Source organism: Colius striatus, chromosome Z (assembly GCF_028858725.1).
Source record: "Colius striatus isolate bColStr4 chromosome Z, bColStr4.1.hap1, whole genome shotgun sequence".
In the NCBI taxonomy this organism is placed as follows: domain Eukaryota; kingdom Metazoa; phylum Chordata; class Aves; order Coliiformes; family Coliidae; genus Colius; species Colius striatus.
In genome coordinates, this window is record NC_084790.1 from 68338459 (window position 1) to 68448533 (window position 110075).

Here is a 110075-nt window from a genome sequence, read left to right on the forward strand (position 1 = left end):
AAGAAAACCAGAAAATGTAATTATCCTGCATATCTGTTCTATTTACAAAAGCATGATTTTTAAGCTATACTTCTCTGTTTGCTTTCTTTGGAAACCTCCTATTAAATAGTTATTTTGCTGATTATTTCTTTTAACTATAGTTACATAGTCCTGAAAAGAACAATATTATTAATATAGCTTACTCTCTTCTTCATCTCAACATTACTGGAAAGCATACTGTGAAATTAGTGAATGTATAAATAACACAATTAAAAGACTAAGTAGCATATCAAAACTTGATATTTAGTTTATTAGCAAGAGAAATATAAAACTATTACATGTAATTTAAACATTCAGAACCCAGTGAGATAGAGAATACATTAAAATATCTACAGAAAAAGTGGATAACTAAGACTCAATTAATAATCTGACTTGTCATACTTTTAACCATATTCCTAAATTCTCTTTCAGGTTCATTTCCATGCTCTTCAGTTAGTTGGGACTCCTTTCATTTCAGCTACCAAAAATCAAAAACTGCCTCTTATTTACAACTATTTACTCCACAATATGAGAATTTCAGAAACTGGATTTACTGTGAATCACCTTAAAATGTCCTTTACTTCCAGAAAGGAGAAATAGTCTTAAGTCCTCCTCTGAGAATACCCAGTCAAACCCTCCTGGTTTTGTATTTTTAAGCAGAGGGAACCCTGTGGAGCTCAGGCATGAGGGTACTTGTTATATCTTTCAGAAGCTGAAGGCAGGACTTCTAACAAGCAATGGATTAGCTTTATTCTGTCGAGTGAGCTATCTGGATTAGTGTCTGAAATGTAACACTCCAGTCAGTAACTTTTGTTACCAGATCTTGAGGCAAAGCCCTACAGTATACCACAGCACTATTCCCAACAACAGATACTGCTACATCCTCCTGAACACACACCTACAAATAACGCACTGTCACAGTCTTCCATGTTAAGACACATATAAATTCTGTTCTTCTATAACAGTGAACTACTTGCGTGGGTAGAAGAGACACCAAAAGTCTCCAGAAAACTACTCACTAGTGTCTCCTTTTGTATAGACTGTATATGAAATGTTGGTGCATTCAACACAAAAGGTAAAAAAAGAAAGATTTTTTTTTTCCCCTAGAACTGTAGAAATAAAATCTTTTTAAGTAAAACCACAGAAGGGGAAAAAATAAGGCAAAGTAACTTCACTGTTACAAATTCTGAAACTCGGAACTCAGATATAATAAAAAGAAAATATGTAGCTGCTAAAACATTACAGCTCCTCAGAAAAAAATTTCTGTCAATCACAGAAAATTCAGTAACAAACCTTCATATGGTTGCTTCAATGCCCTCAAATCTGGCTTCAACAGATTGCCAAAATTACTGTGAAACTTTTACGACTTAGACTGTCTTTAATCTTGTAAATTCAAATGTTATTTTTAAATAATAACAGCATTTCAAGTGGAAGGATCTTTGAGACACCATTCCAAACAAATTTGACAAAAAGTGGCATTCAAGGTATGAAGTTCTCATTTCTGATCTTTCCCTTGAATCAGTGATGAGTAGCCCCATCCTCTAAATGAACTCTACATGACTCCATCTCCTTTTGTAGCTGTTTTGCCTGGGCCAGGATTTTGGTAGTGGGGGTGCTATCGGGGTGGCTTCTTTAAATAAAGATCTACCAGAAGTTTCCCCTGTAGCTAATACGTCTAATGACAGTCAGTTCAAAGACACACCTCACAGATGACCCAGGCCTGGTCAATTAGTGACTGAGGTAATGCTTTTGTGATTTGAGAAGGGGAGGAAGTTGCTGGGCAGTTGCTAAACTGCAGCAGCAACAGGGAGTGAAAACATGAAAACACCTCTGCAGACACCAAGGTCAGAGAAAAAGGAGAGGGAGGAGGTGCTCAGGCCCTGAAAGAAAGGCTCCCCTGTGACCTGTGGTGCAGCTCATGGTGACATATCTGTGCCCCTGCAGTCCATGGAGGCCACTGGGGAGCAGAGATCCACTCACAGCCCACGGAGGACTCCACACTGGAGCGGGTGGATGCCTGAAGAGGGCTGTGACTCTGTAAGAAGCTCACCTTGGAACAATTTCCTGGCAGGACCTAGGAGCCCAAAGGGAGAGTGGAGCCCACGCCAGAGCAGGTTTGCTGTCAGGACTCATGATCCAGTGAGGGACTCAGGCTGGAGCAGCCTGTTCCTGAAGGACTGTTCTCCTGGTGAGTGACCCACCCTGGGGCAGGGTGTGAGGAGCTGCCCCCGTGGGAGGCCCAATGCTGGAGCAGTTCCTGAAGAACTGAAGCCCATGGGAGGGACCCACGCTGGAAAAGTTTGTGGAGGACTGTCTCCCACAGGAGTTAACCCACACTGTAGCAGTGAGAAGTGTGAGAAGACCTCCCCCTGAGAAGAAGCAGTAGCTTTGTAAAAACAAACCAAGAAAATAGTTAAAATACTTCTATCACATGAGGGTCAAAAAGCCCCATGAAGCTAACGCCGCTGAGCTAACAGAAGACAAAAACATGCATTTCAATTATGTTAACACTTAGAAAAACGGTAAAACAGTCTTTTTGTGCATGTTTATTACTCTGACATATTAGGAGACTAATATTAGGCATTAGGCAATTAGGTAAGCACATCATTGTATTATGTAACTAAAAGGCACCATGACTTTGATTCTTTAGTTAATCACTCTTAGCTTGATTATGATACAGCATGGTTGATACACTAACAGCACAGAAGACTATTAATGTACTGTTTCCATGTTTCACAGATTATGAGACTCATGTCACATATTCACTGTCTAATGGATGATCTTTTGAGGTTATGACAAAAGGGAATAAAAAGTAGCAGTACTCCACCACATACATACAATTTTCTCATTATTTCTCTACACAAAATGTCTATTGGGTTCTTTAGACTTGTTCCCACACACATATTTTTCATCTTTACCTTGACAAATCTCCTTTTACTTGTCAAGAGCAAAATGAAACGGATCAAACAAGATTTATTTCCTACTTTAAAGAAAATCTATTACTAGTCCCTCCCAATAAATTCAGGAAAAGTTTATTAGGAAAAAAATTGGACAATTTTTTAGAAACTTCATAAAGGCCCAAAAGTAGCAACAGCTATGTGAAAATTAAAATACATATTATTTATTCGTGTCACATTATTTTTCACAGTGTCACCTGCTGAGAAATTATGTTCACAAGCTTGTTTATTGGTTGCTATAAAGTCTAATCTACACTCATTTGCAATCCAGAATAATCTAGAGAACAATTTCCATTTTGGTTCTGGACACAGTGCTTACAACCAGTGTTGACTAGTGTTGATTTTTTTATTTAATAACTTTCCAGATAAAAGAAAACTTTGCCTAATCCTCTTTGTGGCTACTTCCAGACATATCTTATAGTAAGAAACCACTGTTAGGGAAAACTGCTTGTCTATACTCAGACTTTCCAAATTAAAACAAATTGTATGCAAACATATCTTGCTCTGGAAATAAAACCAAAGAACAGAGTTCTGCCAAAAGAAAGGCATCAACACTGGCTAAACAGCATGCAAAATCTAGTAAACTAAATAGCTGTTGAACAGATGGCTGGCATGATCAATCAATATTTAGACTAATTCTCCTAGAGAAAGTAATTAACTCCTCTGTTTTGCTTCTCTGCATTTGTTTCTTCTATTTATTTGATAATTAGTATTTTAACAGTTGTCAGATCTGCCTTCTGAATTACATTATCAGGTCTCACAGGAGAAAGGGCCTAATTTCCATCTTCAAGGGACTGTGGCCACTATCAGTGATACTTTAGCAGACAGCATATGTATTAAACCTCTTGCATAGGTTTAAGTAACATTGAGAGAGAGAAGACCAAGAGGTGACCTTATCAACACTTATAAATATTTAAAGGGCAGCTGTCACAAGGATGGGGTGTTTTTTCTGTAGTGCCCAGTGACATGACAAGAGGTAATGAGCAAAAGCTGAAACACAGGAATTTCCATTTGAACGTCAGGAGAAACTTCTTTCCTGTGAGGGTGATGAAATCCTGGGACAGGCTGCCCAGGGAGGGTGTGCCACCTAGAGCAGGTCACACAGGAACTCATCCACATGGGTTTTGAATGTTTCCAGAGAAGGAGACTCAACAACCCATCAGGGCAGCCTGTTCCAGTGCTCTGTCACCCTCACAGTAAAGAAATTCTTCCTTGTATTTCTTTGGAACCTCTTGTGTTCCAGCTTACAGTCATTGCCCCCTGTCCTGTCATTGGATATCATTGAGAACAGCCTAGATCCATCCACCTGACACCCACCCTTTATGTATTTGTAAACATTAATTAAGTCACCTCTCAGTCTCCTCCAAGCTAAAGAGGCCGAGCACCCTCAGCCTTTCATCGTAAGGGAGATGCTCCGCTCCATCATCTTTGTGGCCCTGCACTGAACTCTTTCTAGCAGCTCCCTGTCCTTCTTGAACTGAGGGGCCCAGAACTGTTCTAATTTAAAGAATTTCAATGTGAGGATGAGACAGATCAAAATCCAGCAAGGCCCACACAAAGCTGTCAGATCATGTACAAAATTGAAGCTTTTGTCAAGGTAGTAAAGCAAATCCCAGATTTGACCAGTGCACACTGATGTTAAGCAGATCAATATGGGCTTCCAAAAGGGCAACAGAAAGTAACGAGAGCTCTAACTCACTCTTTCAACTCCTTGTCCTTGCATATCTGAATTGCTTCCCTGTCATCAGCACACAGTCATCTACCACAGAAAGATGACAATAACATGAAAAAATACAGCAGGAGTTAGAAATTACATATCAGGCATGGTGAACAGAAGCACAAACAAGCACACACTTTCATAATCTTCCAGAAATTAGAGAGTAAATCACATTTCCTTTCAACATATTTCCTCCCTAAGGCAAAACCCAACATACTTTGTCCTGCACAATATACACAGCAAACCTTCCGAGACTATCATATGGCAAACTCTCCTGCTTGAGAAATAATGATTTTTTGGGGATATCTCTAGTGAAGAAGAATATTAAAATATTCTTGGATTTAGTTTGCTAGACAGAATCTTTTCACTGAGCTCAGTTCATTTTCAGCTGACTTGTGTGACAACAGCTGAAATAAAGGCCTCATCAAGAGAAATGCAGCTAAGACAATGCAAACAAAGAATAAATACTCCTTTGAAAAGACATATTAGGCCTGATTTGGTGTCTGAACCACAGGAAGCAGAACTGTATCTGTAGGGTACTCACTAACACAAAAATAAGACTAACACTTTTTCAAAATACTGCAAAAGGTCTAATCATTGCTAACTCCATCTTAGCTTCACTATGGCTAGTTAACATCACACATCAATTGTGCACATATCTGCAACATCAGTAGTCTAAAAACTACTGAAATTAGACCTTCTTGTGCAGGTTACAGGAAAAGGAATGAAATTCTAATTCTGTTTACATCAGATTGTGATAACGGCAAATTCTTGTTAGATTCTATGTATTTTACTGTTTGTACCCCTTCTCCTATACCCAGTCTAACAGTTAATGCATGACTTGGTATGTTGTGGGGTATCTAACATGTACTTAGTAAAGTTTAGATCACTCTCATCTGGCAAATACTATACTCTCACACAGGTTTGAGTATGCCAAAGCAAAAGCATGAATGAATTATAATTACCCAGACACAGAATCATTTTTGTACTAAACACTGTACTGGTTTAGGCCCATCAGGGAAGAAAAGACCATGATTAGCCTCAGGTACCAAAGACCTGAGGATTGCTAAAGGGCAGGGAGAGCTTAATTGCCGCTTAAGGTTCAGGACAAAACAGACCAGGCTACTCAGCTTGGGAAAGAAAACAGAAAATAATTTAATGCAACACCAACTAAACCATAACCATAAAACCCTAAACATAACCAAAATAAAACAACACAGAGTGGTATGATGATGAAGAGTCCAACCAGCTCTTTAAGACCACCTTCTCCCCACACCTCCCCTCTTCCCAGGCTCACAGTCCTGATCCCGGTGTTTTTACCTCCTCTTCCGTGAATGGCCCAGGGGGGCAGGGAGTGGGGCTTTCAGTCAGTCTATTCCCGATGGCTTCTGCTCTTTGTTTCTCAGGGCAGATAGGCTCCACACCAGTCCTCCCTGCACCTCTGTGAGGTACCTCACACACATGGCAGCCCTGCACGGGCTGCTCCAACTTGCATTTATCCGAAAGGCTGCAGCTCCTCTCTGCCTCTCGTGTGGGGCTGCTCTGCGACACACAGGCTCTCCAACATGGCCTGGGCCATGGCCGTCTCCCCACACAGTCCCTCGCCTGTCCGGGCTCACTCACACAGAGCTGCTGGTAACTCTCAGTCCTGCCACGGATCTCCGTAGGTTGCAGGGGCACAGCTGCATTCTCACCACAGCTTGCTGAGGGGTCTCTGGTCTGGTGCTTCTCCTTCCTTCCTCCCTCTCTGACTGTGGGGCCCACGTGGTCACCTCCATCTTGTACCACTCTTACACCTCCTCCCAACACTTCAAATTCCCGTTCCTAAATAGAGATCACAGAGGCGCCAGATTGGCCCAGCCAGGCCGGAGGTGGGTGTGAACCCAGGGGCTGGGGTACAGTCCAAAAACTCTTTGCCGAGTCTTCACTGCAACCCCCTCCCCCTGTTACCAAGCAAAAGCTGCTCCTTGCTAAACCATGACAAACACAAACTGTACTCTCTCAGTCAAACTTTTACATCTGGTGATCACTGTCTCATCCAGTCTAAATCCCCTACTTTGCATGCCTAAAAGGCTTTTTTCAGCCTCTTCTCCATACAGAAAAATGCCTCCTCAGAGTAAAAAAAAAAAAAAAAAAAGTCTGAGCATGACAGCAGGCAGAGTGTGAGCCAGCAGTGTGCCCTGGTAGCCAGGAGGGCAACCCGCACCCTGGAGTGCATCAAACACAGCAGAAACATCCAGGCCAAAGGGTTGAATATCCTGCTGTATTTAGCCTTGGTCCATCTTCACCTGGAGTACTGTGTGCTGTTCTGTGCCCTAGGATTTAAAAAATGCTGGAAGGTCCTTGAATGCATCCAGAGGAGGACAACAAATCTGGTGAAGGGTTGTAAAGTATGCCCTGTGGAGTGTGGCTGAGGACTCTGGGCTTGTCTAGTTTGGAGAGTAGGAGGATAAAGGGCAACCTCCTTGGTCCCTACAGCACCCTGACAAAAGGAAGTGGAGAGGGAGGTGCTGATCCCTCCTCCTGGGGATCCAGCAACAAGATCTGTGGAAATTGTTCAAACCTGTGCCATAGAGGTTCAGATTCAACATTGGGAAGCATTTCTTTACCAAGAGCGTAGTTAAACACTGGAACAGGCTTCCTAGAGACATGGTTGATACCCTAACCCAGAGGGCAATGCTTTAATCTTGGTCAACCCTGCACTGGTCAGAGAGTTGAACACAATTATCATTGTAGCTTCTTCCCAATCAAAACAGTCTACTGTACTCTACTCGGATTATTAGTTTTGTTTATGATCAAAGTTTCTCCCATCACTGAGCCTCCTCTCCAATTAACTTGTATTTCTATACGGCTAAAGTGGAATATAGAGAAACTTATTTCCTCAAAATTCCATTCCTCTGAAAAAATACTTTAACTAGAGATTAATTCAAAGTAATTAAGTAATTAAGTCAAAGAAACACACAGTATTCCTTTCTTTCCAGTTAGAATCATAGAATAGTAGCGGTTGGAAGGGACCTTTAGAGATCATGTAGTCCAACCCCCCTGCAGAAGCAGGTCCACCTAGATCAGGTCACACAGGAACATGTCCAGGTGGGTCTTGAAGACCCCCAGGGAAGGAGACTCCACAACCCCTCTGAGCAGCCTGTGCCAGGGCTCCCTCACCCTCACAGTAAAATAGTTTTTTCTATGTTTAAATGGAACTTTTTGTGTTCCAGCTTCATCTCATTACCCCTTGTCCTGTTGCTGGACACCACAGAAAAATGTGCTGCCCCAACCTCCTGACACCCATCATTTAGATATTTGTAAATATTAATAAGATCCCCCCTCAGTCTCCTCTTCTCTAAACAGCTGCAGTTCCTGCAGCCTTTCCTCATGTGAAAGATCTTGGTAGCCTTGCACTGGACTCTCTCCAGAACTTCCCAGTCCCTCTTGGGCTGGGGAGCCCAGAACTGGACATGGGGTTTCAGATGAGGCCTCATCAGGGCAGAGCAGAGGAGGAGCAGAACCTCCCTCAAGCTGCTGGCCATGCTCTTGTTGGTGTATCCCAGGATGCCATTGGCTTTCTTGGCCACAAGGGCACATTGATGGCTCACGTTCAGTTTATTATCAACCAGTTAGAATACTTTGAGCTACCAATGTTGTAGGGGTTGCATATACACCAATCCTTGGCACATTTTTTTTGGTTTTTAGACATTTCACTTTAAGTTCTGCAATTAAAAAATGTGCAGTAATTGAGTAGTTTCCAAGAATAAGTTTAGAAGAACATACATTAATTTGTACAAACAAGTTAGAACATTAGTCTTCCCTTCCGAGAAGTCATATATGACTGCAATGTAAAAGAAAAAAAAGTGTGTTCTTCTGTATTACTGTGCCAAGGAAAAGCATTAACTTCTACCTATACATACTCTAATTACAAGGAGATGGGGGGAATGTTTTAAAAAATTGCTACCAGAAAATCATATTTGGTCCAAAAATATTCACCTTTGTTACCCCTAACTTACACAAGTAGAAGAAAAGAAGACACGTGGTCCAAAATCTTTAGTATCAGTATTTGAACATCAGTTGAAATAGTGCCTATGGCTATTCACACAGTATCTAATATTCACTATCATGATGAAGCACATACCTTTCATCAAGTTCTTCACTTTGACAAAGTTAAAGCATTTCTATATCAGCACAAGGAAACAGAGGCATAAACAGAAAATTATTTGTCCAAAGACAGTGAGGAAGCAAATGATAGAAAGAGATAAAACACAAGTCTCATATGTTCTAGCCCATTAGACAACACTGATTCTCAAGTATTTCCTCAAGCATAATCTATTAACCAACCTCAGCTCCTGAAGCATGACACAGTAGTCCATGCAACGGTGAAGGACAGTACTTTACCAAAACCAAAATGACCACATAATAATCATGGGAAAGCATTTTCTTTCTAGCTTTTATTACACATACTTCCTTTTGTATGAACTCTTGTGACAGTACAGTAAGTGCAAGTAAAAATGATATATATTTATTCTAACATCAGTTGAGGCTACTCAAATCCTGTCAAAAGTATTCATAGTCCACATACAATGAAATAATGTTTGTAAATAAGAGAATGCATTTCTCTTTGGTATAAAAAAAATTCCTTACCAAAGAGTCTCATACTTTCTCCCCTCTCTCTCTGACTACTCACATCCAGAAATAGCCATAGAATAAAATCTATGTATAAAGTGTGTATCGGTGTATATTTGTAAATATAAAATGTAAACAAACCTGTAAATATATAAATGTATATCTGTGTATAAAATGTAAATCTGTGTATCTATGTATAAAATGCATTTATGGCATCAAGTACACCTGATAGAAAAATAAGAATGTATTCTTCAGAAAAATAAAAGTAACTTCATGACATCTACATCATTTTTTCCACATTTTGTTGGACATTATTTTAACATGCTCTCCCAGACACTTGTCCCTGGAGCCCACTGACAAGATTCCATGCTATTCACCAGCTCTAAATCAGGCTATTCATTCCTTTCACACAAGAAGAGATAAGTTTCCTCAGAAACATCTAGAGCAAAGACTTTCAGTGATTCACTCATTCAAAATCATATTGCAGCAATAATTAGCTACTTGGGCATTTAGACTGGAGACAGGGTACTGTCATTCGAATCGATAAGACATTGAACTGGGGAATTCTCAGTCAATTATCCCTGCATATCCTACGTGCCAAGAGTGGATCCTGTGACTTGCTAGTAAGATTTTTGTTGCATCTGTTCATGAAAAACTCACAATTTAGCAAAGCCACCCTTGGCATGGAATTAAATCTACATAGCTCTGATATTCTATGGGAAGAGAGTTCCTTATGAATTTGGGTCAGTTGATGATAGATGAGAACTTTTAATGTACAACATAGGAAAAAGGTATTAGCTGGTGGTATGTCTCTTGGCCTCTTCTCCTTGGACACTCATATATATCAATTTAGATGTATATTATGGTACTTTATTACAGTCACTGTTTGGAATATTTCAATACTGTCACATAATTAATCTAGATTTATAAAATAAACATGTCTAGTGAATCTGCTAGTAGGGAGGAAGGACAGTCTTGCAGTTTGGCTCCAGAAGTCAGAAGCCTAAGAGTCTGGTTCTCATTTTTGACACATCTCACACATGACATTAAAGAAGTCATTTAAGTTTCCAGGGCCTATTCTGCTTCACCTCTACAGGAGTTTGATTAGTACTGCTCTAATGTTATAGCTTAATAGTACAGTGTACTTTTTTTTTTTTAAATCAAACTTAAAAGATGTGTTTTATAACATCAAATTTACTCCATTCTCAAGTAAAAGAATTTATTCCTCTCAAAGATTTACAAAGTTCCTTGTGCTGCAGTAGCCTAGTGGACTTCATTTTGCCAGATTGTCATAACTGATGCTAAGCAGGTTACATCTGAGCAAGTCACCTGTCTTCAGGTGTCCAATTGTGTCCAATAATATCTGTAATAATCTGTAACTAGCAATTCTATGAAAATATAACTCATGACATTGCTTATCAACAGAATCTCTACTAAAAGTTAAAAATGAAGGCAGAAGTTCTGTGCCAAAGCCCTGCAACCATATGCAAAATTGACAAGTAACAGAAACATCTTGCAAATAGCCTGATACTCCATCCTTTACCATTACATAGCTAAAGTAAAAATATTTTTTAGAAGATATTAAAGAAGCTGTAACTAAAAAATCCCAAACCCAGAAGATTTATATTATAAATGTTAATTTCATACAGATTTCTCTTTAGGATTTATTTATTATTCATTCATTTATGTTTATGTTTAATTAGTTAATGATTAATATATTAGTAAAGAGTATTTTTGTATGAGTGATAGTGTTCAACTGCAAATCCCACACCATTTGTCACAGAGATCTGAAATCAATATTATTTCTGTAGAAAACACATAACTATCTCTTGCTAATTGTTAAACACTTTTGCAATACCCACACAGTTATTGGCCGTCACCAAGAAGAAAATATTCATCATAGTCTACGTTCCTATAACTTACAAAATAGACTAGTTATGTGGTCTAAAGTGGTCTCAGAAGTTGGGGTGTATGCTACCAAGTTTCAAGACACAAAAGACTTTTTAATTACAAAGTTATGTGAAAGAAAAATACAGATTTTTTTTAACGAGCATTACCGTTGCCTTCATTTAAGCAACATTAACAATAACAACAGTCATTTATGATAACTTTAACCAGAAAATTCAGTCTAGGAATATACTTTTTGGTGAAAGTTAAATTGTTTCATTCAAGATTTGATTTGATATTTGAGAGCCAGAATAGCTCTCAAAATACTGTTTATAACATCCATATAATATCTCAAAATATTGTGTATAAATGTAAAAAGACTTTCACAATCTCGCATATTTTTGCCCATTTTTTAGATCAAGTTGCCATAAAATATGTTGTGTTCATAAAAAAGCCAATCAAACAACAACAAAAAAGACTCACTGAATACTTCAGATTTTTATTTGGCATTAATCTCATGTAATATATGCTTCTTCTTGTAAATGTGAAAAGTGATTCCATGTATATCAAAGGACTCTTAACATTTCCCAAATTACTGTTCCAGGAAAAAATTGCTTCACCCATCCGTCACAATTCACACGATCCTTCACCCATCTTCTGAAAGACATCTTTGTCAAAACCAGTACTGTCACAACTGTTAGGTCCTTGTACTGAAATATAAGGCTCAGAGAAGAAGAAAGAAATTACGGTCTGTAAGTAGAAAGAGTGCATAAGGCTGCTGGATTAACAGGCGAGTAACTGCTTTCAAACTTGGTCAAAAATGTCTAACATACCCAAGCCTTAGTAGGCAAAGACATGAAGATGCAGAATCACACAAATCTCATTTCCAGAGGAAACTCAGGAAAAAAGCACAGAAGTTATTACCAAGATTTGATCCATGCCTATAAGTTAAAAGATGTGTTCGTGGTTCATACTGGTTCCACTGCCATGTTCTCTAAAGATAAGCCTCCAATGAATTGCATGGATAGTAGCATTTATATTACCCTTACAAAACAACCACTAGAGGACAACCATCACAAACTTTCAGCAGGCCTGTTTCCTGCCAAGAGATGTCCATAACAAACATTCATTCACAGAGAGATGTAACAGGGAGGTAAAACAATAAACATGCAAAATAAATTTCCAGCAATGTCAAAATTCAACAGAGATTTTCATAGACTTGTCAGGAGCTCACAACCTACTTAGATAAGTATACACAATGTACCAATACAGGCTGGGGAATGAACTCTTAGAGAGTAGAGTAGGTGAAAGCGACCTCGGGGTGCTGGTGGACAGTAGGATGAGCATGAGCCAGCAATGTGCCCTCGTGGCCAAGAAGGCCAATGGCATCCTGGGCTGTGGACAGTAGGTTGAGACTGATTATCCTCCCCCTCTACTCTGCCCTCATGAGACCACATGTGGAATATTGTGTCCAGTTCTGGGCCCCTCAGTTCCAGAAGGACAGGGAGCTGCTAGAAAGAGTTCAGTGCAGGGCCACAAAGATAATGAGGGAGTGGAGCATCTCCCTTATGATGAAAGGCTGAGGGAGTTGGGTCTCTTTAGCTTGGAGGAGACTGAGAGGTGACCTCATTAATATTTACAAATACGTAAAGGGCAGGTGTCAGGAGGATGGAGTCAGGCTGTTCTCAGTGATGCCCAACGACAGGACAAGGGGCAATGGGTATAAGCTGGAACATAATAAATATAAGGAAGAATTTCTTTACTGTGAGGGTGACAGAGCACTGGAACAGGCTGCCCTGATGGGTTGTGGAGTCTCCTTCTCTGGGGACATTCAAAATCCACCTGGATGAGTTCCTGTGTGACCTACTCTAGGTGGCCCTGCTCTGGCAGGTGGGTTGGATTAGTTGATTTTTCAAGGTCCCTTTCAACCCTTAAGATTCTGTGATACTTATTTCCATTTCTGCTTCAAATATCACATGATGGTGAATCCTCAGGACACAATTTTTGAACCTTGAGCAAAGAAGGGAAGATGAACCTAAAATTCGGGAAATAATAACATGGCAAATAATCTATGTAACTCAGAAAATAAACTGAATGTTGCCTTTGTTTAATGGCCACAGGTGGGAAATGTTTCCCTTTACAAAAGACTCGCTTTCCACTGAGTGGAAGCTTCAGATACCTACGTCTTGGGAAAAAAAAAATCCCAAGTTTTTGAGATTCTCTTGGTTTCAAAGCTCTGTTTCTAGAATGTTGTGTCTCACAAATTTTACTAAAAGGAGTCTTCACTGTGATAGAAAGCCATGACCGTTACTCCATTTCGGTTATTCTGCCACAGCAAAAATGGTGGTTTGGAAATTTTTTTGAGAGGAGTGGAAGGTTTATTTACCTACATTTGTGAACCAAAACAAAAATTAAAAATGTCAGCTTCTCCTAGCACGTATGAAGCATTGGTCTTCCCCAATCTTTTGCTCAAATAAAAGGCCAGCTACACTATTTGACAGTATGCTGTACAAGTGTAGTGTATGGGAGTTCTTCCACTACAGTGCATGGCTCCAAGTGTCATCTTGCACAGTACAGAAGTGGGAGCATTTGCTAAATCAGAAAGCTAGAGACCTTTCACTTCCACCCTCTGTAAACCAGAGTATCTGTGTATTACAGTTGCACTGATATTGCACACCTATCACAAGGTGATCTTTTACCACTCAGTTTCCAAAGAACCAAAGGGAACAGACAGACGCAGACAGCGCAGCTGTGGAAGCCGCGCGACACCGACCAAGCACCAGCTGTTAACTAGGACACGCATACGGCCCCAGGTAGCTCCATTACCACTGCCACCTCTGTCAGCCCACAAGCCAACCGGCAGTCTCACTAAAAAGCTCAACTCCTGCCTGGGGATTTGTGACAAAGCTCCTTTCCGCCTGCATTATGGCAAGAACGAAGCACAGCGGCAGCGAGGCACGATATACCAAACAACGACCTCACAGGTGAGCCAGTCCTGGGACGCGGCGCTCGGTATGCAGCTCACAGGATACACGACTGAGGGCGATACCGACCCCAGGGCCGCTGCCGCCTGTCTCCGGTAAGCAGAAAGCCGTGGCGTGGGCCGCGACGACTCGGCACGGTCCCTCGGTGCGGCCTCCGGCCCACTCCCACCCGTGGCCGTATCCGGCCGCCGCCGCGCTGCTGCTGCCGCCCCCCGGCCCCGGCCCCTCCCAGCGGCTTACCACCACCGCCTGGCCCGCGCCGCCGGTTTGGAACTTTCGCGCGCACTGCCCCTGCGGCCCCTGCGCCTGCGCGCCCGGCGCCTTCCGCCGCGGCGGGGCGGAGCTGGCGGGCGGCAGGGGAGGACGGCAGCCGCGGGCGCGGGGCTGAGGCGCGCACGGGCGCGGTACCCGGCTCCACAGCCGCCGAAGCCACTCCTGCTCGCAGTCCGGTCCCCTACGCTTTCAGCTCCCCCGCTTCATCTTTTCAGGTGGATTGCGAATGAAATCACACCGACATCATTAATCTGAATTAACGGGCTAGTTTGTATTCAAGATTTGTACTCTGCATGAACATAGGACTAACACTGCTGCTGAAGCTGAAGTTGCTGATTCTCAGCTCACCCGGTCCACCTGATGTCCAAACCCCATACTGTCACTGAGCTTTCAAATTCTTTTGTTCAGATTTTGTGCAATGTCATCTTTTCTGATCACCACTGTGTTTAATTTCCTGTAAAATGAGACAAAATCCCCTTTGATACAAAGGCAGATTCAACCTACCTGAGCAGTGAAATTCCCACGAGTGAATACTAAGGTTATTTTGTCATTTCATGGTATCTAGTCAGCAAGACTTGATGACTTAAAGGCTTGTCTCTGGAAGTTTCAAAGTACTTTCTTGAGAACAAGCAATTGTTCATCAGGCAACCCACCAAGACAAACTGGCAGAGCTGTTTCCCACACATCCAGCACATCTGCAGAGCACAGCTCTGAGCTTTGAGTGTTATGCCTGAATTTGCACTGAGTCCAGTTCATAACTCATGCAAGTCTTCAATCATTCTGCTCCTTCTCTTTCTTGTCAAATGAAAACACAAGAGAATTCATATTTGTTTTCTACCATCAGTTGTGTTAACGCTTCTTTAGATGTCAGCATTATGAATCATTTCACTGCTGAAATGCCTAAGTGTTCTGGTACAGTGGAAGAAGCTTGAGTGGGGGAAGTTTGATAACATAATTTTTCATGTTTCTAATTAAACATGTTCCATTGTTGTTCAATGTCTATTTCTATCCCATAGTCACAATCAGAAAAAAACTGCCTTTTTTAAATCAACTTGGTTTATACCATCAGCAGAGAAAATTTTCTTCTTGCTGTGCAAGAAGCCATTTCTCAGTTCTCATGCATGTCTACACATATGGCCAAAGATCCTTGTGATATACCGGAAGCTGTGAAAAACAATCCCGGGAATTAAAAAACAACCAAACAAACAATAAAAAACATTTCAGAAAGTCATAGGAAAGGGTATAGTAGACAGATGTGTAAAAAGAGGGATAAATATAATAGCAAAGATGAAAGCCAGTGACTAGTGTCATCAGTAGCCAGTGACAGGACTAGGGTTAATGGACAAAAGCTGGAACACAAAGAGTTCCACTTAAGGAAAAGCTTCTTTACTGTGAGGGTGAGGGAGCCCTGGCGAGGCTGCCCAGGGAGGGTGTGGAGTCTCCTCTGCAGGTTTTCAAAACCGGTCTGGATGTGTTTGTACTCATACCTGCTTTAGCAGGGGGTTGGACTACATGATCTCTAGAGGTCTTCTCCAAACCCCTACCATTCTATGATTCTGTAAAGATATGTTGCAAAAGCCCCTTTGTTGATCTTTGCACTTTGATGAGATACAGCAGATACTATGCTATGATATTTGATATTCCAGGTGGAATATCACCATTTCGTGTTTTGTCCAGTATTCATTTGGTAGGGAAAAAAAAATCCCCTTTTGGGGGAAAAGAGGGAAGAATGTCTTTGACAAGTTTCAGGAAAAAAAAAAAAGTCGCAGCTGTTTGAAGCTGCTCAGAGGTTTGGAATGTTAGAACAAATACTGGGGGAGATAGATTGATGGGATGAACTGCAGGTGAGGCATACAAAGGCGTATGGTAAATAAAATTAATCACTGCACTTGACCACCATATAGGTCTTATATTTTCTGCATATTATAGTGATTAGCTTAAGAGCACAGACTGCAAACAAGCAAATGCACAATACCAAGCAAAATGCCTCAGACCCCTTAGCTGAAGTGAACGTGATACATACCTTCATAATGGTCTGTGTCTAGTTCAAAATAGTTGCTGCAAGACATCAAGGAGCTGATGTGGCTGCTCTGTAGGAAATGTCCTTTGTGGATGTAATTGGACTGCCCAAGTGTTAGAATGGCAAGCAAAGCACCATTAATATTCAAGAGGTTCCCTGTCCTCCCACAGAAACACAATGTGTAGCAAGTAACCAATACATTTGAGCTTATCGCTGTTTGCAGGCCACATGAGGGGATTTCTGAATAGTCAGATCCACCATTTCTAGCTGGTGGTGATTGTATCTTTGAAAATTTTCCTGCTAAAATACCATAACTTTGGAGCAGCCGTTAGCATAACAGCTAGGCATACTAATATCCTCGAGTTCCAGATGTTCCTTCTCTCTCATATCTCCCATTCACTTTCCAGTATAATTTTGTGGTTGTCCTTGTTTAGGCCCATCAGGGAACAAAAGACCATGATTAGCCTCAAGTACCAAAGACCTGAGGATTGCCAAAGGGCAGGGAGAGCTTAATTACTGCATAAGGTCCAGGACAAAACAGACCAGGCTACTGGGCTTGGGGGAGAAAACAGAAAATAATTTAATGCAACATCAACTAAAACATAACCATAAAACCCCAAAACATAACCAAAATAAAACAACACAGAGTGGTACAACGATGAAAAGTCCAACCAGCCCTGTAAGAACACCTTCTCCCCACTCCTCTTCCCAGGCTCAGTGTCCTGATCCCAGTGTTTTTACCTCCTCCCCCCCATGAACTGCCCAGGACAGCAGGGAGTGGGGCTTTCAGTCAGTCTATTCCTGATAGCTTCTGCTGTTTGTCTCTCCTCAGGGCAGGTGGGCTTCCCACCAGTCCTCCCTGCAAGTCCGTGGGGTACCTCACACACACGGCAGCCCTGCACAGGCTGCTCCGACGTGCGCTTATCCCAAAGGCTGCAGCTCCTCTCTGCCTCTCGTGTGGGGCTGCTCTGCGGCACACAGGCTCTCCAGAGGTGGCCATGGCCACCTCTCCACACAGTCTCACACCGGTCCAGGCTCACTCACATGGAGCTGCTGGTGGCTCTCAGTCCTGCCATGGCCCTGCATGGGTTGCAGGGGCACAGCTGCATTCTTACCATGGCTTGCTGAGGGGTCTCTGGTCTATTGCTTCTCCTTCCTTCCTCCTTCTCTGACTGTGGGGTCCGCGTGGTCACCTCCATCTTGTACCACTCTTACACCTCCTACCAGCACTTCAAATTCCTGTCCCTAAATAGTGATGGCAAAGGCACCAGATTGGCCCAGCCAGGCTGGAGGTGGGTCTGAACCCAGGAGCTGGGGAAGAGTCCAAAAGGTCTTTACCCAGTCTTCATTGCAACCCCCTCCCCCTGTTAACAAGCAAAAGCTGCTCCTCGCTAAGCCATGACAGTGGTTCAACGTTGCTTACGCTTTATGGAAGAAACAGAACCATCTTCTTCAGTAAGCAGAAGCGTTGCTGCTTCTTGGAGGCACCAGGCTCTGCAAGTCTGGTTGGTGGTCTTGCTGAGCAGTGCGTGTCACACAGCCTTTATGTTGACACTGGAATAATTTTTCCTCTCCTTCTAATTGCTGCTTTGCTTGTTGTTTCCTTTGATTAGACATGCTGAGGAGGTTTACTTGCTACTAAGAAGGGCAGGAACATTTACACAGTTCTGCATCCCAAGTGGATAGATGGATGTGTTTGCTTTCTTCTTAACACAAATACGATTGAGTCTTTAGCTGGGGAGCTTCTGCAGGGTTCTAAAAAAATGGCCAATAGTATTTAGCTCTCTTTAAACCAGACCTTAGGAGTTCTCCTGGTATCTGTATTTCTCAATCTCATATAAGGCATGTGTTCAGAAGGATAAAATTCAGAAATTACACCATATATCCATCGATTAGCTAATCCAGACACAGTCAAGAATTTCATAATTCATCTTACTGAGTGTCTTTCAAATATATGTATTAAAAATTATGTATATATTCTATCTATCATTTATAAACTTCCTTGTGGAAAAAATACAATTCTGAAAACAATTCCTTTCCCTCTACCTATGTGCACAATCACCAAGTGCTACAGAAAAAAACCAAGTGTGAAGTCAGTCATTCACAAGACATTGAGACAGCGAAGGTATAAAAATCTGTGATGCCTCACTGCTGTTTTGTGTTGAGTGAACAGTTAATGAATGCTGGAGAGCAATTCCATAGCTTAGTCTGCAGGACCTAAGCACAGTGCGTAAGAGCAGAGAGCTTACTTATTTCTGTGGTATTCTCCATTGACGCTCTGAAAAGTTTCCATGACATCTACACGAGGAACATAAAATACTTGCTGCAGAATGGAAAGTTAATGATTTTGCCTTTAGCTGTTTTCTTACTGAGAGCTGTTAACAATATGAAATAATTTAGGCATGAATTTGAGAATCGTGCCTGTGATTATATTCCTTTTTGCTTTGCGTAAAATGTTCCCTGTAACTAGAAGAGGTATTCACACATTCTAAAACCTGAAAAATTTTAGGAAAATTTAAGATATTAAAAAAAGCAAATGCTGATTTTACTGGCAGCAAGTGGGAGCCAAAATAACAAATCAACAGAATGTGATAAAGGTCACACTTGTACCAGTTTATAGCACTTTGGAGGTGTGGGAAACTGCCTGTTGAGAATCAGAATGCAGCTACAAATCTTTATATATTCTCTCATGACTTACATCATTATTCAAACTCTTGTCAAGTTGTGAGGCATTAAATCTTAGAAAGTGGAGTTACTATCATAATTTAAAGTACATCAGTGAACTCAGAGTCACACACTTGAAGTCTTTAGTTTTTTCCTTTGCAGACTTGATTGTTACAAGTGAGATGATCAAATTAAGAAATTAAGTCTCAATAAATTCCTTTTACTTTACAGTTTAAAAATATGAGAAAGTTTATCACTACTTGAAAATTAAATTTCAAACAAGCCTACAACACTGCAAGTAAAACAGTTTACAAGTTCTTATTCTGTTAAATACAGGAATTTTGAAATAAAGTGAAATTCACACACACGAAAACATGCCTCAGCTTTTCATGGCAACAGAATGTTGCCTTATAACATCCTACTATACTAAAAATGCCATAAAACACAGAAGCTCCCCATGGAGAGGAAAACAAGTGGGAAAACACAAGGAGAAAATGTAAGCATGTAAGTTAATAAATTTCTCTTACAACTGCCTTTTATCATCTGGATGAAATGCCTTTATTAAATAAAAATGGAAGCACGGTTGCCAAACGGACATAGTTTTGTTTGGAACAAGAAACTGCTTTTTCATCTATAAGCCTTACTAAGCATATGTCTCCATCAAAATCAAACAAATCCAAAGGGTAAACATAAATACTATACATCAGTAAAATAAAGACATGACCAATATTTACTTAACGCACAAATTTCAAAGTCCATAGAACACAGGAAAGGACAACTGGATGGAGAGAGTAAGAAGGTACCTCTCTTGGATTTTAAACCTGTCTCATGCAGGCATCTTTAAGGAACAAGTTTCAGAAATTGTGTCCATGCTCTGCATTTTTCAACACCTGCTGAACATTGTGTATGACCTTTTGTTTTAAAAAAAAAAAAAGGTTTCTCAATAAAGATTCCCTTCAAAATTAAGATCTCCACTTACTCTTACAGTAGCTACCAAAATAGTGTACAGCAAGCCTGTAGAGTCAGACTCATTCCAATGTTAGCCAAAGCAAGGCTTAAACAATACAGCTCTGTGTCAGAAAACGAGAACTGCAATTCGTGGATTGCCAGCTTTGCCCTCACATTCTCTACACACTAACCTAAAACCTCATATCTCTGATTCCTTCATTTAGTTTATGGGACACCACAATGTGGTGCTTCTTTGACCTCCCAAAGGAAATATAACTCTGATATTACAGTGCCTTCACTGCTTCTTTAAACAGTTTGTCATCCACACTCCTTTGCCTGCAGTACTCATAGTTGAGAGTCCGTGGAATGCACTCTTTCATAAATCTCCTCTCAGTTGTTTTAGCAATCCTTCTTCCTTTATTGGTATTAACCTTTCTTTAACCTTGTCTGTCTTCAGATTTAGTCCCTTCCTGGTGACATCCCAGACAAAATATCGATTTGTTTTCCACCATTCTCTCATTAAAACAGTGTTCTTTTGTTTCCTTAATTTCCTTGCTGCATTAACTGAATATTTACATTGGATCACCTTTAAGTGGTCTATAATTTAATATGGTGAATCTGATTCACAACTGATAATCATTTATGTGCATACAATGCATACAGTTTAAAAGTGTTTTAGACAGCTTTGTAAAAAACATGCAAGGCCTGGTTTAAAGTCATTGTTTCAAGTATCTCTCTGTATGAAAGACGTATGTGCAAATACATGATACATAATAAAATAGCAATGACAGATGCTGTATTATGGTGGAGGTAGAGGTGAGAGTATGTACCAATAAATTATGACTAAATAATTCAACACGGTGCCAAGTTGTTGATTAAGTTCACATGTAAAATAAGTATAAATGTATTAAGAAACAAAGTAAGAGCCAAAAAATCATGTAAAGCTGTGTTGTGTGATAATCAGAAGTTTAAGGCATAGTGCTTGTTGCTCCATATGAGATTTTGTCAGTTTTAGAAATAGCTGCCTGCCTTCTGTTTCTCTTATATTGACAATGTCACACCTCTTGTTTTCTCTCAGCAGTATCCCTGGAAGCTTGCTGGAGTCCTATGTCCAGTTTTGGGGTCCCAAGCTCAAGAGGGACAGGGAACTTCTTGAGAGAGTCCAGTGCAGTGCCACCTAGATGATCAGGGAACTGAAGCATTTTACTTATGAGGAAAGGCTGTGGGAACTTGGACTGTTCAGTCTGGAGGAGACTGAGGGGGGATCTTATTAATATGTACAAGTATGTAAATGTGGATGTCAGGAGGTTGGGGCATCCCTTTTTTCTGTTGTATCTAGTGACAGGACAAGGGGTCATGGAAAAAAGCTGGAACACCAGAAGTTTCATTTAAACATAGAAAAAACTATTTCACTGTGAGGGTGCTGGAGCAGTGGCACAGGCTGCCCAGGGAGGGTGTGGAGTCTCCTTCCTTGGAGGTCTTCAAAACCTACCTGGACACATTCCTGTGTGTCCTGCTCTAGGTAGACCTGCTTCTGCAGGGAGGTTGGACTAGATGATCTCTAAAAGTCCTTTCCAACCCCTACCGTTCTATGATTTTATGATTCTAAGATCTTTATTTCAAACCTAGAATTTGACTGTGCTTTTCGTTACATTTATTTCATTTCAAAGGACATTAAATAACTCTGGGGATAGCTAAAATGTCATTAGAGGTTGTTTCGTATCTGACCTTATGAAAGAGTTTTTGTCATGAAATAATATGATACTGAATAAGAAAATGGAGCTGAATCCCCTCCCTTCTAAGTGCACCATCCATGAATAACACCTCAAACTTAGGTATCCATGGATTACTGTTGTATACATATAACGCAGCTTGCTATACCAGCAGACTGATCCACTGTGGTGATTTCTTTGCTCCTAAACTACAGCTCATACAAATGAGAATGGAGGAATAATTAGTGTTTCTGATCTTTAAATTTAAACATTTAGAAACACTAGCTATTCTTGATTCCTTATAGATCTAGAGCTCTAAAAATTTTGCAGTCTCTAGGCTCATACTTCAGCTGATTGGACTGTACAAATTGACCAAGTGGCCAATGACATTTGGAAAAACTCTAGAAAGAGGTGGTGGTTGTCTGTAAGAGAACAGAGGTTGTACCCTGTTCTGCTATGAGCTCCACCTATGCCTGAATGTAAAATGTGTTCATCGAAAAGCTTATGACTTGAGCATCTATTGCTATCATAGAATCATAGAACTGTTTCGATTAGAAAAGACTTTTAAGATCATTGAGTCTGACCACTAACCTCACATTGCTAAGCGCATCACTAATCCATGTCCCTCAGTGCCTCATCTACACATCTCTTAAAAACCTCCATAATGACTGTACCATCTCCCTGGGCAGCCTGGTCCAATGTTTGCCAACCCTTTCAGTGAAGGAAATTTTTCCTAATATCCAATCTAAACCTCACCTGACGCAACTTCAGACCATTTTCCCTTGTCATATCACTTGTTACCGTATCTAGAAATGTTTCTCTCTCTTCTTGAAGTCACAGTGCCTTGTGTACAAGCATACCATTGACAGTAAAATGATATTTGAAATGCATCCAGTGAGAAAAAAATTTAGTGGAGAGTGCAGTGGGTAAACCATGAGTTTTCTGGGTGGATGAAAGCATTTTATTTCCTTTCTCTTAAGTGGCAACTTTTTTCCCATCTGTTAAATGAGGAGAATGATGCTGGCATTGTAAAGTGCTCTAGGAATAAGGAATATGATGCAAAAATTAAGCCTAATAATTATTGCAGAGGAATTAAGACACTCAAATGATAAGAATGAAGAAGCTTGCTTCATTAAATTGACTTTGTGATTTCTAGGAAGTCATTAACCTTTGCCTTTCAATTCACTAATTAAATACTGTATGGCCATAACTAGAACCCTAAAGCATCAGTAGCTTTAGTAAGTGAGTGTGAAAATTAAAGTATCACTGGTAAGGTGTTTAGAATGCAGGAAGGCTTCTGAGTGGTTTCACAGTAAGTGTATTTCCTGGAAATCTGTAAGGTGCAGCAGTGAAGTCTTCTAAACATGTTATTACATAGCTGTACATTACAGTGTATTGAAATGCTGCAAACAAGTATTTAAATTAGTTAGGGAGACATTATCTGTCTTCAGTGGTTCAAATTTCCTTAATGTTCAAAATCTTTACAGGGGCTGCAGCCTTACTTGTCACCTCCCAAAAACCTTTCCTCCCGTCACAAGGCAAGAGCCAAGCTGTTGATGGGAACAGGTGGCCAACAGGACAAGAAGACTGGGAGCTTCACTCCTGTCTGGAGTTTTTCTCAGGCTGAAGCTAAGGATGGAGCTAAAACTTCACCAGAAAGACCTTGTGCCTCTTGTCAGAGCTGCCCTTGTGCTGCTGCTGACACCTTGGTGATTCACACTTTGCTGAGCACTCTGTTCAGTGATGGCTGCTTTCTAGCTCCAAATGGAATAAAAAGTGGAACATGATTAAATGCTGCTCTGCATTGTGCCAGAGCATTAACAAGAACGGGAAAGGCATGTGAAGACGGATCTGTAACAGGATAACATCTGTAACATGGACTTTACTCCTTGACTCATTTGTCATGGATTAAAGAAAGCCTAATTAAGAAACAGCAAGGAGAAAAAAAACCCACAAGAGCCTGCTCTTTTATGAAAGTCTGCAGCCACTAGGAAAAAAAAAAAAAGGTTTTCAAATGTCATTTTGCTAGCTTCAGCAGCACTCTTTGAAATTATAGCAAAATCTGTTAGTATTTGTTCAAAGAACTTGTAACCATGTTAGATCTAGAAAAGTCATAGTGGGCCAGTTACAAATAATAACATCACGAAAAAGATCACTGCTGTGAAATATTCCTTATCAGAAAAAGAACTTGTTTTTTTCTGCTGGCTGTGGATTTGAGGTTGCAAAATCTCTAGTAGCATTATGTTCATCAGCAGTTTTCATTCATATCCGCACAATAACATTCCATAACCAACAGGTGTCAAAAGTCATTTGTTGTGCTACATATAGCACTGTTACAGATCTTTAGTACTGGTCACCTCTTATTCACAATATTAAAATGGGCAGTTTTAACAGTAGCTTATGATGAATTCATTTCAGGTGCCAGGCACTCTGTGTTTCTGTGTAGTGCTGCTGCATGCCTATCAAAGCCTTCCGTATAGCCTTTGCTGATAGCCTAGCAAAGCTCTTTGTCCTGTGCTTAAGGTTAGGCAGAGTATTGTGGCAAATGGTAGGGCACCTGATACACCTGCTGTTAAACACAGGCTTACATGGTTTCTCAACATCAGGGCTAATTTCCTCAGCAGCTCACTAATGCTTGTGGCTGAATGGAAAGCATTGGCCCGAATGTGCCCCCTTTGAGCATCTTGGTGGCACAGAGGAGGCTAGGAAATCTGGCTTTCTGCTGCATGCTTTGTTTGGGTGATCAGCCACTGGGTCTGCCTCCTTCTCCTTCTGGTTTCTAATGCTTCTGTAGATGTTCCTGAAGACCTGGCAGAAATCAAGACTTCTTTTGTCTGTGTCGTCTCTTTCAGTAATCAGATTTTCTCCTCCTAAGTCCCCTGCAGCATGCAGCCATCACAGGTGAGGCTGTACTGCCTGAGATGTTGTACCCATACAATAAGACTTAAGTACAAACTACTTGTTTGAGCATATCTTTTCTTTTTAGTGTCTGAGCTCTGATGGCAGACATTTACAGACTTCACATATATCCCCAGAGGACTGGTACACATCCACAAACATCCACAGGTCTCCTTTGCCAACAGCCAGGACTAGAAGAGGGTAATGCTAGTGCTTTTCTAGCTTATAGTCAGAAACACCAGCAGTGGGCAATGAGACAATCCTAACGATGTCTAATTTCTCAGGGACATAGTGAGAATATGCAGCTTAGCCCTACCTGTTATAAAACCAAGCTATTTTCCCAGCCACAAAAATAATCTTTGCTTACTGGTTTGTTTTTTTTCAGAACCCTCAGCTTGTAAATATTTTGGAGTCTTTTCTGAAGGAAGGTACTATGTGCATTTAACAACAATAATATTTTCTCTGCTAACAGTTATTTACAGTCTAGGTTGTCATGCTGTTAAGCAAGGAACAGAGCATTTCCTAGGAATTAATGGCTGGCTGGGCAGAGTTTAAAGCCTGAGGTACAGCCAGAGGCTATTAACTCCAGCTGGTCATTAAAAATCCTTCGGAAATACCTTGCTCTAAGGTCAGTATTACTGTTAAAACAAATGTAGGCAGATGGATTTATTTCATGGTTTGCATTTTTAGTTGGTATGTGCAGGGATTTTCTGGGGAATTTACACCTTCTTAACATTAACTGGCCAATTACTTGAGTCACTCCTCAGCATTCCAGTCATACAGTTTTAATTACACTTATTATGAAAAATGGAAGCAGAGCACTCTGACAACTTTCAGATCAGGCTGTCTGATTAACATTTCCTATCTGCTGACAGGCATGGGATGTTTCTTACCTAGCAGACAAAGAAACAAACTGCTAAAATGTGCAGATATTCACCAAGAAGCAAGTACTCCAAATACGTTTGCACAAAGATGTGGTCATTCAGAAATACCATCTGGCCAATAGGTAAAAAGGAATATTTTACACAGGCAGGATTGTATAGTCTCTAACCAGGACTTATGAATAATAAATAATTCCTTTTAAAACATCTTCTGGAGAGACAGTGTCGTAGCAAAAGAAGAATTCAAGAAAATACACTTGGAATGATTTGTTGGAGCAGAAAAGGAGTATTCAGTGAACTCAGAGGGGAGATGGGCACAGTTTGGAATAAACCAGGAATTGATTTAAGCTGTGCAAACTACTGAATAAATCTTGAAACTTATATGTCTAATGGGTCACTTATCTTTCAGAACAGCCATCCACACATGGCTTTATATTTTTGTAATATTCTAATTTAAAAAAAAAAACTAAACCCAAAACACAGTAAAATATTGTCATTGAAATATTACTATTGCTGCTCTCTGAAAAAGGGAAATTCTGAAAGTTTAGTGGAAAACACTATTTTTTACCAGTTTATGTGTTTGTACTGTGATAACACAAATAAAATCAGGTATGGATAAAGCAGAGCCTTCTCATGCTGCCAATTCTGTACTATTTGAGTCTTTTATCTAACTACTGATCTTCAGATTAAGAGAAGCTTCTGAGCTTGTTTGATGGCCAAAACCACTTGTGCTCTTGTCAAATGCCAAATTTTTATTTCATGAGAATTTAACTCCATGGGTGGTTGCTTTTTGAGGGAGGTGACAGGGCTCTGGGGTCTGACTATGCCACTTTTAACAAGATGAAGGTAAATATCAACACATCACTCAGCTACTGTTAGAATTGTTGTCAATAAATGGGGAGGTTCCTAATGACAGTCATCCTGCTGGTCCAACTATGTTCCAGCAGTGAAAGTAACTATTCTCTTAAGATACTCTGAGCTGTAGAGCAAAAAATTATTCCTGTCAATGTCTTGTTGCACTACAAAGTCTTGTCCTTGCTTCTGCTGAAATACTTTTGTAGCTATTTGCTTACTTTCCATACACGTAGACCTCCCCTTACAGCTGTTACATCCTATTTTAAGACTATTTCCACTAGCACATGGGTTTCTTCTATTTTCCTTTCAAAAATATCTAAACATCTCAACAATGTGCATATGTGTTACCTTAAGGGTCCCAAAGCCAACCTCTATTGAGCTTGGTAGGATACAGAACAGGACCTAAGGCACAAGTCCTGCTAACAGTTACACATCTGCTTAATTTTACAGACTAAGGAGTCCTCTGAGAGTTAAGCACTTTGTAAACATTTGCAGGATTGAAGCTTAAGTATTTTTTATTGTAATATATTACTATGCATGTAGGAGTATGCTTACATGCTGTGACTGCACTATCTGTTCAAATGTAAATTTTCCCTCTCAGTCACCAACTTCCAATAGCAATAATCAAATGCAACGCATAAAGTCAGACTCCTAGCGTGAATTCAAGGCAGTCTAAGAAATGCAGGTTTCTCCAACAGAAAAAAAAAAAAGAAAAAGAAAAAGAAAATAGATGCATTCCCAGTTTAGGCTGAAATAATTGCAAATGCTGACTGTGGCCGGGCATGAATTATGGACTTACATACACTGTTTGAAAATCTGTGCTTTTAGTGTAAGAGACAGTGTGTATAAAACCAAATTTTGCCTTCCTAAATGTGCTTTCGAGATGAAACATCCACCCCTCTGACATTAACTGGATAAGTTGCAGCGGTTAAAGTGAAGGGATGCCAAGACTAAACTATTTACTTAAAGGATTCCAATTTGTCCAAGCACCAAATGGTTTAAGTCTCTCAACCAGACAATTAATAATAAAACCACCATTCCAAAACACCGTTTAGCACCCCAGATGTATGCCCGAATTCAGCAGTATCTGATTGGCCAACATGTTGCACATTGCTCAGAACAATTTCTTACCAAATGCATAGCTTCAGTCCTGAAATCCATATCAGACATTCAGGAGATAAACTGACAAGAGATCTAAATGTCTCTAGATTTTAAACTGCAGCTTATCTTCCTGTGGACAAATACTTCCCCAAAAATCCCCGTTGAATTTACCATAGGCTCAATAGAATGGTTTGGGTCAGAAGCGTCCATAAAGATCACCTAGTTCCAACCCCACTGCCACAGGCAGGGACATCTTCCACTAGACCAGGTTGCTCAAAGCCCCATCCAGCCTGGCCTTGAACAGTGACAGGGATGGGGCAGCCACAGCTTCTGTGGGCAACCTGTGCCAGTGCCTCACCACCCTCATAGGGAAGAGCTTCTTCCTAATTTCTAATCTAAATCTACCCTCAGTTTAAAGTCATTACTCCTTGTCCCATTGCTACATGCCCTTGTAAAAAGTCCCTCTCCAGCTTCCCTTTAGGTACTGGAAGGCTACTCTAAGGTCTCCCCAGAGCCTTCTCTTCTCCAGGCTGCACAACCCCAATTCTTTTAGTCTGTCTTCATAGCAGAGGTGCTCCAGCCTTCTGGTCATCTTCATGGCCCTCCCCTGGACTTGCTACAACAGCTCCATATCTCTCCTGTGCTTGAGGACACCAGAGCTGGATGCAGCCCTGCAGGTGGGGTCTCACCAGAGCAAAGCAGAGGGAGAAAATCATCTCTTGGCCCGCTGTCCGCGCTTATTTTGATGCAACGCAGGATATGGTTGGCTTTCTGGGCTGTGAGTATGTATTGGTGGGTCACGTGGAGCTTCCTCACCAACACCCTCAAGTCCTGCTCAGAGCTGCTCTCAATTATTTTTGTTTTCAGTGGGGTATTCCAAGAATTAGCACTTCTTCATATTCATCAGGTTTTAGGCAGACTTCTTTCCTTGTAAAGATACCATTTACAAGTATCTAAAGGGTGGGTGTCAGGAGCTTGGGACATCCCTTTTCTCCATGGTATCTAGCAACAGGACAAGGGGTAATGGGATGAAGCTGGAACACAAAAAGTTCCACTTAAACATAAGAAAAAACTATTTCACCGTGAGGGTGAGGGCATCCTGGCACAGTCTCCTTCCTTGGAGATCTTCAAGACCCACCTGGACATGTTCCTGTGCGATTTGGTCTAGGTAGACCTGCTTCTGCAGGTGGGTTGGACTAGATGATCTCTAAAGGTCTCTTCCAACCTCTTCCATTCTGAGATTCTATGATAGCTAGTTGACACTCAGCTGGGTAGAAAGTTCATTTTTCATGAACTGAATAGATTGCATAAAAATAAAAGGAAACCTTCTCATGGCACTACACCATACCATTTATTATTTCTGCATTATCTGACACCCATTTAAAGGGCCAAACTCAAGAGTCTCATTTTTCTAATGTGAACATAAGGGGGAAGTCAGGGCAAACACCAGTAAAAATCCAAGTGAAAAACATTAAGTGAATGTATATAAGTGGTATGGAGGCCCAAACAAGAATGCTGGAAACCAGAAACAAACACAAATTCCTATATTTTGACAAAAGAGAAACTGTCAGTGCTGCAACTTTCAGAAGACCTTACTAAGCCATATCTACCAAGTTCAGTTCACAGTTCTGAAGTCAGACAATCAAAACACTAGGTATTCACATGGTAATGTGCTTAGGTGTGATGGATGGTTAAACTAATCTATGCCCAGAGTTCCTAGGTTTTACTGCAATGCCAGAACCACTAATGATGGTGTACAAAATAACAATTTGGATGCACACTTACTAGAAAAGTGAGTTATTGAAGGTAGTATAGTCATTTTGGAGTCAACACATTTCATGGGGAAAGCAGACATCCTCTATAATATGATTCCAGGTATGCTTCTATTAATTCACAGGGTCTTACTCAGATCCATCCTTATTTGACGCCAGATGCTGTAAAGATATTAGAGAGAACCTAACAGAGCTGCTTTTGAATAGGCTTCTTAAGTGTATCTAAATTGCTATATATAGCAACATACAAAATTGTAGACATTTTTCACAGAGATGACGTGTCCTTTCAGCAGCTTGCTGACAATGTGCAGCTTCACATTTTACATGCTCATTTGCAGAGCACTGTAAATCATTGTCTCCTGGCTGTGACAGTGACATCTACCTAGACGTACCATTTTTATCAGAGGATGTGGGAAGGAGGACCAGCATTGTGGCTGTGTTTCTGATGACCCGGTGAACACCCTTTTTCAGCAACATGTTCTGCAACACATATTTGTGACCAGACTACATGACCTAAAGATGTTGCGTTGGCATAAATCCTCCTATCAGCTTTACATATTCACTTTGGCTCATCTCATCCCAACTAGTTACAGAAAAATCCTTTCTCATTCTATGCCTCCTTCTGGACTTTCCTTCCACAGAAAATTACACAAGAATTAAAATCCTGATTAAGATATGGGTGAGAGTTTCAAATCAAGTTTAGTTTTATGAAGCCAGGGGTTACACATTTTTGTATGAGTCTGAACGATTACACTGTTGGTCCATTAATCAATTTTCTACTTACAGGACCACTCGAAATCCATTGATATTAAACAAGCAATAGGCCATTCAGGAAAATGTAATGATAACGAGTCGATCTCTGAAAGTACTGAGGTAACTAAATCAATAATGATAGTACAGTTTTGTGTTTAATGTCCTATATAGGGACAGATTACAAATCTATGTTTTCCGTTAGAGTGGCAGAACAGATCTCAATAAGAGGGCATGATTATGAAATATGCTTCAGCTCAAAACTGTCTAGAGAAAATACTCTGGCCCTGTAGTGCTATTTGAGAAGATTATATTGTATCAAAGGCCCAGTGGGGTATGGAGCATCAGTGGTAGATGAAAGGCTTAGATTTTTATCAGTTATTATAAGATATAATCATAAAAGTATGGGAAAGGCTTCATGGCACACAATAAATATGATGTGTGGGCACTTTTAATTTTAAAAGAGCGATTCAATATCTCTTCAATAATGGTATTTTATGTAAATTACTACTATAAATTATAATATTCATATATTTTCAAGTGACAATACCGCTACCTCTGTTCTCCCGACAATGCAGCTCTGGGTGAGAGAAAACGCAGAGCAGCAGTTAAACAGATGAACAAGTATCAAATTTAAGCCATGATTTACAATGGTGAATGTTTCCAGAACCCACTTCCTCTGGAACAAAGTATAGCAAGCGGAAAAAAAAAAAAGAGAGAGAAAAAAGCTTTGATAATTCTTTCCTACCTCTGTAGAGTGGAATAAAGGGGCCGGCATCCAACAGGGAAACCATGGCTGAGCTCTCAGCACTCCTGAAGATTTGGTGACCTGTTTTGGTGCCTAAAGAAAATTTTATGATCCCAAAGGGCACCAGGGGATAAACCAAAGCCAGAAGGGACTTGCAGGAAGGCAAATTCCCAGTTGTCACAGCTACACAGCATCAAGTCACTTCTTTCTGTCTTACAAACTTTCTTGTTTGTAAGCAGTGCTCTGCTGTGCTCTCAGAGCTTTAGAGAAGCGGATGTACAAGATGGTAATGGTGAGAAGTGTTCTGTGACTGTAGATGTGCCTCTATGCCCTTGCTGGACTGGGCTTCCCGAGGGCCGGCCTTGGCTGTAAAGACTGAAGCAAAGAAGGCATTCAGTACTTCAGCCTTCTCTGCATCCTCAGACACCAGGGCAGCGGGCCCACATTCCCCCTCACCATCCTTCTACTGCTGATGTACTTGAAAAACACCTTATTACTATCCTTAACTTCCCTGGCTAAATGTAATTCTAGAAGGGCTGTAGCATTCCTAGTTGCACCCCTGCATGCCCTGGCAATGTTCCTATACTCTTCCCAAGAAGCCAGCTCCTGTTTCCACCTCTCATAGATGGCTGCTTTCTGCCTGAGTTGTCCCAGCAGATCCTTGCTCATCCATGGAGGCCTCCTACCTCCTTTTCCTCCTTTCTTGCGTGTTGGGATACACTGATCCTGGGCTTGGAGGAAGTGGTGCTTGAAGGTTGACCATTTTGATGACATTGCATTATATTTTAATTACGGTTGCATTGTTTTCTGTCTGTTTTGCACAGCATTTAACGGACCTGTGACGAAATTCCAGGTATATTTGAAGTTTTGAATATTTTAAAGCACAGAAGCTGGATTTATCCCTCACCTCTGTGGGATTCATTCCCTTTTCTGCATGTTTTCATTGAAAAAGTCCCTATTTCCCAAACCAATCCCTGTTTCTGAGCCATCCAGGCACTCTCCCATTTCAGGAGCCCCCTGCTTCTCCTAACCCATCCTCTCCTGGCTCAAGCCCATTTTACCCTTCCCTGGCCAAATCCCCATCTTCCCCGTGCTGCCTAAATCTTCCTTGTCACTGCCTGAACACAAAGATAGTCTTTCTTCCCCAGCTCCTGTAGCTGTTCAAGACAATACTGCTGCTACTGTCCACAATTCAGACCCAGACAATGCCCTTTCCTGGCACTTCTCTCCCCATCTGCCACCCTCTCCCTCTCTTTCATGGCTCGCCAAGCCCATTTGTTTCTTTTCCGACCAGAGGCAGGGCCTGAAAAGCATGCATGGAGGCGCACATATCGCCCATCCCCACAGAGAACCTAGGAGAGGCCGGTGTGACAGCCAGGCTCCCAGCTGTCCAACCAGTGACAGCTTCCTGCATGCTCCTGCCCCAGCATCTCTTCACCAGGGCTTCCAGACCCTTTGATTTTTCACACACTTAGCCCGTTAGGCAGCATGTGAGGAATAATATGGTGGTTATTAGGGGGATGTGTATTTTCTGGAACAAGAAAAAAGTTTCTGCTGGGCTACAGCCCACTTCTGGGTCTGATACACAATTTCAATGGGAAAAAATCAAGCATCTGTCCAAGTATCCCTGCAAGGAGGACCATAAAGGGAGAGGTACTCTGAGGCCAGAGAAAATACTTTTAAATGACACAGCTGAGTGTCTTCAATTCAAAGTCTTGTTCTTGTATTATGTGCACATTAAGGAAGCTAACAAGACCATTTCCAGTAAGTCAGTCTCCTTCCATTTTGCTTAATCCTGCTTGTACTCTGAAGAAATTAATCAAAACAACAGGAGTGTGGAAAGGAGGTCTAGAGACTATCATAGACTGCACAGTAGAAAATGTTTCAGGAACAGTCAGTAAAGCCAGCCCCGAGACCAAGACAAAACACTTGTATGTGAAGCTGCTTCTTAGCTTCCCTTCAGGAGTCTGCCAAACAACAAAAATTAGAGCAGAAACAGAAAATGAAGCAATGTGTACCAGGAATGTCAGCCTCGAGAAAATTGTGAAACCCCAGGTGCGACTTCCTGCATTTGGGAAGACTTTTAAAACTTTTCAGGACAAAAAAGCATATGCAAAAATATAAGCCTACCTGGTATTTTTCTTGGACTTGGTGCTAGAATAACTTGCCAGTAGCAAATTCCACACACTGAAACCACAGTTCTTACTACACATCTGCGTGTTTCCCATCATACACACTCACACACACAGAGACATACACACGTCGTATAGAAAAACATTCCAAAAGCCAGCATCAACATTATAAAAAATATCCCCCAAAGCAAGTTATCACCTCCCCTGTGAGTAGGAACACTGGGCTCTTATGCTCAGCATCTAGGCACAGCCAAGCCTCCCTTGTCCAGCAGAATGACACCCCTAGTCATTTAACACAAACTTCAAATGTACCTTTTAAAGAAACATTTGTGAGCCCTCTCTCATGGGCCCAAATATAGTCCTCTCTTGTTTCTTTTTCTGCTGTTCCTTTCACTTTCGACTGTACAGCTTGCTGGCTTGTTTGCTTCTCTGTCTCTCAGCATTGCTTCATCCTGTGTCTATGAAGGCAAGTGAACAAGCCCCACAGCACATGTGTATGTCTCTCTGTGTGTGTGTGTGTGTGTGTGTAGAATATTCATGTTGCCAAGATGAACCATCTCATCAACATTAGCAACAAAGCTCAAATTTACTTACCTATATTTTAATCGGTTGCAGCACTCACATCCCGTTTCTGTAATTACTTTAGTACTTAGTTAATTTTTCTGTTTTGAGTAGTACCACATACTGTGACTCTGAAACAAAAGACTTCAACAATCAAAGAGTCAAGGCCTCCGTCACTTTCTTGTTAGGGAAATCTTGAGTTTTCTGTAATAGTTTTTTTTTCCTGTCAAATGCATCTGATAGAAATTACTTGGCTTTCAAAAATGTCAGACTCTCTATTACACTCATGCAAAACCTGAATCATAAAATGATTTGTGCAACATGTGGAAAGCTGAAGAAGAAAATAATGTCAAAGAAACAGAGCTAATTGCTTCCCAGGGTCTCATTTCCCTCCAGAGACTTCTTAGAGAGATTTATTTTTTGGGATTCCTCAGCCCGGCCCAGACCCATCTTACTGGTGCACAAGAGATCTTGTACTTCTGCATCAGCTCTTTTCATTGACTTTTTGGAACAACTCTCTTCAAGCTGCATACCATAGAATTCTCTGGGCATAGCATTCAGCATCTAACCATTAGCTGTGCTGATGCCATGCTGACATCCTGACATCCCAGACATCTTTGCAAGGGGCAAAGCAAAGAACAGGCGGAGCTAAGAGAGGAAGAGTTGTTGTAGTTGTGAGTAAAATAAAATTTAAAGGGGAACAGGAGGGTGGGAGTGAGAAGGAAAAACAGAGCTATTTTCCCGTAGAGATTCAGTTCCACAGAGGTAAAGGGTGCAATCTAAATCATTGCAGTTAGGTCACAGCTATTTTCTTGACTTCAAAGGTTTTGTAAGATTTAAATAAAAGGAAAATTAAAAGGTGCTAATTTAATACAAAATGGATAAATTAGATCACAATTATCACAATAATAAGAGAAAGATTGGATGTAATGACACTGACCTGGAGGCTGAGGATTAAGGTTCATGAGCATATTCAAGCATAGCTCGCTCTGCACGTCTCAGGTGCAACACAGGTCATTACCACAAACAAAACCCTTTGCTTGTTGGTTTTCTGTATGCTACTCTGGTTCAGACACAGCTCTAAAAGCTCCCAAGGTATGCAAATCCATTCAATTCCTGGACTATCACTGATGAAATTAGGATTTACAGTCTGAGGAGAGGGGGAAAAAAAGCCCCTGATTCTCACCCTTAGCTACAGGCCTTTAGTTCAAGTGTGAGCTGGAGCCTCTGCAGTCAGAAATTCATGCACCTTTTGATAGTGACAGCAGAGGGACACTGCCTTAGTGATGACTTGCTGTGCCCAAGTTGCACATTGTGCACTAAAGGAGGGGTTTGAATAGCATAACCAGGACCATGGTTCACTGCACATCCTATGGACCAAACTGTGCAAAGATTAATACAAATGCAGATTCACCTACGAGTAATCCCATCATAGACAATTTAAATGCAGTTATTTGCCCAAGGCTCTTAAACATTCTAGCTGAATTTCCATGTTCCACATATGTGTATTTCAGTAACAAAATGTTTAGATGTTTAGAATAGAAAAAATAGGATAGGATAGGATAGGATAGGATAGGATAGGATAGGATAGGATATAGGATGAATAGAATAGAATAATTTCAGTTGGAATGAAACATCAACAATCATCTAGCCAAACTGCCTGAACAACTTCAGGACTGACCAAAAGTTAAAGCATGTTTTTAAGAGCCTTGTCCTAATACCTCTTAAACATTGACAGGCACAGTGCATCTACCAACTCTCCAGGAAGCCTGTTCCAGTGTTTAATCACTCTCCCAGTAAAGAGCATTAGCTTCCTAATATCAACCTTCCCTGGCACAGTTTTGGACCATTCCCACATGCCTTAAGAGCTCAGCACTTCCCTCTCCAACTCCTCTCCTTAGGAAGCCATAGAGAGCATAGAGATCACCCCTCAGCTTCCTTCTCTCCAAACTAGACAAGTCCGAGTCCTTAGCAGCTCCCCACAGGACATGCCCTTCAGCCCCTCATCAGCTTTGTTGCCCTCCTCTGGATGCATTCAAGGACCTTCACATCTCCCTCAGACCGTGGGCTTCCTAAGGTGTCATAACCAAGTAATACGTAAATCCTCACTATTTCATGAGCAATTGACGCAATGGACTGCAATAGTTTCTTTGCAGCATTATAGTCTATTGCATTAGAGAACATCTATTGAAATTGGTTTAAATCTATATACTATCTAATTAATTAGGAAAGCTATTTATGAATGAGAGCAAATCTTTCACAGACAATGTGCTTAAAAGCACTTTTCGCTCCCTTACATTTTTCCTTAAAATTATGCTGAAATGCTTGACAAAAGCATGGAGATGCAGAGGGAAAAGTTAAATTAACTAGAGTAATATACACTGATCATTTTAGGGGCTAAAAATAACTAATCTTAACTTATAGTTCTGTTTCCTCACTTGATTCAGTATGGGCCAGTCTGAATGAAACTGCAAATGCATGGTGTTCACAGAGGTCATGGCACAGATGCTTTTGTTTCGTTCATTTAGTTCCACAGGAACTTTGGTGTCCGTTTTTAGCAGATTTTCAGAAGAAAGTGAACAAAAAGAGCCTCACTCTGCCTTTCTGCCAGGTAGAGAGCTCTGTATACTAACTCCAAAATAAAAAGGTTTAGCTGTCTTTCAGATGTCATCTGACAATTTGGCTAAAGGCAACACTAAGGTGTGTGATGCTGCATAGTAACACCCTCCCTTAATCTTTATAACTATTTAAAGCTGAAGCTGTTAGTCTTCTAAAATGTTAAAAATAGTACAGAAGAATACTATATTGGCTACTGAAGTTAAACAGCCTACTTCAAATGATTACATAATAGGGAAGCAAGAAAGGGAGAGTTTTAATTCTTTTACAGCAAATGCTAGCTATTTGGGGTGAGAATTACGAGCTTCCTCTTCACCCCAGTTATTCTACTGAAATAAGGTACTAAAATCTTACTTTTATTAGCCTTAACAATTGACAAAATACCTGGTCCCACGTTTAATAAGAAGAAATAACACATTTGGCTCAGTGAGGTAAACTGTAGTTACAGATGGGTTGGTTATACTTTTGGTAACTAGGACAGGGTAAATTGTCATTTTAACATCAAGATTATTAGCTCAAATCCAGCCATCTCAAAGATCATTTGTCACCCATGTTTGGTGACTTACAGCATCAGAGATTCTTTCTGAAAAGCCACCTTAGTGCAGGAGCAGCACTTTGTGGTGACAGGCTCTCCTAGAGGAAGCTGGAAAGCTCTGCTGAGATCTGGCACACCAGAGAGGCGTGACCTCTTGACTTCTGGGCAAGATACAACATCTGTCACAAGGGAGAGAAAGAGGAATGATTTCCCTTCATCAGACTAACAAAAGCTGGGAAAAAAAGCAGCAAAATACTCCTCTTCCTTTGACTCCTTTCTAGTTATGAAGTAGTGTTTAATTCCTTTCCCATCCCCTCTCTTTCAAAAGGCCAGCCGGACATTCCTCCCAACAAGTCTATTCCCCAACGTAAGCTTCAGAACAAAAAATCCAGGGTTTTAAAACTGGGCACAATCTGTAACAGAAAAATCAGTCTTAGCTAGGCTTTGAAATAGATCTGCAATACCATTTTGGGTCTCCTAAATCAGATGGTGGAGCTCTCCCTCTTCCAGAGCACCCAAGGTCTCACTTCTGCCATAAATCACTTTTCAAACACTTCAGTGGTCTTTCCCCCTCAACAGATGGGGAAACCCACTTAATCCACTCACCCGTGAATGAAGCCTGGCCCCAGCTTCCCAGCCCTTCCTCTTCAACTGAGGCAGAGCCCTCCCTTGCCTGGGAAGCAATTTCCAGCCTCCCACTTCCAACCCTCCCCCATCCTGGCTGTGGTGCAGACAGCCTTGCTCCCCAGCGGGTTTCACAAGGCTGCAGGATCTGTTGGCAGCTGCAAAACCAGACCCACTGCGAAGGCTTGAGCTCAAGGGATGGCAAGATGAGACAGAAAAGCCATAGGCTTTTGTGCTCTGTTGTGCAAAAGTGTATCTCCACCATGTAAATGTGAGGTCCTAAGTTAGCTGATTTAGAGATCCAGCAGCTCCTAACTGGCAGCCCGAGTTAAGCCTGGAGAAGAGTCTGGGAGGATGATCCAATTAGCAAAACAAATTAAAAAGCATGCTGCCTTGTGTTTAGTGCAAGCTTTGTTACAGCATGTTCACTAGCCCAGGGGAGATAAGAGTTTTCTCCATTGTGGCTGGGTGGAAATGTTCCCAAGAGGTGCCATTGCAGGGTGGTAAATGGCCTGGATGCTACCACAGACAACCGCAGTTTTTCCTTAGGTAGTATCCACTGAGACAGAATGGTTTCTGCAGCACCATATACGTACCAAATGGAGGGGGTTTTTTTGTTTTTTTCTTTGTCAGAGTAGCATTACTGCTTCATTTTTGTGTTTAATTAGCTGCAATTAACCATGCAAAGTTACAACTGTGCATGTATTTTTTTAAGTCACTTAGGCTGGGTAGGGCAGTTTCCTGGCATGCATTCTGTTCCAACACACAGGTTCAACATGCTCGCAACAAAAAGGACAAGAATGATTAAACCGAGTAGGGAAGTAGTAATTGTTCTCATTACTTGCAGCAGCCATTAAAAGTAATTACAATTTGGCAACAGTGGCTTTCAGATATAAACAGCCGGTGTCTCAGATGCTCATTGGGAGTGAAAGTCAACAAAAATGAAACACCTGTTCATACATTGGTGCCGCTGCAGTTTAGCAGCATGCAGCATTCCTGAAGCTGTTAAATACATGCATTAGGCCAACAAAAATTTTGCCACAAGTTTGCTTAAGGCCAGAATAAATAGGACCAATCTCTAACAAAAATCTGATTAAGGTCTTACCTGGGGTTAGTAAGTCTGACAGCAAGAAGGGCCATTCATAAGAAATCTAAACTTGACCAGGAGCATGAGGCAAATAGCTATTGTTGATGCAATAGGGAATATTTACAGAAAGATCCTGTCTTTCAGCCAGCGAAATGTATTGATTTCTTCATATGGCTTCCTGTCCCATCATTGGAGCCACTCCCATGAATGACTGGGACATAAAAGGCAAAGTCAGTGAGCTGAGCTAATGAGAGGTTTCAGTTGCCACCATTCTTGCAGGCTGCAGCCCCCAAAAGCCAGACTTGCAGCCGGACCCAGCCTGGGTGACCTGAAGGACAAATTGTGGTTGGCAAAAAAACCACATCTGTAGGAGTCTCACAGTCCAAGTCCTTTGACCATGGTTTTATCTTTTCTGGCTAAACTTCCAGAAAACCTAAAATCAAAAGTTATCTTTGTATCTCCTCTGACCATTTAAAGTAGAGGCTGCATTATGAATTGTCTCAAGATGCATTTGGGTGTTTGTTTATGGGGGAAGACTCATGAAAACCCACCTAAGGGTTATGGGACGAAGCAAAGACGTGCTGGCTCCTCATTGTAGCACCTTGTTGGATGCTGATAAGAGGGGTATATTCAAAGAGGAGAAGTCACAGAGAGGCTAAGGGTGACTCCAGAGAGGTGCTGATGCCCGTGGCCTGCACCTTGCTGCCCACTGTGGCCCCCCTCCTCCTCCCCACACAGAAGTGGTCCCACGCCCTTGCCTCCAGCCACCAACAACACACTTCCCAGGAGCTGCTTTGAGAGTCTCCCTTACAGAAGCACTGCAGCAAAACTCCACGATTATTTTGTTGTTGTTGTTGTTGTTGCAAAAGGGGGAAAAACAGGCTATTTGTCTAACCCAATTTAGGGAACCACCACAGAGACAGAAAAAGCCAAAGAATCTCCTTCCCACTTCTAAGCAGAAGTAACCTGTATGTAAACTGCTTCACCCAAGGTCACAAAATCTACACAAAATGCTAAAATGTGAGAGTGAAAGGTGTCTTCCCATCCTAAAACTTACTGCTGACCCCCAACAAAACAAGAGTAACAGACTCCACAGACGAGCACCACTGTGTTATAGTTGAGACTGGATTTTAGAACTAGGTCCTGCTTCAAAAAGGACAGATCTTAATTTCCTCAACATCCCCAATACTGAAACATGATGAGTATATGGTTGTGCCTGCACAGCTGATGAGGAGCACACAAAGAAGCATTCAATAAACAACCAAATCCACAACCAGTTAAGTTATATTTTTTTATTCATGTTAGAATTTCTATCAGTGTTTGAACATTAATATTTAGAGAGTTTGTACAATTTCCATTCAAAGTTTAAAATGAGAACCACGCTAGATCACAAATGGTAACTAAGACACAGTTCAGATTTGCATGAGTATTCACACTCTCTTTCTCTCTTAACACTGTTAAACGCTTTCTTTTTTGCCAGGGGGTTTACAAGGAAAAGTGTGCACCGTAATTGTATCTCAGCAGTGTTCCAAAACATAATGGTATCATCATTACATATAAACTCTTTAAAAATATACTTCTGTCAAAAGACTTGATGACTACTATGTACACTACAAAAATAAATTTTCATATAAATAAATTATATGGCATAATTTTATCTTTGTAACTGAAATGACACAAACCCACTCCTACCAAAACAGGCAGGTAATGAGACCCAGTTTGAATATTATTTTTTTTCCTTTTAACTCCTTATGCTAAAAGCTATGATGAGTCCTTAATGTAACTGTTATATACTCTTTCCTATTTAACATTAGTAAGCACTCTATACAAATAAAAATTCATTAAACAGTAAAAACATAGCTGTAATAGTGTTTCCAATAGAAATAAAATCCCTGCATCTTGTTTGTTATAAACTGGCATGACAAATACTGTAAGAAAACATTCTTAAGATACAAAAATATAAATATCACCCATGATTAAAAAAGTTAAAAAACAAAACCAAAACAAAACACATGTTGCCAGCCACCGAGTTCTCCCCTTCCAATGTGACTATCGAAGAAGAAGGTCTACACTGTGCACGAAGCAGCAGACGGCTCACCCACACAACACAAGCAGGCAGGAGGACTCAGGCAGGGGCAGGTGGCAGTCACCGTGGCTCGCCCCAGGCCCCCACCTCCCAAGGAGGAGGAGGGGGTGTCAGCGGGAGCCCTGCCAACCTCTGGCGCGGGAGCGCATACACTCAGCAGCTGAAGGCAGCTTACAATGAGTGTCATACAGTTTTGTTGCAGAGTTTGTATGATCTGAGGTCACTATGCTGCTAGTGCCGAATTGGGGCCCCCTCATCTTTTTTACGAGTCCTTACGAGTGAGTTCTCGGGTTAGACAGTGAACTGGACCAGTAGGCAGTCGTGACATTAACCCTTAGTGTGCACTGAAACAGTAGCTTATGTATCACGGGAATGACACTGGGCTTTCGCCACCTGCTCCTCAAGCGTTCACATTGGAGACCTGTAAACAAGTGCCTCATATCAAAGTGTTTTCAAGTGAGCAAAAAAGGCATGGAAATTTGTGCATTCTAATTATCCCCATTTGTTTTGCTGGCAAGGTCTGTGGACAAAGATGGACTCCCTGAAGCCACTAGAGAAAAACACTTTCCCATCAAAGAATTGGCTACTGCTGTTCAGGCATCGTACTCAAAGAAAAGTCCCACCACTGCTGTGTTTAGAAACTGGATCTTGGTTATGTTTGTTTGGCTCCAAATACACCGTTGAACATCTCCCTGCTCTAAAAACAGCTTAGAGAAGGGCAGAACAACGATGAAGCAAGAGGAAGATAGAAAAACATTTCGTTCTATTTTCTCCATTGTTAGGGTTTGTTTCTAATGGGAACACAGAGTGTAGTGTTTTTTTCAAGACCCTTCACCTGCAGTAATCCCCTTTTAGTTTAAAAATAATAATAAAAAAAGCTAAATTAGTTTCGCAAAGAAATCCCAGTTTAGCTGTTGTAGTCAAAAGTGCCAATGCAGCATGGGAAAACACAAACAATAGAGAAAAGGACACCCCAGGCCTTATGTGTAATTACAGTCCTGGATCCATCAGAAAGCCATCTATATTTAAACAGTGAAAACATATATATTTTTTTAATCCTTCCATTTGATTTGTATCACTTACTATTAACTTCCTTCCTGCCGGGAAAATAAGGTGACCCAAAATACTGCTTTCAACGGTGTACAGACACAGCTGAGCTGTGGCTCACCATCAGACAACTCAACTATCCGGCTTCTAATGCCACTCGTAGTTAACAGTATCAAAGTAAGGCATATGCTTGCTGAATCTCTATAACTACCAGCACCTCTCAATATCCAGCACCTTTGGAAGTGAAAAAGTAATGACTTTAGCGTTTGCACCTACCTGGCACTTTTTGCAATAAAAACCCAACAAAACAAATCAAAGCACTACATGAACAGTAACGAAGCCTCACAACACTCCTGGGAGGTAGGTAAGTGTAATTATACCTATGTTGCAGAACAAGAAACTGAGGCATGGGGCAGTTTTGATCAAAGTCACTCAAAGTCACATGAACCGCGTCGCCGAGAATGTGGGCAACTGAAACGCAACCCCAAACCTCACCTCCCTGTTCTTCAGCTCTCTTTCAGTTTGCCCTTTGATGATGGCAGTCTATGGTATATGTTGGTAAACACCAACAGAGTTTTCACTAGTGCCTACTAACAGGGAAAGCCAGACTCACACCAGCATCGGTGGGTTTATAAGCCCACCAAGTGTTACCATACAGTAAAAGAGAGACTACAGTACACCAGGAACGTCCAGACAAAAGCATGCACACTCCCTGATGCACACGTGGATACACACAGCAAAACAAAACCTGCACATAGCTAAATCTATTTAAGCCTCCCAGATTAACTTGCTTTTCTTCATATCTGCTTATTTTAATGATTATCACGCATAGCGTGTTTGAGAGTTAACAGTAACATTTCATACTACCACAGGGTTGTGATACGCAAACTTAAAATATTTTAAACAGACGGGTACCTTTAAAAAAAACCCCAACCTATTACATAAGCAATATTTGCATAGAATTATACAAGTAAATTATACAATATTTAAGCAGCAGCAACTTACGCTGAAATTTAGAACTAGATTAAGCTTACTTGTGGCACAGAGATCAATGTACTAGAAGTACAAAGCGCACACAATTTTGTCCCCATTCTATTGCCCAGAGGCAAATGACTCCAGATTATACTACTTTACATTGTTCTTTTGTATATTACATATGTGTACATCTTTTAAATATTTAAAGAAATATTTAACAAAATAATACAATAGGTTACAGTAACAGTGAACTGTTGTCCTGATGCAGCATGTCCCCTTCTACAACTTCAAGCACTTCCTTCTCTTCAAGCAGTTCTGGAAATACACTTTTCCATCTTTGGCCTCTTCTTTGCTTCAGTTATTACTCTTTATGAATAAAGAGAGAAGAAAAACAGCCACTCATTAACACTCAAACTAAACAAGCTAATCGAAAACTCATTTCATGATGCTTGTGATGACAGCTGACAGGAAACACGGGCTCTGCTTTCATCTCAGTCGTGAATTGCCCAGCATAGAAATACTGATGCCAATCACAAAAAAATGCAGATGCTCTGAGTATCCAGCTTCAGATACCTGCGACAAATTCAGTCAAATACTGACGGAGGACACTCCAAGGAGAAATATGCCACAAGGAATACTGCGCGTGGTGAAGAATCTCATGTTACCACACAGTTCAGCTTGAAAAAGCTGAGCCCAGGTTATTTCCTTATTCTGAGGATACTGTTACTTGCCTTATTTCTAAATTGTAAGGCTGAAGGCATTTGTGTCTATTTGCACTTTCACATGTTTGGAGAGATGTCTTATAAATCAAAAGGCTATTTTATTACAAGTCGTCAAAAAACTTTCACCAAAACTTCCCCTGCCCCAGTGTTGGGGTGTGTGTGCGTGACTATGCATAAAGCAGCTCTACAATCACAATAAAATGGTTTCCTCTGCTCAAACTAGTGTCTGTCACTGAAAAGCTCTGAAAAGCAAAGAGAGACGACAGAGATCAGTAACTATTTCAACATTTCCTCTTCCTCCAAAAAAGAAAATAAACAGAGCTAAAATAGTGAGAAGTGGTTTTTCAGGCACAAGCCCCTGAAAGTTTTCAGAGTAAAAACTCCATTGGCTTTTCCCCTTCTAAGGATTCCCTTTAAAATTAATGGAAATTTTTCAAGATGAACAGCTTTCTTCTCCAAATGCCTGCTAAAATACCCTGTCTGTTCTAAGCAGCACTGTCTCCCATGAACTTTTCTTACTAGCCTGAAGACAATAATTTAGGTATCAAGTCTCCCATGTTCTTGGCTGTATCTGTTGTCTGACAAGAACACACCAAATGCCCTGCTGGGCCAGCTCTACCCTCTGCAAACCTGCAATGGCCACCAACAGTTGCCCCTGGCCAGGGAGAGGCTGGCTCAAGGGCTCCTCCAGTGTGCCAGTTCTCTTGGGTGGCTCTGTCCCAAAGCGCAGGGGAAATCCTGCTGTGCAGCAGTGCCCTAAGCAGGCTGCGGCTTTCCCGCCTCTCACCTGGCCCAGCTTCCAGGGACATGTGGTCCTCACCATGGACTTCAAATTCTTTCACAGAGTTTTATTCAAGTGAAGAAAACTCTTGAAGTAGCTGTCAATTTTACATCCCCCTAGGCACTGCCATTCCATAAGGCCTTTTAGAGCGTGTCTGATTCATGGGTCAGAAGACAGGACCTATCAATACCACACACAGTCACACAGCTTTGAAGGCATTACACAATGTCTCTGCTTCATTTTCCTCATCTTGAAAACTGACATTGTACGACATAGCACAATCAGTTCACTGAAGCACGTAGTTCATGTCTGAACCCACTGTAACTTCTAGTGTTGGAATGTGATGTCTTATCCAACTCGATTTCTAGTGCAAAATGTACTATATTCATAAACAGCAGATTTAAGATCATAGAATCATAACAGCTGGAAAAGACCCCTAAGATCATTGAGTCCAATCACTAAGCTCACACTGCCAAGCCCATCACTAAACTAAACCAATGACGATCAAGGACCAATAAGTAAACACTCCTGAAGGAAAGGTACCTCATAGAAATTTTATCTTTCCCGTTTCTGTTGATCACACCATTGCCTGACACGGGGAAAGCCTGCAGGTACAGGAGATTGACCTACCTTACTGTGAGCTGTTGCCAGGTGTCCTTTCCTCACATTCAACATCTTGCAGTTCTATAACTTCTACTTTAGAATTTCTTCTTTCACACCGCACATTAAAAGGCACATGGGGGTCCTCAAACGCCCCGTGGTCAGCTTCATGGTAGCCCTCGTAGGAGGGAAAGCTCCCTGCCCAAGAGCTGTGGCTGTGCACCGCAGGGTGGACAGCAACAGTCACCGAAGCTGAGGCAGTCACAGTAGTGATGGGCTGGCAGTACGCTGGCCCCGCGGCGCCCATGCCGCCCAGTGACGGGCTTCTCACATTGTGAGCACGGGCCCTGTGGCCCAAGCGATCCCTATGGCTGGGTCCTGAATGCCCCTCAGTAGAAATTTCGAAGGCGTCCCTGCGAGGGCGGTATGGAGGCGGCCGTGGCTCTTCCCTTGCTTCCCGCTTGGGCTGCCTGCCCTGTCGCCACACCGGCTGCGTGCCGCGCTCTGTGCTTGGCTCTGACCTGGGGCTTGGCTGGTGCCTTGTCTCTGGCTGAACCACCTGAAAGAGAGACAAACACGCGGTTATGCCTTGGGTGAAGTGAGGCAAACTGACTATCCTTGCTTAAAGTCTATGCTGAGAACAATTACAACGCATCTGTCCTGGCTCTCACCCTATGAAGGTAATGTTCTAGAGTTTGATAAACTGTTGATTCTTCCAGATGGCTTTTGTCCGAAGTTATTAAAACCTGGAAAACACATCCTCAGAAAAAGACACAGTTTGACAGCTGAAAACATTATTGTGTGCTTCCCACATACCAGCTCATGTTTTCAAAGGGATGGGTGACAAGCAGTTGATCTTAGCTCGTTCAACAAGCAGAATTGCCGGCATTTGGAAAGGCCCTGTTCCACGCAGGGTACACACACAGGATGTTAGTAGGGTAGTTTGTATAGACTGCAGGAATCCATTTTCTGATTTCCGTAAAAAGCGTGAAGCGCAGCGGCCACATCAGTCAATAAACCGTGACCAACTTCAAATGTGGCTGTGCTTGTACATATTTCTAGGCCTCTGCTGAACAAAAACAGATCCGCATTGCAGCTCAGCATGCAGCATCAGCAGGGGTAGGAGACAGAGCTTTTTCACGTTCCTTTGAAACTGCAGTTTTGCCAGCCCAATAGCAAGAGGCAACACACTCATGATTTGGGGTAAACCCAAGACTAGCTTTTTTCTGGCCCTATCAATCTTTCCCCCAAAAATGTGCTGTCAGAGAGAGGTAGTTGAGACAGTGATCCACAAGAAGCTGTGTGGAAGAGGTCTGGATTTTTCAGCCTCTCCCTGCTCTCTCTCTGACAACAGTCATCAGATAGACTGAGAGCTCTCTTGTGGCTGGTGCCAATACGATGTAGCAGGAATTATAAATGTCAAAGGCCTCTGCTTTCGTACCATCATTTTATCCCCAACCTGATTCTGAAGGAGAGGACAAGGAAAGCTTTCACTCCCTGCTTACAAGTTTTGGGACAAAGTGACAAAGCATAATCAGCAAAAGATAAAATTGCCTTCTGCAAAAATATATACGTTTGAATAAACCCCAAATGCTCTTCTTGACCTCCTGCCAATTGAGATGTGAGCTACTTACAGTGGATCTCGCAAAGACAGGATTCTCAGTGGCTTCCACTATTACTTGATGAACTGGTGCCCCAGGGCCCTGTGTGGCCTCATACTGATGAAGCTCTTCACTGATGCCAGACACTGTGGTTTGAGAGCTGTACTCTGAGTCAGAGGAATCTGATGCATTATTTGTGTGCCTGGGTGGCAGCGCGAACCTCACGACGCTGGGAGGTGGCTCAGGAGATGGTGTGGACAATGTGTTCCGTCCATTGGCTGGAGAAACCTGATAGTGACAACACGTTCAGAAACACTCAGTCAGCGTTACTGTTTTAAGCATTGGTGCCCAACACAAATGTTCTTCTGCCAAACACACCCTCTCATGCCACAAGAGCCTTACCACCAGTTTTCTGATGAACAACACCCCCCATAATGAATCGACAAAAAGAATGAAAGCAAAAGAGGCGTGACCTCCATCTGTGGGTGTGTACGTCAAAGGGATTACACAGATTCTTCTGGGCATCGTCACCACAGGAAGTGCACGTATGTGGGCACTTACAAACATACAAAGAATACATGGACTTCCCTCTCTCTTCAGCATCTGTTAACAGTGATTTCCTAAAATCACTTCAAATGTGTATGTGCATTATGGTTCATTGTCTATTTGCAAAAAGAGATGGACATACACATAATCACAACATATGTGGCAATAACGTGTGTGTACCCACTGCTTCAGCATTGCATGTATAGTGCTGGGAATACAGGAGATTACACGTTGTTGTCAAAACTGTCATACCAACACTAAAAAAAAAAAATACTTCTGAGCTATTACTAGTGCTGTGGACAAACCTTATGTTTTGTTCTTGTACACACTCACACATATGTGAAGCACCACACGCTGATTCTACTCGTACATGATAAAAGATGGATGTAATGCAGTAGCTGTGTCAGCTACGGAGCAGGTAACGAACAACCAGCCATTAAATACGAATTTGGTGTCTGCTAGTCTTTTTTTGATGGATTTGGGCTTTATACTATAAAGTAATCACTATCTAAGCAAAGCCTTCTATCTATCTAAAGTGTTTCCTGAGCCAAGAGCATAGCGGAGGGAGGGCTGACTGGACATGGGGTACCTTCTGGCACACCCATCATGGTTATCAAGGTGTGGTCTGCAGACCACCACTGGTGTATGTTGGTCCGCACAGCCCTTCCTGGTGGTCCGCTCAGTTAAATATTCTCAGGAAAGCAACAGAGGCAGTAATGTAGCAAAGAAGAAGGTATGTGTACAAAACAAACTGTCCTTTGCAAAATATTGGGGTAAATCCTTGACATACAAACTAGTTTACAGATCACATTGTGTTTTTAAAAGCACAAATAATGCTATGCTCACATCAAGTTTGTTGATTACAGCCTCCAAAACAATACTTATTAAAAACCCCTTTGAAAATGTAAGTAGAAGAATATCAACTAAATAACAAACAGCACTTTTAACAGAGGAGAAAAAAAAATCAAACCAGAGTAAGAAACTTAAAAAAACCAAACAAACATAAAAAGTATTTAAAAAATAAAATAGTTCCTAAAAAAGGAGGGGATGATCTGAGGAGGATGCAGGGGTGCCGACACAGTATTATTTCTTCTGTTCATCATTAATTTTACTGACCTCAGGGTACGGTCCAAAGAGTGAAAGAAGAACAGGCAGCAGTACCAGTCCATTGAGAACTCCCAGGATGGTTAAGATTGCCAAAACAGCAAAGAAATACCTGAAGTAGAGTTCAAGGGGGTTTAGGGAGAGAATAGGCACAAATTTTGCTAGAAATATGGGGTTACAAATTACTCCTGTACTAAAAAAATAGTCCTGTATTAAAATACTCTTGTATTAAAATATTACTCCTGTACATATTAAAATAATACATACACTAAACTAAACCTAAAATATTACTAACATTGCATTAAATAATTATGCCACTTTCCATATATAGATATAGGGGGTTTTTTACCTTTTGCATTACAGAAGCTACCTTCCACAACCCAAAGTGTTGGTTGATAAAGGAAGGAAAGAAAAAAATTACATTTGTTAATTTGCCAGCATCTGGAAGCATGTAATGTTATTTATGAATCTGTTACACAAACACAAAAATATGGAATGCGCAGTGAATAGCTGAATGGATTGAAAGCACAAATACAATGAAAAGGGGCCCCCATTAGTGAAAACCCAGCAGAAGCAAACAAATGAAGTGAAGGGTGTAGAATTTAAACAATTTAGCCTAGAAGGAAAAGAAGCTCTCTTCTCCCAGCAGCTAATCCACTGTGAAATGCTTCTGCATCTTACAGCAGAATCTCTAATTAAATCTCCAGTGTATCAGGTAAGGGTTTCCCTCGCTGTTCATTAATCACAACTTTCTGCCTAGAATTCTGTGAGTTCCAGTTTTACCAAATGGGTCGAATTGCAACCTTTTTACAACACAGGAACCCGCTTTCTGCAAAGAAAATGCTGCCTATTCTATAGTAAGCTTCAGCATTGTACTGAGTAAGAGCATTCCACAATGGCAGAGCTGCATTGCAGGCTAATCTTTTGTTGAACAATTTAGCATCTCTGAATACTCTTGTTTTGCGTCAGCCAATTCAAACACAAAGGCTGAAGTACTATTGAAGAAGAGGAAAGTGCACAAGTGGTTGTCCTTTCCCACCACTGAGGGCTAAGGTCTGGGATCCTTCATGAATACCAAGGTAAACCTCTCAGTAAAAGGAAAGCCTTGCTAGTTGGTATTCAGCACAGCTGGGGCTCAGACTAAACTTAAGGCTGCGTTATAACTAACGATTTCAAGGACTCAGTCTTGGTAAATTACTGGAGGAGAAGGCAAAGGAGAAGAACAGAGGGTGAGTTTGCTACTAATGGGTCTGCTGATTGCATTGTCTAGCTGGCGACAAACTTTTACTGCCTCCTTGTTTCCACATCTGATCAAATATATATCAAACTCCTGTAAAACTACAAATATCCTGCTATTGTAAACATTCAGGAATTTCTGACCTGCATTAGCAAAAATCAGCAAGCCAATCTACTCCACTAACATAAACCGCCAGAACTTTACACTGGGACAGAGGTCAACAACAGGCATTAAAAACATTTGCATCTCATCCATCTAACGCTAGGATAAACAGGAGGATTATAGCTCTGACTACTTGGTGTATACAACGTCTGTTAATTTACTTAATCTTCCACATTGTTGGACTAATCTATCGCTTTCCGGAAGTTTGGGATCTTCTTCGCCCACTATAACAATGCTCAGGCTCCCATAATTTATTTTATTTTATTTTTCACACAAGACAAACTAAAGTCAGATTGTGCTAGAAAATGAGAAACTGATGGCCAAAAAAAGTAAAATAATGTAAGTTGAAAAGTTGAAAGGCTCGTATTATAAACTGAGAGAACATACAATCCAAATTTGGTGTGAGGAGCTGCTACAATCTTCCATTTGCTATGACATGAAAATATGCTTGCCAAAATCTCGTCTGTTAAGTAGGAAAGTAGCACACCAAATGTACTCCAGCTTAAACGTGTAACAAACATATATATCAAAGTGTCCCAGCCCTTTCCAGATCAGGCCCTAAAAGAATAATTCTACTTTTCCTCTTCAATACTAATAAAATAAAGCAAAAGTACTGACTTAGGGAAAAAAAATCCAAAGACTCTATTTCAGGACATGCAGTATCTGTAGAGTTATAATATCCATGTAGGTTTCATGAGGTCTAACTGCAAACTGCCCACTTCCTTCAAATCTCTTACATACATAAACAAAAATCTCAATGAGATTTAGCAGCCATTCTCTCAGTTCCTGCCTCTGATATTTTGTTGTTCTTCTTGTCAAATGGATGTCAGCTAAGTCTAGTCATCTATTCAGCTTATGTCGACCTAAGTAGTTAAGTCATCTTTCACAGCATTTTTATTTGACCCAGTTCTACCTCAGTTCCATTTTAGGGCTTGGATTATTTTTTTTTCCTGCTGCAGTTTGCCACAAAGAGCTTGTTTTTACTTCTAAGATCAGCCATTTTGCAGAGCTCCACAGGTTGTTTGGAATAGAATAGGATCTGTTTCATTGCACTTCTCAAATTCCCCTCAACGAGAAGCTTGCTTTCCTCTCATACTTGATGAATTCACATTCTTAATTAAATTCACAAGAAACAGTCTGCCTGTAGTTATAAACAGAAGAGCCTTCAGGCTTTGCTTTGCAAAATTTTAATATGAAGTTCTGTGTTCATACTTATGGTTCCCCAGCTCCCAAACAAGGCTTTTTATTTTTTTTCCCCCTCTCCCCATTACACATCGCTGTAAACCTCACATAATGACACCAGCATAAGGCTCAGAGAGAGTCACTTGCAGCACACGTTTGTAGGTTCACGTGTCCTTTGCACACAAATTGTGCATGGAAGCAGCCTGGAGGACCTCAAGGCTAAAGGTGAAACCCAGCTAATACAGGACAACAGTAGATGATTTGAACTGATCCAAACCCAGAATTAGCAAATTTTGCTAGAGAAGGACGTTTTTGTGTTCTTTCACATTGGCTGTCAGATTTTCCTGGAACAGATTTTAATACCAGCAGTGGAAACACCACCGTGTCTAGCAAGTAACAAGGAGTTAATAAAACAGAGGAAAAGCAGGATGATGATGTAAGCATGCTTGACACACCATGCATAGTAATAAAATGACAGATACACTGAAGTGACTAAAAATTAAATGCATACTTATTTTAATTTTAAACAGAAAGTCAAGACACACACAAATGCTTTACCTGACAATAAAATCAAACTCTGATCCTGCAAGCATCAAGACTCCAAGCAGAGTGGACACAGCCCCATCCAGCACTGGTGCAAACATGTGTTCCAATGCAAGGACAGCCCTGTGGTTCCTGTCTCCCATGGCAGTTAAAAATGCCTGCAAAACAATGAAATCCATTTCATTAGACAAATGCATGCAACCTCCTGAGCAGCCTCTCTCATAGTGTGCACAGCTTTTCACTATTTAATCACTCCAAACTACTGCTAATGAAAGTATCTCTACAGCTGGCAGACCTTCTCTTGAAAGAAGTCCTGATTCTGCAGTCCCATAATCAGAGGAAGCACTGATTACAGAGGCAGACCATAGTAATAATTTTGGAAACAATGCCTGCTTGCATCACTCAGCTTTTGTCTCCAGCTTTGCTTATTTCCACCTGCAAAGAATTCATTTCACAGTGAAGGCACTTCAGGCATCAACTTTTCCTCTCACTCTCCTGAGGCTATGGCTTCCATTACCTTTTTTAAACACTTTCAGTCAGAATAAATACCCTTGCAACTTCTACTACTTTAACCTAGCAGGCTTATACATACAAAATTGCCTTACAAGTGAATAGTGCTGAACACAGTAGTGTCTAAGCAGCAATGTGACTTATGAAATGTCCTTCTCCCTCTAGATCCCTAGTGAACAAGCTGTATAAAGAATGCTAAAATGTTGTTTTGTATGAATTTGTCCTCTCTGTGTATGACTTAATGGTTTAAGAAGACAAGAGCCTGGTTGATCTTCTTCCTGTGATTATAAGGACTCTCTCTTTGGTAAATTCTCTACTGCCTACTAAGATGAGACCTCAAGCAGCTATGTTTCAGTTCTGGAATTTAGGTTTCTCTTCTGTAGTGGCTTATTTTCACTTATCTGACAAATTTGGGGTGAAATCTGTCAACACATCTGATAGGATTAGCAGGTCAAAAAGGGACACATGTAGTGCAAGACTTCCAACTCTCATTTCCACAGATAGCCAAACCCTATATTATTAATCCTTATTATTGGATTAAAAGTGGTATGTGGAAAATTCCTGTATCTATTATATGCTACATTTGCATATACGTATAAAGAATCCCCCTCAGCATCAAGGCAGCTGTCAATGAGACAACTAACATGAATGTAAGCTATGGGATCTGATCCACACACACGTTAAGAAGTTACATAAATATATACGTATGTGTGCAATTAAAGAATGCATGATATAGGAGTCTACTATCAAGCCAGAACTTATTTGCAGAATTAAAAACTGAGGTCACAATTCAGAAGCAATAGCCAAGAACTGAGCCACAAGTGGATTGTGAATCATTCTTTAAAAAACTCAATTAAGTTCTGCATCGACAGTTCCAGCATTGCCTTTTTTGTTTATGCAACACTGCTTTGACTGTTTATACGCAGGAAGTTCTGTAAAGGTCAGTACTGCTGCTATCAACTGAGGTCTACTCGGTATTCTTTCACTTAAAGTCTACATTTGAAAGTTTTTTGACTCCAGAGTCAGTTTGCGTGGCACTTGACCTCGAGCCACAGGCGACTTTTTTATTTATATATAAAGTCCTGTAAATCAAAATTAGTTCCTTCCCACTTACAGACAACTAAATGTTTTGTCTTTTTTTAATTCCAGTTTTCTTGGTTTAAACCTTAAATTCTAAGAAACTGTTCTTTCTTCCTTTTGTACACCATTAGTTTCTGACACTTCCCAAACTACTGCAAGTCCCAGAAAGCAGGATTACCTCCAAATACCTAACAAACCATAGCAGCAGGGTGAAAAAAAAGACGTCACCACCTCAGAGATCCAGCTGCTTCTCTTTAACCTTACCATACTTCCCCTATAATTTTCTTAAAAAGTATTTTTTCCATCTGCCACTTTATGTGCCCTAACTGTGCACCACCACTCTGTGCACATGTTGCCAGTATTTGGACATCTCCAGTGTGCTAGGATCTCCACTAGTTTCTGTCTTTTTTTCACACTCACCAGACACTCTTAGCAGTCTACCAGTCCTTTTGAGTTTAAAATGTTCATTACATTTCTGTCCAATGTCACCACTACTTTCCATCTCCTTCCTTCAATTATTTTTGGATTGCTACAACAGTAATATTCTAGAGATTACAATATACTACAAGCACCTGCTCCTTGAAATTATACTGATCGCTCATCCTTTCTTACTTTTTAATACATTAAAATCCAAATCCATGAAGACAAGGATGTTCCAAAATATTCATTAGAATAGACTTACGGGAAAATGACTAACACTGAACGTGCAAAACAATGGAAAGATCAGCACTGATGTTGTCAAATATGAACATAGAAATACAGTCCTTTGTTCTTTGTCATCAAATAAATTAAGATAAATTTTGTGTACCTTGAACATCCAGAATTACCTCCTTGCAGTGCACTGTCACTTGCACATCAGGCTGACTAAGCTAGGTGAGTAGATACAGTCCAGATTTGGATACTTAACCTTGAAAATCTTGACAACCTTTAACATAATAAAACATACTTTTCCCCCCTCTCTGATCCTTCTCATTTTGTTGGAAAACCGTGTTTCTACAGACTGCGTGTTTGTGCCCACTATTGACAGCTGATGGCTCTGAAAAGGAGGTGCAGGTTTTTCAAATTGAAAATGAATCCAAATACTCTCAAATTCTAGTAGTCCGGAGAGAGCAGATGATGCTATATGTGATTTGGGCAATGTCCTTTAAAGTTTCTTGTTCCATAAGGCATAGAATCTACATGCAAAAGGGAACAAAGAGCTATACAGCACTGAGCCAACAACAGTGACGCCGCAGACAAGGAAGATAAGAGTCTCAACTGAAGTAAGTTGCATTAAGACCTCTACTTTATCTATATATTTGCATCACTCAGACAAGTAGATATCACATGTAATGTATTCCCTCTTATCTCCTGGGAGACTGTGTCAATAGTTAAGAGTTACCTCATCGAGATCAACTCAGCTCTATCAAGACAAACCAAACGGCACACAAAACTATGATTAATTTCGTCCTAAGAATTGTGACACTGTCTTAGGAGACTAAGTAAGGATTTGCGATCCTGGCCTTGCCTCCACTTTATTTGAGAATACTTTGAAAATGCTTCCTGATATTACCTACCAAAGCAACGTGAACGGTGAATTCCACACCAATGCCAACAGAAGCAATCAGGATAACGACAGGCACTGCACTCAGCTTTATCCCAATTAGACCCATCATGCCAAACAGCTCCACAGTCATCAGAGCCAGCACCACCACCTAGATGATTTCAAACAGTTGTCATTAACTTCTTATACTCGACAAATTAAGAGACAGATCTTAGAAAACAAGGGCGTGGCTATAAAACATACTCCTCAAAGCCATCCTATATGCCCAAACACAAGCTGCTTTTTTTCCCTGTTTCACTGTGCTCCATGACAATAACTCCAGAGCCAGTTTAAATTATACTCTTAAGAACCACATATCAGTTTTGTATTGTTTACAATCTACTGATGATAACCTGAGAAACAATTTTTTCTCCTTTGTCATGGATACACAAATTTTGTCTTTTTCACCTGTTTCTCAGATAATTCTTCCAGAAAAAGCAACTTTCAACTACTTGTGTTGGAATTCTTTTTGTGGAACTGCAAATATGAGGATGACTTCTGAGTAGGTTTAAAGCCCAAAGTGAATGTAATAATCAGCTGATGAGTCTCAGGTTACAGACAAACTCTGAGCTTTTAAGTTGCTTGGAGGGACAGACAAAGTGAACAGTTAAATCTAAGGGATAGCTTTTATTTTTCTTTCATCTACCTTGTAAAAACAAATTGAGGAAAAGGGAGGGGATGAAATCTGTAGAATCAACTTTAAAAGTTGCTAAAGTCAAGCAGGGGAAAAAAAGAGACATACTTATAAAAGCGATGGTGGACCCTGAAAACAAACGCCTTTTCCAAGGGAAAAAAGCATGCACTACAATAAATGATTTTATAAGCTAATGAATCAAGACTAGTAACATAAATTGCTTGATTAAGTGCTATGAAAAATACTCTAGACTAAACATTTACCTTTTAACATACCTGTCGTATAAACGTACATTACAAAAAACTAGTAACTGTTTTACACTTTTCTACTTCTGGCATTTTATAAACCATACCATGGTTCATGGAATTTAAACATAGGAACATCATCATTCAATTTAACTTGAATGTTTACTGAGAGGCTTATGGTGCCTTGCAGAAAGCATGGAGGAGTATTCTCTTCAGTTTATATTTTTACAGTTCTTTCTCCTCGATAGCTCAGTTACACCTTTCCACACTGCATCCTGTACAACCCACCATTTCAGCTCTTCCCGAAAGACTGCATTTAGAACTCAGTGGGAAAATTTATGGACAAGTTAGTCACAAGCAATTGCCTTGAAAAATAACTAAGTTCGATCAAAGGAAAGGAAGAATAAATAATTAGAAATAACTTTTACATTTAATAAGGCTCTTAATTTTCCTCCATTTCTTTATTTCTCATGTAAGCATACATCTGAGCAAGGGCAAAAGTTTATGTACTTTTCTAAGAAGGCTTTAAAGCTGCAAAAAAGGTGGCCAAAGGATTAAGGTTATTAAGGTTTGTACCTTTAGCATGAACCCTACCCCCTCAAGTTGAATAAATATATAATGGATGATGCAATATACATACTCCACCAGAGGCCCAGACATAAACAAAACCTTCCCGACTACAGCAAGAGCTATGCTGAAAGGAATTTGACTTCAACAAAGACCCTTATAATAAACTTACAATGATCCCAGCTGTCCAGGGGTTTAGGAGGAAGAGGGCACACACCAGAAACGTGCAAGCCAAAACCACACTAATGGATAAGAGGAGCCAGTGGCGAAGCCCAATGTACTGCTCCCAAAACAGAAATGGGTAACCGTTTGGGTAGCTGGCAATCCCCAGGCTGGTGTAGTTGCTACAGATAGCTCTCACTTTCTCAATAGCCTCCACAAAGTCAGAAGTTTCACGCAGTCCGTTGAGGTAGAAAGGAAACTGAGCATATTCTATGGGCTCAGCTGCTGGAACTAGAATAAAAAAAGTGGCATTAAAATGTGTGTTTGGAAGGAAGAAGATACACATGAAGCACAACTAACAAAACACTTTGTTTTCCACAGCAAAATGCTCAAAGATGTTGAATTTAGATGTCACCTCTTTGGAATATGCAACATGTTAAAAATCCACCACTGAACTGAAAGCTGAAGCAAGTACAGGAGATTAGTGTATTTTGACATTCAGTGCAATGGTCTCCAAACCATTCCATATAATTTATCAGATATATTTCAATACATGTGTTTAATCCTCATCAGTGTTTTACTGGTTTTTACTGATTACCTGGTCAAAAATCCCTAACCGCAATATAAGGTAGAAGACCATGTCATCATCAACATTTTATCCAAATGGTCTTCTTTAACACAGCTGCAGTTCCTCTGAAATCAAACGTCATTTCCTTAGAGATCAACTGACAAAATAACTAGAGAAAAATTATGCTCGATTGGGCTGGCTGATTTTTTTTAAGATTTCCATTGAGTATTTTGAAAGTCAGATTCAGAAATCCATGTTTTGTTACAGATGTAAATGACTGGGAAAAAAACATCTAATATAAAAGTAATGGTTTACCAAGGAAATATGTAACTTTTTATTGTTTAACCATTTGACAAACCTACACTCTCCATACTTCTTTTTGAGCGTAACACTTGACAAACCAACACTCTCCGTGCTGCTTTTCGAGCGTAATGCTAAGTCTACTGTATGACAAAGAAAAAAAAGCTTCCACAACAGGCATTTTGTTACTGCCGTTGTGTGTTCCAGACCCTGCAGGGTCATTCAGTTGAATTGCTAAACATGATTTGCCCTATTATAATCTCAACTATAAATTTTCATTAAGACAAGACTTGGCTGACTGCCACAAAGCTCCAGGGTTTGGATACACCGAAGGACGGCTAGCTGGTTGCTAAATCACATTTCCAAGTGCACCAATCCTCCCCTGTGTGCCCCCTCCCCTTCCTCACTGGTGTCCAACTAGCAGTCCTCCCAATAAATTGCAAGCTGAAGCAAAGCAATGTGAGCTGGCATTGGTGTTCAGGGAAACAGTGAATGGTGCAGAACGGGACTGCACCCCTACCCAAGTAGTTCTTGTACCATATCAGTGCTGGTAGCTTAGCGTATGAGCTAACATGATAAAAATGCCTTAGGTATTAAGAAGTGAGGATAAATATGATATACTCTCAGAGGTTACATTTCAGAATGATATACGTGGGAATGTCATGCAATTTCCAAGTCTCTCTCACAGATAGAACTGTCCTCAGACAGTAAAAAGCAATGCTTACTACAAGTTTTTTAGAGCTTTAAACTGCTGTAAAACTCATCTTTCAACAGGATTAAACCCTACAGTGGTGGCCCATTTGCAGTGGTGCATGGGTCTCATAAGACTACAGAGAAGCACAGCATCTTGTCCTTGTTTACACTTCTGAACCCTGCGCAGCATCAGCCAACTATAGAGTTACTGGTTCTTGAAGGAAGCAGTGAGGTCACTTACATAAACTCTAAGAGATTAAGATGGAATGCTACTTACTTCTCAGTCTTGTTTCTGGCATATAGTCTGCTTTGTCGTGGACCCACTCTGGGCGGTGAGGCCGGATGTTGGCTTGCGAGGCAGCGTAGGCCACAGGGTCATTGCTAACCCAGGCTGTCAGGTAGATGTAGAAAGCATTTGGGTTAATGATTCCATCCGCATCCACGAGACGCTGTTTAGTCAACTGCAAAGTGGAAAAAATCAGAAGCTATTCAGAATGATTTTTGCTTTCAGGGCTCCTGCCTTAAAGCTTTCAGCAAACAGCCTGGAGATGTAATGTGTATTATCAGAAGGACAAAGCAAGTGTCTGAAACCTCACTTCAAATGACTTACCAGTAAACTATTGCTTGACAATGAAAAAACCCTAAAAAGCTACAGTGACAGTAGAAAGTGGTTTATTTATAAATTAATACTCATATAATATTTACAATAACTACTAAATCAGCAGATGTCTCCAGAATACACTGAACCAATTAAATCCAAACTCTGAAAGCCTGCAGCCAAGAGCAAAAAACAACCAAGTTGGAGAAACATATTTAAAGACAGGGAAAGGAAAACCTGGCATGAGTCCCTATCCACGTCTGTGTGCAGTTAACCTCTGTTGTTAACACTGAAGGAAATGCCACCCAGTAAATGGAGGAGAGCTATAAAAATAAAACAACATCTGTATAAATTTTGCTAACACTTGCCTCCTATGACCTATGTATTCAGAAAATGTCCAGCGTCAAGAAAGCAGACGAGTGCCCTGTGTTATTTGGGTCACTGTGGGCAAATGTATCTGTGGGGTAAACAGCAGTGGTACACTTCTAGAGCTCTGTAGCCAAATTCTGCACAGCTAGAGCTCTGACAGAGGATGCTGGGGGTGAAAAGTATTACTGGGGTTTTTTGTTTTGTTTATTTAAAATTCTGGCTAGGATCCAGTTTCAGGTCTTTTTAATGAAATGAAAAACAACAGTGACAGCAGTTAAAAAAAAAAAAGAAAAAGCTGGATTCCAAGGATCTGGATTCAATTAGTCCACAGGATATGCAACAACTGTATGTCTTCAAGCTGTCTCTGGAACTGCACAGTACAGTGCTCAGCCCCTGTGGGTGCACCACACTTTTCTCCCTCCCAGGCACAGGAAATTATATCAGCAGCTGCAGTCCAATTGCATTTGTTCCACAGTGTACCTGGTACACTCTGCTAAACAAAATCTCACTGAAGGTCTTCTCTTCAACTCCCTTTCTTTGCTTACTTCACAGTTAAAGCTTCATTCAAACCTGACAGCATGTTGCTGTACAGCAGTCTGGTTTATGCACCATAGTAACTTTGAACAATGTACTCTGTAAATCTGTCACCTTTAATGCCAGGAAAAAAAAGAAAGACAATAAGCAGATTTGCCAAGAAGCTCATTAGAAAGACTGTTTAGCTGCCTGAAAGCACAGCCAGTCAATGAGGACTCCAGAAGAGAAGTTACGTTATTTCAGAATTTCTTTGTAGAGGTTTGAAATCTACTTTCAGTGTAACAAGTCAAACCTAGTGTGTTTCCACCTACCAATGGATACAGGAAATGCAGTCCCGCACTGTGACAACCTTGAAAAAGAACCTCAGTCATATTTTATTTAGGCAGCTCACACAACTGCTACTCGTAGCTCTACCACAGTACAGCTGTATGCAGTGATGACAGTACAAGAACATGATACAGCATGTGAACAACTATGGTCCCCTTCCACTATCACCTGCCAACCTTTTTTTTAAAATGTTTTGCATAAACTGGTAGGAACTAACCAAGTAATTGCAAAAGCTGGGTTCTAAGCCAGAGCAGAAAGCTGAGCAAAGGTCAAACCCTATAAGGCAATCTGATTCAATTCAGAAACAATGGTACCCAGGGCAACAAGACTAACGTTGGCTCTATCTGACATACCACCAGACTGCATCTACCTACAGAAGCAGAGAAGTAACAGTTTTGGTGGAAAATGAGTATCTGTGACCCAGGAGCAGCACTGAACACACAGACACACACAGAGACGGACATGACACACAGACACACACACACCCCCCCACCCCTTCCCCCACACCAACCAATAATAATAAAGGGCAGTCATCCCCAGTGTTGGTTTCAAACACTGCACAGCACAGGCCACACGAAGCTAACAAGTGGCTTCAGCAAAGTCAGTGAGGCCACGCAGCAAGGTGTAACTTGGGCATTCAATTCATCAAGATGAAAAAAAGTCCTTATGACTTGTGCTTTGCATCTCCCCCTGCTGCTGATGACTTTCGTGTTTCCATATAAACCAGTACGGACTCTGATACAGTACCTGGCTGATGTCAATGGGCTTTGCTCGGTTGCCTGTTTGTACCAAGAGTTTGTAAGCCAAAACAGCATCATCAGATCCATTTTTATAACTGTTGTAAGTGATTTTCCCAGTTTCCCAGTCGCTGTCAAATGCATCCTGAAGTCCTGAAGAGTAAAGGGAGGCAAGCAGGAGACAGAAGAAGCAGGTAAGCAATCACTCTTAGAAACAAAATTCAGTAGGAAGAAAGAACAATGACTCTTTTTCATAGCTGAATCAGGAAGAAAATTATCCACCTTCTGTCTTCTGAATTTGGAGCTCCCCATTCACTATCAGTGTGTGGGAAAGTAAAAGTACAAGTTGCACATCCCATATTTTACCCAAAGAAAGGCAGGAGAAGCAGGAAAGTGCATGAGAGAAGCCTTCCCATGTTGGACAAACCAGCAAAGCTGGGCTAGCAAGCTGCAGATGCAACATACCCTGGTGTAAACCAGCTTCCCCTCAAGGCAAAGAGGAGATCTTGGATGGGACTAGGATCCTCTGGTCCCACGTTATTTTCAGAGCCCTTGAGAGCACACTAATGCTCTGCTTGGAAAAGCTTATGGAGGAAAGTTAGGCTTGTCTAGAATAAAAAGTGCTCTTCCTCGTGAACCACAGTTCCAGAATCACACTCAGAGCTCCATAAGCATACTTGCATTTATCACTTACTTCATACATACTCTCCTTAAAACTAAGCTGTAGTCTTGCCCTGACTTGGATGGTGCCAGAATATAAAAGGGTTGAGCTCAACCCTGATCCAACTTCGCCAACCACCGTGGGCTTAAAAGTAGAGGAGGTATTTAGTCCAATATCTGAAAGGGAAACAATCTCCAATACTCCCCTCTGCTTTATGAAAACCCTGGCCGAGCACACTGAGACACAGAGGAGGACACACACCGCTCTCATTAACTGTTTTAGGCTACTGCAGAGCACTGAGGCAATAGCTTCTACGATACAACCAGAAATTCCACTACAAGGGAAAAAAAAACCCCACACTCAAACTTTCACCTTCAAACAGCAACTCAGCTGCTCTTCGAGCACAGCATGAGTGAACACGATTTTGTCAATTTGTTCCATCTGTTCAACTTGTGCAGCTAATACAAGTCATGGGATCTGCTGCCAGCACATGTAAAGATCACAGCCAACACCTATTCACTCTCAACTGTTATTTTCCTCCTTGCCACCCTTCAAGGGGAAGGGAATACCTCACAGCACAAATTTGGATCAAATTTAGTACAGGAAGCCACAGCCCAGTACAAGGAGGCTCTGTGCAAGCAGATGACAAACCGCATGTCCAGGGAAGGGAAGGAAAAGGCTGGGGGAGTGGTGGTGGAGGAAACTGCCGGCCCACCTTGCAGCTGTGCTGAGGAGCTGTAATGAAAACCGCCACTGCAGAGCAGTTACAGACGTTAGCTACAGCTGCAGGGAGATAAAAGTGCGGAAGAGAGAATGCACCCAGCTGACACTGCCTCTGGGATGATGGAGTACCCACTCCCATCAACAACCTCATGCCCTCTCCTTTAGAAAAATGCCTCCCATGTTGTCCTGCCAAATTACAACCACTCAAAAAGCTAACAGGTTGAGAAGCACGCGATGAAGGAAGCCAGCCAGGTCTCCGCACACAGGCCTCCAGCACCTGCCCAGGAGGAGGACAGTTTGCCAATAGGTTTTCCGGCATCACCAGGGGATTCTGAGGCCTTGCTTTAAAAGAGCAGGTGCACTCAGGGGAAAATGTTGCTTGGCACATGCCAAAAGAACAGCTCATCCCTCCTGTGCCAAGTTCAGCTCCACGTCAGTCTCTCAGAAAAGTGGCCAAGTGAAAGCACTTGTGCTGTTGTACCAGTCATGTGAAAGACAACTTTGGGATGTTTAAGAGGAGGCTATTGAAAAACTCATGTAAAAACATCTCCCTTCAGCAGAAGGAGCACACAGATCGCTGCACTAGACAGCATGTAGGGGCAAAGCTTTCAGACTAAATCCAACAGTTCTACAAAAGGGCTCCACAGACACACAATTACAAGTTTATCCATTGGCATGTGACATTACTATTTTGTGGTCACATGGCACATCAAAAAAGGGCATGCAGTGGGTGAAAACTCAACTGTCACACATTTCCTGCCTTCCCCTGTTCTCACAACTTTGGTCATCACATCACTCCTGCTCCCTTTTCTATCTTTTTTCCTCAGCTGGCTTAACCACTTTACGCTCTATTTCATTAACAACCCTGCTGAAATTTAAAGTCTAGGGAAAGAATACCAAGAAACCATTATCAATTGTAAAGGATTTCAAAATTTCCCAAAATACTTTGAAATTAAAGCAGAGCTGCTGCTTGCAAAGCAAATAGCACCTCCAGTATAACCTGTTCATATCAATTATTTTAAAAAACATTTAATCTTTTATAAATGGGATTAGTGAAATGTTTCTGGGCACAGAGACAGAAGTAACTTCTTGATCTCTTCCTGCAGAAAAGTTATAAAAATAGTGGGAATCTAAAAACCTTATATACAGGATGCTTGATGCTTCAGAAGAAAGTGAAATCCTCCAAAATTATGTAGGATACAAGAATTCCTACTGACTCAAGTGAACAGCTGGCACCGTGAAACACCAGATAAGATTACTCTTTGCAAAAACAAGCCTAATTACAAGTCATCAGGGAATTCAAGTAACCTCATTTACATTCAGTTACTTACAAAAAGAATGTTAACATTTAGACTTTAAATTAATGACTAGTGTTAATTCCTTTTCTGACGCATTTTCAGTAAAAGAAAATATGCTAACATGGTATGACACCAGGAAGCAAGATGCGGCACCTCTGTAAAAGGCAGTGCACAGGGCTGAAGGTATTCCATTGCTGGTAAACGAGAAGAAATGTGCAGGTAAGACCAAGAATGCTTTCTTGATGAAAAATGCCTTTGCTCTCATGCTGTTGCTTTCCGCGTTCTGTCAGAAAAATGTGTGCATGTCAGAAGGCCATCCTGAGCCATTAACCTCTAGCACTGAATTCCTAATTCCTAGTCATGTTGGCAGGCATTAGCCATGAAGTTCAAGGTTGTCCCTACTTTTGATTGTACTGCTCCTGCAGCATGCAAAAAATGCACGAGTACAATTGTTCCTACCTCACAGAGGATCCTCCCCGGAATCCAGCCTAAAACTGTGCCTTCCACGAAAATTCTGTTCTCACCTTCCCTCCCCTTTACTTGATCCTTGTAATGATCAGGTATTAGTCTGCACCTTGAGATAACTTATTAACTATGACAAGTGTGGCAGCTTCTAGTGTTGGCATTTAATTCCCTTCTTTTCTGTCAATGGCTAGAACCATTTTAAAACATAACTTCTTTCTGCTGAAATACCCTTCTTCTTTACAGCTTTGTGAATGCACTACTACACTTTATGATGACAGCCCCGTGTCTTTACAAAGAAGCAGTTTTGCATTAACTGTGCCCTTCTTGGGGAAGGTAGAGAGGAGAAATAAGGACACAGATCTAAATGCTAACTAGTAATCATAATGATTAATCATAATGATTAATTCTAAAATGGTGGGCAGATCAACAGGCTAAGCAATGCATCTCCCATCACAGGGCTGGTGTGTCCACTTAAACCACCCCAAGCTGCTGCTTCCTGGAGTCTCCCTGACTGTTTCAGTATAAGATTTTAGCTCCATGCACCCTGTCAGTATGTCAAAGATACCAGGAATACTCACAGCTCCTGTAGTGGAAGAAAAGCAGAGGACAATGAAAAAGGACAGGCAAGATACTGTGGGCTGAAAGGGGAAATAGAATCATAGAATTGTTTAGGTTGGAAAAGACCTTTAATATCATCAAGTCCAATCACTAACCTAACACTGTCAAGTCCACCACTAAACCATGTCCACAAACATGTTCTACATGTCTTCTAAATACTTTGAGGGATGGTGCCTCAACTCCTCCCGTGGGCAGCCTTTTCCAATGCTTGATAAACCTTTTGATGAAGACTTTTGTCCAAATGTCCAACCTAAACTTTCCCTGGTGCAACTTGAGGCCATTTCCTCTTGTCCTACCACTCATTAAATGTAACTATGGGCAATGAGAAGAAAATGGGACACTCCTAAGGGAAGAGCAGATCGGGAAAGGCCACATATAAGCATGGACATTCGGCACAGAGGAGATGTGCAGCCCCTTGGCCCTCATCTGAGGCCACATAAACAATCCTTAGCACAAAGAGGTGATTATAAAGAGGACAAGGAAGCATTCAAAGTGGAAGATATTCAGGAAAACACATGCCGGGGCCAAACAAGGGGCAATGGGCACGCAAGCACCCCTGGGAGCACCATCAACTGGGCTAAGCCTCCAGCATTTCACTCTGAGAAGATGGCAAGGGAGCAGATCCAAGGGCACCTCTTCCTGACTTTATTGTTGGCAGACTGTGCTGAGGTTCAGCACTAATATGTGAAGATCCTGAACATAATCTCAGTTACTTCTTCTTCACAGGTTTAGAGGTGGAGGGGAAGGTGGAAGCGGAGACAACGGATGCACTTTTTCCTATTGCTTTAGAACTACAACAAATACCCACAAAAGAAATTAAATAACGGAGCTACAATAGAATTTGGAAAAGCATATAGAAAGATGCTTGCATAGAAATCTAGTTAGTATAGTATGATTCCCATCCAGCAAAACATCTAAGCTATGTGGAATTTTCTCCCTGCCAGTAATATGTTCCCTTACAGTTCAAGATGCTTATATGAGCAAAATAGTATAAGTAAAACTTCCCGTAAGTAGACTGTAATGAATGGATCCAATATATTTAAAAAACATTAAAAAACCCACAAAGCTAATAGCTGAAATACTGCTTTGCATGAATTAATCATAATGAAAACTTGACCATTCTGTTTAGATACGTCACTTAGATGCATCTGCTTTCCTATTACTGCCTGCTATATTTTCAGAAGGCATAAAATACACCAAATACTGGCAGTTACCTACATGTTCTCTAAGAATCTTTGGCTCCACTGCTTGCCTGTAAACAGTTACAGTTAAAATTTACAGTCTCACTAGGTCAGCACAATTTATTTTTCTGTTGGCAAAAGCTTTCTGGAGATTCTTCCAACAGAAAGACATGAAGTAGGACAGACAGAAGCATTCCCGAGCAGAATATGTTTGTTGTTAAATTTGCTGAGAGGTAACAGTACTATTTATTTTAAATATAAAACAGTTGTCTCAACGTGTAATTATAGTGTCTTTAATATCTTCAATAAGCTGCTACAATATAATTATCACAGCACCTGAAAGGCCATGCCTTCTCTTGTCTTCCCCCGCTCCATTATAATTCAGCACAGAAAAAGCAGCACCATAGAAAAAGGGAAGATGCTTGACTAGAAATCTATAATGTGTATTAAGTTCCCAATCTGATAAAGCACATAAACCACACTGAATTTCCTTCATGCTAGCAGTTCCAGGTGAAGTCAGGATCTCTCATGTGCTGAAAGTAAAGCCTGTGCCAAAATACGTCACTGGGCTGAGACTTTTAATTTACTGTTCTCAAAACACTCAGCAAACATTTATTTCACCAAGACAGAGGGCCATATTTGACTATTAATTACAAAGCAGAAATCCTCATTAGCTGCTTAGAAATTAACGGCCCAGGATGGCCTCTCATGGATATATATAATGTCTTAAAGCTTCAGAACTATCTTATTGAGGAGTAAATTTAGCCACGATAATTTAAGTGGTATGTTGGAGAAACAGTAAGTTAACGTGTGAGTTGAGATCAGTAGTTAGACATTTTCCCTCCTGCTCACAGTCTTTAACCATGTGACTATAGTTGAGGAGCAGAGCATCACTGGTGTCAGCAAGTGGTTACTACTATAGAATTAAGAAAAGTTCAAGTAACTCTCCCTTACCTTGCAGCCAGTCTCGGAAGTAGTGCAACCACATTTTGGGAAGCTGCCTATCCTCCTCCAACAAAACATATGTCACATTACTGAAACTTCTATGAAGTTCATAAAGTAAGTGCTGGACATTTGGATAGTCTGCTTTCTGTGTCACAATATACATATTGTAGAAGGAAAAGTACTTGAACTGTGCTGCAATAAAGTCATATTCCCGTGTTTCCCGTGGTACAATGTCTGTGAGATCTAGTCCATCTCTCACCCGGGTAGTTCCATAAAGGCTGAGTCCAAGTAAACCCAGGAAAAGAAAAATAATCACAATCTGCAAAACAAAATGAAAAATGCATTTTGGTTTAGGTTTCTAAAGAAACTAACACTTCTCAATGGCACACTAAAAAGCCAGGTTCAAAATTAACACCCATCAGGTTTACTTGGTAGCTTTTAATAATTATTTTTCATCCACATACACACTACAAAGCTGAGCTAATTTGTGCATTATTGAAAGGGCTCTGCATCACAGATAGAAATTCATATCGTTAACAAGTTTAAAAGTGGCTTTAGTTTCATTATTCACATGCTTATGTAACTGAAAGTCACCAAAATCCTCACTTACAACATATCTGAAAAGTAAGGTAGAACCTTTCAAGTATGAAATTATCTGAAAAACTATTAAGAATTTTTATTCCAAAAGAATTCTGTTTGTTTATTTTATTTATTACTATTTCCAGGATAATTTTACTGCTAGGCAAGGCAGAAGTCTACTTTTGAAAAACAAGTAAATAGTTCCCTGATTACCTTGGCTTTTGGCTTTAGGAGGAATGGTGCATAATGCTTTTCTGCAAAAGATGAGAGTGTCCACTTCGTACAGGGTGGCTCAAGGCAATGCATACTGGAGTCTGAGAATTGGGAAAGCAAATCCCTTGTCGAGCTTGTGCTTTCTGGGCTCTGGCAGCTAAGATTATCTTGCGTCACTGTCACTGGCTGCACAGATATTTCTGAGCGAGGCTCTGCTGTCGTGTAGTATACCTGCGTGTGAGGATCGTATTCTGTGCGCAACTGCACTGTAGACTGCATTGTAATCTGAGTTTCATGTGCAAAACTGTGACTGCTGTACGGGGGTGGAGGGCTGTAGCAAGTATTGTCATTTTCTACATAGGCTTGAGGCTCAATCTGTATCACCCTAGTGACACATGGACTGTAAAAAAAGAGAAAAACATCTGTTCACATTTAGATATATCTTTATTTTAATCACACTAGACGGGATAATCTTAACCTGCTTCCATCTGAGACTGCTTCTACAACAAACAATCAGACTGACATCTACCCACACCACTCCTTCAATTACACATGCTTGTTAGGTCAATAACCAGGTAGTTACACACAGTCTGAACGCATAAAATGTGCCTGAGTTTGCATCTATGTGCCCATGCTAAGAATTAAGCTATTTAGGTAATTAGGTATTTTCACTGTGAAGGTGAGGGAGCAGTGGAACAGGCTGCCCAGAGGGGTTGTGGAGTCTCCTTCCTTGGAGGTCTTCAAGACCCACCTGGACATGTTCCTATGTGACCTGATCTAGGTGACCCTGCTTCTGCAGGGGGGTTGGACTAGATGATCTCTAAAAGTCCCTTCCAACCCCTACCATTCTATGATTCTACGATTCTAGGTAAAATTGTAAACGCATGACATACTAAGTTCTTCCACTGAGAATTATTAAGGTAACTGTTAAATATTATTTGGGCCTTCTGGATAAGATCTTGGACTTTTGGGATGCAGGTTGAAAACTGTGTGTCAAAAAAGTGCGTGTGCCTGGAAGAGAGACAGACATATTTTAACTTTCCCCTCAATCAGGTAAAAACCAAATGCAAGTCAGTCACTAGCACTGAAATCACAACAGTGACCCAGTTGAAATGAAGAACTCTCACTCCTGACAAGGAAAGGTAGGACTGATCAGCATCCACAGAAAGGGTGCATCTCATACATTGATCTATCACACATTCTTACCTTGTAAAACAGCAAAATATATCCAGCCTCCTGTCTTCCCGACGATAAAGGTCCATGCTCAGGATAGCAGGAAAAATCAGCAAAACCATTGCAAAGTTGAACACCACCACAACTGCTGCCTAGAGATCAATCATAGAAGCGATGTTGTTACTAAGTTTCATGTACAGAATCAGCTTTACAAAGCATAAAAATTCCTTTCAATTCTCAACCATTCATCCATTTAACATGTCAGCCTCTCAGATGCTTTCAAGCTCTTCTCTAAAGAAACTGGGAGATATACTGTTACATTCTCATTTCACTGTTGTAGGCCTACTGTTGTTAATTACTTTCTTTTAATAATAAACTTGATATTATTTTAATATGTCTGTGCCTGGAGATGTGATGCTGATTTTTAATTGGAAAAACAGATTCAACAAACAAGTCACACTTTTGCATGAGAAACTGTCTTATTTAGAGTCCTACAGAAAAAAAAGATGGAACCAAAAGCAAACCTGGAACTAGAACTGAAGTTGTCCTATTTTAAGTGTTGTGAAGTAATTTAAGCATCACAATAACATTAAAGCCCATTATTAAATCAGAAATTAAATTAAGGTTTAAGTACTTTTTAATGAAACTATTTTATTTAGCAAAGTATTCTGCACTTGATGCACTTACTCTCTAGCCAAAAACAACAGCATTTTGGGTTTATCTGTGATTACTTTTAAAGTACAATCCAACACCATATAGTTAATTATAGTTAATCTACATATTAATGAGCTTGTGCTTAACAGAATCGACTTAATGAGACAGTCTAATGGACCTTAAATTGGAAAAAGAATACTCAGTTTACTTTGTAAAGCAAACATTATACAATGAAAAAAGGCAACTTCTCCACCCACTCCCAAACCCTTTCCCACATAGACATTCCCAGAGAATCTCTATAAACACATGTGGTGCGGCATCTATCACTATTATTAGTAGCATTTATTTGTAGTGCAGAATTGTCAGGAGCACTTGTCATCACAAAGGGAAAGCCTTGGCACAGATGGGAATAGAAGATAGTAGTAAAAGATACACTGGGAAAAAATGGTTGTGCCATCAACAGGTAAATAAGCACTGAAATACTGATATTTTACCAAGTAGATAAGCAGTAGACATCTCAATAGTAGCTCAGATTCATGTTAAGAAAATCACAGAAACTAGGAATCACTTCCATCTGTAACTTCTGCAGTAACACCTGCTTGGGTTAAAACCGTCATTAAAGAGCAAAAGTTGGGCTACAAAAATCAAGTCATTGACCTGTTCTAAGTAGGCTTTTCTTTTCCCAAAACAAACAAATGGCTGCTTCTGATCTCAGAAAATCAGACCTTGAAACCGGCGGCTCAAAAGATGTGATATCCAAAATCCGTGTTTTAAAAATTCTTGACTTATGTGTAAAATAAATAAATTGCCTAACTCACGTAATTTTAATTTTGTGTCTCTGTACCTGTGAAAATGAAAGTACTAACATATTGAATTACTTTTAGGGTTTTGAAAGTGTCAAAAGTATAATACAAAGACTTTATATTGTTTTTAGTTTCTTCAGAATGGCAAAACCAACTGGTTATGTAAAGATCTTCCAGTAATTTCAATCATAAATACATTGTATATAGAAGTGATTTTAGTGGGTTTCTCTTTTGTTGTCTCAAATATGCTTGAAGTGAGATTTTGGTAGACATAACTACTAAACCAGAATTTACCTAGTACTTCAAGCTGAATGGGTGTTTAGCCATCTTTGAGTGAAAAGAGCCAATGACTATTTAATGATTTATAAATATCCACACAGAAAGGTACGTAAGGTCATAGCCAAGACTTTAAGTGATTTCCTTTTGATCGTCTCTAGAATTAATTGAATCTGTCAGAAAAACAAATGGCTGCTGTCACAAGCACGGTGTTTATTGGACCTAGTTCATTCAACTACTTTCTTTATTGCTGCTAAACCAAAGGCTGAATCACCCATATAACATTAATAACTAATAGCGTCTAACCAAGATCTCTTATCAAGGATCAGCTATTTATTGAGATTTGGAAAAAAAACAGCTGAAGCCTGCCTCAGTGACTCTTGCTCCTCCCAGCATGGCTGAAAAACTAACAGATGTCCTCTGTTCCTGCTTAATAAACTGCAAATACTGCCTTACCAGTGTCCTTTGTAGACCCCAACATCCTTAAATCTCAAATGCTGCTAGGTCAAAAACTAATACGTGTATGGTATAGACGGCATTAAAGTTAGCTACATTCACAACTGATTTTTTAAAAAGCATCAAAACTTATCCAACAACACACAGTAAATCTGCCCATTAACATGACATCTTTTTAGAGCAACTAGAGTTTCCATTGTGCCGTGCTGGTGTTGATGTACTAACCCTGCAAGTAAAACATTTTTAAGCAATTCCTCTGTTTTGATTTGTACTTAAATAGATTCCTCAACACCACACTTCCTATGCACCCTGTCTCTCTTTCACCCACCTCCCCAGCGTTTCAAAGATGTAACAGTTCTCAGTTTTTGTAATTAAAAGCAGAAAATATTGCTCTTTCATCAATTCTAGTTTGTTGTCCCATCAAAAAAACACACCCTGTAACTTGATAAAGAGCGGGAAGGAAGAGAGGTGACTCAGTCTCTGACTTGATGCACCAGCTACTGCTTCCTCTCCCAACAGCATTTAGACATCTGATAGCTGGGAATGGGAATGCATGAGAAATGCAATCGTGGCAATACTCACAATCTCTAACAATTAACATTGATGGGAACAGCATCAATTAAAAAAACAGGTAGGAGAACTTCCAGAGTAGAAGCAATCTGCTAGCAGCACCCAAGCTGAGAGCATGCTTAGGATTTCTGAGGACAGGGCATCTTCTGCCATTGCTTCATAGACAAATGGTCAAATGGGAGAGGAAAGGCCCTCAGACGTTTTCCACGACAAATCAACAAAGGTAAGACTAGTCCTAGAAGGGATAAAATAGGGCCTGCTGAAGATTGTAAAATGAAAGCATTCAGTGAAATGAGATCAGAGAGCAGTAAAAAAAAGTCCCATTAATCAGAAAAAACTGTTGGTTACTTCCTCAGAAACATGCTCCACTTCTTGCATCTTTTCATAATGCACAGTCTAAAACATTACTGCTGCTGCAACTGCAAAGGGAGGCAGAAGAATGGCAGTCTGTGCTGGAGGCAGAAGGGAGACGTGAGCCAGGCTGGTAGGCTGGGGCCCTGCTGAAGGTATGTGCTGCTATGTGCCATTCCTGGCAGCCCACCCAAGGAGAGCGGGTGTGTTACATAGCCAGAGGTGATGAACAGATGAGGAGGTCTGTCAGGGAAACTTCCACTCTCCTGCTGCCTATCTGCAACTCCCTCCTGACAGCACACAGACACAGATCTCCCCCTTTGCTCTCCCCTCCCCTTTTTCCCTTAGGCTTTAATTTTGCTTGTTAAATTCTTTTGTCAGGAGCAGGGAAAGGTACATGATGTTGGTAAAAGGAATGGGATAAACCACTTCAGCAGCGTTAAGATAACTGAATGAGCTTAAAAACTTACATTCTTTCTCCCCACAAAAACCACCACCACCACCTGGTAATGTACTTTTATACTGAGCAAAAAATCTTGTCATTCTTATGGTGAGGGGAAAAAGTTACTGCTAAGACTTATTGGGAAAAGTTCCACCCCTGCTCATTAGTGAATCCACACCACTTCTGTGCTGTTAGGGGAGGAAGTTTCTGGTGTAAGCAAGAAGAGCGAAATGATTTTTTTGTGAAGCTGTACCTTTTCTTTCCTGGGCAGAATTAACTCCATAACTGTGTCTGAATAGTCTATCTCAGGAAAGAACTCAGCTCAGAGGTATTTACAATCTGCCTTGACCTCCGTTCAAAACAAAAGACTATGTAAGACATTCCTATTACAAACTTTAAAAAATTTCAATGGATTTCTCTGAAAATCTCCTCTCTGGTACAATTTTAAGAAATTAAACACATCTGAAAACTCACAATCTCCTTCTTCAAAGTTTTGAACACTCTTACAAGTGACTCTTGCGACTCAAGTATCTGGGACAGGTTCAGCATCTTAAAGCCCTAAGCCAGTTTAAATATGGGGCTAATAAGATCAACAGATTGAAAAAAAAAAAAAAAGAAGCGAAAAAGCAGAAACAGTCCCTATCTGCATAATGGAATTAATTTTTCAGATATTGCTTTCAAAAGGTCTGATTGCCATTAGTTAAAATCTGGCAAAAGATAACCCTAGCAAACTTCTAAGACAGCATCAGACTTGCAGTGTTTGAGTTCCATAAAGTAAAAGAACAACTCAGAGGTATCAAAGAACTGCATTAGCTGGCAGAACAGAACAGAATTAAGCACTGATGTGCAAAACATGAGTTTCCAACTAAACATTCTACTTGCAGATGCTGTAAACCATTTATTCTTCTTCAGTAGCTGGGTTATTTTACTGATATTGGGCTTCAAAAGTTATGGAAACTTTGACAATTATCTTGTGATGTCTTAAGAATATGAATTAAGAGCAAAATATGGTCAAGAGCAATCTTCTTTTAAAGGATGTTAAAAATTCACTATCTAGATGAGATGGCGGCAGCATTTATGAAAAGCAAATGCAGTATTTCATTGCTTTCTAAGTCTTGCTAGGAAGCTATCAAAGACGGCAAAGACTTCTTGTTTAAAAAAGCCCAAGTTAAGAGGGAGAGGAACGAATAAGACTGTAAATAAAGAAATTCATACAGGAATACAGACCACCCACCAAAATCTGCCATGGTTACCTGTTTATGTATCACCTGATTTTGATTTTACCCGGTGAAGCTAGGCAAAGCAAGTAATAGCTGTTCCTTTCTAACAAAGGATGTTATTTTAGCAGTTCCTAACTTACATACTTATCAGTTATACATTTTGCTCTAGCATCAATAAATCCTCATTACAGATCTCCAGCTGCCTTTTTTTAACACGTTTTTCCACATCTTATATACATTTAAGGGTGTCTTAATGCAAGCAAGGACAAATTACAGATGCATGTGAGAAAAGATTGAGCAACTCTAGCAATTTCTGGACACCCAAATGTTCCTACACATAGATTCCATATTAATCACTGCCTTAAAAGGGAATTTGATTGTAATGTTTTTCTTCTGAATATTATCAACATGTTCATACATGAATATGTTGAAATCTCACTGGAAACTTTTTGTTTGTCATTTTGCTATGCAGACTTCAGTTTTTGAACTTTCAGGGACTTGGTCTACAGAGTGGCAGCAGGCAAAAAGAAAAGACCTTATGAAACATATATTTAACTTGTACTCAGACTATACTAACACAGCTACTGTCTCCACTTATGTTCAAAAGATAATCTACCATGTTCTGATACAAAGAGTGAGATTAGAGAAAGGCTGAGCAAAACCTGAGCCTTAAGAAAGAGTTAACTTTGGTGGCTCCTACACTACAGCTTAGCAGTGAGATTAGGATAAAATGTCCCATCTCTGATGAGTACTTCTTATACTTTTAGACTGAAGTAACTCCTGTAAAGCATGGGTACTATACAAAGCCTGACAAAACAAGCCCTCTCCTCTTAATTCCTAGGGAAGTTCTCCAGTATCCTATTAGCTACTTGAGGTTTACAGTGTTTGAAAACAGACATAGATTTAGGAGAGCAATCAATTTATTCCAACAGTAGAAGTGTTACACTTCCAAAAATATTTTACACATTGAGACTGGTCTTTGACATAAAATAATTCACTGTCACATCACCTACAAGAAGTTTAGGTTTTGGCAAACCAGCAGAGCTAAATACAGCTAACCATTCAGGACTAAGGATCTAGTTTTAGTTACCACAGACATCTGCTAATCAATGCAGAAAACCAATGAGGCCTTTACTTACTTTCTCTACTATTCACCACCAAATTACCAAACTGTTGAGAAGGAAATGGTAACCAAATTATTAATGCTTACAGGTAATGTAACTGCAGTCACACACGGCTTATCATTTTACAGCTTAATGCAGGCATATGTAAATCTCTGAAAATCACAATAATTGCTCTATATATGAAGAAAAATTGAAGCCCCTGCTTCCCATGGGTAGCCAACGGGTCAAGGAGAAAGAAAAATGATTGGAGAACCAGGTTACAGCAGAAGAAAAATAACTACTGAAAAAGTACAGTTTGCTTGCTCTGCACCAAGGTCAGACAGTGCTATAAATTGCCTGTGTCAGGGGAGAAACTCCCAAAGCTTTCTTCAAAGAGCCTTCACTTTTAGAAGAAAGCTTTCTCTAGCATCCTTAATATTTCATATTCATGAAGGTATATTATCGCAAATAAATACACGAAGACAAAGAGAAAAGGAGAGGGAGTGATACATGGTTTAGCACACAAAATTCACATTTTCACTCAAAGCAGTTGAAACATAAAATACCTTTTCTCCAAGACTGCCAAAATTACATTGGAAGTAAGGCAGTACAAACTGCTTCAGTACTAATTAGTATGGCAAAAAAGCACCAAATTGGACAAATGTGAAAGAAAGAGTTAAATTCCTACTGAGGAATGTCACAGTAAACACCACCATATAGTCTATTCCGCTTAAGAATGTAAATCTTTCAGGAGACTTGTTTCTGCTTAGCTGCATACATCTTGTTTTTCACATTCAACCCAGCTGTGATAAGGCAGGAGTATACTTTCACCTGCTAACACGATGCAAGGCACTCCAGGTGTGAGAAATGAGAGAAGCGGGAATCAAGGGCAGACAGACATTTTTACTACCCAGATCTATGGCAAACGGGCATCACTGACTGGTTCAGTGAACCACAGCAGCACTGAACAGAGACTCTTAATACTACCACTAACAGGCATCACCATTGGCCTTCCATGATGGGACCAGGCAAAAGAGCTAACAAAACAGCATATAAACTTACTTGGAGTGAAAAAGCTCGTAAAGCAGGAATGGGGATTAAGGCAGCCATAAAGAAAGCAGTAACATTGCTGATAGATGTAAGGGCCACACTTGCTCCTGTTCGCTTCAAACATTCACCTGTTCTGTCCTGCAAAACAAACAACGTATCTTAGAAGTGAGTAAGGTGATGTCCTGCAAATGCAGAGGTCATCCTACAGATACAACATAATTGCAGTGAAATTCTGAATACGAGTGTGCATTTGAGAGTATGTGAGGATAAACAATATACTAAGTAAGTATACTGTTCAGGAGAAAACCAGATGACACATGAAGAGTGTTCATGTTTTTTCAGGGTAGAAAACACTATCAAAGCTGATCTTAGCTTCATTACACACAACTAAATGGATACTGAAATTATATCAAATACATCTGTAATTAAATACAGTGTATCTTCTACCAGCAGAGTCACTTGGTGTTTTCATCTTTCAGACAAAATAAGCATGTATGAACAGCATAGAGGCATAACATAGCTACATATCTTGAAGAAGTATGTAACAAAACAAAAAAACTCACCCCAAACCCAGGGACCACACACACAAAAATGCAGAGAAATCAAGATAAACACACAACCCTTTCCCAGCTTAACAGGCTGTTTGTTCTGAAGCATATGGAGGTTACAGCAGAGAAGGGTGGTAGTGTCTGCATGACAAACCAGCTGGAAAGAGCACAGGGAAGACACTGCTTGTACAGAACAGAATGGGCATGCATTGTTTTTTAAATGGGCTGTACTTTAGATATGAAAGTTTGGACTGATGGTAGGAAGGTCCTTAAAAGCACCTAATATGCTATGCTTTGAAATGTCATGGTCAATTATAAACATAAAAAAGAAAATCAGAGAAAAGCATACAAATAAAAAGAAATAAGAATTTCCAGGACCTAGGAAAAGCTACCAAGAAAAAACCTGGAGTTCTTAATTCTGGATACAGTTATCTTTCCCTACATGAAGCTTTTTGTTTCACCTTCCTCAAATCCCCATTTTGTCATTACCTCAAATGGAATTCTCTTGTTCTGCCCTGTTTCACTAAATGCATGTGCCAGAAGAAAAACATCATCTACACCAACTCCAAGAGCAAGAAAAGGCAAAACCTTGGTGGAGAAACAAAACAAACAAAAAGCAAGAAGGTTGTTTTATGATCTGTCATGCAGCTAGCCATTAAATGACTAATCAAAGCAACTTTCACCTTACACTGTACACAAATCCAAAGGTAAAATGAAAATCAAAAGGATGCAATACATCTATTAACTTTTACTCTGGAATACTGCTGAGGAACTTGCAGTACACTACCTACAGGTACAAAATCCGACCAAAAGAAATTCAGGTTTTGTGCAGACAAAGAATACCTGATAAAAATTCAAGTTATATTAAAATTATTTTTACAATTTGAACATTTTGATATATTCAGATGTAAAGATGAAAAAACATGCAACTTCTTACATAGAACTGGATGGCTCTATTAATACTGGGATACAGAAATATCAAATAACCCAGAATCTCATAATTATGCTATGATACATGCCCCTTTAATATAATTTGGCAGCACAGTTGCTTAATTTCTCACAGCGTAAGCTATAAGATAGGAGAAAGGCACAAATAAAAATCTAGACCCAAAATACCTTTTGGCAGATTTTTTCGTCTCAAAGATTCCGTTGTGTTTGTTTACTAACAGAGTACTTGTAATTTAGGAGCAGATTTGTGTTTCCTAAATACCTGAGTTGTGGCAGCGTTAAAGGAAATTCCAATCAGCGAGCACAGGCCCAATCCTGCAGCCACTGAGAGTGCAACCAACAAGACTCCTGCCAGCCCCACAGCACCCTGAGACTTGGCGCAGTCCCACCGCAGCATTGTTAAACAGGCGTAGGCAAGCTAAAGCAAGGAGAGGTGGAGGGAAAAATCAAAATATTAGAATGGATCCTTCTCTAACAGCTGTGTCCCCCCACCCAAAATATACACCCTTGGACACATTTTTAAACAGAACAGACACATCACAAACGTTATACAGAGGAACAGGTGACAAGCCCGAGGCAAAAGTTTACAAATTGTAGTTTTTATATTAAATATAACTAGAACTTCTGGACTACTGACTGGTCACAATAAAGCAGACATTTAAGCCCTGCTCTACTATCAGAGAAAATGAAATACAATTGTTTGTTTACCATTAGCAAGTAGCCACTAGCTACTCTGATAACACTGACATCAGAAAACGACTTCAGGATGTCATCCAGGGTGGTTGTAGTAAAGGAGAGCACCTTCTGAGTAGAGTTTTGTGCAACACTTTGATGAACAACCTATGAAAAGGAAAAAAATAGGTGTGACTAAAGAAAAAATTAATTCCCGTCTTCCACAGCATGTATCTGTAATCAACTGCTTCTGTCTTCATGTTCCTGTGACAGCCCACACCCTACATTCAGATGTTGATGTTACACAGATACATTTGGCAATTATTTCTTGCAAGCTACTGATTATCAGACAAGAATCTGTGTCCTTTAGGAAAAGCTACTGCATTCCCAGCCCATTCCAAACATTTAACTTGAATCCTCTTCCTGTAACCCCACCACGGACTTGCTGCGGTAGGAGTTCTGCCAGGGATCTCTTAAGGGGTGCTCCTATTCCCCTCTGCTTGGCCATTCGCAGAGGTCAGAAGGAGCGCAGCAGAGGTCAGAGCCTGGGACACAGAGGCCAGGCGCTGTCAGATAGCCTCCCCACCCGGGCTGCTGCTGGGACCGCAGCCCATGGATAGATAATGTTTTCCAGACACCTGTAGAATAACCAGGCCAACCAAAAGCTTTAAAATTCCAGCTCTTTGGTTCCTTCTGAGCTCCAGCAAAGCAAACATGTCCCTGACAGCAAAGAGGAAAACCTTTGTGGCTTGTCATATATGAATAACCAAGCAGCCTCTTGACTGGAGGGACAGGGATAGTGGGAGGGCAGGAAATCAGTTGAAGAACTTGGAAGCAATGACTTAGTTCCTGTTTAGGCATCTTTCTTGAAGAAATATTATATAAAGCCATGACAAAAAAGGAGTGGATCTTAGCAGGACTTTATAGTATGATGTCTAGGCTGTGTTTTATTTTACCTCAACATACATCCTCTGCCAGGCTTCCAGAATTGCTGCTGCCTTATCCTCGTTCCAGTTGATATGTGAAACATACTCGTACCCCTTGAAGTGTTCATACATTTGCTTAGGAGTCATTAACTGAAACATGGTTTGCAAAGCCTGGGCACTGTGATATGGGGAGAAGAGGAAGCGGCACACAATGAGCATTTTCAGGAAATAATTTTCATGGCATCAGGTCTCAAAAGAGACCCTAACAGGAGTTTGCATGAGTTCTTGACTTTATAGGGCACATGTTTGTATTAACATTGAACAGAGTATAATTATTCTACTGTGTATGTGGTGCAGTATTGAGGGCAAATCTGGTTTCACTAAAGTTAATGAGAGTTCTGCCATTATTTTCAGTAGGATCGGTTTCAGGAGCAAAGAATGTAACCCTACAAATCAGTTACAAAGATTGTGATTGATAGGCAAATTACTGTGAGGATGCCACAGGAACAGTTATTTCTACAGATCTTGTAAATGCTGTTGGCAATTTGTCATTTGAAGACCTTGGTCTTTTTCATCCCATGGAGAGATATGCCAGATTAAACTCCTGTTGCCTGACAAGTTCCAAGGAGAACACAAGGCAACAACTATCCATCCTGAATTTCCACAGTATGCAACTATATTGAACAATTTTAAAAGTTTAAGGAACAATTCACTAAAAATACATTATTTGGCTACTTGTAGAAATACCAATGTCTAGTGTGAATGTAAAAAGTTTTATTAAAAGACCAGAATTATGGAAGAATTATGCATCATTTAGTTTAATACAGCTCGCATTTTTCAGAGCAGTTCTATTTCACATGGTTTTTTTTCCCCTACTGAAGTCCAGTGTTCTGCAACTTCTTTAAAAAGTCTGCAACAAAAGGGTTTGTTTTATCACTCAAAACTGTATTTGAGACTTTTCTCTAAGCTGACCCTGAACAAAAAGTTCAGTGGATTTTTGGAATCCTGAGAGAAGTCAAAGGAGCGAGCACATTATCCAAATTATTTTTTCCCTTTTCCTCATTGTACTTCAACACACCATCGAAGGTGCTCAGCGCTTTAAACATTGTTCAATGCTTTATACACACATTCAAAACAACAAAGCTGCCAGGAAAAAGCTTTCTTTCTGAGTGACATACACTACCATTCAGAGGTAGGTATGGGGCATTTGGAGGAGCAGGAAGCAATGACTCCTCCTTAATTATGAACAACAGACTAATGACTCTTTTAAACTCTGTTGTCTTGAGGCATGGCCTAAACTGGGGTTCATAATACACACGACAGGCAGTAGATTTTGCATGATCTTCCTCCTGTGCCCCAAAAGCCAAAGAAAACAAAGAAAACTTGACATTTTATTAAACATTTGTTTACCTGATAAGTTTACCAGAACTGTTCTTGACTGTACCACCTATAATCAACTCCTCCTGCCAATGCATGTATTTTCTCGACAATCCATAGCATCCACCACTCAAAACAAGGGCTACATCAAGAGGCTAGGAAAAGTTATAAAGAAGCAATTAATTGGCTTCATAACTTTACAAACTCATACGCTAATTGAACACCTAGTGTACTACAATAACAGATTAAAGACAACCTAGGAGATCTTAAAAGAGAAATATGTTCAACAAATCAGGTTGAACAAATGAGCCTGATACTTCTCTAAAGCCTGATGAGATTGATAAAGGAATATATAGAATTGGGGCCCATGATTTCATATTCTTTGCAAAAATCAAAGAAACTGGTACTACCTGAAGGCAATCTCTGCTGCACAGTGTAAGAGTACAGCAGCAGCTATATTACAGCAGTGGCTAAATCTGTCTGAGGCATCAAGTCTGCTGAAAAGCCACATCGCTGCATTGCCATGCTACTCTCAAAATGTGGGATTAAGCACTGCATCACAGCGTGAAGGAAAGTCCATGACCGCAGGCTAACAGCAGAGAGCAGGAACAGAAAAATGGCATCACTCATGAATATGAACCATATATTGCTTGGAAGAAAACGGTACCTTCTTTTCTCCTCTCTGACCCCTCCCCCAACCCTGGCCTCCCTTGAAAAGGTATACACAAGGACAAGCAAACTTACTTTGGTGGAATTTTTATTGGGAGCTGTGATTGGGCAATCAGGATCAGCAGGATTCAAGCAGGGTCGATCCATATAACCATGACCAACCTCCGCTTTATTCAGCATTTCTTCCCAGCTCTCCACTTGGTAGTTTATTTTCTTTAACTCTTCCAAGAATTCTAAGGGGTCAAAGTTGATCCACTGCAAAGGTGGCTTCCCTCTGTAAGAGAAACCAGGAGAAAATGGTACACACACCAAAAAGACAAAAGAAGTACTGGAACAAACATACTTTTTAGATTCACATTTGCACAGATCTTTGAGTTATTTTCTGTTGCAAGTTAAAACCTTTTCTGGGAAGGTTGTTTCACCAAATGTAAGGCATGTCTCAATTACATTTGCTTATGTACCTTTCCTGCAGCCCAGCTGTAATTTTTAAAACAAATACCCAGTTCTTACGAAGTGGAATAGTCACAGGTTAAAAATGTTTCCATTTACAAGCAAAGCAAAACAAATCATCAAACACCTAAATAACAAAAAAGCAGCTAATTGCCGCTTCAAAGATTTAGGGGGGAGGGAAGAGGGAAAGAAGACAGGGAGCTGAGGAAAGAAAGCCTTTCTCATAGTATCAGATTACTTCTTGCTAGTCTAATAATCATCTTTAAAATGCAATCAATCAATATAGCTGATCTTTGTTTATCTGTAACAATACTGTGGCTCCTTCAAATGCCCTGGCAGCCTATCAACAATCAAGCTTTCCTGCTACTATGGCTGTCACCACTATCACCATGACATCTCCCACCCCCCACTTCTGAGTTTGTGATGTTGACAGACTAGAAAGGCTTTTGGCTGCCTTATTCTGTGGTTCAAACCATACTGTATCTGCTTAACCAGGCTTAAGTCATTATCTGAATCTCCCAACCAGAAAACACAAACCCCCTTATTTCCCCATCTAAAACTGTACACTAAAGGTTAGGAGATGGCCATTGCAAATTGCTTTTACAGGGACATGCAAACCAGGACAGAAACAATAACTCAAATGCTAACTCTTGCATAATTAACAGAAAATGTCTGCAGAGATTAACAATTAACTCCTTAAAGGATTCAGGGCATATAATATCACACTTGTAAACTGTGAGAAACCACCTATAAAAGATACTATATGGTTTCTTTAGTGATCTCATAAATAAAGTATTTTTTCTTTATTCCTTAGGAAGACTTGAGATGTTTTCTTAGGAATAAAATTTCCAGCCAATTGATTTTTTTTCTTATTTTATGGGGAGAAAAAAAACCCAACAACAAACCAAAACAAAAAACCCCACCCTATCAGAAGCAAGTTTATTTCAGGAAGAATGGAAAATATTTTAAAAAGCATAAAGTTCTTACAGCTTGAATTCAGAACCTATACTTTATTTTGCATGCTAGCAGACTGGAAAAAAAATGAACATAGGGTTTAACTAAATGCCTACAAATCACCTCTTAAAACACAGGAAAATCTCAGTTCAATGGAAAAAAAAAATCCATGTATATTTTCCATAGAGACACTACACTTTACCTTTTATTTTTCTCTTAATCCAGAAACTAAATAAACAATAGGAATGCAACTGAAAACTCACACACAATTAAAATTATTCAGAAAAGAAAGTTATTAAAAAACATGCTTACAATAGATAGGCAGTTCCAGCCTGTAGCTTTGCTCCCTCCCAGAAGCAGTCCAAAGGAGTGATAATTAAGCAAGGATAAAGATATTCTATGATCTGTCAAAATCAGAAAAGGGAAAATCAGAGTTATACTAGAATACAATCAAAGTAGCACAAGTCAGAGCATGAGACTACACAAATCTTGTAACTAAATGCCTGCTACACATACCTGGTCCATGTAACCTGCTTCTGTGATGAGTTCTCCTGATTTGTAACACAAATGTTCCAATTTCCACTGTCTGTAAGAAACATAAAGAACAATTTCTTTTTCTTGCACAATTTCTGGAAAGTTATTTCTAAAATGTAACAGACATTTCAAATTGCAGCTCATGCACATACACTGGCCTCAAGCAGCAAGTCATTGAGAAATGCAAATATTACTCAGCATAGATATACTACAGGTCTCAGAAAAGGCAAAGGCCTTTCTTTTTGTAGTTACAGAGTTGACACGTTTCAGTTGTTTTCACATTCTATGTAAAACTCATTAAAACAAAAAAGGATCTGCTTTTGGATGTTCAGGTCAGTCAAGACAAGTTAAAGAGACAGAAATCCATCTTTGTATAAACGACTTGAAACACTTGTGACCTGAGGTGTCGCTTAGTGACACAAGTGTGAGAGAAGCCAGCTCCAGCTCAGAGGACTAGAATATTCCCAGATGACCCACGTAGGCAGGAGAAAAGAAACCATTAGATTTTCTACCCTTCCTTTTCAGCTATGTTACAACTTCCATTGCGATGACTTCTAATGCCTTAGACAAGACAGGAGGTGGCTAAAAGATAACTGGAACCTCGTCACTAGTTCACTGGGGCATCAGTGCTGAGAAGATGTCCTTAAAGACATGGGTCTTCATGCCTTGCAGGCAGCACCCCTAGGTACATTACCACGTGGAGGAAACCCTGGAGGAACCACTTTTCATGGAAAATCTCACTAGCCCAAAGCTGGTACCTTCTGAAGGTTCACCTCTGTTATTTTTTTGCGGATCAACACATATATCTCAACCTTCTGTATGTGCACACAGACACTTTGAAGGGCAACTCTGTTTTGTCTTTGTTATTAAACAGCTATTATTCCACCCATTGACACTTCACATGCCTATGTTTACTTTTATATCCAAACTACTGGAAGGACAGTAAGCTGTACTGCTGTTCACAGTCATTGTGTACCTTGTGATGGTGTCAGAGAGCGAATTCAATTCTAATAGGGAACGATTTTCAGTGTTATGAATACTATCTATAATGCCCTACATTTAAGAGCACAGACATTATTCCTCCACCATGGATATTGTAGCTTGATATTGTAGCAGTGCTCATAGGGGTACACTCCAAATCTTGGCCTGTTTGTCACTGCTATCATTTCACATCAACTATGAGAAATGAGTGATATTTACATCAAACCACAGTTCCCTAAGGGAAAAGCTCTGAAGCGCTAACCACTTAAAAACATATGGAGGGAATAATGTGTCCACTTTTTAGCTGTTACAGACAATCAAGAAAACTTTTGCTTTCCTTTTTCCCCTTACCTGTTGTACATATAGACATGTACTCTGCTTGCCTGAAGTGCAGAGTCAAGGTGCTGCCGGAGTGCTTCTGTTGTTAGTACATTAGCACCATCTTCCTGTGGAGTCTGGATCATGAGCTGGGGATTAAACATGGCCTCTTCTCCAATCTTCTGTCGTGTGTAATTTAACTCCCGACTCACTCGTCCACCAACTGATGGATAAATATCAACAGCTTTGTATTAGCCAGTAACTGCTTATTCAAGATTCACTTGATGAGCACTCTCCAGTCTATTCTGTCTCAAAGTGATCACAGCGTAACCCTAAAATTAACATCAACTTTTATTTTATTAACTCTGCAGCAGAAACTCTATTTCTCATTAAAATACTATTGCTTCTACTACACTAAAATATGATATGTAAACTAGAGCAAACAGTTTTTTCTAAATTATAACTAATATTCCATTTGTAAAAATTAAAAAAAAAAGACCTTTTGCTTGCAGACCAGAACAAACATTATGTCACTATGTTACAATTTCTTACACTTGTATGAACAGTCTGCTCCAATAGCATATTTCAAGATAAATGGCTTTAATTTACACTCTTCTCCTAAATAATTTGGCAGAGACTGGAGAATGCCTGTCTTCAGTTAAAAAGGGAGAAGAGAGAAAAAGTGAGTACGAACACTTCTTTCAACCTTAAATAAAAAAAGAAAAAAATATCAAGCTCACAAAAAGAGATGCAGCTTTTGAGTGCTGCAGAAAGGACCGCACACAGCTAATTTACACCAGTGGTCCAGTACCTGCATAACATGCTATGATGCAGGAGATGACTCAAGTGCAACATCTACTTTTAAATTACATGAGCTGAAGAATGTGCTCTGTATTAAAACACAGAAAAAAAAAAAAAAGAAGAAAGCAAAAAAAAAGGCAGAGGGAGACTGCAAAGTTGACAGGCTCTAGAAGGAGCCATGTTCAATTTGCCTTGCCAGAAAATATGACGTAAGAATGGAAAATTATCTTCCCTCTTACAAAAAAAGCATTCAGCTAGAGTTCATATACTTTATATAACCTGCCCTGCAGCCTCTCTAGCAAACGCACTTGGAGGTGGGGTCAATTAATTCAGACCATTAGCTGAATCAAGACTACATCCAGATGAGGAGGACAAGAGTAGCACCAACATGTTGTTTCCATCTCTTACAATTTATTACCTTTATTGCTCTGCTAAGTCCAAGCTACAGACTTGGTCTAATTTGCTACATTTTTTCAGACCTAGTCAGCTTGGCACTAGTGATCTGAATCACTGCCAAAGTTTAGTTCTGCAACAGTGTGAACAGAAATTAGGCATGTACATCGATCTCCTCCTAGGCTGTGTAACGGAAGACTGATCTGTTACCAGTTGGCAGTGCAGGAGATGACATTCTCAAGCCTGAGCAGGGACATACTTTTTCAATCACTTGAGCCCTCAACCCACCCATAACCCCCCTGGGACTAAAAGGACCACCAGGCAAGAAGCTGTGCCCCTGCATGGATAAAGCTGTCAGAATGAGACCCTCCACAATTAAAACATACATTCATTCTGGCACAATGCATTGCTTAATTTCTAGTTCAAGAATTCTTTGAAAAAAGAAGTGATTCCACATAACACACTTCATTTTTTTCAGCTGTCACTCGTAGCATTGCCTCCTTCACACCAAGTAACAGTGTCCAGCTCACAGTAAAAAAAAAAAAAAAGTACAGCCTCCTTACCTAGAGTTCCTTTGTAACTTCTTAACATTCCTCTCACTACAGCAAGTGAACATACAGACATGGCTAACAAAAAAACTATTTCTAATTTATATCAAGAACTAAATCCTAAAAATACTTGCACTCATCAGGCTCATGTTCTCACTCACTGCTGTCCTTCCCCCACAAACCAGTATTCTGTGAGATTCACCAATAAATTTTACTTCATCTTACAGGAATATTTGGGGGGCGGGGGGGGGGGGGGTGGTAAGGGAGCAGAGTAATCCAAATCTGCATGTCTCAGAACCAGTTTTCTGTTCCAGTGCTTTACATTGCAGGTGCTTCCAAAGAAAAAACGCGTCTCTCTTTTGTGTCTCAGTGACAATAAAGCCCAAATTTTATGAGGACTGGGGAGTCTACCATAAACTTCTACTCCTGTTACTATATTCTCTCCCATTCCACTCACACTTTCCTTTTAAATTTGACCAAGACTTGAACCAACAAATCATACTCCATGCAAGACAAAGGGCAGCATTCCTATCTCTACTGAAAGTGACCAACTGTTTACTATCAACAGAAATGATTGCTTCCTAATCAAGGTCCTGTCAAACCACATTAGCTTCACTGAACAAGGCAGATTTAGCTAATCAAAATTGCATCACACAAGTCCATTGTCAGAACAGAAGCTGTTTTTTCCCCTTTTAACATTCTAAACAGGAATACCAAAACCACCCATGAAGGCGGGCACACATTCCAGAACCCAGCAGCAGATCAGCTCTGCATACTTCTTAAGCCATTACAACACCTAATTATTTCTTGGATGGGTCTGTTATGTACATTTTGTCAGCCAAACAAAGAGAACTTCACAGGCAAATGTAGATACTTCTTACAACTAGCACTAAGTTACAAAGAAATTCTAAATGTAGACTGAGGAGGAAAATTCTTACTGCCAAAGCGTGATTAGGTGAAAATATTTAGACAGACCAGAAGTAAGTGGATATATTAGTGGCCTTTCAACATATCAGAAGTAATAAAGGGCAAAAGGGAAGGCAAAAAAAAAGTTTCTACCAGTTATGTTTTCATTTATTTTAATTGCAAGTTTGCAAATATCACTGGAGGCTGCTAAATCCAGAAATCTTAAGCCTCCACAATTAGCTGAATATGTACCTTTTAAAAATCAAGCACCCATCTTACTTTTGAGTTTTTGTTTGGTTTTTGGGTTTTTTTTTTTTTGGGCGGGGGGGGTGTTTTTGTTTTTTACCCAGACTAACCACAGTTGGTGCAAAAACCTGGGATAGAAAACACCAAAAATGTCACTGAAATGTACCCAAAGCTTCTGTCAATACTGCATTCAACATTTGCACCCTCTGCAGAAAGTCATTCCTTACCTATGTAAGAAAAACAAATATAACATGCAATATAGCCGTCATAGGATTTCCACACTATAGGACAAATGGTGTAATGGAAAATATGACCAATGAACAAAACACTGGTGTTTCATACTTTTTCCTTTATGGACCCTGTTTTCTTGTATTCAGTAGCAACAACATTTTACACTGAAAATTCCAGTGACTAAAATTGTATGTATGGCATATAGCACCAATATTTCACTTTTTATTCCACAGACAGAACTACTTCACTTTAACACTCTAGTGACAAAACGCACACACATCACTCTCCTGTTCCAACATATAAGAAGCCACTCAGTTGCTTTACAGTCCTTTATTACACGACTCCTCATGATTTAGTGCCTAGTTGTCTGAGCTGGTGGCACAAATTCCCACCAGCCAAAACATTGATTCAAAGAACAGAGAAGTATATTGTCTTATGGCCTGGTAACACAATGCAGCAGTTTGTATACTATGCTTCCAGCAGTGTCATCAAATCCCAGGTATAAAATACTATCACACCTGCACAACTTAACTACAATTTTTTTTTTTTTAGAAAAAGAAACAAATTTCAAAATCACAACAAAGTAATGATATCAGTGTCTTGACACCATTTTATACTTAATATATCAGTTTCTAATTCTCAAGAATGTGTTTGAAGGCCAGTGTTCAACATGAGACAGTTCTACTGACAGCATCTTTGTTGTTATTAGCTCTTGTTAAAAACCTGTTTTTTTCCAGAGAAGAGGAAAGTGTCTCCCCCTCCCCCTTCTCCTCCATATCCACAGGCTTCTTTCTTAGCTTCTTGCCAGAACACGAGACCTGCCTTGAGCAAGTTAGCATCCCATATCATCAAACACATCGATGTTCCTCCTGAACTTCCCCACTGACTGGAATCAAAGCTGGTCAAGGTACCAAATTATTGGCCCTCTGAATGGCCTGAAGAGAGCAGTAATTGTCAGCATTGATGCTGGGTTGCTGAGAACTATGTAAGGACCGCTATGCCTCCCACCCCCAAGAGAAATGAACAGCTGTCAGGTGGTAAGAAGTTTTAGTCATCTTTAACTTGAAGCAGACCTGAACCCATGACCTATAGGTGAAAGGCTCCAGATCCCATTACCAAGCACTGAGGTCACAGTCCCAGAGCTTCAGTCATCACGCATTAAAATGCTTCAGTGCATCTTCAGTGAGAAGCATTCAGAAAAACAAGTGTGTTTGCCTCGTGTGCATTTGCACAACACTGATGCACCCTCCAATGACATACGAGTGAAGCTATATTAGTTTCCATTTACATAATTTCTGACATTTCCTTCCATTGACTAACAGCTTCAAAGCTACAGGGTCATTCTGCTCACGTGCTCATTTCCACTGCAAATGTCACTCTCTTACCTATGCCTTTCTCACAATTAGCATTCAAAATTTATCTAGCACTACATTAACATGTTTATGAAGAACTCTGGAATCCACCACCAGGAACTGCAGTCCATTCCACACTGAGTAGTCTTAGGAGTAAGTTTGACCTCTGCTACACTAAGATACTGATCCTAAATCACGAAATGAGTGATAGCCAAAAATCATTGTCTGTTAATTTACTGTCTGGTGGCTCAAAAAGACAAAAATCATTGTCTGTTAATTTACTGTCTGGTGGCTCAAAAGGCATGAAATATTTCTTTTTCAGAGAATCTTAAAATGTTCCATTTCAGGTTACTGTAATTGCATTACATAGCCTGAGGTTTCGGTGGGTTGGTTTTTTTTCAGACATGAACACTACCTCCATTCAGTAGTTACCTTATGCACAACAACTTTCTAAAAAAGAATATTCCTGAAAGCTAAACACTTAGGGTAAAAGTGTTTGCCTACCAACGTGGAGAACAGACTTTGGAAACCAAAGCCAAGAGTTAAATAAACACCTACTAGTTCTGGAGCCTAAAATCTTCTGTGACAAGCTTGAGATGCATGAATGGACAAAAATGTTCTGGTGAAGCTCCCTTCTGAAGACTATGGGCCTAAGGTGCTTCCACTTGAGGACATCTGGAGGAGCCAGACACACTCCTGCTTTGTTTGAGCAATACTATCATTTGAATTCTTCCAGGGCTCTTAATGTGTAGCATTAGAGAAATCCAGCCCAACCTCTTGGCAGTGACAACTCAAAGCAACAAAATCATATCTCTAATACCCTAATAATAACCCTAATAGTAATGGACATCTCATGCAAACAATGTTTTAATGTCTTCAAGAGATGCTGATCCTTTCTGATAAAACAGATACATAGATCAGTACCCCTTACAAGGCTTACATTACAGCCTGAGCAACAGCATATGGATGCAACCTCTGCAATTTGCAACGCCTGTTATGACCACAACAGGAACCAAAGAGAAACAGAAAATAAAAACCCTCCATGACTCTGTAACTATACAAAAACAAAGACTGAGAATACTACTCAGTGTGTTCATCTGGAACTCAGCCTTTACGAACCAACCCAAAAAGCAGCAGTGTGCAGAGAAAAACAAGGATGGCCCTGACTTGCAAGACCTCCCACAACACAATGCACTCTACCCTGGATAAGTGCTGGGAAGAGCTGCAGGCACCTTGCCTTCTCACCCTTCAGCACCCTCTCCCAGCCAGGGCAGGAACCAGGAAGGATCTTTGTCTCCATCCCTCTCTCCCCAACATCCTACATATCCTGTCTCCCTCAACTTTAACTGCTGTTAAGGGCTTCCTTCTACTCCAGTTCCTCATGTAGTCTGTCCCTGTACTGATCCTGTAGGCAATGCTATTGCCTGCATATACTGGTGTTTCTCAAAACCTACAAAACGAAACTCATTCCAGTCCATTGCAATGGTACGCTGATAAACCAGCCACAACTTTGCCTCCTTATCCCAACTGTGTACTGGGATTAAAAATGTTCAAACCTGCCATATACCAGAAGGCAGTACCTAATAACACCAATGACAATTTGCATTTCTACTGATAAGGCAGCACAGACCTCATGAGAGCAAAACATAGCCAAGTACTACTTACATAGGATCGAAACCTCCTATAAAGAAACTAAGATAAAGAGCTGACGTCCTCTGGCAGATATGAAGATTATCCTGCCTCTTAGTGGGAACAGAAAAAATAATGGCCTTTTGATTTAAAGCTTCCTGTTGCTCTCTAGGGAGTTCTGTCTTCACATTTTCTTGGACGTTTGAGCTTGTCTCTGTGGCTCTTTGTCAGCAACTGAATATAGTTTTTCTCCACACAGACAGTATTAGTTAGCATCCTGTCAGAAGACCAGGGAAGACTGCACCTTCCTCAGAATTACCATTCTTTAGCCTTGACTGTCAGTGTACAAGGGTAAAACCTTTTGCTGGGAGGAAGTGAAAAAACTACTTTCATTGAAATTTTAGTCAGTGCAATAAATTGAACTGGTTGGCAACTCCACATACTTAAGAGTTTTAAAATGCTGTCTACTTGTAGAGTCAGAACTGCTACTAGTTTACATGGTTGATCTCTGAATTTATTAACTGTTGACTGAGACATCACCACGTATTTGATGTATGTGATATTGTAACAATGCTAAGAATGGCTTCCATAAACCCATCAGGATTACATTATAAAAGTTTTGGTTACCTGCAATGATTTCTTTCTGCTCATTTGTTTAACTATGCAAAATAAAGACTTCCTAGGGAGTGACTGAAATGGAGCTACCAAAAAAATTGTTGAGAAATGATGAGCTTATAGGAGCTAGAACACAGTGGTAAGCAATCAGCGTCTTAAAGAGATTACATGGTTGTTCAATGTGCTAGGCAACAACTCAATGAAAAATTATCATCTTTATCGTGTAATTACACATGGTCTACGCCAGCACTGGACTACAGGTTGTCAGAAATCCCGTGCTGTGTCTAGGCTTTCTTGCACAGGATTTACTCTGCTGAACACACATATCTGTGTTTACGTAGCTCTTGTAGAACAGTGATGGTTACATCTGCTCAGGTTAAGGCAGTCTGTGCCCCACCATCTCCCTTCCAAACACCCAGGTGGACACTCTACACTTCTCCCAACAAAATAATGTTCAACAAAGGGACACTGTCTAGGACATCATCACATCACAATGTGAGAATTTAACTGACTTCAATCTCTCTTTAGGACCACTGACTTCTAGGAAAATCTAGAGGTGACATGACCATCTCAACCATTTCCATCACATTGAGAATTAGGTAACAGGTTTTTTGATTTTGCTTAAAATAGAAAAAAAGCCAAACAAACAAAGAAACCCACAACCATTTGCTGTGTACTGCAAATGCAAAAAACAGTTACCAAAAAAAAAAAAAATTAAAAAACCAAACAACAAAATGCTTCAAAAGGCTGCTTTTTATCTCTCAAGCCATCATATGATATGAGTTAAGTTACTCTTCACACATGCTGGGGGTGACTCCAGTGTTGCTGTTACAAATTTCATTAATGCTGACATGATTATGAATAGTAAAAATAAAAACACACATCAAAGATGGCTTTTCATTCTGTCACAGTTTGACAAAGTTTAGAGCTGTGACAAGGACACAAAGATGTCTGCATACTCAGGAAGACAGCTCAACAACAGCTGCCTCTGCCTGTAGTGGGAAAACTTCCCTGCAATTTTAGGAGCTAAAACCTTTTATTTCTAAAAATCAAACAATAGCTGATTTTACATACATGCATCTGTATTGCTCATAGGCAGAAAACCATTATTTCTTACTGGGTAAAACAGACAGATTGTTAAAATAAATTAGGTAATTTTTGATGCATTTCTAGCTTGGGTGTCCCTCTGGGCTAAGAAACTGGAAAAGTGCAGTAAAAAACCCCAAACTAAAATGAATAAATTGAACAGCTCAAAATGAAAAAAAAAACCCAAAAAACCTCACATCTAACCATCTTTGAAATATACAATAATACACAAAACTGGTACATGCATTTCAAACTTTCCAATTAAACATAAAATGCAGTAGCTGCTTACTGAGCTGTGACACATGTCCTTGGTAACAGGATATTAGCTGTTCACCTCTGGGTCACTGGTTCTAATCCAGCCACGAACAATAGTGACCACAAGTTGTTTACCATCTGACAGCTGTTTGCTGGCTTATGTGAAATGACTTGGTGGTTTCAGTCCATTTCCTAGTGGGCAGGTGTCCATATTATAAAAAACCACCGTCACAATTGGCATCCTTGTTGACCATCCCAACAGAGACAGAAGAATTAATGGGCATGGAGAGCGAACTATCTTTTCTTCTACATGATCCCTTCAGGTCAGAACTAAGCCACAGCTTTTGGTGGAGAAGCCCAACTATTGAATTTTCTGTCTGAAGTAGCAAAAGAACAAAGGATTCTAGACTCTCCTTCCTAGAAAATCAAGGAGACGGCCTACAGTGAGGACTGACAACCAATACGGACTATTGCAACTCTCTTCACAGTTTATGGTCATCTAACAGTTTACACTCACTGAGGAGCAAAGATGAATTTTTATTGTTTGGTAATTTAAGAAAACATTTGAACACACTTCTTAAGCCAAAATCCTCAATTGTACACAAAAGTTTCCAGGAGTTCTGCTGCAAAGGGTACGTCAAGGTCTAAATCAAAGGATTTCAAAACAGCTCAACAGAAATGTTTTAAGTTACTTTAACTTGAATAAGAGCTTCTGCGGGATAATACGATAAAAACAATTTGCTATGTTGTTACACAGCAGTCAGCTTTCCTCTAGGCCCAACTTTTCATTTAACCTCTCAGTGCCCTTTCTTCAAATATGTAATTGTTTTCCTGTGTGGTTAAAAGCTGCGTTTTTAAGTCTTTTCATCTGTACTCCTGGGATAGCACAAATTTCATCTGTACATGGAATAGCACAAAATTAGAATCCTTTTTTTTTTTTTAAAGGAGCAGCAAACTGCAGTGAAAATACGCTTCACCCAGAATCTTTTAGGAGATAGTTTCCTGAATAATGCTTTCAGGAGATGGCAAAACTAACATATAGAAAAATTAAAGGAATTAACGTGTTATGAAACAGGGTACAGTTTTCTTTCAAGTATTCCCTACCAGCTGCTTGCTGTACCATCTGTTGTTGCCTAAGCAGCTTCCTTCTGAATGGCTTTGCACTGAAGCAGAACTGCTCTCACTGTTGGACACAATCAGGTCAGGTCAGCACTCCTCCCAGCACCGAACCTGCTGCCTGTCACAGCTCCCCCCACCTCGATATTTCTTACCGGCCACCAGCCCCCAACACAGCGCTGCATCTGTCAGGAGACCCATTTTTCATAGTTTGCTCACTGTCTGTTCCGACTAGCAAAGAATGCATTTCATTTTGTGCAGGACGCAACTAAAGCTTCCCATCACATGCTCCGAGAGCGTGACCATACGGCCAAGTTTATTCAGCAAGAGAACGGGCCGGGAAAGCAAGCTAAACAGATGACCAAGTACACCCCACAACACAACCTTTATTTTGCACTTTTGGTTACTCCGATCACACAGGTAATTTCACTTGGCTACAACAACGGTCTGTTCTCCCTTCGAGGAAGCCGGTCACCAGAAGCCTGAGGAGCGGAGGGCGGCCCGCCCCTGCGGCGGCTTCACAGGCGGGTTTCACCGGACCATGCCGTCAGCCGGCACCTCCTCCCTCCTCACGCCCGCCCGCTCGGGGCCGCCGCGGCCCTCAGCACGGCGGGACCATCTTCCCGCCCTGCCCCGGCGCGGGGCGGCCCCTCCCCTCCCGCAGCTGCCCCCTGCCAAGGCCGCCGCCGGCCTCGGGGAAGGGAAGGGGACACCGCCGCGCCGAAGCGTTCCCAAGGCCTCTCCTTCCCGCCGCATCTGTGCAGGGAAACACACATCGCTGGAAGCCACTTTCATGATTTTGTTGCGAGCGGGATTAGCTGGATTAGGGGCCGATTCATAAGGACCCCCTGCGGCTGTGAGGAAGTTTCATCACAAGGTCAGTGTGGTGTGAACTATATTCTGTCAACACCACCGCTCCTTATAGCCGGCTACGAAAAATACAAAAGGGGGGAAAAAAATTGCAAGTGAAATATATGAATGAACAGTTTACGGCAGCAAAAAGATTTACGGATTTCCCCATCCGCTGCTTTAAAAGATGTGCACCCTTCAATGCCGTGCTCCCTTAAAACAAGAAACCTGTATTAGTCATTTTTAATTTATAAAGAATTTCGTGGTTTAGGAGGTGGGAGGAAGCTGGGGAATAAGCGTAGCAACCCACACACAAAACCACAGAGGAACTTTTGGCACTTGGTCCAAAACCAGTCATGCAGCTCCAAGACTGTTGCACTGTTGAGATTTTGTTACGTGTAATGCTGTCACCTTCAAGACTCTTTAATTCCTAGCCCCCCAAGTGCAGTGAGTAACAGAGACTTTAAAAAAAAAAAAAAACACAAAAGCTGGAGTTGGAATGCAGAAAAGATAAGGTGAATTAAAGCTTTTTGTTTGTTTTTGCTCCTTATAGCATAACTACCAACCTCACACTTCCCTCCCAAAGTTTCCCCTTTCATAAAGACATTGCTCAAAGACAGCAATACTTTTGTAGCTGGCATGATGCAAAATAAAATCCATAGTGAAAGAGGGAAACTTTTGTTTTGCCTGTGTGCGTTGTGTGTGCAAGTACCTTTTTGGGGTTTGGAGATTTTTTTCTTGTTTTTTTTCTGGTTTAAGAGCAGTCCCTCTTGCACAGAATCAGGCTGTTCAATCAAAGCCTTATCTGTTATATTTCTTTCTCTTCTGTTTAGTGCATTCACCAACAAGAGAAAAGGGGGTAAAGCAATGGAGGCTTTGACCTGCAGCTGTAACACAATACTTTCGCACAGCCCTGTCGACCCCTGACATAAATTTTACACCGCAGCTGGCATTTACACACTTAACATTACCATATGTATAGCCTACTCTGTGCTAATTATGCTAATCACCTGTCTAACTCTCTGCTGCGAAAAATGGTTGTATTTAGCAGTCCACTGCCTACCAATACAGCTTACTGTGTGGCTGAAATGTACATTCAGACGGCTCTGAATGGCAAGATTTTTCCACGTTGCTGGCTTCATTCAGACCACAGAAAAATTTATTCAAGTCAACTGGTTTCGGTCCGCAACAAAAAAGTTACGAGAAAAAAGTGAGTGTGTTCCTGCCCTAACATTCTAAGTCTGCTTGCAAGCAAAATGATAAATCAATTGGTGTGGGAAACAAAAAGGGAGAAAGATTTCTTTTGCAAGCCATGTGAAACTGTAGCCTATTTAAAAAAAAAAAAAAAAAAAAGGGGGGGGGGAAGAAAAAAAAGAATAAAAAAAGAATAAAAAAGGTCATCTTACTTCCCCAAATCTCTAAAAAGAGTGGTTAATAGATGTTTATATCTGCTCACAATTCGCTCAACTTCTAGCTTTTATCTACAGTTGGAAGGCATCCTAAAGGTATTTTAGTTGTTTCTTCATCTTAATAATTTGCACTAGAATATATTTTTTTTCCTATTATCTATTACTTAAACAGCATCAGCTTCTGAACTGCAAGAGCTTCTTTTTTGAGTATGGAGATTCCTCAAGAAGTCGATAGAGTAAGACTGGTGTAAATTAAATCAGAATCAGGCCCACATCGAGATGTGAATTATATAAATGCACAGGAAATTCTCACTAGGAAAACTGGTATAAGAAAGTATTTTCTTTAAGTACTGGTATACTTTTTTTACCGTAACAGAAAAGGTAAGTTAGGAAGAAAAATTAAAAGTTTTTATGGATAGGGTCTGATTATTTTTTTTTAATGTTAGCATAGTGTCAGCAGAGAGAGGTTTAAATGAGGTACTAAAGCTTGTTTTTCTTCTGGATATCTCACTGAGGAGATTACACTGAAATCTGCATTGGGATTACATTCCTGTAGCTATTTAAAAACAGTTTATCACATACAAATAAGTTGCTATAACCCCTTTCCCCTCTGCACACACCCAAGGAAGCTATGGCAATTCACAGATTTGTCAGATAACCCAAACGTAAATCTGATTACTGCATCACCCATGGCAATTTCCTTTCAGGTCAGATTTGTGGAATCTCCGTTCAACTAGTTTTAAATGTTATGAAATTACATGTTTATACAGAAAATAGAAAAATGTGCAAATAAGCCTCCTATATCCACTACTGGATCTGAAGAAGATAAGCACACTGGAAGGTAAGTCATTGTTAATGTACAGCACAGGATATTTAGTTAAAAACAAGAACAGCTCATCAATGTTTATACTCAGAAGGTGCAGTAACATACCCAGTCTTTCCATTGCACAGCATGAGGCCGAGAAGAACCTCGTGCCTCTGCCTTCCCTACTTCCCATCCTTTGTCCACTCTGCTTCCTTGTGCAGGAGACTGCTGTTCACAATAAGGTGAAGTAACAGGTTCTGCCTGTCAGCAATGGCCTTTACTTTAATATTTTCCTTATTACATGTCCGTTTGAGTAAACTTCAGCAGCCTCAGCCAAGAAGCATCTTGCTTTCTAGCATTGCAGTTTCAGTTATTATCTGCCAGCCTAAAGCACTAATTTATCTGTGTTCCTTCAGCTCTAAAATACTGGTTGTGCAGCCAAAAACACGAATAACAGTGTAACTACTGTGCTTACTTTAGAGCGTGTAGATTTTTCCTTTTTTTTTTTTTTTTTTTTTTTCCAGCTAGGAGATGGACCACCCTGCTCTCATGGCACAGAACACTATTTACATTGCAATACTTGACTGTGTAATACATCTGGCATTTTTGGGCAGGATTCCTGAGCTAGGGGCCAGAAGCCCTTAAGCAATGATTTAAGGGGGGAAAAAAAAAATCATACAACTTGACTTAACAGTGCTCATTTCTAGTTTGCTGCACATAGCTTTTGGTTACTGACTGAAAAGCAGAAACGCATCAGACTGGTAAACAAGAGAAGGCTGTTTCTTTTCATTTATCTCACTGTTAGTAAATGAAGACTGCATTACAGTTTAAGGGCTCAGTTCCAGCATCAGCTATATGGGTGTACAGCACTGCACATGTGCCTTAAAAATACCAGCTTTTTCTTGCACATGAGCAAAATACAGATGTTTCAAATATACAATGATTACTAGTATATTTGAAGCTGGAATTAAGCTCTGCAATTCTCTAAAGGAGCAGCACCTTTGCAGAAAGAGTCAGGTTTTGGTTCTGCTCATTCCCTTACCTCTTATATATTTTGCTCAAGCACTGAAATACTTAAGTTTTCCAAAACCAAGCAGAAGTTAAAGCCAAGACACTCATTCTAAAAAACGAAATTAAAATTCTCCATACATCAAAACATCTATATGGTCAGCAGTTTCCATAAAGGGATTTTTACATCATGAAACTACAACTTCTGCCAAATTCAGGATGTTTTTAGCAGCTGAGGTGATACTGAATTAAAGTAACAGAGAAAAAACAGTAATGAGTACATTATCTGTATCTACAGATACTAAGCTAAATTTATGCAACAAAAAAAGAGAAACAGAGTTTATTTTAAAATTCTGAATTCAAAGTTACTCCTTGTATCACTGCTCCACTTATTTCTAGTGCCATGTACAATGAAAAATTATTCCAAGCAAAGTGACTCAATTAACAGCAAGTATGAACATAGCTTATTCACGGTTCACATTTAGAACACTGTAAATGGAAAATAAAATATCATGGACCATGCAAAGCTGGAAGAAACATTTTCCTCTTCTCCTTGATCTATGCACAAAGAATTAAAATTGCCCTTATAAGACAGCATGCACTTTCCTTGCAGAAATCATACTTTGAAGCACTGAGCTTTCTGTCACAAGGCACAAACCTGGGAATCTGTTGCCCCAGTAAAGCATCAACAGTAAAAAACCATACAGTTATGTAAGTAATAACAAAAGTTGTGTATCTTTATCTTTCTGAACTCTGACAGCAGACTGCGCTTCCTATTGTAAAACTGTCACTTAGCCTCTTAAAGATTATCACTGATTTCTTCAGTTTTTCCCAGGCTGAGTAACAGACAAATTCAAATGAAAAAATACCTCCTGCATAATACAAGGCAGGAGAGATCAGACCAATTACAAGAACAAAAGGCATCCTGAAGATAAAGAAAGATGCTTGAGAAAATACATATACATCAGACACAAAGAAGAATTAACTTCTCCATAATTTGTAGAAAGAAAAAGCACTGTGCAAAGGCGGGAAGACTGAACTTTATTCTATATATAGGAGAAAATGCCTGACAAGGAACAGTCCCATAAAGTCTATAACCAAAGCTGTTTTAACCAATTAGAATATTCTTTAAAAGCTAGCTGTGGGGCACAAAACTTTACAAGCATGGTTTTACCTGAATGCTCATAGGTTGAAGCATGTAATGTACTGTTAAGTTAAAAGGATTGTATGCAAAAGTCCATGAGTGTCAAAATGGGAACATGTTCCATTAGACACCAAAAGGAAAGCAGTCGCAGACACATTAAAACTAGCATCCTAGTGGACACAGCTCCAACAGGTCATAGGGAGGTCAGCTTTGAAGGAGAAATCCAAATGAAATATAAACATGGCATTGTGGAAACTAGACAAATCTCCCATAGCTTTGTCCAGCCAGCACTAATCTAGGCATCAGCTGTGGTGCATAATCTAAACAAAGGGATCAGTCGGCTCATACATCTGGAACCTGTCATATTTTGGAGCCTCCTAACAGTTATGTGTAACTGAAACATCCAGTTGCGTGCAACAGCCTTTAAATTTGTTGAGCGGTCAAGAACTGTTACATGCATACGCTATATAGTATTACTGCTTTCTGGGGAACCACCACAAATACTACTTAATAACGGGCCTTGGACCATCTCTTCCCACAGGAAAAATAAATCATGAAAATGGATGAAGTCAGGGTGAGGAGCTAGAGTTTTCCTTAATGCATTCTCTGTTGAAAGCAAGTTTGAGTACCCATGGCTTTTAGAGCTCATTCTTGTCTGAACCCACCGCCTGCTGAGCAATAATGAGAAAGGAAGGCCCATTCTCTTAAAAAAAACAAAACAAAACAAAACAAAAAGAAAGGCAGTCCACTTAGCAGGTAACAGGAGCTGGTAGCAGACCTCAAACCATTCACCACCACCTCCTCATAACACCACAACTCCAGCTGCAGCCAGCCCTACAGCTGAGCTAGCTCTTTTGCTTACCTACATTCTCCTTTTTCTGCTCAGCAGCAGTGGCATGGGGACCACCAGTAAAGTAATGTTGCTCTCAATTGTTCTATTTCACCTCAGGATTTCTGTACTGAAACCTCCAATCTCTCCATAACTACAGAAACACCTTCATGTCTTCTTCATAAGCAGCAAAATCCCAAGAGTACAATACAACACTTAAAGCTCAGAAGAGAGGACGAGGGGAATGGTGCAGTCAAGGCACTGCCCTGTTTAAATATACGTTTCAACAGGGAAGGAAACAAAACCTTCCAAACAAGGATTTGTAGAGTACATTCTGGCACAGACATTGGCAACAGTGTGTTAAGTTTGAAGGTAATAAGGAAGATTAATTTTCTGCAGCCTTAAGTATATTAAATGCTCCTAACATCTGAGGACACAGAGCAGGGGCACGTTGATAGGCTCTTGGGGCTGCGTACATCTGTACACAGCCTGGCCATGCTAATGCCATTCCAAGTTCTGCCACAACATTCGGTGAGTTTGGGATCTCCCCCTTTACCTTCTCAATGACCAAAGAATGGTCACATATAATACCTTTGTAAAAACTCCTACACTGAAAGCTGAGAGGGGTTTTGGACATAAAAGCTTTTCAGCAGAGAGCACCAACCCTGAGAAGTGATGTGAACACCTGTCAATGGAACTTAATAGAGACTCCCAGTGATTTTGAACTTAACAGCAGGTCCTTGAAAGGTGACAAACACCCACTAAACTAAAACCTTTAAACATCTTTTTTCTTAACAACTTTAAATATATGGAAACAGATAGAGTTTGAATTAGCAACCCACTGTCCTGATGTCTCTATCCACAAACATCACGTAAAACTTTAATAGAACTGTTATTCTTCAAAACTGATGTATGGACTGAAATACTCTTCCTTTTTGACCAACAAACATTCAAAAGAGCACACTGCCCAGGTGATCATCCTGTTAAAATACTGCTGTTACTTTCCCCTTTGAGAAACCACATAATAAATAACCACATGTAATTCAAATAACACAGTGGACTTGGAAATTTTCCAGATAAACACCTTTCAATAGTCACTGAAGGATGCAACACAGTGCAAGACAGTGTTCAGAGGTATGTGAGCTCTTATGTTACTTGTTCCACATGAAACTAATGGATTTGGTGAAGTCATCAGAGACAACACCCCAGGCTGTTAAAGAACTGAGCGACATACCACCTCAGGTTCATCAGCAACTTCTGCTCTTCTGCCACCCACACTGTGTCAATGTAATGATCCAGATGCAAGTACATCTACAACAGTACCGGTCTGCTGCCATACATAAACATGCATGTTTGTGGGAGAACGAAATTATACCCAACTGGGTCAATTCCTACAAACTGTATTCAAACCAAACTTGTTCCTCCAGTCCACTCACATGTCTCAGTGAAACAACAAATTCAGAAAGATCTGTTCCTTTACTATTCTTTATTGTTTCTCCAAAGCATACTAAAGTTAACTGATGTCTTAGGCGGAACTTAAGAATAACTTTCCTCTCCAACTGCACTTGGTCTTGCTGGGCTAAACAAACTGAGAATCCGTGGAAATAACATTGGTTCCTGCATCACTCACATGCTTTCCTCCTTTTCACCTCAATTCTTATGTTGCATAGATACATTAGTGTATTTTAAGACAGGTCAGCAATAAATACTACGGTAGTGTAACTTGAATTTTGCCCCTTTGAAAGGGGCACAAAGCTCAAATCTTCACTTACAACCCATTTCTGACAGGCACACTTACTCCTAATTCACTTAAAATTAGAACTGACTCACTTTGTTCCAAGTACCAAAGCTGAACTCTGTATGTGGCTACTAAGGCATTTCGTTTTCCCTGCAGAATGTCATACCCTACCTGTATCACTCATCCTCTTGCTTTAAACTGGCTTAAAGGGGCTCTGCATGTTACAGCTGGGTTAGCTTTGTGAAGAGGACTATTTAAAAGAAGGAAAGGTTTGACTGAGTTCTAGCTAGTGAAAAAAGTAAAGAAAGCACAAAAGGAAGGAAATAACACAACAATCTTCAACTTCTTAAAGAAGAAATAGTGATGAAAGACTGGTGGTGGGGGAATTACAAGAAAAGAGTGACAAGAAATGAACTCTCAAGGAACAAGACTAGAACATCTCTCCTCTTACGAGCTGTTCCAATTAATGCCATTTAGCCAAATTTCAAGCTCCACTTAACTGAACCTTCTCTGGAGCCACAAAACTACCTTCTTTCAGAAACTGAGGCTGTGAATTTACATACAGAATATATGGGACTGTTGTTCACACACAGGGTCTTAGAGCGCCTATTAAGAGCGGTAGCAAAAAACATAACCACTTATAGTCATGATTTCTTTTCCACCCAGAGTACTTTCTAGTTGTGAATGGATGTTTCTAAAAGCACATCTGTGTCCAAGAAAATTCAGTCACAGAGGAAATCAATGCAAAGCCTTTTTTGTTCTCTCAAGGGTGTACAATGTATAAAGATGCTAAGCAGTCTCCACAACTCCAGTATGCATGGACACCCACATTTAGCAGTTCAGCCAAAGATGAATGGCTGTGGATAACAGAACTGCCATTAAAATGCCAGTCCAGAATTTGTTTGCCCAAGAAACTAAAACAAGCATCCTCCGGTAGAAAGGTGTGTACATGGGGTTGACAGAGCTGCTGATGGGCTCAGAGGAAACAGGTATGTGTCCCAGTCAAAGATGCCAGAGAGGCCAGAATACAAGACAGGAGTGCAGATTGAGAGCATATAGTGGGGGATACAGTAATAACTGAAGTGCTCTGAACAGCAGCAAGAGGAGGTCTATGTTTTAATAAAATGTGAAAGGAAAGAAACCAACGTGACTCTACAACATTTAGTGCCAAGAAACAAGCTGAGAGGAAAGCCACTTTGGTATCAAAAGGCTCAGAGAAGGCCAAGAGTGCTGGCACAAATTCTGAAGGAAGACTACTACAGGAAAACTGAAATAATGATGTTTTGGAGATCTGTTTTTCTTTTTCTCTCTTTGAAAGTTTGCCTACCAGGTAGGTTCCTAAACTTCTTATGTAAATATTTCAGCCATAATAGCTTCAGGCCCAGAGTACTAATCTTGGAATATGCAAAGTCTTAAAACTCATTCAAACTTCATTTCACTATTTTTAATTAACAGTGTTATGGTTTTAAAGCAATCAGTTATATAGTACAGCACTGAAGTTTGCTGGAAGTATGTTCCATGCTCAGAAATACACCATACAAAACCACTCTCTTTATGTAAATACTGCAAATTTATTCAGCAGTAATAACTGTAAAAAGCTTCAGTAGCAAATCAAAACCATTACTTGAAACATATTTCAAGTAAACAACTATATTTGGCCTACATTGCCCAGTTCATTCAAACTCTTGGTGAACAAAAAGTAAAAGCAAAAACAAGACAGCTATTTTAATAAACTGGACAGTTCAGCTACTGCTTCTACTAAAAGAATCCTTGATGTAAAGGGTCTCTGAGTATAATGACCTCCACAGACTGTACCTGTGAGGACCAGGTGCATGGAAGTGCAGAAAAATTAGTTTGGTCACAGCTTTCCTCTTTTGCACAGGAAGAACAGCATTTTCCACACTATCTATACCTGTTCCATCTCAAATTCTCTCTTTCTGTACTTCTATCTATAGTGTAGCAACAGAAATATGTTACTCCGCTTTGTTAGGTTTATTTGCCTAACACCCTGGTTCACGAGTGGAACATTTGCAGTGTCTACCAAGAAAGCACGTTTTAGAGCAAGCTCTTTTCTGTAGATGGTCATGTAGTGCTAAAATTGGAAGGCTAGAGTTAATTTACATTAACTTATTAATTAACCCAAAATATTTTGTTTATTCTTAATCAGATACCCTTTTTTTTCTTCAATGTAGGAATGCAATGGTTTCTAAATGCAGAGTTTTAATACTTTATTTTTAAATTATTTCTGACGTGAAAACTAAACTCAACAGATGTGAAATTTACATAGCTCAGCTCTATACCATCAGCTGCATTACAAGTTTATCTTTGCCACAAAAACCTCAGAGATCAATTTCATCTAGACTTCATATCAAAGACTTTTCCCCCTTCCCATGAAGCAATAATACAAGGTCAGTGCAGCAAGTAAACTACATGGATACTTTGCAAATCTTATTTTTCCTTGAGAGGCGTCCTACAGGCACCATCAGCAAAAAGTTTCTTAGTATTCTATGATTACAATGTTACAAAAAGGAGGTGGCATTAATGCAATCACCCTCCCAAGTAAGTGATCTCCAGTAATATAAGGACAATAAAACTCAGGGCAGCTTGCTGGATAGGACTGTAATCATATATTATTTACTACACACTTAAGAGAAAAGCAGAGACAAAATACACTCGAGAAAAAATTCTCAAAAGAAAGTTTGCCAAGACAATTTCATAAGGACATGGGGGGGGGGGGGAGGGGGAAGTGAGTTAAAAAAAAAAAAAAGGATGTTCACAATGGTTTTCATTAGCACTTAAGGTATATAGGACATTGTGACCAGCACAGACTCTGAATACACATCTCTGCCTGTTTCTCAGGGCTGTTGTCAGCAGATTTTATCCCATTTTAGGCTTCTAGACTACACAGACCAAAAAAAGGTTCAGTCCATAATAGGTTATTTTCCAGTCCAGAAAAAACAGTACTTATTAAACGACTCATGAACCTTATCCTGGCCCCAATACAGCTGTCATCTGCAAGGATGGAATCTGGTCCTATATGGTCTAATCCGTCCAAAGGGAGGGACAGACCACCTTGGTAACAGTCTAACTTTGTTTGGGCTCAGCTCTAGCTTTTGCACACAGGCACATACAGAGGGCTATTTAGTAATGACTCTTTATGCAGCCTTCCATATTAACTTTTCTAAGTCAAATTCTGCTGCAAGCCGGTTTGATATAAACTAAGAGTAACTCCTGCAGTCAAAGAACTCTGTTTTGATGTCAATCCAGCTAACGGGGCAATGTGATGCTAAGTAAATAACAACCAACCAACACAACACTCAACCTTAAAAAAAAAAAAACCCAAACAACAACCCCCGCCCCGGCTGCCTGGAGCCGTGCCTCTCGGGTGCGGGTTAACCCGCCCCGGCTGGCTGCTCCGTCCCTTGAGGGGCTCACGGGGCCGCTGAGGGGGGTATTCGCGGCACCGCTCTGCCCACCCCACGCTCCCCCCGTGCTTCTGTCCGGCGTAGAGGAGTGTCAGTTTCGAAAGGCAGCCCCCGGGCACCGCTCCTCTCCTTTACCAAGCCCGCCCTGCCTTCCTATGCTGGCGCCTTGAGGCTGCGCCTGGAGGGGGCGCCCTCCGCGCCGGGCGCTGCCCCCGGCCACCCCGCGACGGGGACGGGCAGGCCCCGTGTCGCTGCGGCGGCCTGTTTGGGATGTAGTTTTTTCTGTCCTCTCCTTCCTCCTTTTATCATTTTTTCCCTTTACCTCGAGACGAACGCTCCCCCCCGCAGTTGAAAGCCATCCAAAAACACGGGACCACACACAGCCACCCGCCCCCCCGCGCCGCGCTCCTCGCCGCCCGCCCCCTCCCCCAGTCGCGGGCGCACGCACTCCGAAAATGGCGGAGGGGCGCCTCCCGTTAGCGCGGCCGTCTCCCACCGCCGACGGGGACGCAGAGGCCCTCCGTCCCTAGCCTTGCCGCAAGGAGAGACGGGCCAGAGCCCGCGGCGCGAGTGGCTGCGGGCGACCTGACCCGGTGCCCCCGTGGAGCACACTGCGCTCCTTCGCAACCCCCGCGGGCGAAGAAGTGGTACGCGCCACGCGGGGCCGCGCGCCCCGGCCCAAGGCCGGCCCGCCGCCCGCCCCGCCGGCTTCCCCGGCGTCGGCCCGGCCCGCCTCCCCGGCATGCGGAGCGGCCCGTCGGCACAAACGTACACGCGCACGTACGCTCGCCTGCCTCAGCCGCTCACGCTGGTTCTTCCCGGCCGGACAAGAGGGGAGGGGCGGCAGCTGAAAGAGGGAGACCCCGGACTTACCTTCCACCCATAGCTCCTCCACGTTGGTTTCGAGATTAGCTGCCCTTAATCCTACAGCGAAAGCCCCAAATATCAGGAGGCCGACAACCAAAAACTTTCCGCAGTTTTTCTGAATGTAACAGCCCAGTTTAAATAACAGTCTCTGAAACTTTGCTCGCAGCCACAGCGGCGCTTTCCGTCCCGTCGCTTTCCCCTGCAAGGCAAGAAGAGGTCAGTGGTTGAGGGGCTGCATCAAGCAGCCAGACACGCGTCTCCTTGCCCAGAGGCACACAGGGAGCCCCCCGGCCCTCCCACGAGCGAGGCAGCTCGGAGCACATTCCCTCCCACACAGCTCCGGGAGCAGCTGGAGCAGACACCCTTCCAGCAAGGGCCCACGGGCCTGCCCAGCAGCCACCCGTGCATAGGCCTGGATGTATTTGTTGGCTGCCACCCTCAAATCCACACCAACGCGCTGGCTGTGGGTGACGCCACTGCATCAGACCCCATGCCCTCACCTATGGTGCCCGCCACGCTCTTCTCAGCCCAAGGCATCTATAGCAGTTCAGGCTGCACAGCATTTGCACTGGCAAGATCTGCGCTGCTTGAGGGCAGAAGTAACTACTTCCGAGGAACCTCAACAGCCACAAGAAAGAATAAAAATCCCTTTTTCGTGTTCTCAGACCTCCGAAAGGCAGGGGGAAGGGCGGGGGCTGGCAATGGAAAGCTAGGGGGTAGCATATTACTGCTGTTCCCCCTGTTCCCTGCTCCTAGCAGGGTTTTGGTGCAGAGGCATGACCCACGTGGTGAGCAGTACAGTAAGATTAGAAGTAATTCATTTCCATAGAGTTTGGAGATGCTGTGTGATCTGAATTAGGAAGTAAAGCAGCCATCTGTAAGTTACGACAATATTTGTGAACGGAAGAGGGCAGCCACATGGATTTTTTTTTTTGTTTTTCTTTTTCCTCCTCGTTTCCTCTCTTCTTACAAAGCCTAGAAATCCGCTCCCTGAAGTTAAACCATCCCTTGCAGCAACGCAGGTTTTCGAGGTTGTTTACTTTGAATATTTTTTTGGCCGGCGGAGATTGGCGGCCGGGAGCCGTCCCTTCGCCCCTCCCGGCCGGGCTTGCGGGGCGCTCCGGCAATCAGCCCTGCCCCGCCAGAAACACTGTGGCCGCCGCTCCGCCGGGACCGGCGCGGCAGAGCTAAGGTGGCGATCTGTTCGCGGCCCTCCCTTCCCTTCCGACCGCCGAGGGATGAAAACAGCTGCAAGAATTTCTCTGCCGGGGGAACCCCCTCTCCCAGGGCGGTCGCCCGGTCCGCGCTCGGCGGAGAACTTCACAAAAGCACAACTTCTGCCAAGAAAGCGGCCGCCCGCTTTCTGCCCGGTCCCGGCCGGGAGCGGGGGGGCGGAGGGAGGCGGGGGGGGGTGTGTTTCCGCGGTCGCTAAGAGGGGATGGAGAGGCGGAAAGGAAGCGAGGCGGAGAGAGGGAGCGGGAGAGCGGGCCAAGGTCTACCCGGGAGAGAGGCTGGGAGCGCACCGAGGCTGTCTCGGGAAACTTAACCGGAGGAATTCTCGGCAGCGCAAGCAGGCAGCAGGGCAGGCACAGGCGAGAAAAGAGGGAAGGGGGGCACTCTCTCCCGCACTGAAGAGTCACAGACGTCCCTCTCTTTTTTCCCAGCATTTTATTGGTGGCTGTTCCATTTCCATCTCCTCCTTCCACCCCCGCGAGAAAACACACCACCTCCTCCTCCCCCCGCCGAAAAAACAGCACTAGTGCTAGCGTGTATCTCTGCAAAAAAGAGTGAGAGAGTGAATGCACCTTTGAGATCTGCTCCAAGGCGAACGCCGCGTCGCAGTAGCTTGGCCGTTGCAGATACTCCCGGTCGGGCGCTGCAGCGCGCCGGTTTCCTCCAGTCCTTCGCCGCCTCCCGCCGCCGCTCGTCGCCGCCTGGCCGGGGTGGCCGCCGCCGCCCGCGCTGCTGCTGGTCTCTTGCTCCGACGCGTTACCGGCCGAGGCCATGTTGCCGCCGCCGGCGGGACAGGGGAGCTGCCGCTGGCGCTGCCGCCGAGGCGGCGGGGCCCGGGGGCCCGGGGGCGCGGCGGGGCCGCGGGGGGCTGGCGGCGCTGCGGGCCGCGGGCTGTTGCTGCTGCTGCGGGGGCTGCCGCCGCCGCCGCCGCTGTTGCTGCTGCTGGGGCTGCTGCGGCGCGGCCGCCTCACGCGGGGGCGCGGGGGCGGCGGCTGCCGCCGCGGCCGCTCCGGCCGAGTCGCTCCCCGCGCCTCCCATTGCCACATCGCGCGCGGACCCCCGAGCTGCAGTCGGCCGCTCCCCGCGCCCGGCGAGGGCGAACGGGCAGGCGGGCGCGACCCCCGGGCCCCCCCGGCTGCCGCCGCCGCCGCGCTTTTCCCTGCGCTCCCGTTGAAATCGCCTCCTCCGGCCGCCGCTGCCTCCGGGAAGTCCGCTATCCGCGTCGGCTCTCAGCGACGGCGGCGCGGCGGCGGCGGCGCGGCGGGCCGCGGCGGCTGCTTCTCTGCTGCTGTGCTGCCTGGCCGCGCTGTACCATCGTGCCTCAACGCCGGCTTGCTTCCCGCGGGCCGCGGGGCCGGCGGGGCTCCGAGGTCGGCCCCGCCGCGGCGGGCGGGGCGGCCGGCTGCTTGGCGCTCTCCCCCGGCGTGTGCGCGGCAGCACCGAGCTGCAGCCCCTCGGGCTCCAGAGATGAGATGAAGAAGAAAAAAAGGACTCCTCTCCATTTGGATAAAGAGGAGGAGGGGTGGAAGGGGGGGGGGGGAGTATGAGAGGAGTGAGAGCAAGAGAGGGAAGGGGGGGGGGGGGGCAGCTGAAAGGCCCGCCCCCGGGGCTGTCAGATGGCTTGGGTTTCTGCGAGGCGATTGGCTCGGGGAGGGCAGAAATTACTCAGCAAACATGACTATTATTAGCTGCTTAGCAACAGCTCACCAAAGTAGAGAGACCACCCAGCCGGCAGCCCTTGTGTGTGCATCTCCAGCTTCAGGGGAAGCCTTAAAGAGATCCAGCCTTCTTTGCATGCAATACTTCCATTAAGGAATGCCTTATTCGTTTTCTTTTCAAGCAAATTTTCTCCCTTTTTTATCTTTTTTTTTTTTTCCCCCGGTCCGGGATGCTTTCAGACAAATCCACGCGCGGGAACTTTCTCGCGATCGACAGAACTATATTTTTGCCTTTTAAAAAAGAGAGGGAGTGGGGGGAAAGCAGCATTAAAAGATTTCTAAAAGCCCTTAAAAGAAAATCCTTTTAGAGGCACCTTGGCCTCAAGCTGCAACAAATACTGGGAGGTCCGAGTTGAATTCCCAGGCTTGCAGAAATAATGACAGGGTGGTGGATACTGCAGTAGAAAGTGCCAGACTTTTCTCCCTCCTCTCTCTCGCTCTCTTTTTTTTTTTTTTTTTTTACTAAAGAGGAGACTTAGTTCCTTGCAAAAAAAACACTCCGTCCAGTTAGAAAAACACAATGAAAACTTAACACTTGAGGGATTTAAAGCCGCGCGGTAGCTAGCCTGTTTCAACTTAGGGCTCATTCTTTAACTGAAACCTGAGGAAAGCCAATTTTAATATGTTTTTAGTGTAAAAGTCCATGAAACTCAGCCTGCCTGGCCACGCTAAACACTTCTTGAACTATATGCGATTGTTTGCTTTTTTGGCACCCGCTTCTACCCTTCTCTGTTCATTGAGAATCGGCCATTAATTTGCTGCCGTTACAGCTGCGCGCGTTCCACGCTTCTCCCCATCCCAGCCCCCCAGCGCGGCTCCCCGCGGAGGCTCCGTGCCCCGGCGGCTGTCCTGCGCACTGACGCGCAGCGCTGCGCGGAATCCGCCCCGGCGCTCCGCGGAGGCGCTGGTGGGGGAGACCGCGCCCCCCCCACCCCCCCCCCCCCAGCAGGGCGACTGCTGTGGCTTCAATGCAGGGAGCGGTGGGGGGAGACATATGGCGAAAAGAGGGGGTTGGGGGGACCTGGGATGCGAGGGGCAGCCCTCTCTGCTCGGTGCGGTGCCTATCTGTGCCCGGGGCAGCGGGTCCTGGGCAGAACCCCTGCAGAGCCCCTGAGCGCTGACAGCGCCCTCCTTTACTCGGCGAGGGGCCACAGGGTCCCGGCGCCCGCAGCGGAGGCGGGCGGCGCCCAAGGCCGAGGCCGCCGGCGGGAGCGGGCTGCTCCGTGCACCACCTGTGCGACAGAGGCCCATCTTCGTGGAACTATACCGTGGGCACCCACGGAGAAGGCCTTTCCAGGGTCACAGTTGCTGGTGAGGAGGTCTCTTTTCCTTTCCTCTTTGTCCCACCTCCATTTTTTCCCACAGTGGGAAACCTGCCTGTGTGAAGTCTCGACCCTGGGCTCCTATCTCCAGGAAAGCTGCTGGGAGCAGCAGGCTGTCACACAGACACGCATATGGGAGAAGGAAACCTAGAGAGTTTTCTGAGCTGGAGGCTGTTTTCTGTTGGAGGCTGAAACCTGCGCCTGGGATGCAGTCAGCTGCCTCCAGTTAAAGTGGCTGTTCCTCTTGATAGGAATTGATGTGTCACTGCTCCTGCCCCCACTCAACTGTTCCTGGTCTGATGGGCTTGCGGGACTGAAGGATGGAGAAAGAAAGGATGAATGAAGAGGCATTTTTGTTCAGACTCCCAACAGGCTCCAAAACTGGGAATGAGTGTCCCTCCAAACACCGTGAGACCCCAGCACTGCCCTGCTTGCCTCCTGCCTGCCTCCAGGTTGCCTGGCTTCACACAATAGCCCAGCACACATCAGTCCTTGTTCCTGCTTCCAACAACTCAGTCTGAAGATTCAAATTTAACGAGCACTATCTTAATCTCCCCTCTCTCCTGTAGTCTGGAGGGTTTGGGTTTTTTTTAAGAATAGGAACGAGATGAATTACTGCGGGGATCTAATTGGCCCTGTTTCTGGGTTTGGTTTTTGGTGGTGTTTTTTTTTTTTCTATTAAGGAAGAAGTGTCAGTGTAAAAGTCTCCACTTGGGTGGTCAAAGCAGTGGCCTGCCCCCCCCAGTTTGCCTCATAGTTGATGCCTTCGTGCTACATTCCTAATGTTGTTCCTAATCAATCTGCCCTTATTTACATTTGTAAGCACTGCTGGCTGTGGTATTTATGCCCTGTGTGTACAACTGCTCCTCTACACCAAGGGCTTTTTCCATCTTCATCAAGTCACAGGGATCTCACAGATTGCTTATGTCGGTCTTGCTCTGAGGTGAAGGCCTGGGAAGGATTTCTCCTTTTGTAGAGTGTCTGCAGTTTGCAGCCTTTCATAGCTAGCCCTCCTTTTTCGTGAACAGCCAGGGTTGGCATACAAGAATCTCAGGGCTTTGGTTGTAGCATCTTTGTTTTGCAATGCTCTGCCTTTGTACAAGGCCACCTTTGTACTCATAAACCTGAATACTGCAGAGCTTTGCATTTCCTCCAGCCAGATGAAGCATCAAATAGAACAGAGGTTAATAATAGGTAAGAGGTATTTACACTGGTTTTACTTTTACACATTTTTCCAGTTTGCTCATTATCTGTGGACACAACACCGAGAGCACTGGACTGCTGGAGCTTCTGATTACCTTGCTAAATAAACGAAGAGAAGAAGCACCTGTGCTTTGTCTTCTTTTGCAGGGGCTATAAGAGAAGTATGACCATGGCAGACTTGTGGGAAAATATCCCTGTTTTGTGTATTCCCTCAAATTTTTGTCTTTTACACGTTTTCATGGCGCAGGTCTGCCTCGTCCCCGCAGCTCCGTGCGCACGGCTATCACTGGCTTGGACATCAGTTAGGGACAGAGGGCAGCACCTTCGCTGGATTTGCAGATCA

At 41.5% G+C, this 110075-nt stretch overlaps 1 protein-coding gene across 3 annotated transcripts; it reads right to left on the reverse strand.

Annotated features, from left to right (window-relative positions):
- Positions 1-39631: 39631 nt before the first annotated feature.
- On the reverse strand, positions 39632-106460 carry PTCH1 (patched 1). 3 transcript variants are annotated; one of them, XM_062018203.1, is made up of 24 exons: positions 106062-106460; positions 104263-104455; positions 83038-83227; positions 81688-81757; positions 81484-81575; positions 79843-80041; positions 79132-79253; positions 77752-77899; positions 76832-76963; positions 76386-76541; positions 75665-75763; positions 74640-74765; positions 67736-67854; positions 66530-66929; positions 65747-66056; positions 59857-59999; positions 57559-57742; positions 55731-56011; positions 54087-54224; positions 50956-51098; positions 47829-47928; positions 46200-46454; positions 44596-45124; positions 39632-42828 (listed from the first exon to the last, which is right to left on the reverse strand). In XM_062018203.1, exons 1-23 carry the CDS (start codon positions 106260-106262, stop codon positions 44597-44599), a joined length of 4329 nt encoding a protein of 1442 aa, XP_061874187.1. In that variant the 5' UTR covers positions 106263-106460; the 3' UTR covers positions 39632-42828; position 44596. The 3 variants fall into 3 exon arrangements, with proteins under 3 accessions (XP_061874187.1, XP_061874189.1, XP_061874188.1); XM_062018204.1 differs by lacking the exon at positions 39632-42828 and adding an exon at positions 42855-43426; XM_062018205.1 differs by lacking the exon at positions 104263-104455 and having other exon boundaries at positions 106062-106105.
- Between the last annotated feature and the right edge of the window lie 3615 nt (positions 106461-110075).

Bases quoted from the DNA above. Each gene is read 5' to 3' on its own strand.
- PTCH1 (XM_062018203.1), bottom strand. From the start codon at position 106,262: ATGGCCTCGGCCGGTAACGCGTCGGAGCAAGAGACCAGCAGCAGCGCG. The intron at 76,542-76,831 runs GTAAACAAACAA...TCCTTGCTTTAG, and splicing joins CTAGTGGCTACTTGCTAATG to CTTGCCTACGCCTGTTTAAC. The intron at 66,930-67,735 runs GTAAGAATGTGT...CTTTTTTTACAG, and splicing joins ATATTTTGCTGTTTTACAAG to TCCATGTGTCACTAGGGTGA.